We start from the raw sequence: 144,179 nt of genomic DNA on the forward strand, positions 1-144,179 counted from the left end.
TATTAACATATCAGCCTAAACATTGAGAAAGAGGGGAAAAAGGAGAGAATAATAATCTTGAGATGGGAATCCAGTGAAGGAAGAGAGGAAGGGAGAGCTCCTTCCTGCTGTCATCCCTCCTGCTCTGACCTTGAGGTCAGATGATTTCAGTTCTAACAAATATGTGTCTGTGGAATAGTGATTTCACAGCCCTTGCTCTGCAGGAAGATCGCCGCCTGGAGAAGTTTTCTGTTTACCCTTCCTGTTCTGAAGGCAGAGGCTTGCTCCTTCCAGCTCAGTCCTGGAATGCCTGCCTCCTGACTGTCGTCTGAAGTACTGAACCTTTCAAAGGGAAGGTACAGAAGAGGCAGGGTGAGGAGTACAGTCGTTCTGGTTCCTTGGGTCACCTCATCAGGACATGTCCTTGTTGTACCTTGTCCCTTTATGGATGCATGACTGGTTGGCATTTAATGGACAGAAGCTTTGACCTTGTTCTCTTCACTTGCTACCCCTCTGATTTTCAGGGAATCCTAGTGAAGAAATGTTTTGGGGAGGATAGAGAAGGTTACAAGTTCCCCAGCTATGGAAATAACTGAGAAACCTCTAAAGTGAATTTGCATGAACATAGGGCTCCCAGAGTGTCTACAACAGATTTTCTCTATTTCCTACTGGCTCTAAATCTCCACATTCATTACTGCATGCTGATTATCTTATAAATTTAGTGGAAACCACAAAAAAGTTTTAAAAATCTGCTTGGGTCTACCAAAAACTGCTTTCGTTGTCCAGTTTATGTATTTCTTTAGCTGGATTTAAAAGGTAGAAATTTCTGCAGGTTTTTTTTTTTTTTCTTTTTTTGGTACGTGGGCCTCTCACTGTTGTGGCCTCTCCCGTTGCGGAGCGCAGGCTCCGGACACGCAGGCTCAGCGGCCATGGCTCACGGGCCCAGCCGCTCCGCGGCATGTGGGATCCTCCCAGACCGGGGCACGAACCCGTGTCCCCTGCAATGGCAAGCGGACTCTCAACTACTGCGCCACCAGGGAAGCCCTTTGCAGGGTTTTGTTGTTCCAAGTCTTGGTTGTTCTGATTGGCCCTCGGGGATGACCCAAGAGACTAATAGTGCCTGCCAAGGATTTATGCTGTGACCTGTGCTTTTTGAGTGCTTTCAAGATATTCAGTAGATGGAATAATTGTTGTCCCTGAAAGGCCTGAATAGTGGCCTGGCATCCCAGGAATTTGCCCAAGTTGCTTTGTGGTGGTTGTCTGACTCTGCCCCTCACTGTGGGGTTTTACAGGTATAATAGGATTTTACTTTTAAGGTAGTAGGCAGGCCGCCTGGCAAAGAATCTACTTACAGAGAGGATGTACTACCCTTCCCATTCCCTTGCTGGGGCTAGGAATCTTTGATTTAGAGCACTACAGCTGCTGCAGTTCATTACTGTACATTTTAGAGTCAAGCTTGACTGTATCAGTGGGTTACCCCCTAAAGTGCTATACTCATTGCGATAATAACTAAGGATATTACAGACAGGAGGAGTGCATACTGCCTTTGGAGCACCGCTATTCTCAGCCTTAAGTGGGCTTCCAAATAAGGGGCAGCGTTCTACCTTACAGGCCAGCTGTCCCCTCTCACAGTGACCTTGTGAATTATGGCTGCCCTACCCAGTTCAGGCTTCTAGGAGTCCAGGTGAGGGGCAAGGGCTCGTAACCACGGCTGCTTCATCCAGAAGAAACTATGGAGCTCCAAGAGCCATAGTGAGGGAGGGAGTCAGGGCTGAAGGGGGTGAGAGGTCTTGGCACATCTGTGATCCCTCTGGAGTGCTCTTTGTCTCGCAAGTCATCTCTTAACCTCTTCTTTGCTCAACTCACAGCACGATGGGTTTTACAAAAAGGAACAAGATGGTACGCAGTGTTAACTAGGCCTCTGGACCCAGGAACATCCGTTTGAATCTCTCAGATAAGAAGAAATGAAGACACCATATCCAAGGATTAAGGAATTATAAGAGTGACGGTGTGGTCCAGTGGATATGGCAGCAAGGTAGGAGTCCATGACCATGGGTCTCTGGTCTTGCCTTTGTTGTTGAGTTCTGTGACTTTGTGCAAAGCCGCATCGTGCTTTAGTGTTCTTGACTGGGAAATTATGATACATGTTCATTGATGAGCCTCCTAGGACGTTTCAGAGGGGTGCTGTCAAAGAAGGAATTGAGAGCCCTCCTCCACCCACCCCCATCTGTACTATCAGCCCTGCTTCTGTAACTCATCATGTCTTTAAAACTTAAGTATTTGCATGCCAGACATTCTTCCTAATGCTGCTCCCTTTCTTCATATACACATAATTATAGTAATATTATATTTGTTAGGCTGCTGAATAAAATAGAAATCTTCTTTAAACAATCAATAATGTATTTGGCAACTCTTACTAATAATGAGTATTAATATGACAATGTATATAACTATATTTTATTTTCTGCTATACACTGGGTACTCTGCTAGGTGTTTCACATTTTAACTCTCCTTCAAATAGTTATTCAGGACATTATTCAGAGGTTATTATTTGATCAGATATGTAAACCTCATGCAGCCTGGAAGAGAATCCATCCTCTGGATTTTGACTTCCAGGCCCATATCTCAAAATTTCTCCACATCCTACTTGAACCTGGCAAAGAAAATGACCATCAAAAAAAAAAAAAAAAAAAAGGAAAATATCAACACATCGTCTTAACGTACCTCAGAAGATGCTCATGTCATCTTGACTCTTGTCCACAAGCAAGGGTTCTGAGTAAAGAGTTGTTTTGTTTTCCTGTTTTTTAAAAAAAGGTTATTATTCCCATTTTACATGTGGTGAAATTGAGATTCAGAGTTTATGCAATTTACACAATTTGTCCAGACATATTCCTTAACCCTCATACAGAGCACTTATTTTTGCTGTAATTTTACACTAACTCATCCACATTTACTGGGGACGTTGGCATCTGGAATAGGATATTATTTCTAAGTCAAACAGGTTAGCCAAACTGTTAGTAAACCTTTATCCGTCTGATGTCTTCATCTGCGCAGCCCACACATGTGGACATATTCTTGATTTTCTGAAGATATTTTGCTCTCATACTTCTGAAGGGAACTCCCCAATTCTCTGCCTACAGGCTCTCCAGGGGCTCTCTCACTTGCTTTCTCTCTGCATGGCCTGTCTTTAAACTCAACATTATTCCCAGTCACCAGACCAATTCATTTTCTCCCCATTCTTCAGCTCTCTCTTTGATCCACCGTGTCTGTCACTTTCAACACTCTCAAAATTTCCCTTTATTCTCCTGACCTTTTGTTTTCCTGTCATACCTATCTTTAAAAACTCCAATTTTGTATCGTTACCTTTCCTTTGTCTCGTTAGCTCCCACTCACACTTCAGATCTCTGCTCAAAGATCACATCCTCAGGTCTTACCCTCGCCCCACAGGTTAGTTTGTCACTGTGTTTCATGCTCTCACAGTGGCCCATGTTGTTTCTTCACAGAACTTGTCAGAGTTTCTAATTATATACGTATTTATTCAATTATTTGATTTATATCTTTCTTCCTCACTACTCTGTAAGCATCACAAAAGCAGAATCCAGGTCTGTTTTATTTACTTGTTGATGCTCTTTAATTTCAGACTCTTCTCCTCTTCAACAAAGCGAGATCAAAACAAAACAAATCTGTTTTTCTCTTTGATGTACACACCATATGGCTATATTCCCATTTGTCTTTGTCTTGTGGTATCAGACTTGGGACATTTCCTCATTCACTTGAAACTTTTGATCCTGGCTCAGTCATTCTCATGTCTCCAACTCTGACCATTGGCTTCATAATTCCAACACGTGAATGGATGATCTATCCAACACCTTCCCTCTGCACATTTCCATCTACCTCTCATCCATTGCATCTCAAAGCCACCCACTCTTTTGTCACACTCTGCATCTTGTCATCATAAGAAATCGAACCACCTCTAAATTTCAGTGTCAAACAGCCCAGTCTGGTACTGTCACCTCAGAGCCTTCCAGCTCACTTGGTCAAGTTCTCTCCCTGTAACAATCTTTTGAACTCATCCAAACTTCCAATCCATTGATCATATTAGCATTTTCATTTCCTTTCTACTGCCATCCTTATAAAGACTTCCTTACGGATACCCTCAACCCTGTCATCCTTCTGTCTTATTGTACTCACCTTCTAATCTACAGCCCTGAATGTGCTGAATTATTTTCCTAGAGATACGTGCACCTAATCAGCAAAATACTTCTGGAAAAGAAAATCATCTGCTGTTAAGTTTCACTGCAAATTCATGTCCACAGTCCTTAAACAGTAACTCAACGCTGTCTAATTCCAAATATGTTTCTCCAGTAGGTTTACTGTCCTACTCTCAGAAATAACTATTCATATATTTCTTCTCAAAGCTCCTCTAACCTATACCTTCTCATTCTCACCTGGTGACTTCACATTATACTTAATTGAGAAACTTGAAGCCATCAGATGCGAATGCTTCCATTTCTCTAGGACCAAACTTAACTTTCACTTGTGACTACCTTTTCTTTCCCTCCATTTACAGGGAAGTTTGTCCCACTCACTCTGTTGAAGACTGATTCTTCCACTTGTACTCTGAGTCCCATCCTGTCTCACCTGCTTAAGGAACTTGCTTTTTAAGTTATCCTCTTTGATTCCTACTTCATCAGCTTTTCACTCCCTATAGATTATTCCTAAAAAGTATGAAAACATGCTCCAACATGTTTTATCTTTATAACTTTCCTTGATATCCCACCCCTTTGGGCTACTTTCTCATTTCTCTACTTCCCTTCAGGGCCAGATTTTAGTGGGAAAATGAGATCATCATGAAAAATCTTGCATAACCATCACTTCTCACTGCTGTCTATACCTTTCTTCTACTCCTTCTATTTCTATTCTCCACTCCTTCTTTCCTACTTCCTCACTTATCTCTGATTTCCTCATTACCACACATCCTCTAATTTACCTGGTCATTCTCCACAGAGCAACTGGGAATTGTGTTTTTATTATACACATTGGATCATATTATTCCACTGTTAAAAGTATAAAATGACTTTCACTTTACTTAAAAGAAATGTATTTAATAGAAACAGTTATTAAAGAAGGGAGGAGGGAATGACTGAATAGAGAAACAAACCAGACATACTCCCTTTCTTCACAGGACTTACAGTGTATTGGGAGGCACGCTAGTGTTCAACAGCTATTCACAAAGGTAATTGCCATTTTTAACAGTGTGATAAGAGTACAGACTGCTATGAGGACATGTAGGAGTAATTTCTTCCCTGTAGAAATAACATTTATCCTGGGATCTTAAGGGAGAATGTGAGTAGTGAAGTGTTAAGGCAGGCAGATGGAACACTATGTGCAAATGCCCTGAGGCAGGGAGGAGTATGGGTTTTTGAGCCACTGACCCAAGGCCTGTGTGACTGAAACAGTGGGACTGGGACGGAGAGTTGTAAGAGGCAAGGCTGGAGAGGTGGACAGGAGTTAGATCCTGAACATCACTTTAAGCGATCCTGTGTATCACTTAAAAGATTTTAGACTTCATCCCAAAAACAAATGGATGTCATTGAAGGGTTTTAAAAGATAGTTGGCATTAGTTTTATTTTTTAACAAGATCATTCTGGGGACTATATGATAAATATATGCAGATGAAGAGCAGATGTAGGTAGATTACTTAATTACTATACATTTCCAAGAAAGAGACAGTTGTGGTTTGGACTAGGGTGGTTTTAGTAGAAATAAGGAAGAATGGATAGGTTCAAGCTGTTTTAGAATTTGAAGTGACAAGGTTTGGTAATTGATTAGATTTGGGGAGGAGGGAAATAGCACAGATATGGCAGAGATAATAGACATTTCAAGGGTAGATTGCAACTTTCTGGCCTGAGTAAATGGATCTATAGAAAAACCAATTCCTAAGAATGATATGCAGGAGGAGGAGTGGTCTTGGGAAAGAAGATAATAAATTGGAGTTAAAACACTGAGATTAAGATTTTTGGGTGAAATTCAAATGAAATTTGAGATATGAGATTAAAAACTAGAAAATATCCTTGATTTAGCTCCTTCTCTAAACTCCATACAATTTATCAAATGTATCTTTAATTTAAAAAGAATTATCCTAAATCTAATCTCTTCCCACCACTTCTACTGCTTTGACCTTAGTCTGAGATATAATAACCTGTCTTCTAGGTTACTATTTCCTAATTGTTTTCCTGCTGCTTCCTTATGCTCCACAAAGTCTATTCTCTACAAAGCAGCTAGAATGATCCTTTTCAAATGCAAATTGCACCATACCAGATCCATGCCATACCCTTCCATTGAAACACCATAATCTTACTTTTGCCAAAAGACCCTAAAGGAGGCAACCCCTATCTTCCCTCCCAAACTTTTATCCTGCCCTTCCTCCAGGAACTCTGGGGCCACACTGACCTTCTTCCTGTTTTTCGAACAAGATTACCTCTACTTCAGTGCTTTTACACTTTATGTTCATTCTACTTGGATTTCTTTTCTCCTCATTGTGTGAGTTTTAATTTAAATGTTACCTGAACATTCTATAAAAAATAGGCTATTGGGCTTCCCTGGTGGCACAGTGGTTGAGAGTCCGCCTGCCGATGCAGGGGACACGGGTTCGTGCCCCGGTCTGGGAAGATCCCACATGTCGCGGAGCGTGAGCCATGGCCGCTGAGCCTGTGCGTCCGGAGCCTGTGCTCCGCAACGGGAGAGGCCACAACGGTGAGAGGCCCGCGTACCGCAAAAAAAAAAAAAAAAAAAAAAAAAAAAAAAAAAAAATAGGCTATTTTTCCAGGCCTGTAAATTTTATCATTTGATGATATTCAGAATAGGAACTACTTCTTGGCATATGTGTATGACATATAAAAGGAAGATATACTCGATGATTTTTTCTTCTGTTTACACAAAAGAATTTTTTTTTCTTAAAAGATTATTTTATGGCCTATGTTATAGAAAACACCAGCAGGGAAGGGAGGGTGTTATTGTACGAACCAAAGTGCTCTGTTGCTTTATTCATAGAAAACAGCTGGTGGTTAACATATGCCTCCTGATCTTGATTAACTGAGGAATGAGATAGTGAAAGTTGTGACTATGATAATTTCAGAGTGCTGTATGAAGAAATGGCTATCAAATAAAAGATCCTGCTTTACCACACTGAGGATTTCTGGCTTTTAGGGTAAAGGGTAGCCATTCCAGATTTTACCATGATCTTAATAGTAGCAGTGTTACAGGAGTCTGTTAGACTTCTCACGGAATTGTGTCTCAACAACATCATCAGTACCTTGAATAGTCTGAATCTATCACTTCAGAGCACATTATTATTATTGGCCGCACATGCAGCTTGTGGGATTTTAATTCCCCGACCAGGATGGAACTTGTCCTAACCACAGGACTTCCAAGGAATTCCCTAGAGCACATTTTTTAATGTTGAAAATAAAGGTCTCGACTGAAATAGAGCAGCATGAATAACAAATAAAGAGAAATGTAATAAACATTTAGGGCTAGAATTCATGGAATTTATTGGTTGATTAGAAGTGAGGATTGGAGAAACAGGGAGAAATCTAAAATAAATCCAGGGCTTCCCTGGTGGCTCAGTGGTTGAGAGTCCGCCTACCGATGCAGGGGACACGAGTTCGTGCCCTGGTCCGGGAGAATCCCACATGCCGTGGAGCGGCTGGGCCCGTGCGCCATGGCCGCTGAGCCTGTGCGTCCGGAGCCTGTGCTCCGCAACGGGAGAGGCCACAACAGTGAGAGGCCCACGTACCGCAAAAAAAAAAAAAAAAAAAAAAAAAATCCAGAGTTTCCACTTTTTGAATGTCGTGAAATTATCCTAGAGATGTCAATAAGAAGATCACATTTGGACTGAGATAATACACTTATTTTAGACAGAATGAATGAGTTACTTCCATGAAATCCACATGGAAATATCTAGTATACAACAGGAAATGTGGATCCAGAACTCAAGAAAGAATAGATGATAATGTAATCACCATTGAAGCCAAGGAAATGTGGATGCTCTCCTTAAGAAATCATGTAAAGTGAAAAGAAGGGAATGATGAGAAAGAATGAAATCTTGTAACAACAACATATAAAGAGTTAATAGAGGAAAAGGACATCATAAAAGATTCTGAAATACAGAACCAAAAAAACCCAAGATAATGAATAACAAGCAGTATTGAAAGAGGAAATGGACACGAAAGTCTAAGCCTCAAAGATATCACCTTGGATAAAGAATGGAAAGAGGTCAGTGGCTTTGTCAGTTAGATTTTGGTGACCATAACACAGATACCTTAGTGTGAATGAGAGGTGTGTCTTTTTGAAGAGTAAGGAGAACATCACTGGAAGCTTCCTTACAAACGACTATTAATACCTCTTTGGCCAGAAGTGTGACACATGCCCATTACTAAACCTATCCTTGGCAAGAAGAATTTGAATGACCACAACACATATTAATTATGGTTTATTACTGGTGGTAGAATGTGCACCTCTCCTCGAGCACAAGACTGCCCAACACCTGAAAAAAATGTGGGTTTTTATAAGCATGGACAAGGTGGAGGCTGGTGATTGGGTAAGTAACCAGTAGAGTCTACCATGAGAAGGGAGCGAAGAGTGTGTGTGTGTGTGTGTGTGTGTGTGTGTGTGTGTGTGTGTATATAAGACAGAGAGACACAGAGACAGAGAGAAATAGAGAGAGATAATTTTTATTTCCTCCTTGATTTTTTCCTTGAAGGAGATGGCAAGGTCAACTGATGAGAGTATTAGGATAAGGGAGAAGGTACTTGAAGCTTTCAAAAGGGTGATAAAAATTGAAACAGCATTTATGGGGATTGGGAAAAAGGTTACAAGTGTAGAAGATAGAAGAGCACTCTACCTTCTGGAGAGATGTGCAAAACGTTGTCACCAAGGCAAGTGTCATTTTGACTTTTGATTTAACTTAATGTGGAGTCAAATACATAAGAGGTGAAAATGATCCACTTGAGCATCTTGTCATTTTAATGCAGATGCAAACTGCTCTCGCAGCAGATGTTTTATTGCTTTGTTCAAACTCACCTTAAATGTCCTGACTGATGAAATTTCTACAGCTTCCCTTGGGAACTTACCCATCATCCGATAGCTCTGTCTGTCATGTAACATTCCCTTGTCGTCCCATGTCTCCCTCTTTTATTTCCTTCCATCAGTCTTTTTCTTCTGATAAAATGAGTTCCCTTCCTCTGTGGAGTTTTCACATTCAAACTCTTGTCACACCTCCCTCACTCACCATTTGTACTCTTATATGTGTCTCAGTTTTTTATTCTTTTCCTTATCCATCGGAATCCTTCCTCACCTTTACTGATGAGTGCTGTTTTCCCTCATACCTATGAATTCTTGGGACCTTTAAAATCTGATGCTTCTTTTATGAACTATTATGTAATAGGTGAAATATTCTCATAAAATGGACTCCTAATTATATAATTCTTCTGCTGTTACACAACTTGAATTATTCACCGTGACCCTTCATCGCTGTTTGAGGAAGCCTACAGGGCAATCTCCATTATTTTAGGGAAATATCTGCTATGGACTGAAAGCTTGTGTCTCCTCCAAAATTCATATGCAGAAATCTAATCCCCAGTGGGATGGTATTTGGAGATAGGGCCTGTGAGAGGTGATAAGGTCATGAGGGAGCCACCTTATAAAAGAGACCTCAGAGAACTCCCTTGCCCCTTTTGCCATGTGAGGTTACATTATAGCAAAAAGGCAACCATCTATGTACCAGGAAACAGGTTCTCATCAGGAGAACCTGTTCTCCAGGAGTTCTCATCTTCTGGCACCTTAATCTTGGACTTCCCAGCTTCCAGAACTGTAAGAAATAAATTTCTGTTGTTTATAAGTGACCCAGTCTATGATATTTTGTTATAGCAGCCCTAATGGACTAAGACAGAAACTGTCATTGAGAGTGGGGTGCTGTTGTAACAAATACCTAAAATGTGGAAGCAGTTTTGGAACTGAGTAAACCGTAGAGGCTGGAGAACTTTTGAGGTGCACGCTAGAAAAAGCCTACATTGTTGAGAATGGACGGTTAAGGGTGATTCTGCTGGCAGTTCAGAAAAAGAGGAGAGCTGTAGAGAAAACCTCAATTGTTTTAGATTACGTAAGTCATCCTCAAGAGAATGTTAGTAGAAACATGGATGGTGAAGGCCATTCTGACAAGGTCTTAGATGGAACTGAGGAATATATCACTAGAAACTGGAGGAAGGGTGATCCTTGTTATAAAGTGGCAAAGGACTTGGCTGAGCTGTGTTCGTGTCCTAGTGTTTTGTGGAAGATAGAACTTGTAAGTGATGAAATTGGATATTTGGCTGAAGAAATTTCTAAGCAACATGTTGAAGAACCAGCCTGGTTTCTCCTGGATGCTTATAGTAAAATGTGAGAAGAGAGAAACAATTAAAAGGTGGAATTGTTAATCAAAAGGGAAGCAGAACTTAAAGATTTTGAGATTTTTCAGCTTATTTTATTATAGAATAGAATAGGAAAGCCTGTTCGGGAGAGAAACAGGTGTGTGGCCATATGACCATTTGATAAGGAGTTTAATCAGCCATCTCAACAGAATCCAGGAGCTATTGTCCAAGACAATGGAAGAAAGATCCCGAAGGCAATTCAGAGCTTGTCAGAGCTTCCTTCCTCCCATCACAGGTCCAGAGTGCATGGGGTCACTGGTGCCCCATGGGGACCTCAGTGCACGTTGCCTGGTGCCTCCTCACATCACAGACTCCTTCTCCCTTCACTCCATCACTGCCTTCCTTGGCCACCCCAGTTGTGGTTCCCAGACGCCTCTAGACTGTACTCAGCATAATTGTGGGGTTATGACTGTCTCCACTGAGATTTCAAAGGACAGAACCTCTTGGCAGAGGCACGGGCTCAGGACTCCAACCCCAGAGAGCCACAGGCCCAGGAAAAGAACTGCTACAAGGTCATGCAAAGCCACAGGTGCAGGGCTGCCCCGCAAAACTGAGAGGGCAGAACTGCCCCCCTAGTGGGTCTGGAAGGCAGATCTCCCATTCTGGAGGGCCTGGAGGGCAGAGCATGGAGCCAAAGAGAATTAAACTTGACCCTTGAACAATACCAGGGTTAAGGGCACCAACCTCCTACTCACCCCCAATTCCCCCCTCTTTCACAGTTGAAAATCCAAATATAACTTTACGGTTAGTCCTCTGTATCCATGAATATGCATCCACAGATTCAACCAGCCTCAGATCATGTAGCACTGTCGTTTATTGAAAAAAATCTGTGTGTAAGTGGACCTGTACATTTCAAACCCATGTTGTTCAAGGGTTGACTGTATTCTTGAGACTTAAGGTTTAATGGAAATTGTCCCATTGGGTTTTGTCCTTGCTTGGTGGGACCTGTCACCCCTTTTCCTGTTTCTTCTTTTGGAATGGGAATGTCTATTCTATGCCTGTCTCACCATTATGTTTCAGAAACATATAGCATGTTTGATTTAACAGATTCACAACTAGAGAAGAATTTGCCTCAAGATGAATCATGCGTTGAATTCACTTATATTTAATTTAGATCTTTAGGTGAAACTTTCGACTTAGGCTTTTGAGTTGATGATGTGAGACGGACATGAATTTTGGAGGCCAGGGTCAGAATGCTATAGACTGAAGGTTTGTGTCTCCTCAAAATTCATATGTTTTGTTTCTTGATCTAGATGTGAAATACACTGTTCATTTTATGAATTTGCAGTGAGTTGTACACCTACGCTAACTTCTCTGTTCTATATTATTCGTCGTTAAAAAGCTAAAGAAATGGCAAAAAAAAAAAAATCTAGTCCCAAATGTGATGGTATTTGGAAATAGGTTTTGGGGGAGATGATTAAGTCATGAGGGTAGAGCCCTCATGAATGGGATTAGTGCCCTTATGAAAGAGACCCAAGAGAACTCCCTCATCCCTTTCATCATGTGAGGTTATAGTGAAAAGATGTCCATCTATAAACCAGGAAGTGGGTTTCCACCAGACACTGAATCTGCTGGTGCTTGATCTTGGGCTCCCTAAGTTCCACCACTGTGAGAAATAAATACCACCATGCTACCCAACCTATGGTGTTTTGTTAGAGCAGCTTGAGTGAACTACGACTATATCCTCTCTTTTCCTAAGATACCTTTGCCTCAAATCTTTCTTTTTTAAAACATATTGCAGACTATTGTCAAATTAAACTTCCTCCAAAGTCTATTTTCATGTCCATTCCCTACTTAAAACTTTTAATACCTACCCATCACCTAGATGTTGAAGCACAAACTCTTTAACCCCTTATTCCTTTTGCAGTCTGCTCCCAAATTACTTTTGCAAATCCTCCTCCAACTTTATAAATTCCGAAGCAGTCAGAGCATTCACAGTATTTCCCTTAACTGAACTGTTCCCTGCCACTTTCCTGCTCATCCAATTACCAGTCATTTCTGTCAGTTGTCCTCAAGTCCCACCTTTTCCATAAAATATATCTTGTTTTTTCCTGTTTCTGAAATCTTATGCTGTTAACTTCATGCCAATCATTCATAGAGGGACATTTCCTGGTGGCATAGTTTTACTAGTTGCATTGTTAGCTAATTCTTTGTGAGGTTCCTTGAAGTCAGGCTGCATTTCTTACCAACGAGTTGAGCAACTTTGTTCAAGTCACTTAATTTCTCTGAGCTGCAAATTTCTCATTTATGAAAAATAATAGTCATTTGACTGGTTGTCATATTAAATAAATGAAAATGTTTAACTATTAAGTAGAATATAGGCAGCTATATAGGCAGTTATAATAAGTTATATTTTGTTTGCATCCTTCACATGCTTAAAAACAATGCTGGGTTTTAATAGTTGTTCAGTAAACATTTGGTAAAATGAAGTTAATTCATTCACTTTTTTTTTTTTTTTGGCCATGCCACGTGGCTTTTGGGATCTTAGTTCCCCGACTAGGTATTGAACCCGGGCCACAACAGTGAAAGCACCGAGTCCTAACCACTGGACCGCCAGGGAATTCCCAATTCACTTCTGGTAAATGATCTTTCTCTAAAGTTTTTTCTTTTTTTCTTTCTCTAAATATTTCCAGATTCTGGATGAAATTGATTTGGTTCCATATCCCTTAGAAGATAATGATTGCAAATGAATAAATACTCATAGCTGTTTGACTTTACTGCTTTATGAGAGCTGATTCAGTTATAGCTTAACCTTCAGAGAAGGAATATGGAATAGTAGTTTATGATTCTTCAGGGGTACTATCTCCATTGGCAATCATTCAGGAAGGATTATGTCAAAGTTACCTGTTCTTTTGTCCCAAGAATCTTGTGGGCATGGAGATTTTTGGTGGTGGTAATATAACTTAGGGTAAGAGAAGTGAGGTCATAAAATTGAACACAAGAAGGAGAGAGAGAGAGAGAGAGACGGAGAACTTGGGTTAACCATCTACGTATTTGCAAGAGAAGAGTCTAACCTATCTTGTCTTCGATCTGTGTTTTGGGCTGAATGAAAATAAACTAAGACATATAGCCCTCCAACTAACCACCTGTTTTGAATTCTGTTAGTTTATTAACCTCAAACACCTTTTCCTGTTAGCTTTGTTGAGATTTATCCAGCAATATTGGCTCATTCTAGCTTTTCCTTATTTCATAAAGGAGATAATTTCTTAGAGAAAAAAATATTTATGTCCCTGAAAAACTTACAGATTAATTTTTCAGGGATAAAATTAGACTATAGCACCAAAATTGTTGTTTAGTCTATTAACTGTTGACATTAATAAACCTTGGTGTTGACCAAAGGAATTATCATGTGATCTCCTTCTTGTAGGACTCAGACCTGAAGCACTATTCTGAACTGAAAAATTCATCTCTACATTTCCTGGCTGGTTTTCCAAGTGAAAGAATAACTATCTCAAATGCAGGTTTGTTTTACTTCCTTTTTAGCAGAAAAATCAAGCTATGGTAATTATAATTTTTATTGTGAAGGTCTTTTTTTTCCCCACCATTTTAAGGTGGTTAAATTTATGTTGTCTGAGAACTGATTAGCCAACCAACCCGAGCTATGCAACTTTAACTGTCCAAAGCATCCAAAGAGTTCTAATTAACAGACTTTTGGGGGACTTCAAACAGTCAAAGCCTTTGAATGTAAGCCATTCCCCAAGGCAGCATCTACTTGGCATAAAGTAAAGGGGAGCTCTGGCAGCTATTCTCTTGATTTGATCAGTGTAGCTAGTCAGGGTTCTATTTCCCTACTGAATTAGCTGGTTTGGCTGCCTACACTAATCAAGTCAGATGGATAATTGTCCAATCTTCCTTGCATTTTGTATCCTATAAGCAGAGCTTAGAAAAAAACAGGACTAATGACAGCCGGTAACTGATCGTCCTGCTTTCTAAAGATTATTATTATGTTATTACTAGGTCAATTGTCCAAGGTCAGAATGTTCTGTTGGTTTCTGTCAAGGTGTTCTTGTTTGGTTTGATTTCATTCCCACTTAACTGTAAACCAAATTAGTCTTTTCAGAGATGTTTAACATTGGTTGAAATCTTAGCATAACGCTTGATGCCGGCTGTGAAAACCAAAAAATGTTTGAAATGGGAAATATGACATACAAACAAGATACTACCTGGGTTTCTGTTACCTAAAACATAGCTGCTGTTCTCTCAGTCCATTGAACAGCTCTGTTCAAGAGCCAGAATATAGTCATACTACAGTAGCATTAATAATTTAGTCTTGGTTTTGCATCATTAGATGTTTTTACCACTTATCTCTCAACCCAGGGGCATTTGCTAAGACCAGTTTCTCATTTTTAAATGACGGCACTAAGCCCTAGAAAAGACTATCAAATCATTATTTTTCTTTTATGAATGGTGACTCAAAGACCATTCAAAAGTTTTACTGCATGTCTCTTGTGGTGCCCTTTAGAAGGGAGCTTTAATAAAAGCCATTTTGTACTTACTTTGGGGAGCTCAGTCTGAATTGGGGGGAGCTTATTAAGTGATTTTCCCAATACAAACCACTGACAGTTATGTTTCCTCTTCCCTAAAAAGCAAGAAGAGAAAAGAGAAACAAATGGCTTGCCTTGGAAAAGTTGATGTATTCAAGTAATAATGAGAGAAAATTGATCTTGGCTTCCTCAAACAGTGGCTCCCTCTACTGGCGTGTGTGGGGGGTGCCCATTGGACTTTGAGTACAAACTATACATATGTATATAGTCACATATATATACAGTGTATACAATCACACACAAGATAGTCCTTGAATGCTGGTCACTAAGTCTCTCCCAGCATACCTCTTTTTTCCATGTCCTCTTAGATTTTCTCCTATGTGCGTCTTACTCTGAGTCTTCTCTCTCACAGTCAACAATTCTTCCAATCTTCCTTTCTCTAAAATGGGTTCAGTAACTTCCCACCCCTTTCCCTCCTCTTTCCTTCCTATCCCCCAGCTCCCCAGTCATCAGTCCATTAAACTCAACATTACTTGAGTTGAGTTCATGCAAAACTAGCATGATTTCGTGTCAGCTCAGAGCGGTATTATTCATCCCCAAAGGACTTCAAAATAAACAAGTTGATTGGAAGCTCTTAATATCAGAAAAATACATTTTCTATCTTCTTGGTTCAATATCAGTATCACTTCTTACAGACTGATAAATGTGGCTGTTAAACATTAGCTGACCCCACATCAGAAATTAAGTGAAGCACAGAAGGCCAGGCCGGGATTTCATTTGAAGGATCTCCTGGTGGTGGTAAGTACTGAGTGTGTGTGTGTGTGTGTGTGTATGTATGTACGTCTATGTGTCTGCATGTGTCTGCTTGTGAAGAGGGTGGTTGGGCAGAGAGGAGCAGAAGTATGTAAGGAAGGAGTTGACTCTACCAGGGATGGCAAAAATATGACCTCTGTGCTGCCATTCCCTGATCCTAATCCTTTAAGACATAGGTCGCCGAGTAAGTGTTGCATTCTTTCCCAGTGAGCCAAATACAGCCCAAGCTTGTGGTGCGACACAGCCTTTTATTCAGCCACTAACAACTGGAATTTATGAGGAAAACTGTTTATACTCATGACCTAGATAATCTCTGTTCATACCTCAAAGTTTGTAGATGAATCTATTGGTGTTTTCTTCTGAGATTAAAAACTCTCCTTGTAGGCTTTTAATACAAAATTAGAATAATTTTGAGAGTCCCTTTATTCAGGACTCTCTGGAATTTTACACATCTCACGAAGACTTAGGGAAGCAGTTATACTTTTGATTTTCTCTGAAACATCTGTCCCCACTACTAGGAATTTGGGTCACTGCTTTATTCTTTATATTGTACTATCTAGAGAGTTTCCAAGTCTCATATTCAGACAGGCATATAGTATTAATATATTCCTTAAGTTTATTAACATGTATTTTCTTTTTTTTTTTTTTTTTTTTGCGGTACGTGGGCCTCTCACTGTTGTGGCCTCTCCCGTTGCGGAGCACAGGCTCCGGACGCGCAGGCTCAGCGGCCATGGCTCACGGGCCCAGCCGCTCCGCGGCATGCGGGATCCTCCCGGACCAGGGCACGAACCCGTGTCCACTGCATCGTCAGGCGGACTCTCAACCACTGCGCCACCAGGGAAGCCCTAACATGTATTTTCTAGAGAATGAAAAGGAAATGTAGGTGGCTTATGATCAATTGTGTCATAGCATGGCACAACATAAGGACAAGATTTTATTTTTGATCTAATCCTTACTCTAACTTGAACCCACCAAAAGTGTGATTATTCAATATGTACAACATCCAGATATATAGCTAATGTGTACTGGGAAAAATATATGGAGAGGCAGTGGGGCATAGTGACTGTGAGACTGGTGGTGGCTAGCTGGGTTGGAATCCAAGCTCACTAGTTGTACGACTTAGGGAAAGTTACTTAATCTTTTGGTGACTCAGTTTGCTCATTTGTGAAAGGAAGATATTAACAGTACCTACCTCTTAGGATTATTTTGAGAATTTGTTGATTTAATTCATATCAAGCGTTTAGAAGACTAAGTACACAATAACATTAGTTACCACAGTCATACAACTGATGCTGAAATTCACCACACAATGCCATCTTAGCCATATACCACCCAATCAGCAATATGTATCTCTGTATTTAGTCCCCTGTTTTTTTTACTCATAGAATACTTATGATTTTCAAGAGGGTACTGTATGTATCTTAATAAGACATTTAATAGGGAAAACTGATTTTAAATCAAAAACATTGTATATACCAACTTTCAGTGCATAATATATGCCAAAGGCAGTAGTTAACTATCTAGCCTATGTTATTCACTATCCTACACTACAAATAAGAAAACTGAGGCCCAGAGGAAAAAGTTATCATCCCAGGTTCCCCAGCTAATAAGCCAGAGCCAGGATTTAAACCCAGGTCTGTTTCGTCTGTCCTCTTTCTGTTGTATTAAAGCTCTGGGAATATGTGGAGTGAGAGTCTAGTAAATACACACAAGGTACCACCATCTTCTATGAATAAATATTTCTATGCTTGAATTGGGAGAATCTGCCTGAATCAATATTATTTAACACAAAACCCTAATTTTCTGTGAAAAAAATTACATGGAAAAAATAAGAAAATATTCAGATGACTCATTCAGTTGCCACTGTTTTGTTCTGTTTTATTTTGTTTTTTACTATTTTCACCTGGTTGAAAAGCAATCTGTCAAGTATGTTCACAATAACTGGCCAATTGATAATGTGTTGCTGTAGCCTAACTTTTCAGATGCAAATTATTTAATATTCTATGAATACTAGTTCCAAGGGAATAGAGAAAAACCTGTGATAACCACCAGGTTTTCTCAGGTTCAACATTTCACACAATGACTATAAGAACTTCTTCCGCCCAAACTCAAACTTCAGCAACAATGGCGGTTGATTTGTAATCTCATGTCCCACATCCATTTTGGGCTTTCTTCATGCAAAGTACTGAGGGATACTTCTGACAGAATATACAACACAGGGTGTCAAAAACAAGATCTACTCTCAGCTGCATTCCTCTAGGCAACACCCCAACCCCCTCCATTCATTCCCCTTGCAGTGAAGACAGGCCTTTCTTAAACACCACAGTCTAATCACACAGCACCTAAACTACCTAATGATCTCCAGATATTAAACTTTCAAGAGAGAAAAAAATAAAGCCTTTACAATTGTGATTCTGTTCTGAGTGCCTTCAGTACAATTCGTCAACAGATAGTTTTCTTCTCCAGGTTGAATGAAAAAAATAAAATAAAATCACTCTACATCCCAGAGGGTATAAACTCAAGATTGCTTCACAAATCTACACAATTTTTATGGATGATGAACAACACTGTGGGAAATAAGTTATGATAGTCAGCTAGGAAATGGAAAATGTCTAAAAAGTTCTAAAAATAATGATTACATTTCTCCCCTGTGTGACACATAGCCATTTTTACAGAAGCACATAGAGCCCGTGTTAGGAAGGGCAGCTGGTGCCTGTTGTGAGGTTGTTCTTTCTGGTGTTTCTTAGCCTGAGATGTGGGGAGGAAGTAGCCTTCAATTTCACATCCTGCAATAATTCATCTTGCCTCCTCTCTCCCAAATCAATCTTCTCTCGTGCTTTCTCTGTCTTGGCAATAAAAATACCATTACCATCCATTCTTCTTTCTTCCTATAGAAATTAGAGCATGTCTCTGAATATTTAAATATTTGAATTTTAATGTATCCCTTTCCTCAAAAACAGAGTGTCTGTTATGATGCTTTATCAAAAATATAGCTGAGAAGAATCTTCTGCTTTTTTTCTCCCCACACAGGTAAGATAAAGTGCATTAAAGCACACTGAAAGCATTTGAAAATACTGAAAATGTAAACACTTTTCTTTATTATGTTTTGAAGTAGAACTTGAATTTTTCTTGCTTAACTCTGGTTTAATTGATTCTGGTTTTCTTATTGTATTTTCTCTCTTTTTTATACTTCTGAGATATCTTGTACCATGAGTATAACCTTGCCTGAAAGATAACTTTGCATACTGTACCAAAAAAGTGACGTCTTTTTCAAAATTTCCTTTCTCCAGTCTGTTCTCTTTCTAGTGTACTCTCAATGTCTGTATAAATTAAGATATCCCCTGTTACATTATATTGCCTCCTTCACGTAGCAAAGAAACTTGCATGTAGAAGGCACTGCAATTCTTAATTGAAGTGGATCTGGCAAGGGGGCAACTCTTTTACCCAGAGGCTCAGACCTTCAGAAGCTGAAGAAGAGGCTTAGATAAAACGTTACTGTCTACAAAATAAAGAAAACAGTACAAAGACAGAAGTAAAATAAAAGAACTTGACTTTAGTGTTGGTTAAAGGAGAACAAACTTAGTTTGAGATGATTTTTTATAACAAAGAAATAAAAGGTTGGTTTATCAAAGCCTGAAAATGCACTATAAAAGTAGAACTAGTTTTATAAAATGCAAGACCAGAATATGGCTGAGCTGCACCTTGTTTTATTTGCATTTGTTGTTATTGTACAGTATGACTACAGTATTACTGATTTGTTCTTCTGAAGTTATTCTTGGTACCTAAGAGACTGTGAATCTCTGCTGCATCATAATGCACTTTGAATTTTTTGTCACTTATGGAAAATTAGTTTAGTTATTTCACTGGCCATTTTTGTTTTAAAGTAATATTTGAGATTTTCCAGAATTTTAAGGAATTTTTTAAAAAGTTATTTTATTTTTAATTTATTTATTTTTGGCTGCGTTGGGTCTTCATTGCCGCGCACAGACTTTCTCTAGTTGTGGCGAACGAGGGCTACTCTTCGTTGTGGTGCGTGGGCTTCTCATTGTGGTGGCTTCTCTTGTGGAGCACAGGCTCTAGGCGCGCGGGCTTCAGTAGTTGTAGCACGTGGGCTCAGTAGTTGTGGCTTGAGGGCTCTAGAGTGCAGGCTCAATAGTTGTGGCACAAGGGCTTAGTTGCTCTGCGGCACATAGGATCTTCTGGACCAGGGCTCGAACCTGTGTCCGCATGCATTGGCAGGTGGATTCTTAACCACTGTGCCACCAGGAAAGTCCCAAAAATTTTCAGGAATTTATCTTACAGTGTGGTCTTTCCAGATACCAGCAACTGGTAATAATAGAAATATTTTATTCAATCCTCCCACATTTGCTAAAAGGCAAGGGACTGTTTTTAAAATAATAATCACCAAATTACTTGTTAACTTAGATTTCCTGTACTACTTCATTTTTCTATGCAACATATGTATTCAGTGGTCTTACCAAAGGTATTTCATAACTCATAAGGTAAAAATTTGGTGCAAAATCATATATTCTTTAGGATATTTTTAAATTAGTAATTTATTGTAATTCTTTTTAAAAAGTCTAAATGAAAAAAATATGTCAGCTTTTACCTTATTACATAGTATATATGTGTACCACAGTGAGATGAGTTTCTTAAAACTTGTTTGGTGTCTTTAAGAAAATATCAACAAAGAAATTACTTATTTTTCCAACTGTTGGCATTACTGGAAAAACATTACTATGTACTGGTTTTCCTTTAGTTTATTGGAGCTTTGTTTATGTTGTTTGTTTTCTTTTAAATATTTATTATGCAATGTTTGATAATTTATATAATAATTTATTATAATACTATCAAAATATACATACAGTAATTCATTATCCAACTTAAGATCTGAATATCACTAATACCATTGAATCATTGTGTGTTCCTTTCTTATTTCACACTCTAGAACTTCTGTATTCTGTTCCATCCTCCCATATTCTAGCCAACTGCTAAATTTTGTTTATCATTCCTTTACTTTTTATTTTAAAAAGATTTCCCACATTTGTAAGTTATTGCTAAAGAATATATTGTTTAAATATGTATGCACTCTTCTGGAACTTGTTTTCACTCATTACTAAGATTTATCCATATTATTGTTCATAACTGTATCTCTCCTTTAACTGATCTACAATATTTCCTTAGCTAAATATACCACAGTTTATTTATCCAACCCAGGCCCATGGAAATTTTGGGTTGCTATTATTAACAAGAAGTTTTTACATATCTGCTGTTACATGTCAAGAGATTTCCAGATTATATACCTACAAGTAGAATTTACAGTTACTAAGGTATTCATATGATCAAATTAACAAACCACTTTCCAAATCTGTTAAACCAATGAAGACATTCAGTGGTAGTTTAGGAGGATTCACTTTGTTCCATAGCCTTACCAACACTTGATACTATTAGATTTATTCCATTTTGTCTATTTAGTAGGTATAATATTATCTGTTTTCCATCTTAATTTACATTTATCTGATTACTAATGAGGTATAGCATCTTTTTGTTTGATTATTTGCCATTATTGTTTCCTCTAATAAAGTATGGTTACTAATTTTTTTGTGCTTTTCATTTCTATTAGATTGTCTTTCCTTATTGATTTGTCATTTTTCAGAGATTAGGGTACTAATTTTATTCTAATTTGTGGCTTGAATGATCACTTTATTTGTGGTGTCTTTTGATAAACAGAAGTTGTTGATTTTTATGTAGTTAAATTTATCAATCTTTTTATGATTAGACTTTTTTGGGTCTTGTTTAAGAAATTCTATGCCTTATAAAGTCAAATGTGTTTTCCTATATATTATTCCAAAAGTGTTAAATGTGCCATTCACTTTATGCTTTTAATTCCCAGTCATGGTGTATGATCCTTTTAATGTACTGCTGAATTCAGCTTGCTAATATTTTGTTGAGAATTTTTGCATCTATGTTTTTTATAGATATTGGTCTATAGTTTTCATATAGTGTCCTTATGCTGTCCTCATAAATTCAGTTTGGGAGTGTTCCCTCCTTTTCAGTTTTCAAAAAAATCTTGAGAAGGACTGACATTATTCTTTAAATGTTTGGTAGAATTCACCAGTGAAACTATCTGGTCCTGGGCTTTTCTTTGTTAGGAGGTTTTCGATTACTGATTCAGTCTCAATCTCCTTACCTGTTATTGGTTTGTTCATATTTTCTATTTTTTCTTGATTAAGTCTTGGTAAGTTATATGTTTTTAGAAATTTATCCCTTTCTTCTAGGTTATCCAGTCCAATTTGTTGGCATATAATTGTTCATTGTATTCTCTCATGATCTTTTGTATGTCTATGGAATCAGTTGCAATGTCTCCCCTCTCATTTCTGATTTTATTTATTTAAGTCTTCTCTCTCTCCCTCTCTCTCTCGTATAGTTAGTGTAGGTAAGGGTTTGTCAATTTTGTGTATCTTCTTGAAAAATTCGCTCTTAGTTTCACTGATCTTTTGTATTATTTTTTATTTTTATTTTTTTGCGGTACGCGGGCCTCTCACTGTTGCGGCCTCTGCCGTTGTGGAGCACAGGCTCCGGACGTGCAGGCTCAGCGGCCATGGCTCACGGGCCCAGCCACTCTGCGGCATGTGGGATCTTCCCGGACCGGCGCACGAACCCGTGTGCCCTGCATTGGCAGGCGGACTCTCAACCACTGCGCCACCAGGGAAGCCCCCAATCTTTTGTATTATTTTTCTGGTCTCTATTTCATTTATTTCTGTTCTGATCTTTATTTATTTATTTATTTCTGCTAACTTGGGGCTTAGTTTGTTCTTTTTCTTCTAGTCCCTTGAGGTATAAAATTAGGTTCTTTATTTGAGATCTTCCTTCTTTCTTAATAAAGGCATTTATTGCTATAAACTTCTTAGAACTGCTTTTGCAACATTCCATAGATTTTAGTATGTTGTGTTTCCATTTTCATTTTTTTCAGTATTTTAAAAATTTTCTCTTTTGGTTTCTTCTTTGATCCATTGGTTGTGCAGAATTGTGTTGTTTAGTTTTCACATGTTCAAAAATTTTCTAGTTTTCCACTTTTTGATTTTTAGTTTCATACCATTGTGGTTGGAAAGGATACTTAGTATGATTTCAATCTTCTTAAATTTGCTAAGACTTGTTTTGTGGCTTATCATATTATCTATCATGAAGAATGTTCCATGAATGCTTGAGAAGAATGTGTATTCTGCTGCTGCTGGCTATGATATAAAGGTTAAAGGACAAGATTAATTAATCAAAATTTAATATAGCTACTATAATTTTTTAATAAATACACAATATAAAAATAGGTAAATTGTGACATTGAAAACATAAGAGGGCCAGAATGAAAGGGTAGAGTTTTTATATGTAATTAAAGTTGTTATCAGCATAAAATAGACTGTTATATCTAAAAGATGTCTTATGTAAGTCCCATAGAAATCACAAAATAAGAACCTGTAGTAGGTTCACAAAAGATAAAGACAAGGGAATCAAAGCATACCACTACAAAAAATCACCAATTCACAGGGGAAGGCAGCATGAGAGAAAAAAAGAAACTAGAGAACTACAAAACAGCCAGAAAACAATTAGTAAGGTGTCATTAGTAAGTCCTTACACAGCAATAATTATACTAAATATAAATGGATTGAATTTCAATCAAAAGGCACAGGTAAGGCTTCCCTGGTGACACACTGGTTAAGAATCTGCCTGCCAGTGCAGGGAACATAGGTTCGTGCCCTGGTCTGGGAAGATCCCACATGCTGCGGAGCAACTAAGCCCGTGCGCCATAACTACTGAGCCTGTGCTCTAGAGCCCACAAGCCACAACTACTGAGCCTGCGTGCTGCAACTACTGAAGCCTGCACCCCTAGAGCCTGTGCTCCTACAACAAGAGAAGCTATAGCAATGAGAAGCCCACGCACCGCAGTGAAGAGTAGCCCCCGCTTGCTGCAACTAGAGAAAGCCCGTGTGCAGCAACAAACACCCAACACAGCCAAAATAAATAAATAAATAAATAAAATAAAATAAAATAAAGAAATAGAAAAAAAAAAAAAGAAGGCACAGGTAGCTGGGTGGATGAAAAAAACAAGACCTAACTCTATGAGGACCAGAGATATACTTTAGCTTTAAGTACACATAGTCTCTAAGTGAAGGGATGAAAAAAGATGTTCCATGCAAATCCATGCAAAAGAGAGGAAGGATAGCTATAGTTATATTAGAGAAAATAAACTTTAAGCCAAAAATGTAAATAAGAGACAAATAAGGTCATTAAATAATCATAAAGAGATAAACTTATCAAGAAGATAAAAAAAATTGTAAATATATATGTACCCAACATTGGAGCACCTAAATATATTAAGCAAATACTAACAGAACTGAAAGGAGAAATAGACAACAATACAATAATAATAGGGGACTTCAGTGCCTTACTTTCAGCAATGGGTAGATCATCTAGACAGAAAAATCAACAAAGAAATATTGGAATTGAACTATACTTTAGGCTAAATGGATCTAACAGACATATATAGGACATCATAATTTCTTCTTGCATCTTAGGATCATTTTCAATCTTCCTGAAGTACAATCTTTAGAAATTCTCTTAGTGAAATTTTCTTTGTAATAAAAAATCTTTTATTTTTTAAAAATCTGAAAATGTTTATATTTTAGATTCATAACAAAAAATCTTGTGATCATGCAATTCTAGTCTGACAGTTATTGATACTATCAGAATTTTGACAATTATTATTACACTCTCTTTTAGCATCTAGTGTTTCTTTTTGAGATGACAGTTATTAATCTAATTTTTTTTTGGTAGGTAATCTGTCATTTATCTCTTGCTTAAGATCTCTGTGTCTTCAGTTCCACTACAATGTGTGAATTTTTTTTCTGAATGATCCTTATTGGTAGATTCTGTGCTTTCTGTATATGTCATTACATGTCTCTGATAAGCTATGAAATTTTCTAGCCATTATTCTGTTCTAATGGCTATTTCTAACAAATATAGCCAAAAGTCTTATCATAAACCTAATTACCTTTACAAAGGAGAAAATTGAGACAAAGAGAGAATAAGTAACTTGCTAAAACCCACATCATCAAAAAATGTTAGTGATTCAAAACTCTCCATCTGGGAATCTGATCATGTAGTTTGGATCTTCTTATTGTATACTTTGTGTCTTTTAACCTTATTTTTTCATATTTTCCTTCTCATTGTTTTGATTTCTTTGTTATTTCTAGAGATCTGTCTATCAGTTCATGAATTATCTCTTTAGCTATGTCTAATCTTTTATTTATTCCATTCAGGTAGGTTTTTATTTATATTTGTTATTTCTGAAAGTTCTGTTTTTAAAATTTCTTTGATAATTTTTGATAGTTTCTCATTTATTCCTCCTCTTTTATTCTACGTTTTTATTTCTTTAAATATTTCACATATAAGGAATTTTTTTCATATCTGATAATTCTGGATTCTGAATTGGTTGGTTACTATGTTTGTCTTCATTTCAGTTGACCCTCATTTATGGATGCTTATTTATTTCTATGATTGCTATTGAATTTTCATTGTAGATTCATATCTTATTGAACCTAATCTGCAGAGATTCTGAGGACATAAATGGGAGAATTTTTACTCTACAGAAGTTTTGTATTCTGCAAGATCCAGGGTCAGTACTGACCTAGGACCACTTAACTCCCTTCAGTGATTTTATGATTAATGCGAGAGTTTCAAGTTTTGCTCCAATCTTGCCAATGTTTGGAGACATGTTCCTTGGATGGTAGTACTGACCGAGGCATCTACCTTAAGGTAAGTCTTCCTTAAAATTCCCTGCTCCATTTACATCTACCACTTACTATCTTCTGCTCCAGTGTCAGCTGGATACTTTTTCTCATTTTAGACATTTCCCTTATGTTTAGCAAACTCAGCAATTGATTAAAATGTATATTTGTTATACTTTATTTAAGCTGTGGTTACATTTTAGCAGGAGTCTTCCCAGTAACTAGTTCACCTTCTGACCATTGCTTTTTTTTTTTTTTCCTGCTAGTTCTTTACAACTGTGCTATTTAATTTTCAAACTTCAACAGAGATAATATTCCTTATAAATTCATTAAGAGTTAAAAGATCTATATGTGAAACACAACAAAATTATACCATATTTAGTTACTTGGATGTTTCACTAATCATTTAAAATTTTTAAAAATTTAAACCAATGTATTTTTAAAAACTTAGAAAAATAGATATTAATAAGCAGAGACAATTTTCTCCATAATTGTGAAGACAGGCTTTTTTTTTTTTTTACTTAATAACCTGATTTTGAAGGTTCATTTGCATTCCTATAGAGGCATTTGGAATACATACAAACCAACAGTAAATTGTTTCTGACATATTTATTAGTTTCCCTTTTCATTAATTATATTCTTTATTATTCAGAAGATTCCTTTTGTGGAAGCAGAATAACTTGGGAATAAACACAAAAACTATTTAACTACCAATTCAAAAAATGTTATTTCTTTCTCTGACCGTAAAAGAGTTAGTTCTTCAGTTACATCTTTACACTATTTATTGTTTAGTTGTATTTAAAGGCAAGTTAAATGTTCATTATTTTTATATGTAAGACAAATGTGTCAGTATGACAGCCAGAGACAACACTTTTGAAAACAACAGTTGTTTGTAGAAAACATTAAGATGGTAGTTTTTAGCTGTTGCTACTGTGCTATGCTTTTGAAAGCCAAACAGACAGATGGGCATTCAATATTTTCTTGACTTTTTATATTTGTTGATAATTGTTGTAATTCATTTTGAATCTGAAGATTTGTAAAGCAATACTTGGGGATTTAACAAACCAAACTTGGATTAATGAAGCACAAACTGTCCAAATATTTTTCCTATATCAAACTTTGCTGAGCAGTAATAACTCTTTCTTTGGGTCAAGGGCTGATCCCAAAGCATCTGGGAAACAAATCCTTTGGAGCAATCACCAACAATCTGCACACACTCTAAGGGCGATAGAGTTCAAAATATTAAATCAAAACAAAATTTAAAAACTTTTTTTCTTGAAGCAAAAGTAGTAATATTTAGTCGGTACTTATTAAATACTGAGTGTCCTAATTCCAGGTTTATAATCATAAAATTATTGAGAAACCCTCTGGAAATTAAACGTTTCACAATATTAGATGATTTCCATGCCTATTTCTCCATATGCTGACTGTATTCTGGTGTTCTCCCTTCTCCAGTAAGAAATCGAGAAATTTTAGTAGTTTTTCCCAAGTCAGGGATAATTGGTGCTCAAAATAGGAACCCACCATTGTATTTCCTGCATTCATAATTCATAATCAAGTTTCTTTTGAAAGGAGACTTGCCATGTTAATTAGAAAAATAACAGGGACTTCCCTGGTGGTGCAGTGGTTAAGAATCTGCCTGACAATGCAGGGGACACCGGTTTGATCCCTGGTCTGGGAAGATCCCACATGCCATGGAGCGACTAAGCTCATACACTACAACTACTGAGCCTGCACTCTAGAGCCCGTGAGCCACAACTACTGAAGCCCGCGTGCCTAGAGCCTGTGCTCCGCTACAAGAGAAGCCACCACAAGAAGCCTGCACACCGCAGTGAAGAGCAGCCCCCACTCGCCACAACTAGAGAAAGCCTATGCACAGCAACGAAGACCCAACGCAGCCAAAAAGAAAAAGAAAAATAACAATAATGAAAGATACCACCTATTGAGAGCTATGTGCCAAACACTGTGCAAAAGGATGCTTGGACTTGATCTCATTTAATCCTCACGACATTGAAAGTAAGATTAATTACCTTTATTTTACAAAGCAGAAAATGGAGACATAGAGACAGTAAGTATCTTACCAAAACACACATCATCAGAAATCCAGAAATCCTCAGAAACAAAGCCCTGCCTTTCCTAGAGCCTATGTGTGAACATGGTTTAACATGTAGTATGTTAGCAAATGTGATATACAGTCCCATGAAGTATGAAGTATACATGCTCTCCAACCAGTCAGTTCATGATTAAATTAAATTTTGCATAAACTTCAAGACGCATCTTGAGGAAAGCAGGAGGCTCATTCAGTGACATATACAATAATGTGAGTGGTTTTCAGCTGTTTTCCTAAGCCTTGAAGAGAGCTTTGGAAAACGGGATAGATACGATTTGTCAGATGGACAATGAGAGATTCAAGGGGTAAAGAGAAACCATTCACCCTTGCCAACTTTTTATTTATTTTCTCATTCTTGTCAAGGAATGGCTCTACATTTTGCTCAGACTAGCCTTCTAATCCTTGTCTACAAAGCCACGTGTATTCCTTTATCAAAAACTTGACTCCATGCCAGCCTCCCTAAGGAGCCCTACACCGATGATAGGTCAGATAAATGCATGCATTCTCTGATGCTTCTCTGACAAGGGCATTCCCCAAACACCTTTTGCTTAGAATTTTAAACATTTTCTTCAAAAACAAAATTATATCTGGTTTGTCATCTTGTTTTGTGTGATTGTAAATTCAGACATTCTTCCAGGTGTTTTGTACTACATGAAGTTCAAGAAATATTTAGTGCATTAAATGGTCAATTTGTCTGGTGGAATAAAAGCTGGGCTAGTTAGAAATGGCTTGTAAAGGGGATAGAGTGTACAGTTCTGTAGTAACAGGTAATTCCCTCATCAATAATTATAGCATGGTATCTTAGCTAGGGTATGTGGTTGATGGTAGGCCATCATGGAGAGGGATTCATACTTTCATTGAGAGAGCTGCCAAGGGAGGAATAGAGTAAATCTCTATCTATAAAAAAGGCATGGAGGAGACCAAGAAGCTTCCCTGGTGGAAAAAATGATGGTAATTTTAAGAGTGGGTGGGAGAGGTCACCATCTCTTTTTTGCAAAACATTTCAGGTATCCACCTTTTGCTCTGTGCATTCATAGGGAATCAGAAGAGAATGAAACATATATGAAGGCGCTACAAAGAACGCCATACATACTGCTTGAGGGTCGCAGAATGGTGCAAAGTGGAACTCTTCATTAGGGTACGCAGGTAGGGATTTGGGGGGAAGGGCTAAATGTCATGAGCGTCAGTACTAGAGGACAGTTTGAAAGGTTGACCATTCAGAGGTAAAGAAAATATTCAAAGATACAATTGGCCACTACTTCATTTAAGCATTCATTTGATATTACAGAATATAATATAGGATATTATATTTATAATGATGTATATAGAATATAATTCTTAGATATTATTGCCTGACAGTTAAACTTCTTAATATAACTTTATGCCATAAAAACAAGCACTTGTGCAGTATATAGAGCTGGAAGGGAAAAAGACTCACTGCTTTTTGATTCACAGAATTCTCAAGACTATGGTAAAATAAAGGGGAGATTCATAAGAATACCATTCTGGTCCCTTTATTGTGGTGATAGTTAGGAAGTTACCGACATTGCCTAAATAAATTAGCTTTTTCAGAAATTGCTAGATATTTTCCTTCTAACAGTTTCTTCTGACACACAGGCTTTGATCTCAGCGGCTTTGGAATATACCCTGTTGGTCAGAAAGAGGCAGGTTCCATCCATCACTATTACAGAGGGAATGTATTCTCTGCGGAATCCTTTAAAGGCTACAAGTTCAATTCCTCCTATTGGTAGAGTGGATTGCACGTGTCTGGCAATTGAATGTGACTCCCCACGAAGTTGGAAGGTACATGTAGCACGCCCAACAGTCTACACACAAAGAAAGATCAAGTTGGCCTGCCCCTCTCTTTGGAGCTTGGAGCTCACTGATCTCAGTAGAGTGTCACTGTCCCATTTATGACAGCCACTCATTTCCCAGGCCTGCTGAGTTTCCAGACTGCCTTCCTATTGTATGTATACACAGACTGATTATAAGTTCACCACTTCCTTCCACCTTTTTGTACAGGGTATTATCTATGACAGATGAGTGCAATAAAGTGAATCCATTTTTTTTCCCCCTTTCGCAGGCAGCACAGTGAGTTCTAACCAACAAAGGCACATTGAGGTAAATCTTTAGCAGTGTCACCACATTGACTTTCATCATTTTCACCTTTCCTTTCACTGATTTTTATCCCTGGAGTTGTAAAACATAGTTTCACATTGTGACCGTCCTCTAGTCCTCAGTAGAATTAGTTACACTGACAAGAACATACTCTTTTTCATAGACACTCCATCACAGCTCAGCCTTCATTGCTTCTCTCTCTCCACAAATTCTATTTTATAGATAAAAGCTCAGAGTTTCAAAGGATGAAAAAGTTTCAAAAAAGTCAAGCTTTCATTTTAAAAACATAATGCAGTGCTAGGGAACTATTGGAAAAAATGTGGTGGAATATTTAATAAGGGAAATGTTTTCTATATATTAGGAAAAAAATCCAAAGCAGTATACATGTGATTTTAAAAAAAATTTATTTTATAAATATCATACTATACATGTACAGAAAATATATGGTTGTTTGCCTTTTTCTTTTCTTTCTTTCCTTTATGAATATATTTGGTTTTGTAATAAAATTTTAAAATGTGTAAAGGCAAAAAGGAAAACATAAAATAAGAAATAAATACAATAAGGTTCTTTTAGACTGTTTAGCCTACATAAAAAAAAATTTGAAAAGATTGGTTCAAATTTGTTGTTTTATTCAATTGTTTATTGCGAAAAGGAAAGATATTTCAAAGAGGAGGAGGCCTGTAAGAAACCACCACTGTAATACCATAGCGATTTTCTTAAGTCACAGACAGTTTTAAAACAAATGAGGGTGCTTTGTAGGGAAAGCACATTTCAAGGCATCTCTATGGGAACACTGAGAAAGAATCCACTGGAAAAGGGAGATACAGAACCCAAAAGCTAACTTTTGCCTATTTAACCATTTAAGTAATTGCTCTCATTTTCTTTGCAAGTTGTTAATAATTTAAAGGACAATTATTATGTCTGATCTTTGGATTATTGTGTCCTCCTTTCATTTAATCAACCGGTAATGAACCCCTACTATGTTGCTTTCATTCAAATCTTTTTGTGATGTTCCTTTTACACTATGCTCAGTGGCTGAGAATCTCTGTAAGAGAACAGGTTAAGGAAAGAGATAGGATAGGGAGGTAAATGGTAAGGACCAGAGGGACCTTTGAAAGCTCCCATTCTGGAAAGCACCTGATTGAAACAAAAGAGAATCATGGTGCGTTATAGAGACAATTGGGGAGGTGTTTTTTGTTGTTGCTTGCTTTGTTTTTTAAGAGAAAGAAATAGGAAAAAAACCCCAAAAGACAAATATGTCACATGAGGAAGACATTATTCTTTTAGAGGAAATTTGAAGCCCAGACAGAGCCAAATAGTTAATTAACTTGGAAAGACCAAAAAGTAAAATTTAGGGTGCTTGTAGAACTTGCTTTAAACAATCAGTTCTCAAACTAGCTTGTGCCTCTGGGAATCTTGTACTTAAGATCCAATTAATTTGTGCCTGAACTAGTCAAGATTACATCCTCAATACTAGAACTAGTACGAGGATATTAGCAACCTTGACAGGTAAATAGATAATCTATTCTTGACGTATAGTCTTGTTCATCTAAGATGAGAAGACTATTAGACCTATTCTGTATACGTATTTAAGAATTAAAAAGAAAGTTTGTGAGATAGATATCTATGTAAATAAAGTACAATTATGGTAACTTGAAGTTAGTATGGTTGCCAGATTTAGCAAATAAAAAATATAGGACTGCCAGTTAATTTGAATTTCAGATAAAAGACAAAAAACTTTTCAGTATAAATGTCTTATGCAAAATACTATATATTATTTATCTGAAATTCAGATTTAAATTAGCTTCCTATGTTTTATTTGACAACTCTAGAACTTAGGAAAATAATTAGGGAATGATTAGGAGTTGAGATTTTAGTAATTCTTTTGGGAAAGGCAAGGAAGAAAGAAAAGAAGGAAGGAAGGAAGAGAGGGAAGGACGAAGGAAAGGAAAAGGAAATCTTTTGATGTTCCAAGGAAAGGTGGCAAGCTATCATCCTACTTTTCTGAGAAAATATAAGAAAAGGGATGAAGTATAAGAAGATGTATACTAGACTATTTTATAATGTAGGGTATCTTTTTCATAATTGCTTCAAGATTAGGACAAAAAATTCAATTCAGATGGTTATATTGAAAGCAAAATTTAGAGTTTTATTATATAGGTATAATAAATGGTATTATAGTGGTATTATATATACCATTTCTCTTTGACTTTCTATTATGAAGTATTTCAGACATATATAAAAGTACAGAGAGCAATGTAACATATACACATGTATCTCATCCCAGATTTAAGTAATTGTTAGTACTTTCTATATTGTTTCACATCGTTTTTGTAACATAAAAATTAAAACTAGAATTGAAAACCCCTCATATCTTTTCCAGTCCTGTTCCTCTCATTTCTTCCTCAGACATGTCACTATTCTGAAGCATCCTCTTGACATAGTTTACACGGTACTAGTATATTATATATGTATATTTATATAATATGTACCTACATATATATGTATATCCTTATGTCCATAAACAAGATTTGTATCATTTTGTTTGATACTTAAAGGTGCCCGTCTTCAATTTGCATTATTCACTAAAAATTGTCTTTGACGTTTATCCATGTTGACACACTTAAATTTGGTCATCATTTATTTTAACTACTGCACATTATGAATATACTACAATTTATCCATTCATTTCTTGACAAGTGTTTAAGTTGTTTCTAGTTTTGCACTATTGTCAATGATACCACAGTAAATATCCTCAAGAATCTCCAAGCACATATCTAAGAATTCCCCTGGGTATATACTTGAAAATGAAATTGCTACGTTACAGCTTATGAGCATCTTCAATTTTGTTAGATATTAACAAACTGCACTTCAAAATGGTTGGTTAACAAGTTCACTTTCCCACCAACAAATGAGGTTTCTCATTTGCTCACATCTTAATTAACACTTAGGATTTTCAGACAATAAAAATTGCCAATCTGGTGAGTACTGTTTAATTTGCATTTGCATTCTCTGATTACGAGGTGAGATTGCGATGTTTTCATATATTTATTGGTCCTTCTGATATCCTCCTCAATGTATTGTTTTGCTTTATTCGTTGAGCAGTCTGTGTGTCAATATACACCTTCTTAATTTCTGTCTTAGGTCAAGTTCTCTAAAAGCAGAGGATGAAAAGAAGATTCTTGTACTATAAGGAATGATGAATAGTACACATGCAGAAAAAAACCTGCCGGGGGGGCGGTGCGATGAAGAAAGTAAAATAGAGAAGGAGAAGCTCAGTAAGAATGTGCTTTCAGATAAAATCAAGCCTCAGCCTGATCTCTCAAGGAGCTCTGAGACATCAATGGCACAGCAGAGTCTGTCTATCCTGAGGTAAGAGAGTAGGGCTTTTGTACCTCTGGGACAGAGGATCCTGGCTGCAGGCCATGTTGGGTGGGGCGGTAACTCCCAGACATTCCCCGTTGGGGTAGCTCTGAAAAGGACCTCTGAGGACCCGAGATGGGCACCAACCAAGTTTTCTACAATTACTATAGTTTCATAATAAATATTTTTCTCTGGTAGAGATTAACATTCTTTTTCTTCTTCAGAATGAACTTGGTTATTCTTGGACCTTTTCTCTATGAATCTTAGGGTCTGCTTATTAGGTTCCATAAAAACATGGTATCTATTTACTTAACTTTTTTGCATTCTTCAATAAACTGTACAAATTTTTGCTTGTATGTTTTATACTTATTTTGTTAGATTTATTCCCAGGTTCCTCGAAGTTTATTATGAATGAGATTTATATTTACACACAATTTCTAATGGATTGTTGCTGTTATATATAAATGTCGTTCTTTAAATTTATTTTATTATAGTTGATTTACAATATTATATTAGTTTCAGGTATATAACATAGTGATTCAATATTTTATAGATTATACTCTGTTTAAAGTTATTACAAAATAATGGCTATATTTCCCTGTGCTGTAAAATATAATCTTGTTGCTTATTTATTTAAAACATAGTTGTTTGTGTCTCTTAATCCTATACCCCATCTTGCCCCTTCCCCCCTCCATCTCCCTACTGGTAACCACCAGTTTGTTCTCTATATCTGTGAGTCTGTGTCTGTTTTGTTATATACATTCATTTGTTTAACTTTTTAGATTCCACATATAAGTGGTAACATAAGAGTATTTGTCTTTCTCTGTCTGACTTATTTCACTAAGCATAATACTCTCTAGGTCCATCCACATTGCTGCAAATGGTAGAATTTCAATTTTTTTATAGCTGAGAATATTCCATTATATGTGTGTGTGTGTGTGTGTATGTGTGTGTGTGTGTGTGTGTGTGTGTACGTTACACATCTCCTTTATCTATTCAGCTGTTGGGCATTTAGGTTGCTTCCATATCTTGGCTATTGTAAATAATGCTGCTATGAATATTGGGGTGCATGTATTTTTTTGAATTAGTGTTTTTGTTTTCTTTAGATATATATATATATATATATATATATACAGCAGTGAAATTGCTGGATCATATGTTAGTTCTATTTTTAGTTGTTTGAGGAACCTCCATACTGTTTTCCATAGTGGATGCACCAATTTACATCCCACCAACAGTGTAGGAGGGTTTCCTTTCCTCCAGTCCTCGCCAAGACAAGATACTTATCTCTTGTCTTTTTGACGTCAGTCATTCTGACAGGTGTGAGGTGGTATCTCATTGTGGCTTTGATTTGCATTTCTCTGAAAATTAGCAGTGTTGAGCAATAAATGCCACTCTTTGTATATATTTATTCATAATCCTGCAATTTTGCTCAACTCTTATTAGTTCTAATATTTTGTTTACACATATTTTCTAGTCAGATGATTTAGTCATCAGAAAAGTTTTATTTCTTCCTTATTTCTGTTCCTCAGAATCTTGCATTGCATAGGAGGTCAGAAAATGTTGAAGTGGAGAGAATAAGTAACCCTGTTTTTTTCCTGACTTTAAAGGGAATGTTTCAGACTTTTCACCTTTAAACTATTTATCAGACTAAAATTCTAATATTATTTTGTTGTTGTTGCTGTCATTTTGTTTTGTTTTTAACAAAAGAGTATTGAATTTCTTCAAATCTCTTTTCTGCATATATTGAAATGACCAAATTGTTTTTCTACTTGCATCTTGTAATGCAATAAATTACATTAATACAATTTCTAATGTTAAGCCATTCTTGAATTCCTGGAATGAAACTTGGTCACAAAATGGGGTTTGTTTGTTCATAGTAAACTGAATTTGGTTTGCTAGTAACTTGTTTAAGAAGTTTGGAACCACGTTGGTAAGTGAGATTGGGATACATGTTTTCTTTTTCACGCTGTTTTCTGGTTTTGATTTTGAGGTTACTCTATTCACATACATGGGTGGACAGCTTTTTTTTTCATCTCCATTCTATAAATATTACGTACAAGATAGAAATTGCCTATTTCATGTTTGTAAATGTTCTTGGGTGCTTGAAAAGAAGTAATATTCCCTATTTTTTAGAAAAAGGTGATTAATTGTTTCATTCAAATTTTCTATATCTTTGATGTTTCTTTTGTCTGCTTAATCTCTTGGATCTGGGAGAGCAGTGATAATATCTCAAATCATAGTTGTTAATTTAAAAATAATTTTCAATTATTGTATATTGTGTAGTTATAATGTAAGTTGCATACAATTCAGAATTGATATATGTTCCTGGTGAATTATTCCCTTTATTATTAAGCAATGACACCTTCATACTCTAGAGTAATTTTTCTTATGTTAAAGCCTATTTTTCTTCAATATTAATAGTGCCACATCATCTTTCTTCTGAGCACTATTCCTGTTACATTTTTTTCCTTGCTCTTTACTCTCAATCTTTTTTGTCATTTATTTTTTGTCTATTATAAAATTAATACAGCTTTTAATATTATTTTTATTCAGGTTAGGAATCTGTTAACAGACAAACTTAATCTGTGAATATTTATTATGCTTACTGACATATTTGAAATATTTCTACCATTTTACCTTATTTTATGATTTCTTTTTATATTGTCATGCTTGTAGTTTTTTGCTTCTGTTTCCCTTTTCTCATGCTTTCTATTGGATTAGATTTCTTTACGTCTTATTTTTTGTTTTAGAAACTAGATATTCTGCTTCTGTTTTTTTGTGGTTACACTTAAATTTGTAAATAATTATAGTTCGTTTTAAACATTCTAACGTTCTTATCTCTAGACTGCTCCCAAGCAATTCAAAATAGTTAACCTCATCTCTGATTTCCCATCCCCATCTTCCATACAATTTTACCAAATTAATCATTATTATTATTAGTATTTATATCTAATGACTATTTAGATACCAACGTATTTGTCAATTTCTTGCTCATCTTGCTTCTTGAACCCATCCATTATTCTAGTTTCTATTCTGTTCTTACTAAATTTCATATTTCATCAAGAGTCTGTAAGTAGTCAAATCTCTCAGCCCCTATTTGAATATTTAAAAATTTTTTCTTCTTCTTGAATAGTCGTTTGAGTAATGAATTCTACACTGACAGTTATTTCCCTCAGCACTTTGAAGCTATTATCCTAAGGTTTTCTGATTACTTGTTTAGGTATTCCACATTTTTCACTGGTTGCTCTTAAGATTTTTATCTTTATCTTTGAAGTTCTGCTTTTTCACAACACTGTAGGTAGGTATTTGTTTTACTTTTTCTACTTTGTACTCATGTTACTTCTTCTTTTGAAGACTTAGCTCTTACTTTAATTCCAGAACATTTTTGACAATTATTCCTTCAACTGTTGTCTCTCCTTAATTCTCTAATTTTTTCTGAATATTCAGTTAATATATTTTGGACTTTCTTATTTTATCCTCCATTTCTCCTGACAGTTCTGTCACATTTCCCATTTTTTCTGCTTTACCCTACATACCAAATACTTTTCTAGATGTAGTTCTATTTTCCTAATCTTTTATTTTTTATTTTATTTTATTTTTTTTTTTGTGGTACGTGGGCCTCTCACTGTTGTGGCCTCTCCCGTTGCGGAGCACAGGCTGCGGACGCGCAGGTTCAGCGGCCATGGCTCACGGGCCCAGCCGCTCTGTGGCACGTGGGATCTTCCCGGACCGGGGCACGAACCCGTGTCCCCTGCATCGGCAGGCAGACTCCCAACCACTGCGCCACCAGGGAAGCCCCTTAATTTTTTATTTAACCTCTATTGTGTTGTGTGTTTGTGTGTACTTATTTCAGTTGTTAGATTTTTAATTTCAGGGTTCTCTGGGGTTCAAATCCTTCAGGTTTAATTAATACATTTCTTTCCTTCCATTATGTCTTCTAACCTGTCTTTAACCTCTATAATGATTACAATTTTTAAAATTTTATAGATTCTTTTAATTGTTGTATAGTTTTATATCTTGGGGTGTTAAATCTCCTGTTTTGCTTGCTGATTCTCTCTCCTAGTGGACAGTTTCCCCTCCCACCCCCTGTGGTGCATGTGTGTAGGGATGGGTTTATTTAATTTTTTGAGAACACCTTCAGCTAGGTGTGTGTGTGTGCGTGTGCACACACAAATTCTTGTGTTCAGAATAGTGAATGATTCATAAAGCGGTTTCATTTTGCTTTTGACAAAGATCTTAAAACAATTTTTATGTAAATTTTCCATTTTGTTAATCCAATATAAAATAATTGGGAACTGATTTTGCTGCTATTCATAGGGACCCTCAATATAAAGATGAATTTTCTTGGATAAAATTAGTTTGCAAGTAGCCTGTACATGGATGATATACATCTTGATGAAGTTCTCAGATACTCAGGTTCATTTTCTCTCTACTACTTCACCACCCTAATGCACAGCTTACATTCTTCGACTGTTAGAGCTCAAACTATTGCATCCTTCCTCAGGAGAGGAAGCAGGGGAAGGTGAAAGGAAAAAAAAAACAACTGTACTTGCCTGCCATTTAAGGAGTCTTCAGAGACATTGGCCCACAGATAATTAGCCAGAACTCTTCAAGTAACCACATCCAGGTGCAAGGTAACCACCCTACCACCACCACCAAATATACTAATTTAACTGGTGTCATTCTCAACCCCAATAACATAGACATCCTCTTAATAAGAAAGAAGAGGAAGAATGGATATGTGATAGATACCTATCAGTGTCTGTAAAACCCAGTCAAGCAGATATAATACACTGGGACTTCATACCCATGTGTACTGCTTATCTGCAGTTTTCTTTTCTTAGAAGTGATATTTTCTTCACCTATGGTTCTAGGTAATTTGCAAGCTTAGCTGGAGCATCTCAGGCGAGTGGGTGGGAATTTTCTAATTCTCTTTTCCACAGAGATAGTAATTCTTCAATGTTTTATTCTATATACAGGGGATTCAGTTTTATCCCTGGCTTTCCTTTGAGTTACACCTATTTATTAGTTTTCTTTGGTTCCATAGAAAAAGCAACCTTTTTTAAATATTGTGCTTTAACTAGTTTTTCTATTTATTTGTAGCTCACAGGTGAGACTATCCATATTAGCAAAAAATGTAGTCAAATTATAAAAGTGGACATTTAACCTCAGGACACTTGTTTTCACTCATCCATTCATGTACCTAGTTCTAAATATATAAACGATCTAAATGATGTTGATACATCTGCCCCAGCAGAGGATATATTTGGTTGAAAAAATTGCTTTTCACAGATAAATTCATGTATATTAAAAAGATATCTCTCTTGTCAAATAGCAATATGTGAGTGTGGGGAGGTAGAGAAGATGGGAAAATGGGCAAAAGTAAATAAAAATTAGAGACTCAAAATACATTTTTAATTCCCTTAATCCTGATAAAGGAACTGAATAATAAGAAGGATAGGACTCATCTGCAATTCTCTATGACTATACAGTGCAAGGTAAAGAAAAAAATTACTGCAAAACATTAAAATGTAAAGAGATTCTAGAATTTTCATTAACTTGTATGACTTCAGGAAAGTCATTATTTTTTCAGTGCCATCTTCTCCATTTAGAAGATAAGAGAAATAATCAATGTTTTCTTATTTTCACACTTAAAAAAATTTACAATTTAAAAATCACTCTAACTCCAGTAAAAATGTTATCTTGAAGGTAACCATTTTGAAGAGGACATGATAACCTTATTATATATCTGTAAGAAATTTCTCTTAAAACAATGATCCTGATTCCTACTAGCATCTAGAATCTGGACACAGTATACAGTTGACCCCAAAGGCTATTGGAGAAAATAAGGAAGGCCATAGCAGAATTTGCTAGTATCTAGTATTTACTTTGTTCAGTTTTTGTAGGATCTCACATTCAGAACATATCCTTCATTTATAGTAGTGAAGAAAACAAGACAGAAAATGAAGGTTAGGGCTAGGGATTAGGTTTTAGAAGACATTAATAATTATGTTTAATAACTTCTTGTAGTTTGCCATCTTAATCAATGGTTCAATCACTTAGGGACTCCTATGAAAGAATCTAAAATGTTGGCGTGCATACATCTCCAAAAAGGTAAAAATAGTCATAATTAGGTAGACGTAAAATTAAGTACTATGCTCTATCCTTCTATATAGACATATCTTGGGGTACCATTCTTACCCATGCTCCCAGAAAAAAAAAAATCCTGCTGTAACAGGATCTTTCAATTACAAGTAATAGAATATTCAATTAAAAGTAGCTTAATATAGGGATCATTACCTTATATAACAAAAAGAGTCCTGGTAGAACACTTGCCAATTAAACCAGTAAATCAACCAGATCATCATAGATCAAGCTCTCTCTAACATAACCAGGAATCATTTTAGTCCTTAGAATTGTCCCTTTGTGGTCATAGATCTTGCAATTCTGGGCAACATCTAGTGAAAGAACAGACAGATATTTTTCCTAAGGATCTCTTTGTATTGCAGAAGAAAATATTCCCCAGCATTCTCTCAGCAGACTTTCCCTCACATCTTATTGTGCAGAATTGGATCATATGCCCAAGTCTGGCAAAGCACATTGTGATTGATTTAATCCAATCAAGACTCACTGTCTTGGGCACAATAGTTCTATTAACAAGGAAATGAAGGAAATGTCCATTGAAAAGACAATCTACAGTATCTATCATAGCTGCACCTACTCAGAGCTCTATGAAGCGTTTTTGCCTCTGACCCACGTCCTGTGGACTAAATCACGTATAGACACAGGGCCTGAAGTAGCCCATCTGTAAATTGTCCATCTCTCTAGACTGAAAAATACAAAGCAAAAATAAGAACAAAAACCCTGACCCAAATTTCAAGAAATTTGGACTGGAACATCAAGAACAGCTTCATTTGGTTGCAAATGAAATTAGTTGACATTTGTGGAATACCTGAGATAAATTAATAGTGAAGCACAAGAGTGCGAGACTATGAATTCTTGCTGCTGAGGCCCACTAGCCTGTCCTGATGTTCACTTCCTGCAGTCTTGGTACTCAGCATTTTCTGTATTTCCATGAGAAATCTTATACCTCTGTCTACAATAACCTCCTTTCCTCCAGTACCTACATCCACAGACATCGGCTACAGCTTTGAGTTAGTTTTGAATTGTGTTTTCATTTCTTGCAACACATTTTTTGTTGTTGTTGCCTACAACAGAAATAGGTACCATGTCGATACAAAAGAATATGGGACATTGAGAACTGACGGTCAGGTCTATAGGAACAGTGAGACTCCCTTCCATATTTCAGGATGGGAAAATAATAATCCATGATATGCAGCGGCAAATTATGGAGGGGGTGGAGGGGCAAGTGAATAAACCTTCGTCTTAGAATGCCTGGCTTTATGTGCATTCAGAAACAGAGTCTTTATGTAACCTTGATGCAGGAAGACTTCTTTCTGCAGCCAACATGCTGAAGCTGCTTAAAGATGAGGTCAGAAAATAATCTTAGAAGATATCAAATTGCAACACTAATTTATTTCCTAGCAGTGCCAGGTTTCCATGATAAAGGTTTAAGCACAGATTAAAAGAGATTTTGACAATTAAAGTCTGAATATTTGAGAGAAATCAGATATGCCAGAGGAGTGGACAACATTGTTGTTCTTGCCATGCAGCATCTTGATTTCTTTTTGAGTGGGGAAGTCAGGTAAGATGCCTTGTATTACCTTAGGCAAGGGTGGCATATGACTCAAGCTAAGCTGATCAAGCTCTCCATGTTGGCCTTAGATCTTGAACAGAGTGACCAGAGATTGGAAAAATGGATTGAAATAATTGACCCAAGACCACAGATTTTCCACTAATGCCAGCTGCTTAGATCTCCAGAGCTACTTGGGCTCTTGTCATCTCTGAGCCAGTATCTGAAGCTTTGCTTTTCATTTTGGGAGGTGGCCATATACTCCAATAAATGATCTATTTTCTTAAGTTGGTTTATAGTAGCTCAAATAAAGTTATTTGGAATAGGGCAGTGCAACCAACGTGGGGAGAAGTGGATGGATTCTTGATATTTTTATGTATAACCTACAGTATTCTGTGACTGGTTATATTTGGAGGTAGGGAGAGGGAGAGAGGAGTTCAACACCCATTTCCAGGCTTGAGCAAATGTGAGGATGGTAGTGACAGTTATTGAGATAGGGAATAAGGAATGAGAAATAAGTTTACTGAAAAAATTATGAGTTTAATGATAGACATATTGAGTTGAGATGTCTTTGCCAAAATCAGTAGGTAGTAGGCCATATGTGGTTTGCAGTTTAGTGGGGAGTTTAGAATGGGATCTGTTGGCAACTGCCAGAATCCCCACCACCACCCCACAACTCCTGAACTTTTAAGATAAGGGCTATTACGGTAGTAAGATTCAAAGGAATGATCTCTGAAATCTCCATTCCTAACAGTAGAATACTGCAATAAAAAGCAAAAAACAAGACAAAACAAAAAACTTATGGGGTATTGTAGAAATTGTTGCTAAAATAAAAGACCTTAGAAATGAATGCATGGGGTCAGTTAAATGTTTATAAAATAAAACTGTATAATAAATAACCACAAAACCTCAGTGTCAAGTAACAATAATTTATTTAGATCAGAAATAATTTATTTAGCTCAGCTGATGTTAGCTAATATTTTTTAAGAAAACATGTGGATCAGCTAGGTGACTCTGTTAATTTGGGCTATGGTCACTCACATGTCTGGGAGGCAAATGGCTGTCAACTGATCTAGGATAGCCTAGCCTGACATGACTGGGGAAACTCAACTCTGTTCTATGCATCTTATCCTCCAGTTGGCTAGCACAGGCACGTTTTTGTGGAGAGGACCAAGAGAGAAAGTAAGCACAAACACACAAGGTCTCTCGAGACCTATGTTCAAAGCTGGGACACCATCATTTCCACTGCATTCTACTGGGCAAAGCAATTCACAAGAACATTCCAGATCCAAGGGGTGGGGAAAAAAAGACTATGTACTTTTAGTTAGAATTATAAAGTTGTACGGTGAAGGAAGAGGGTGGGATGGAGTATCAGGACCGTTAAAAAATCAGTCTATTGCACATGGTGTTTCTATCACCTTCCCATTCAACTCATGTTGCCTAGTACAGAAAGGTTGTTGGTATGTTGATAGTATCTAGGTATAACCATAAATAACAGTGTAGTTATCAAGGTGTTGACCTTCATTCTGATTCTCTTCTGGGAGTAATTTCCTTCTCTTCCAAATTAATAAAAATCATGGCACTTTGGACCTGGGTTTTGGTTTTGCTAACACACTGTTGTTTGTATCTATCAATCTTAAAAGTTTGCCTTCACTTGGCAGGGTAGATTAATACTATTACTGTGCTCTCCAGGGAAAAGTCAACTTTATAATGGGGTCTGTGACACAATTTAATTAATGAAGACCTTGACCACCCTACCACATCCTACTAGTGTACCTGATACAGGTTTACTGTAATAACAATGCTAATGCTGATAATCTCTGAAGGACCAAAAATTGAAATCATCTGTCTTGGTAAATTATATGTGTCTGGGATGATGAAAATGATGAAAGATAAGTTTGACAAAACACAGGGTGCTGATACCTTGCTAGTTGATTGTAGCTCCTTGTTTTTAAGAGTTTGAAGTATATTCGAATATTCTCTACAAAAGTTAGGGGTAAGTTGCATAAATTGGATGTTATCTGACATATTCGCCAAGTTAATCAGGCGTAGCAGCATGTTATTTTCAAGTGGGAGTGGTATTTTGTAAGTTAGAATATCTAAGACTACAAATAACAGGGTATCTAACTCAACTTGGCCTGAACAGTAATGAAGTTTATCATCTCATGTTGGAAGATTACATGGGTAGAGGCTCCAAACTCTCTGCTTCTCTGTGGTTCTCTCTCTTTTTTTTTTTTTATGTTGTGGGTAGTAGTTAATTAATTAATTAATTAATTTTTGCTGTGTTGGGTCTTCATTTCTGTGCGAGGGCTTTCTCTAGTTGTGGCAAGCGGGGGCCACTCTTCATCGCAGTGCACGGGCCTCTCACTATGGCGGCCTCTCTTGTTGCAGAGCACAGGCTCCAGACGTGCAGGCTCAGTAGTTGTGGCTCACGGGCCTAGTTGCTCCGCGGCATGTGGGATCCTCCCAGACCAGGGCTCGAACCCGTGTCCCCTGCATTAGCAGGCAGATTCTCAACCACTGTGCCACCAGGGAAGCCCCTCTGTGGTTCTCTTAACTCAGCCTCTTTCTTGTGTCACCATCTTACAGTTTGATAGATGCAGCAGTATTTGATGTCAAAGATAGACATTGTCCAGAGATACAAAAAGCAGATAATTTTTACTGGAATCTCTTAAATGGAAAGGAAATATCTTACAGAAGGCTTCAGATACATTTCTAAAATGAGTGATAAGCCCCAGCTTCCTTTTGCAGAAATTCCATTGGGTCATCATCTTTTTAGGCAGCAATTATTGAGTGCCTTTGGGTGCCATGACCAAGACAGGCATGGTCCTGCTCTCCTGGAGCTTATCATCTGTTTATTCCACATTAGGAACAAAGTGCATGTACCATCCTCTGAAAATGCAGAGTTTCTTGTATTAATATACATTAAGGATAAGTAATTCTTAGCTTGTTGGGCAATATGGGAGTGGGCCCAAACAGATTATAAAAACCTATATCAGGGTGCTCATAGGCCTATACCTGCCCAATTACAATTTCATCCAAAATTTCATCAGGGTTTTTAATTTCAGCTTAGAGGATTTTCTGATTGCTTTATGTAATAGCTGGCATTAGTTCTAACAAGACTTCTAAAATATTGCAGCCCCTATTGGGTATCTTAGTTCAGGCTGCAATAAAAAAAGTAAACAATAGAAAAATTATTTCTCATAGTTCTAGAGGTTGGAAGTCCTTGATCAGAGTGCCTGCATGGTCAGGTCTGATAAAAGCTCTCTTCTGGGTTGTAGACTGCCTTTATCTTCTTGTATCTTCACATGGTGGAGAGAGGGCAAGAAAGGTCTCTGGAATCTCCTTTGTAAGGGCACTAACTCCATTATGAATTTTTGGAGGGGCATAAATATTCATTTTATAACATTGAGATATACCTGCATTATGGTGCAAAAGGGAAATACTGTAGTTTTCTTAAGCAGAATCATAAGCAGTATTTCCAAGGTTCTATATCTAGAACACATTCTATAAATAGCCCACACCCATCCTGTAAGGTCTAGACTTGTATGTCCAGCAGCATACATTAGTTCATAGATGTCTTAAACCTTCCTCAATCGCATCATGTCCAAAACTAAGCTCATCATCTCCAGTTTATCTCCATATCCACTTTTTTTTAATACTCGTGCTTATTTATTTTTTATTGTTATTTTCTATACAGCAGGTTCTTATTAGTTATCAATTTTATACACATCAGTGTATACATGTCAATCCCAATCTCCCAATTCATCACACCACCACCCCCATCCCCCTGCCGCTTCCCCCCTTGATGTCCATATGTTTGTTCTCTACATTGGTGTCTCAATTTCTGCACTGAAAACTGGTTCATCTCTACCATTTTTCTAGGTTCCCCATATATGCGTTAATATACAATATTTGTTTTTCTCTTTCTGACTTACTTCACTCTGTATGATAGTCTCTAGATCCATCCACGTCTCACCAAATGACCCATTTTCGTTCCTTTTTATGGCTGAGTAATATTCCATTGTATATATGTACCACACCTTCTTTATCCATTCATCTGTCGATGGGCGTTTAGGTTGCTTCCATGACCTGGCTATTGTAAATAGTGCTGCAATGAACATTGGGGTGCATCTGTCTTTTTGAATTACGGTTTTCTCTGGGTTTATGTCCAGTAGTGGGATTGCTGGATTGTACAGTAATTCTATTTTTAGTTTTTTAAGGAACCTCCATACTGTTCTCCACAGTGGCTGTATCAATTTACATTTCCATCAACAGGACAAGAGGGTTCCCTTTTCTCCACACCCTCTCCAGCATTTGTTGTTTGTAGATGTTCTGATGAAGCCCATTCTAACTGGTGTGAGGTGATACTTCATTGTAGTTTTGATTTGCATTTCTCTAATAATTAGTGAAGTTGAGCAGCTTTTCTTGTGCTTCTTGGTCATCTGTATGTCTTCTTTGGAGAAATGTCTATTTAGGTCTTCTGCCCATTTTTGGATGGGGTTGTTTGCTTTTTTAATATTGAACTGCATGAGCTGTTTATATATTTTGGAGATTAATCTTTGTCGATTCATTTGCAAATATTTTCTCCCATTCTGAGGGCTGTCTTTCTGTCTTGTTTATGGCTTCCTTTGCTGTGCAAAAGCTTTTAAGGTTCATTAGGTTCCATTTGTTTATTTTTGTTTTTATTTCCATTACTCTAGGAGGTGGATCAAAAAATATCTTGCTGTGGGTGAACAGTGACGGGGCGAGAGAGAGTCATGGACATATACACACTAACAAACGTAGTAAGATAGATAGCTAGTGGGAAGCAGCCGCATGGCACAGGGATATTGGCTCGGTGCTTTGTGACAGCCTGGAGGGGTGGGATAGGGAGGGTGGGAGGGAGGGAGACGCAAGAGGGAAGAGATATGGGAACATATGTATATGTATAACTGATTCACTTTGTTATAAAGCAGAAACTAACACACCATTGTAAAGCAATTATACCCCAATAAAGATGTTTAAAAAAAAAAAAAAGATTAAAAAAAAAAAAAAAAAAGAAATGAAACCAGGATTCAAAATAAATAAATAAACACATATAAAAAAAAAAATCTTGCTGTGATTTATGTCAAAGAGGGTTCTTCCTATGTTTTCCTCTAAGAGTTTTATAGTGTCCAGTCTTACATTTAGGTCTCTAATCCATTTTGAGTTTATTTTTGTGTATGGTGTTAGGGAGTGTTCTAATTTCATTCTTTTTTTGTTTTTGCAGTATGCAGGCCTCTCACTGTTGTGGCCTCTCCCACTGCAGAGCACAGGCTCCGGACGCGCAGGCTCAGTGGCCATGGCTCACAGGCCTAGCCGTTCCGTGGCATTTGGGATCTTCCCAGACCGGGGCACGAACCTGTGTCCCCTGCATCGGCAGGCAGACTCTCAACCACTGCACCATCAGGGAAGCCCTCTAATTTCATTCTTTTACATGTAACTGTCCAGTATTCCCAGCACCACTTATTGAAGAGACTGTCTTTTCTCCATTCTATATCCTTAGATTAGTTGACCATAGGTGCGTGGGTTTATCTCTGGGCTTTCTATCTTGTTCCATTGATCTATGTTTTTTCTTTTTGTGCCAGTACCATATTGTCTTGATTACTGTAGCTTTGTAGTATAGTCTGAAGTCAGGCAGTCTGATTCCTCCAACTCTGTTTTTTTCCCTCAAGACGGCTTTGGCTATTCAGGATCTTTTGTGTCTCCATACAAATTTTAAGATTTTTTCTTCTAGTTCCGTAAAAAGTGCCATTGGTAATTTGATAGGAATTGCATTGAATCTGTAGATTGCTTTGGGTAGTATAGTCATTCTCACAATATTGATTCTTCCAATCCAAGAACATGGTATATCTCTCTATCTGTTGCTATCATCTTGAATTTCTTTCATCAGTGTCTTATAGTTTTCTGCATAGAGGTCTTTTATTTCCCTAGGTAGATTTATTGCTAGGTATTTTGTGCTTTTTGTTGCAATGGTAAATGGGAGTGTTTTCATAATTTCTCTTTCAGATTTTTCATCATTAGTGTATAGGAATGCAAGAGATTTCTGTGCATTAATTTTGTATCTTGCAACTTTACCAAATTCATTGATTAGCTCTAGTAGTTTTCTGGTGGCATCTTTAGGATTCTCTATGTATAGTATCATGTCATCTGCAAATAGTGACAGTTTTACTTCTTTTCCAATTTGTATTACTTTTATTTCTTTTTCTTCTCTGATTACCATGGCTAGGACTTCCAAAACCATGTTGAATAATAGTGGTGAGAGTGGACATCCTTGTGTTGTTCCTGATCTTAGAGGAAATGTTTTCAGTTTTTCACCATTGAGAATGATGTTTGCTGTGGGTTTGTCATATATTGCCTTTATTATGTTGAGATAGGTTCCCTGTATGCCCACTTTCTGGAGAGTTTTTATCATAAATGGGTGTTGAATTTTGTCAAAAGCTTTTTCTGCATCTATTGAGATGATCATATGGTTTTTCTTCTTCAATTTGTTAATATGGTGTATCACATTGATTGATTTGCATATATTGAAGAATCCTTGCATCCCTGGGATAAATCACAATTGATCATGGTGTATGATCCTTTTAATGTGTTGTTGGATTCTGTTTGCTAGGATTTTGTTGAGGATTTTTATATCTATATTCATCAGTGATATTGGTCTGTAATTTTCTTTTTTTGTAGGGTCTTTGTCTGGTTTTGGTATCAGGGTGATGGTGGCCTCACAGAATGAGTTTGGAAGTGTTCCTTCCTCTGCAATTTTTTGGAATTGTTTGAGAAGGATGGGTGTTAGCTCTTCTCTAAATGTTTGATAGAATTCACCTGTGAAGCCTCCACTTTTGTTTGTTGGAAGATTTTTAATCACAGTTTCAGTTTCATTATTTGTGATTGGTCTTTTCATATTTTCTGTTTCTTCCTGGTTCAGTCTTGGAAGGTTATACCTTTCTAAGAATTTGTCCATTTCTTCCAGGTTGTCCACTTTATTGGCATAGAGTTGCTGGTAGTAGTCTCTTAGGATGCTTTGTATTTCTGTGGTGTCTGTTGTCACTTCTACTTTTTCATTTCTAACTTTATTGATATGAGTCCTCTCCCTCTTTTTCTTGATGAGTCTGGCTAATGGTTTATCAATTTCGTTTATCTTCTCAAAGAACCAGCTTTTAGTTTTATTGATCTTTGCTATTGTTTTCTTTGTTTCTATTTCATTTATTTCTGCTCTGATCTTTATGATTTCTTTCCTTCTGCTAATTTTGGGTTTTGTTTGTTCTTCTTTCTCTAGTTCCTTTTGGTGTTAGGTTAGATTGTTTATTTGAGATTTTTCTTGTTTCTTGAGGTAGGCTTGTATAGCTATAAACTTCCATCTTAGAACTGCTTTTGCTGGATCCCATAGGTTTTGGATTGTCGTGTTTTCATTGTTATTTGTCTCTAGGTATTTTTTGATTTCCTCTTTGATTTCTTCAGTGATCTCTTGGTTGTTTAGTAACGTATTATTTAGCCTCCATGTGTTTGTGTTTTTTACATTTTTTCCCTGTAATTGATTTCTAATCTCATAGCATTGTGGTCAGCAAAAATGCTTGATATGATTTCAATTTTCTTAAATTTACTGAAGCTTGATTTGTGACCCAAGATGTGATCTATTCTGAAGAATGTTCCATGCGCACTTGAGAAGAAAGTGTAATCTGCTGTTTTTGGATGGAATGTCCTATAAATATCAATTAAATCTGTCTGGTCTATTGTGTCATTTCAAGCTTCTGTTTCCTTATTTATTTTCGTTTTGGATGATCTGTCCGTTGGTGTAAGTGAGGTGTTAAAGTCCCCCACTATTATTGTGTTACTGTCAATTTTGTCTTTTATAGCTGTTAGCAGTTGACTTATATATTGAGGTGATCCTGTGTTGGGTGTATATATATTTATAATGTTATATATTCTTCTTGGATTGATCCCTTGATCATTATGTAGTGTCCTTCCTTGTCTCTTGTAACATTCTTTATTTTATTTTATTATTTTATTTTTTTAACGTTCTTTATTTTAAAGTCTATTTTATCTGATATGAGTATTGCTACTCCAGCTTTCTTTTGATTTCCATTTGCATGGAATATCTTTTTCCATCCCCTCACTTTCAGTCTGTATGTGTCCCTAGGTATGAAGTGGGTCTCTTGTAAACAGCATATATATGGGTCTTGTTTTTGTATCCATTCAGCAAGCCTGTGTCTTTTGGTTGGAGCATTTAATCCATTCACCTTTAAGGTAATTATCGATACGTTTGTTCCTATTACCACTTTCTTAATTGTTTTGGGTTTGTTTTTTAGGTCCTTTTCTTGTACTGTTTTTCCTACTTAGAGAAGTTCCTTTCTCTTAGCTTTTGCTTGTCTGTAAAGCTTTTTTTTTTTTTTTTTTTTTGCAGTACGCGGGCCTCTCACTGCCATGGCCTCTCCCATTGCAGAGCACAGCCTCCGGACGCACAGGCCCAGCGGCCATGGCTCATGGGCCCAGCCACTCTGCGGCATGTGGGATCTTCCCGGACCGGGGCACGAACCCACGTCCCCTGCATCGGCAGGCAGACTCTCAACCACTGCACCACCAGGGAAGCCCAAAGGTTTTGATTTCTCCATCAAATCTGAATGAGATCCTTGCCAGGTAGAGTAATCTTGGTTGTAGTTTCTTCCCTTTCATCACTTTAAGTGTATCATGCCACTCCCTTCTGGCTTGTAGAGTTTGTGCTGAGAAATCAGCTGTTAACCTTATGGGAGCTCCCTTGTATGTTATTTGTCGTTTTTCCCTTGCTGCTTTCAGTAATTTTTCTTTGTCTTTAATTTTTGCAAGTTTGATTACTATGTGTCTCGGCATGTTTCTCCTTGGGTTTATCCTGTATGGGACTCACTGTGCTTCCTGGACTTGGGTGGCTCTTTCCTTTCCTATGTTAGGGAAATTTTCGACTATAAGCTCTTCAAATATTTTCTGTTGTCCTTTCTGTCTCTCCTCTCCTTCTGGGACCCCTATAATATGAATGTTGTTGCATTTAATGTTGTCCCAGAGGTCTCTTAGGCTGTCTTCATTTGTTTTCATTCTTTTTTCTTTAGTCTGTTCTGCAGCAGTGAATTCCAGCATTTTGTATTCCAGGTCACTTATCCATTATTCTGCCTCAGTTATTGTGCTATTGATTCCTTCTAGTATAGTTTTAATGTCAGTTATTGTATTGTTCATCTCTCTTTGTTTGTTCTTTAATTCTTCTAGGTCTTTGTTAAACATTTCTTTCATCTTCTCGATCTTTGCCTCCATTCTTTTTCCAAGGTCCTGGATCATCTTCACTATCATTATTCTGAATTCTTTTTCTGGAAGGTTGTCTATCTTCACTTCATTTAGTTGTTTTTCTTGGGTTTTATCTTGTTTCTTCATCTAGTACATAGCCCTCTGCATTTTCATCTTGTCTATCTTTCTTTGAATGTGGTTTTTGTTCCACAGGCTGCAGGTTTGTAGTTCTTCTTGTTTCTCATACACACTGTCTTAATGACAAGCATCACTTAGCACCCCAACAGTCAGCATCACCCTACTGCTCTCTGCACTTACACCCCAGTATGCAGTCCTTCATCTCTACCATATCACCACTCCATTACCACCATAACATATCATCTTGCTCCTGGACTTTCCCAGGGTCCACATCCCTTCTTTGTCTACTTTCAGAGGGGCCTTTTAGAAACACAAGTATAGTCATGTGTATTTCCCTGTTTAAAACACTTTGGTGGACTCCTTCTGCTTAGAAGATCAATATAAGTATTCTCAACAAGGCCCTGCAGTGTCTTGTCTCCACTTAGTTTCCAGCTTCATCCCACCACTCCTTCCCTCTCTCCTTCCAGTCCCGTCCACTCTTATTTCCAACCGGGAGTCCTTTCCATTGTGGAAGGGGCAATCACTTGTCTTCAGCAGAATAAAGTGCATTCTCTCCCCACCTTCCTTCTTCAGATCTTCATCTTTGGATTTAATGACTATCTTATACACACTATATTATTGTACCTAAATTACCTCCATCAGGATATTCTCTTCACAGTGAAAGAAGTGAAGATATACTTTGGCATTCATGGATTTACCGATTTAATCAGGTGCCCCATAATCCTCTAATATCTGATTGGTTACTCTTTTCATTTCTTTTTGTTTCATACCCATTCACTATTTTCACCCACTTAAGCATCAGTAGTACAATATATTTTAATAATTTTTAGATAAAAATTTTTACAAAATATATTGTATTTTCTTTTGTCTCATTGATAATACTAAATATTTTCTTCATCCTCCAATATTGTCAAAATGTGCTAAAAATATTATGCTTAATTATAATTTAGCAAGGCCTTCAGACACTAGTGTGGCTCTTAGGGTTATTTTGCTCCACTCCAGATGATGCCAGAGAACAGTTTTATTCCTTTTTTCCCTATGGTCTCTTCTTTCAACAGCCATTTCTCATTACTATCAATGCATGTTTTTTCTGCTTCTAATTGGCTGCCACGTGTTTCAAGCTATTCTAAGTGAATGCAGTGTCTCAGCTTCAAAACTTTCTTATAAGTAAAATCTTACATTTTGTATCTTTTATTTGAGCTGAAAGGCTTGATTCATGTTTTTCTGGTTTCAATCACTTTCCTGGATAACTAAATTTGTGGTAGACTCATCTTCAAATAAATCAAACATAAAATAATACTTGAATTATTGAATTAATACAACATACAGATCTTTAAGACTGGCACAGTTTAATGATACATTTGATTGGCCAAAAAGTGCATTCAGTTTTCCCATGATCTGCTATGGGAAAACCAGAATGAACTTTTTGGCCAGTCCAATATACTTTAGGTTATGGAAATCATCATAAAGTGTGATTATCTCTAAATAATTCGAATGTGTTTTCATTTGTGTATATATTTTAGAATAAAAAAAATCAAATTCCAGCCAAATCAAATGCTCTTAGTGTCCTATTTATGTCATCATGGTGCATTTCTCTTTGTAAAATGCCATTTAACATAGTAAGATGTTTATATCACATAACTTCCTGATGATATGAAAGAATTAAAATCGTTTTGAAGATGATCACATGACACCCAGAGATGTCTTGTGACATTATATCTCTCTGGCTCATTGACTTGGTTTTAGAATCCTAAGCATTGGGATCTTAAGTGAGAAAATCATCTGATCATTGGTGGAGGGGTTAAGAAAATGAAGCACAGATGTTTGCACACCACGTTACTTACATCCACAGTAGCCCTAAAATTATAGGAGTGGGTACATGTGCAAAAGTGGCGAAAGAGGAGTGGTGGGGATTCTGTGTACTTGTTTTGAGGGTAGAGTAGCCACTCAGTATTCAGCATGTTTTAACTTGGTCTTGCATCCTGTCCTTTTCTTAGCCTCTCACCCTTCCTTCTTTTGTTCTCTTCTCCCCCTAATCTTGCCATCATCACTTTCCTCTTCCCCTCTATTCTTTATCAACTGTTGGCTCTCTCCAAAGTGTAAATTAATTTGTGGACAAATTATAGTTATGCTTGGAGAAAGCAGGAGAAAAATGTTTGGCTCCTTCTCCCTATCTCAAGCCCTTGTTATCCCTACTGTGGTTTAATTTCATTTCTAGGATTTGGATCAATAAATTTGTAGGAAACACAAAGCCAGTTTTCTCAGTTTATTGACCTTCTGTTGAAAGCAGACACAATTTAGACAACATCTGGACAATATTTGTCAAGGCCAAGTATAACCCAAATCCAGGCCAGAGAGTGAGTTGGTGCATTTGTTAGTTAAGCCATTTGATGTGCTTATAAATAAGATTAAAACATAAAAATAAAAATAAAAAAGCCAGCTGCTTTTAGTCCCATGCTAGGTTTATTTTCAGCAAGGCACTGATATTCAGGGTGAACTGACATGCACACACCATGTTTTCTTTCTTTTTGTACCTAGAGGATGCTCTTGAACCCAAGTTTCTCCTCCTGACTAAACCACTTACTGTCTTGGACATTGGCCAACTTTGGCAGCTGCCTTATCTCTTTCAAATGTTAACTTTCTATTTATTTACAAGGACCATTATAGATTGTCTCACTCTCAGATTGACCTGGTAGAGGTGATAAATGGAGGGCCTTCTGGCTGCATTCAATAACTTGGATTTGCTATGGAGGGCAAATGGGAACCAAGGAACAAACCATGGGAAAGATGCAAGCATGGATTTTAAAAGGTCAGTTACGGGGAGATTGGGGTCATTTATGTACAAGGCAAACAGTGCCTGGATCCTCAAGGTGGTGCTAAGTTTATATGACATAAGTGATGGAAAGGTAAGCATTGATCTTTGAATTTGAAGCTCTTTAATGGTAATACTATATTCAAATTCCTCATTGGTACAATTGAACTTAAAAGGCTTCTCAGTGTTATGGGCAGAGGTTGAATGGCGCCTGACCTGGGGGAAAACTTGCCAGTACCTTGTTCAATGCATATATTCTGTCTATTACCTTATTTGTGACATTTACACCAAAATAAATATGTGAGGAAATAGTTAGACCCCAACTTCTTGTGGATATAAAGTTAACATTAGCCATAAAATGAATAACATGATACTTAAAATCCCTTTTGTATCTTTTTGTGTTTCCTGATTTATGTTTTTTTCAAAATTAGTTTAATTCGATTAGTTATTTAATTTGATTAGTTATTTAATTTCTGTATTTCTCCTAACTAGTGTATGTATGTGTGTGTATAACTTACACATACTTAACTGGACTTTGGAGAGAAAGTTCATGAAAATGCTTTCCCATCATATTCCATTGTGGCAACACACCTTGAGAAGGCACCAGATTTCTCATCTATAGAGGTGAAAGGAGAACAAAGGTTTGTTCTGAAGGGTAATTGCTGATTCCCCCTTCAGCTTGGCCAGGATGACCACTTCATCAGAGGTCGCTGAAAGAGGTCAAATTGTAAAACTCATTTGCAGTTCACTTTGAAGTCTGCTAGGTCATAATTTTAGACTAAGGCTTGCAAAGCTAACTGGCTATTAACTCCTTTGATCAGAATCTAATCAAGTGGTTGTAAAACAAAAAAACACTGAAGTTCCCAAAGGAAGGATTTGATTATTGGGCAATGCCCTGCTGGATGACCTTTTCTTTACCTTTTCTTCTTGGCCATCTTAAATAGATACACGTTATTCTTTCAAAGTCTCCAAAGTGACTGATTCGATTTTCATCTATTCTAAAAATATTTTCTCCCTCAGCAGAGGCCTAATTCTCATATTAATGAAGACCACGGAATAAAATGGTATTAATCTGTTTCTTTGGGTAAGCAATTTTCTAACAGTGTATGAGCGCTTTACAACATTTTATGAGTATAAGTACCTTTATATTTACTTCTTAAAAAGCAAATGAAAATCTATTAATGAAAAAATGTGGTTAGTAAATCAGTGAAACTTCAAGAATATTCACATCCCTTTCTCAAAATCTAAAGCTGGTAAAATGTACTATAGTACAGTACTTGCGTTTCTGAAATATTATTTATGAGTCATTAAAATTCAGACTGGTAGTTTTTAAATGTCTAATTCCATGTTTCTTCTAGCCACGTTTATTGCTTATCTAAACTTCTTTTCAAATTGGTAATCTCGATTACACTTCTTTGAATTTAACTGAAGACAAAATAGCTTGCTTTTGGATGTCTCCATGTAATTACAATTTAATTTTGTCTGGTTGATATGCTAAAGATAATGGCTTCTATTTTGCAAAATGCGACCTAGCTACATGCAACACCACTGCCAGAGCCTATTTCAGATGCAGGAGCCAACTGTTCTCTCATTCCTGCAGAGTTCAGGCTTTCAGATTTTGGCGACATTTCCGTGCTTGAACGGAATGAAAATTTCTGTTGGTCTCTGTAAAACTCCAGCCTCCCAACTCAGTGATGTGCATTGTGGAACAGTAGCGGGCTGCTGAGCCCCTGTTGCCTGCAAAACTGGAACTGAGGCTGGTGAACATTGGACTTTTCTCCCCTTTCAGTCTCTTGTCCAATAAGGATATTGCCACTGCTCATGCCTCATCATTGCTGTAAACAGGGATTTGGGAAGGTAGTCACTTGACCGACCCTAATAAATGTTAAACATTACCAAACCGTCTCAGAGAATAGAGTCTGAAAAGTTCCATCTTTTTCTAACCTGAGACATTCGTGGTCTTTTCTTATCCTTGTCATTGTTGATCTTATATGGCTTTTTGGTTTCTGCCATCAGGATTATCCTCATCCGTGGAGCACATAGGCATTGTATATAGATCTAGAAATCTATGGTTCCATTTGGAAGGCAGAGCAGCAGTTTCTGTCAGGCAGTGCAGTGTTCTGTAGTGTAATAGAAAAGGCACTATTTCTTCTTCAAGAGTTAGAAGATGCGAGTTCCAATTCGAGAGCTGTCAACTGACTCTGAGGCTTTAGGCAACTGTCTTCATCTCTCTGGATATCACGTTTCCTCAATTAAATTAACTCCAAAAACCACTTCCATAAATTTGCCTGCTTGATTCTGGAGACAATTAAAAATAATCATATGCTGACTCATTTTGGAACTTTCTTATTGATTTGTTTTACCTCTCCTTTTTTCCTCCTCCCCTTAATGTCTTCTTGAGGTGACTGCAAAAGAGGGAGCAACTTGGCAAAGAGAAGTTGATGAAATCAGATAATAAGAAAACCAACAAATGTATTGAAATGTTCAAGTGGACCCATTTGAAAATTTCTACCGTCTTTAGGAGAGAGTCCACTGACGTTTAAATTCATGTGCATAGATAGCAAAGAAACAGGATGATCAAAAGGTAAAATACCTTTCTCAAGATCTTAGTCAAAAACCCAGAGAGAGAACCAGACCTACAGCTCAGCCCAAAAAGTGGGGGACAAATTAAAAGTCCCTTAAAATACTATTATAAAACAAACACACCCAAAAATTGTCTAACACAGTTTTAATATCTTAAAACTATCCCATCCAACAGAAATTGCTTTAAATTTATGCTTAGTTTAAGAAATAATTAACTTTGGATAATCAGTGGGGGGGGTACTTTTCTACTAATGGCCTACTTTTACACCACCCCCCAAATTTGTTTATCTTTAGTCATGTATGGACTACAATGAAAACATGAAACCTGGTTTCTTTTCATGTATACTATTTGTAACTTAATACTTAATTTTTCTATAACTGTTGAATGATTCTACTGCTTTTTCATCATTAAATTTGACAGGTGCCAGAATGATAAAAGGGCTAAAAATATGACCCATGGGATAATTGTTTTAGTCACACTAGCTTGACAAACAATATAATAAAAATCATGATTTAAAATTCAGCATGGAACTTGTGAAACATGTTATCAAGTACTGTATCAAATGCTTGAACATGTTTTTAATTGGCAAAACTTTAATGCCATTAAGAGTTTTGCATATGCTTCAACTAGCTTTTGTGCAGTTGAGAAAAAAATATCAATACCCATCTGTCACTATGAGTGGAGCACATATGGTAACAGAAGACCTTAAAATACATCAGATGTGGTTTCTATTATCCAAGTCACTTCAGCACCAAAAGGACTTCAGCCACCTTGATGTAGCTTTGGCTATTAGAAGTTTAATTTTGCCAATTAAAGTTGTTATTTTGCATGAAACTATAACAATTTTGCCTGTATTCCTCTGCTGTATTATTGACAGTCATAAATAAGAATTCGTAGCGTGCATAAATCCTTCTGTTCTGATTTGAATTTCTGAATAGTAAAGGCAATGGCTCTGCTTTTAAGTAGACACCCTCTGGGTTGGTTAAGTGATCATTGTTGGCAGGGGTCCTTTGTAGATGCCTTCTGTCCTTTCTGGAACTGCCCTAGTCTGACTTCCAAAGGCAAGTGAAAGGGGAAGTTGAGTCAATATTCCAAATTTTAAAGCCCAAAATACAAATGTGCAAAAAGGAAGATTTTTCTGACATGGGAAAGGAGTTGTATAGTCAGATCTCATTCATTTATCTAATGAGGGGCTTCGCTATGGCAGACACACTGCTAGATATCAGAGATGAAAAAATAGACTCATGGCACCTGCCTTCAAGAGCCTGTAAAGATCTAGTGAAGGAGGAGCAGATACAGAAACAGTGCAGTGTAAATCCCGTTATAGAGTTATCTAGAGGATGGTCTAGGAACATAGTAGAAGAATGATTCTTAGGGCAAAATCAGAGAAAATATTAGAGAAAGAAGAACAGGAAATTACCATAAGACACGTTGGGAGAAATGCTGCTAAAGTCAATAGGAAGAACACACGTAAAGACATAAACATGGGAAAGAGTGTGCAGAATTTGTGGAATGGTAAGTAGTTCAGTGGAGTAGGAAGTGAGGGGACTATAAGGAAAGATGGGCTGCAAAGAAGGCAGAGACTAGATCACAGTAAGTTTTCTATTTCTGGATTTGGAACTGTATCCCAAAGATATTAGGGACCTTTAAAGCACCCTTGAGCAGACAAAGGGCATAGTCATGTTGCAGCTTTGTAAAAAGCACTCTGATTTACAATTGAAAGGATCTGGGGATTAGAGGCAGTGAATTTATTTTCAGGGGACTAAGAGGCAGTGGCAATGGGGTGACAGAGGAGAGGATAAATCAGAAAAGAATATTTAGATTATGAAATCTACAGGACTCAGACTTACTCTGATTTCTCTACTGGTTGAGTTTACCATATAATGTTTGATCTTGTCTTTGCTGTATCAGCATAGACCTCCCCAGGTCCAGTTAATATAGGGAAATGGGAGGTGGCATGGGGAAAATAGACTTTGTGCTTATTTATACATTCTACAAGTTTGTCCAAATTGAAGAAGAAATGCAGAATTTATAACTGGTGCTACATTTTAACTGTACATGAGAAAGGACCCTCAACATTTATATTTTTCCAGTTATTTTGTAGCAAATTAAGGATGAAACCATCATGATGTTCTCTAAATCATCATTCATTTTGATAGTTTTGAAGTTCTGTTAAGCATTTTCAATGTTTATTCTCACCTTACCTTAACAGGAAGCTCTATACTTGGGCTGAAAATAGTCGGTCCTAATAAAGTAATAAAGTAAGAAACTGAACGGTCATCAGTGTTAGGATAGGGGTTCACCTGCTGTAACCAACAGCGGCAGTGACAATGATTTTCACAATCCAGGCATAAGCAGTCCAGTACTGATTTAGAGACTTGACACTATCGGGGACATACAGTCCTCTCACTTTATGTTTCCAGCCATAGTGTGTTCCTTGGTCATCATAATCCCAGATAGTTCACTATTTCCTCCTCATTCCAGCCAGTGTGACAAATTACAGGATGACGCCTTCTTCTTTTGAAGGACACACATCATTTCCACATCCATCCAAAATATCCCATGGCTAGAACTTGATCACATGATCACACCAAGATGCAAGAGACCATGGGAAAAGTGGTCTCTCTTTTCTGGGGGCACCTGAGCCCAGCTAAAAATTATATAACTTTAGATGAGGGAGAATGGATATTGGGGGACAAATGGCAGTTTCTGACATAGTACCCGCATGACATTTTGGAGTTGCTCCTTCTAGATGGGCTATGCCACATCATGCCTCCACCTCTTTTGAACTGGCTTTCAAGAGCAACCAATCCTCTTACAGACATGACTGTTTACGATCCCACTGATTTCACTTCTTCAGCAATCATTTAGCGAACACCTACCTGTGACAAGTTATGCCATAGGAGCTGGAGATAGAAAGTTAAATAAAGCTCGGTCTTTTCTTCATATTGTTCACAGCTTGACGATGGTGACCTAGAGAGTAAGTGGGGAATTGCCATAGACCATGTTAAGAGCCGTACTGTATGGTAGGCGCTCTCCTCAGGGCATTCACATCCCTCAAGGTCACAGAATAATTTGCTAAGACGCTGATTTCTGTGTTCTCACCTCCACAGGAGGGTAATGTTCCCTTCTTCTTCCTTGCCTTTTGGGATTAAAAGATGGAGCCATGGTGGTCTGAGTTCTGGTCTCTTGCATCAGGCTGTTGTAAAAGGTCCTTTCCCTTCAGGCAGAAAACAGAAGAGTTTGGCACTTTGCTCTGAGGCTTTTGTTTGTGTTTCTAAGCAGATTGCCTAAAACTGAACCCTGCCTTCCCTGTGGGGTCAGGGATGTACTGGACTTCTTCTGTCTGTACGGGCCTCTCACTGTCTCCCGTTGCGGAGCACAGGCTCCGGACGCCCAGGCTCAGCGGCCATGGCTCACGGGCCCAGCCGCTCCGCGGCCTGTGGGCTCTTCCCGGACCGGGGCACAAACCCGCGTCCCCTGCATCGGCAGGCAGACCCTCAACCACTGCGCCACCAGGGAAGCCCTGGACTTCTTCTCAAAGTAGAAGGGCTGACCCCTGAGAAAGAAGGCGAGCTTCACGCGGAACTGTTGCAAAGAGGAGACTAGAGGGCAGAGAGCCAGTGGGGTGGCAGGGAGCCGTGTCCCTCTTTGATGCCGTCGCCTCAGGGAGCCCTTATTAGAGACTGCAGGGCCTTCTGTTCTCAGTCCCTTTGAACTCTGACTTCATCTCTATCACTTTCTCCTTCTGTTTCACTCCTCTGGCCTCCCAAGTGTTTTGCCAGCCAGGCCTGCTCCCTCCTTGAGGCCTTCATGCTCCGTGTCCCTTCTGCGTGGGCTGCTCTTCCCCGAGTCACGTGGCTAACCTCTGACTTCCTTCCGGTCTTTACTCACCTTCTCTGTGAGGCCTTCCCTGGCTATTTCAAATATGTCAGCCCTTCACCCTGATTCTATATCCATTTTCCTGCTTCACTATGTCTCCCTAGTGCTGATTCTTCTCAATTTCTACTGGGAACAGAGGGAAATAGACAATAAGGACAAGTTAGTTCCAGGGGAGCCGCGATTGTCATCTGTTTTATTCAATACTCTATCTCTAGGATGGCTCCTGGCACATAGTAGGTGCTCCATAAATGTTCGTTAAATGAATGAATGATGATAAAATCCCTTAGGTCCCAGCTAGACAAACAGAAAGTAGAATCTCCTTCATTGAAACTGACCATATGATTTGGAAAATTGGAATCTTAGTAGAAATTCTTGACTTGAGAATAGAAGCCTTCCCTATGCTTTCCGGCTAGTATAGGGAATCTTGCACCTGAGTAACAGAGGGCATAACATCACCTAATTTTTGATTTTTTAAACATGAAGGAGATGTGGCATCTCTTGCACTGCAGTGTCTTGAGCAAAATCTAACCAGTTCACCTTGAATGGGCACAGGGGCCGGTCTCACCTCATCCTGCTAGTTCATGCTGGTGCTAGTATTCCTGGCAGTTTGGCTTCAAAATGGCATTAAGGACTTGATATGGTGCTGATGGGAAGTGAGCAATGGCAAGTGCCTGAGACTAGCACGAGGAGCAAAGGGTTAATGTTTTAATACCAGCCGTGACTTAGTTGGTAGGATACTGCAAATGAGTACTGCAGGTGCATGTGCATGTCTGTGTGTGCGTATGTGTGTGTATTTAAGAAACATACATTGTGTTATGTGCACAATGGCCAGTGAATTCGATGCCTCCATTATTGATGTCATTGGCTGTGTCAGCACTTCTTCCATTCCTTTCTGTCTTGAGGTGTGTGGAAGTTTCTTCTCTGCCATTGGCTTACTTTGATAAAGGAAAGGTCTTATTGAAATAAAGGTCTTATTGAAAATAAGACCTCGTCTCTCTGCTTTTGACTGCTCCATTCTATATAATCAGTTTTCCTCCTTTGCTCAGCGCTCTCTATGGTCACATCATATTACAAATTGTTATAGAATGAAAGTTGTTGCCTTCTATTTTATTCCCTACCTATTTCCTAGAGAACTCAGGAGAAATAAAAGGAATTGGCCCAGGTTAAGATGACAAAAATCATTATCCTTTGTTTAAAAGAAGCAAAGTTTACATTAATAGACTAATTCAAATTTATTTAATTTTCCACAGAATTAAAAATAAAAAAACCAGCTTACAGAAAAATACATGAAATAGAGAGAATATGAAAATTCTCAACAAGATAAGAGGTTAGGAACCACCATTTATTGACTATGTATAGGGTACCTTCTAGAAATTCAGTAATTGAGTGGAGAAATTGATATTACTCATCCCATTTTACAGGGAAAGAAACCAAGCTTCAGGGATGTTAGTAAATGCCAAGGACATATTGCTAGGGAGTGGTAGAGGCTGGATGTGTATTTAGATTCCAAATAAACTTTCTACTCTGCTATGCTGGTTTCCAACTGTCTTTAAATTCAGAATGTTCTTAAAATTTTAGCACTGTACATTCTAAACTGAAAGCTCTATATTTCATTTCTAGGTAAGATCATCTTTTCCCTTTGCCAGAAATAATGCCTTTGATTGCTCTAGTGCTTGGTTTGTATGAATTGCTTTCCTTGTTTTCTCAATGCCATGCAGGGATTTAAAGTTCCTTGCTGTTCAAAACAGAGATGAGTTACTTCATTTTTGAAATTCCTACAATGAGTGAGTCTCAAAAGCAAAAATCTGTTGTTAGGGGCTCAGGCTGTGAATCTGAATCACGTCTGCTCTACTTACTGCATAATGGTGGCCACATCACTTCATGATGCTGTGCCTCAGTATCTTTATCTGTAAAGTGGGGGTAATAATGTTAATATAAGGATTAAACTAGTTAATATGTGTTAATACTATTAAAATGCTTTAGACTGAGCTTGACACATAAAAATCACCAATAAAATATTTATATCTACCCAGACACAGCAATCATAAAGAGGCAATCATTTTCATTTTCTAGAGCACAGGATATTAAAGTTTCATAAGAGTCCTTTCTCTCAATGTCTTCCTATTAACTAGCTCCTAAAATCAGGGCTTCTGAGGCATGGACTGGTGGGTTACACAAGCTGGGAATGATGCGTTTTCACTGAAGAGCAAGACATCTGAAAATAGGTCTATCTGCCTCTTTTATTTTTAAGTCCATGCATTTATAATGAAAAAACAGAATTAATTAATAATCATTGGAGGATCCTACTATACCCACTCAATATTTTGAAAATTGGTCAATATGGCAACAGGTTAAAGGTGTACCTTGCATTACCTATGTGAACTATCCTACTAGGTAACCAAATAGTAGAAAATGGAATATTTCTTTTCACAGAAGAATGAATGGATCTAGGCACTGGTCATCAACATCTCCTAAAATCAAAGAGAGACATAGACAGAGAGATAGACATTATGCACTTCCATTTGGATGAACATACCATCTATAAAGTAGTCTTATCAAAAACTATAACTCACATGAAATAGAGATGGCAAAAACATGTAAATCTACACGGAAGGGGTACACGCAACAAAATCTAGAATGAGAAAAACCCTATAGGACAAATCCTTATTTCTTCAATAAATAAATAAAGAAATGCAAATATTGGATATTTGATAATACTGTGGAACTGTCAATTTTCTTAGGTGCAGTAATGATAAATGAGTGTGCTTAACAAACGAAAACAAAAACAGTCTTCATCCTTTCTTTACAGATAAAAGGATCTGACTTCCAAGATTTCTTCCACAATAATGTGGGGGAAGTGTGTAGGACGTGACTGTTGTGAGAACTGAATGATGGACGTGTAGAGTAGCCAGGGTTTCATTATACGGTCTTTATTTTGTGTACATTTGAAGTCCTCCATAACTTAAAAAAAAGAAAAAGAGGTTTTTAAAGTGGTCTTTTAAAACTTTAGGTTCAGACCAGAAAGCATATATAACTTAAAAGATATGAAAGTATTCACTTGAGTATTATAGTCCGTTTGGGTGTGCTTGCAAACTCTAAATTGACTTGAAAATTAGGTAATGATAAGCGTCAAAACCAGAGGACATGGAGTCCATGGTCACCTTCTTTAAGAGTCTGAAGTTGTTGAAATAACCACATGAAATGGCCCTCCTCATTTCCTATCAACACTGCAGACCAGTAGGTATGACGGATATCGGTTGGTTATTTAAGAAACCTCGGCAAGGTGAGGCCATTATTTTAGAAAGACAATCCCCAAACTATATCTAAGACATATTTTTTTCTTGATGAATTAAAAAACTTTAACTTGAAGATTTAGAAGTAATTGAAGAAATATTTAAGAAAATCAACTGCACTGTACTGATATTTTTGTAGTTAGAAATCCGAGTGTTTCAACCTCAAGTATTACATCATGTAAGAGAATTGGACCTATGAGAATAACAGGTCAGTTTATAATTCCAATTGAACATGTTAATTGCATAACAGATTCATACTTGTCATTTTTTGTTCTCATCTTACCGAATCTACTCAGTTTGGACATTTAAGAAACCTTGAGGTTCACCATGGTACGAGTTTAATTTATAAGGGTTACCATACTAAAATGCATAGGAAAGATTGTCAATCAGATGGTTGAGAGACTTAAATAGGAAATATTCAATTGATAAATCTAGTTTAAAACGTTTGAAATATTTTTTAAAGTTTTGTAAACGGGACCAAATATTAATCAAAGTCTCCCTTATAAAATTGTTGCTAAATTTATTACACTTAAGAATCGAATAAGATTTATAGCTGGAAATCAAAAGCCTAAGAAAAACTAGATTTTTAAATTTATAACTTTAATCTGTCATGTATTAATTTTGAAAACAAAGTAACCTTTCATTAGTGGTTACATTGTTTAAGAAGTTAAAGTGGGTTTTTCTGTGCACCTAATTCCCACCCTCCCACCCCCAGGACTTAAAAAAAAACAAAAACAAACCTCAGATTTTTAAAAAATGAATTGTTCATTACAGTTCTAAAAAAAAAAGTTTAATACAATGAACAGAAGTGAATTTTGGGAGCCCTGATAGGAGCGACACACTCCTGAAATGTCACTTTCCGAGGCTGTCAGATGAGGCAAAGGCAGGGGCGGGAGGGCGGGGAGGGCCCGCATTAACATATTTCCTAGACGCTCCATCTTCTTGGTCCGGCGTAATGGATGCCTCCCAGCTCCCTGCGGACACGAGAGCCCATCAGGCCAGAAGCAGATTAAAGCTTACACACTTCAAATTGGCGGCTTGCCGCAGCTTGCCAGAAGGCTAGAGTTCAGCGCAGCTTTAACAGAGAAGTCTCTAAGCCTCCTTCTCCCCATCTCCCTTTCGTCTTGCTGTAAAAGGAAATCGCACCCTCTGCAAACGTCGGGCCGCCCCCTGTCGGTCCGATTGTCCCGGGGTGGGGGCGGCGGCGCGGGGTGGCGGGTCCCGGGCTCCGGGAAGGGCCGGGCCTGGGGCGGGAGTCGGGTGTGGAGGGTTCCGCGCCTGGGCGAGCAGCCCTCCTCCCCACCCAAGACAATTGCGCTGCGCACAGTGAACTGTCAGCCACGACTGATTTATAAGACCGATTTACCTTCTGGAGAGTGTAATTATGCTCATAGTTAAGAATTAATCAGGTGAGAGAATTATGGAATAGTCATTCTCCGGACTTTGAAGGACAAACTAAGTGGAGACCCACCAATGCGGCTGCAGAGCCTGCCCGGCGGGAGTCCTTTGCCTCCGTTTCTGGGCTAGCTGTCTTCTTTGTAAAAACACAAAACGAAAAATCTAGCTGAGTTTCTTCAGAAAGATGATTCCAAGTCACCCAGCTGAAAAGGTGGAGAGATTTTGTAAAAAGAATTCACAGAGATTGGATTATCTCTGAATAAGGGTTTGGCTGTTTCCAATTAGAATTATTAGCTTAATTATTTTAGCTTACTCTGGAACAGGCAGAATTTCAGAAATATTTTCTTTCTTGTTTTTACTAATATGTATTCACTTCACCTCAGTTATGTGACTTGGAGGTTTTCACATTCAGGGTTGTGTTCCTTTTAAATGAGGAGGGATTTTTCTTTGTTTGTTTTGTTTTGTTTTCTCTCTCCTTTGTGGGCAGGGGGTTTTCAGTTAATTTAGCTTGTTTCTCAAAGTGTCTCTCATGTGCCTCACCACACATCCCTTTCAAAATTGGCATTTCTTTGGGGACACGGATGATCTCTGAGGAGAATCTCTAAGAGTCCCATGACAGTTACCTTGCAGTCCAATCACATATCCCCTTACTATTAAATTTTGCAGAAAAGTGGCTGCGGTTGAAGCAAAGATGGTACAGATTGAATGAGATTACTACAGTATCTGAAAACATCCTACCATTTCTATTGTGAGATAACCATAATTCTAACACCATGCGTCATAACTGGAAGAGGGAGGGGCCTGTGCAGTTCATAACCCCAATGGCCTATTTTTTAGCCATTCAAGTACATACATGTGGCTGAGAATAAGGTTTGAAACAGTCTTTGTTATGCCATCTTCTGTCACCCCCTTGGTCCTCCAACCTATTTCACTTACTGGTTGGAAGCCCCCATTCTCTGATCTGGAAATTGCCCTCTACCTCAGGGCTATGGGGATTCTCCTTTGTACCAACCACTTCTTCTCCTGTTTCCTCATGGACTGGGGGTCTTTGTTCATTTTTTCTTGGGCTAGTTGTTGGTCCTTAAGCTCCTGCTAGCTACAGCAGAAGTTAGATCCTGGGAGTAGAGGAGGAGGGGAAATGAGACAAACCCTGGTGGTGCCCCTTAGGATGTGGCATTTAGATATGCAGACTTTTCAAGAACCAAATTAACAAACCTGTCGGTTTTTCATCTGCTTTATTATGTTAAAGGTGAATTTTTAGGAGGAGAAACTCCAACCTATAGATGGGATGAAAAACAAATCAGATCTCCAGGTAGTGAAATTTACATAATGGTACTCCATTGGGGCCACACTCGTCTTTTTTTTTCTCAGAAGGAGAGGTAGAAAACCCATTACCTCTGCCTGCTTTTTATTCAGCTGTGGAACTCAGCTGTCTTCTCTGCATCTTGGCAAGTGCCAAACTTCCCCCACTCTTCATCCAACCACAAGTCCTACAGAGATCTCAGGGCTAGAGGGAGGTGAAAAGAAGATGTTTTTCACAGAGAGGCTAGATACCAAAAATATGTCAGTAATTCTTATTTAAGCAGAACTATGAACAATTACTTCTGTCTCATCACTCTTGCCCATCCAGATTACTTATTCCAACAATCAGTCTGTAACTGATTTTTTCATTTTATGACTGTTGCTCTTTTCTATGCATTCTTAATTAATTGGCCTGGTGGCAGAGTGGGAACAGCCCTTGACTGGAAGCCAGGAGACAGGTTCCAGTTTTGGCCCTGCTCCCCCAACAGCTGGCTGGCCTCAGGCATGTCGTTTACCTTTTGGACCTTGATTTCTGTGGATGTGTAGTGAAGGAACTGGACTGGATCCGTTTTTCCATAGAATGTGATACTAATGAGAAAGCAGGCTTGGAAAACACTGCATAGTCTCATTCTCTCTTCTTAGCAACCCACTATGCACATGGACATCCAGTTAAAGAGAAATCTTTTACATTTGGTTTAGCCAAGAGTTTCCTCATCTGATGTGACCAGAGAATACGCTAACTTGTTTTCTTTTTTCCTTCCTTCCTTGTTTCTTTCTTTTTATATATGTTTTGTTAACATTATGCAGAACCAGCATTCTAAGGAACTCATTGTGGGAAATGCAGGACTAAATGAACCTTCTGTAGGTTGCTTTGTTTGTTTTTCTCTATGTATGGAACCTAGACCTACTCAAATGTTACAATACAGGAACCAATATATATTGTTTTAATTATTATTTAATTATTATATAATTATACTGCTTACAGGATTCCTCAGCACTAATGAACAATGGACTAAAACAAACAACATAAAATGTGTTTTTAGCCCAAGAGAGTATCATCCTATTTGTTTAGCATTCTTGGGAAGTGAGGTGATAGGTAGTTTAAAAAGTCTGTGTAACTAGAATTTACCACTAAATTCCAATAATATTGTATTTCTGCTATTCATTTATTCACTCATTCAAAGTAACACAGAAGTTCTTAACGTTCTGTTATGCCTGAGCCCCACTGACTGTCTGAGGAATCTTTCTCAAAGCAGTGTTTTTTAATGAATCAACCAAAAAATATATGATTGCAAAAGACGCTTATTAAAATACATTTATCAAAATATTTTTAAAATTTTGTGATACGTATGTGCCTCTTTATGAATGCATCAAATGACAAGATCTAGCAGCAGACCTAATAATGGCAATAATTTTAAAATAATGATGGCATACATTTCTGTAACAATTGTAATGTGACAAAAGCAATAGATATATAAAGAAAAAAATTTATAATAGCATGGTATCTTTTGCAGATTATGCTTTCCAAAGATAGCCACAACAATGTGAGTGAAGATGCCTTCAGAGGATGCCAGCTCCCAGCCATGGAGTCATCCCCAGCCTTGGAATCTTCCTGAGATCACACATATCATGAAGCAAAGAAATATCACCTTCATTATCTTCTGTCCAAATTCCTGACCCACTGAATAAATGAGCATAATAAAATGGTTGCTTTATGTCCCTAACTTTTAGTATTTGTTATGTAGCAATAATAACCATAAAAGTACCATCATAAGGTAAGTGTGAGTCCTAAGAAAAGTGCTCCTACCTGCAATTTTGGTGCCAAGATTGAAGGACGAAGAGTGAGGACAGCAGGTAGCTTTCTGGTTTGAGCAACTTGGTGGGTGGGTTACAATTCAATGCGGTGAGGAGTAGAGGACTAAATAGACTTTTGAGGTAAAGAAGGGTGGAGATTATGAGCTTCATTGGGACACATTTTGAGTTTCTCATGCTTGTGACCATTCGAATGATTGAAATGTCAGTCAGAATCTCAGAAGGAAATCTTGGGTTAGGGACAGCCAAAAAAAAAAAAAAAAGAATAGCTTAGTGTTAATGAGTAGCTTTTATGCATGCAAGTGACTTATGGGCAGAAAAGAAAGATTGAGAATTGCAGCCATAGGTTAAAATAGGTAAGACATGAAAACTCTGTTAGCTCTAACAATTAAAATACTTACAAATAATCAATTCCTTCCCTTCTAAGACTACTCAGAATGGAGTTTAACGTTTTCAAGGTGACCCAAGGGCCACTTTTATGAATGTAATAGCCAACCTTAGAGTAAATGATGCCTTCAGAGGCAGTTGTTATAGGGATGATGTAGTTTTCAAGGAACTCCCATTGTTCTATGGCTGACTACTTAGTGGTTTTCTGCCCCTCTCTCTCAGGGGTTATTGTGGTTTGTTGTCTCCCCACGCTATGATTTTTTTCCTCCTTGGTGGTTTTACTCTCTCCTCTCTTCAGGCACTCCTTCCAGCTATCTGTGGGTCTACTTCCACTGGGTGCATGACTCCCTCTTCCCCATCTGAGCTGCTGTTGTTTGCCTCAGTGCTTTCTCTCTCGTCCCTGTAACTAGTGTATTAGTTTCCTATGGCTGCTGTAACAAATTACAGCAAACTTAATGGCTCAAAGTAATTATTATCTTACAGTTCAAGAGGTGAGAAGTTTGAAATGGGTCTCCTGAGCTAAAAACAAGGTGTTCATAGGACTGCATGCTTTTATGGATGTTGGGGAGAATTTGTTCCTTATTCATTCCAGCTTCTAGAAACCACCCCACATTCCTAGGCTTCTTGTCCTCTGTGTGCATCGTCAAAGTCAGCAACATTGGGTCAAGTCCTTTTCATGTTACTGCCTCTCTGGTTCTCCCCTTTCTGGCTCCCTCTGTCACTTATGCTTTGTAGTTACATTGGGTCCACAAGGATAGTCCAGGACAGTCTCCGCATCCTGAGGTTAGTTGATTAGCAAACTTAAATCTATCTGCAATCTTAATTCCCCTTTGCCTAGAAACATAGCATATTCACAGGTTATGAGGATCAAGATGCAGATGTCTTCAGGGGGTCATTATTCTGACTACCTTACCTAGGAAAATACTAAAATATTCCAAGAAAAATAAGACTACCAAATAATGTGTGTAAAATTAGCCCAACGCATCTGTATCTCAGAAGAATATAATTTTGTGGTAGCTGTTTTTACTAGTTTTGGTGGCTTTTTCTCTTCAAACTTAAAGACTCTTCTGGACGGTTAAATTTGCTGAAACCTGACCATAAGATCAGAGAGGTAGAGGTTGCTCTATATCAGTTTTTATACTGGAGCAATTTCTGAGGAATGTTCTATATGCTCAGATAGTAAAAGGATTATTCCAAATATTCAAACAATGAATAACAAATTACTGGTAGATGTCAGTGTTCTTAAGTCTCTCTATGATGTCTAGTTTGTGGCATTTTGAAGTTATAAGTACCAGGGTCAATAAGGATCTTCAGGTTGTCTCTAAATTAGTATCCACTTTCTCAGAGAAGCAGGCATCAAGAAGGATTTTGTTTTTGCTAGATTCTACTCCAGGGTTGAGGTGGGAGCAGAAGAAGTTTATACATCTATTGAATTGAACTGCATTGTAATCAGCTGTTCAACGTTTCGTAGTGTACTTGAAGGCAGGAGTTGTGACTTGTTCAACTCGATTTCCCAATCTTGAGGTGAGTCCTAAGTAAGTTTCTGATCTGAAAGGGTAGTAGGTATAATAGTCTTTAACAAGGGGCATTGGTTGGGAAGATCATAGCGTATACCAGGGTAGCCTTGAAGGGACAGCTCTATGATAAACCAATTTGACCTTAGTGAACAAGCCTGGGATCTTGCAACACATGGATTCAGACCTAGGCAGCTGCAGGACTAGGTCTCAGCTGGATCTCACCTTGAGCCACTAAGTGGCCCTGATAATGGTATGGGTATATGTGAATTAAATGTGGCTAAATAACATCATTTTAAATATAGATGGTGTAGCATTGTGTAAAGTGCTGATTTTGAATCAGATAGAGCAGGGCTTGAGGCACTTATTAGGCTGTGCCATTTTATTGTCTCTGTGCCGCAAGGCTTTCCTCAGGCTTGGGAGACCTGCTACATTTGATCTGCACCCCAAGGAGTCTGAAGCCTCACCATGTCTGCTTTTCCTTCTTTTTCCTTCTCCTACAAGTAAAAAGTTTCATTATAAAGGCCTCCTTTCTGCCACTTACTCTTCCAGATTTGCTCCCTCTTTTTCATTCCAACACACATGAGCGTGCACACACACGTGCACACACACACATACACAAACCAGAGTTTATAATTTGTTAGAGTATTACTCCAGAAGCAAGAATATTTCTAAGTATAAGAATCATAGAATATCAATTCCAGAAGGGTCTACCTTGGGTACACCTACACCTAACCTTTGCAGAATCCCACCCACTCACCTCATTGCAGTGTCCTGGAGTCACAAGCCAAACTTGACAGTCTTTAGTGATCATTAGTTTTAGGATGTGATAAATTACTTTAAATACTGTAAGTTTTAGACAGCATCAGATATAATCAGGAGTAGGAATAAATATCTCACTCATTTTTTTTTTTTTTTTTTTTTTGCAGTATGCGGACCTCTCACTGTTGTGGCCTCTCCCGTTGCGGAGCACAGGCTCCGGATGCGCAGGCTCAGCGGCCATGGCTCACGGGCCCAGCCGCTCCTAGGCATGTGGGATCCTCCCGGACCAGGGCACAAACCCGTGTCCCCTGCATCGGCAGGCAGACTCTCAACCACTGCGCCACCAGGGAAGCCCGCAAGTTAAGTTTTACTGGGGGCAAAATGAGGACTGGGAGAGAGTCCTCAGATAGCTCTGAGAAACTGCTCCAAGGAGGTAGGGGGGAAAGTCAGTATATATGTGATTGTGGTGAAGGGGGAAAACATGCAATCAAGCATATATATATATATATATATATATTTTTTTTTTTTTTTTTTTTTTCGGTACGCGGGCCTCTCACTGTGTGGCCTCTCCCGCCGCGGAGCACAGGCTCCGGACGCACAGGCTCAGCGGCCATGGCTCACGGGCCCAGCCGCTCCGCGGCATGTGGGATCTTCCCGGACCGGGGCACAAACCCGTGTCCCCCGCATCGACAGGCGGACTCCCAACCACTGAGCTACCAGGGAAGCCCCCCCACTCATTTTTGAGAAAATAAAAACTTGACAGAGGTTTGGCAGCCTTCAGAAGTCTTCAACTTCCTCTTTATTGTAGACATCTTCTTCCTGTTTATTTTAGAGAGAAAGTTTGGGAAAGCTTTAGAGCATGGATCTAAATTTCTCATTAACTGTGGAGGAAACTAAAGTGTAACCTAGGTTTAAAGCTCGGTTCTCCCAGCCCAGGCTCTCCCCTCTGAAGCATGCTGCCCAGTCCCAGAGACAGAAAGGTTGCTTCACTTTCCTTTTCAAGGTCCCCATTGTGTTCTGGGGAGAGTGACCTACCTGACCCCTATCATGATTAATGTGGTTTCTGAAGCATGAGATCTGATTATGACCCCATGTTGTTATATTTAATTACAAATCTCATTACGGCCCTAGCCATAACACCATGTAGCCATCATTGCACTCACCTTTGCTGATCTGACTGCCTGAAGGTCCATCTTTATGATTTACTCTAAATTGTTTTAGAATCATAGACTTCTAGAGCTGGAAGGGAAGTTTGAGATCACAAAGTTCAATCCCCTCATTTTATGGATAAAATTACAGTGGCCCCAAAGAGAATAAGTCATCTTCCAAAGGTCACTTAGTAGAAGTGGGATTGGAATGTGGGACATCTGATCCCCAAGCCAGCAGTGGTTCTCTCTATACCACACTGCCCTGCTGGGTACCACAGCTTATAACACCATCTCCTTACGCCCCTTACTTTGTATTATGTGACAGCTTCATAACTTGCACAGGTTATATGGTAATACTTTTCCCAATACAAAGTCACAAATTAAGTCAGAACTGAGGAGTATTTTGAGTTTTGAGTCAGAGGATGCTTGGTCAGATTATCCAGCCTGTTGGGCCTCAGTTTTAGTTTCATAATACATATGCAGACTAACCTACTCTCTATGAAGAAAGATATGTTTAAAGTGGTAGCTAAGTAAACATAAGTATTGTCAAACAAATACAAATCCAGACTTGGATAGGAGAGACTTTATTTGAAAAGACTATTGTAACAGGAAATGTTCAGACTACAAGGTCTGTAAGCATCTCAAAGATCAGATAGAAAATGGCTTTTCTTTTACAGAAAGGAGTAAACAAGGCTAGAAAAACAGTGGGCCAGGGGCCTGGGAGGAGTGTATGGTGTGCTTGGACAGTTCATCAGGGAATGTTTGTCTTTGTGGTCAGCTGATTTTCAGGAGGAGTCCTTAAGGAGATGCTGGCTCAGGCTGAGGTTCAGGGTCTTGTCCAGCTGGAAGACGCCTGGAAGTTTGGATAAGTTAGCAAGTGTTTTGTCCAGACTGGTCTGTGGCAAAAACAGTTCGGGTATTCACTTATAAGACAAAGAATGAGAATTTGGAGGGTCTGTGTCTAACTTTGTCATAGGTAAACAAGGAAGCCATCTGTGAGAATCTTCTCTAAGTCATATGGGGAAAGTTTTTTATTTTTTATTTTTTTACAGTAAGCCATTTCCTGGAACACAGCAAGGAGAGAGGGGACTTCTTGACCATAACTCTTTTCCAGGAGCACAGGGCTCAGGTAAAGTTCAGCATTAATGGTGCTTAGTGATTTCAGTAAAGCTTTCTCATATCACATGCCTGGCTTTCTGACTTCCTCCTTCCTTTTGGACAGGGGAACATGGTAGCGGGTATTGTGTTATATCAGAGAAAGTTAATTTACTAATCAGCACTTGACAGATCCTTCTTTGCCTTCTTAAAATGAGCCTAAACACCCACTTATGCTATGGAGTCTACATTAAGGGCATAAAGCATCCTCACTCCTTTTTTCTTCTCTTTATAAGCACTGAGTAATGCTTAGAATTGAATGGAGTAGGCAGGCTCTTTAGGGCTCAAACTTTTGGCTCCGTGAAGTACAGCGTGCAACTTGCATTGGCTTAGAAGCAGCCCAGGTACGAATAATAATTCCTAAGATCATGTGAACCTTCTTGTAAATGCTCTGCATCGAGCCCTATTGAATGTGAGGCTGCAGAGTTCTGTGCAGTCAGTTCCAGGGATAGGAGGGTGGATGGCAGGAGTCATTCCAATTCCCTAAGAGTTTCTTGCCAGCCAAGAAGGGAGGCTTAAAGCTTTCCACTGTTTCCAAACCTGCTCCTGAGAATTACATGGAGAACTTGCCAGCTATGTGAAATACTTGACCATTTTGCTATGATGCGAAACATGCTACGAACAGGCAAGTGACTGCTGGAGGTCAGAATAGAAGACAGTTTGTTCCATCTTGGATCAAGTCAGTCTTTGCAGTTTCTAAACCTCAAGATGGATAAGTAGTGTGCAAACTTAGTGACTCCATTGAGGTGGCCAGCAAAGTTCAACAGTAGCTGACTTTTTGTTCCCATGTTCATTGTGGAGAAAAAACAGGTTTTTTTCTTTTCTTCTTTTTTTTTTTTTTTACTTTTACATAGTCTTACTGAGATTTTATTTTAAAAAACGAAATAAATCACTGCAGCCGAAGATAACCCAGAGACACAGATAATGAAAGTCAAACTTGTTCTGACGCAGCATCTTTTGCTTAGGGCTCCCGTATCACCTTTCTAAATTCCTGGACAGCACAGAGGCACATGCTGAGCATTCTGGCAGGACCTTTCTTACCTGAAGGGTAAGTAGGTCACTGCCTATTACAGGGCTGGTTTGAAGGCCCTTGAAATTGCCCTTTCCCATGCCAGCCTGCAATTCTACCAGTAGATTTATTCTTTTGAATAAATCCTGTACTAAAACGCAGAGTAGCCTTGTGGGAGAAGAGAGGTGAGAGAAATTAATCCATCACTAGTCTAATTGTGATTCCATTTTTTGGAGCTGGTTTGGATTCCGGGCAGGGTGGAAGAGACTTTCTAGGCTAGTTGAGCAGGACGAAATGGCAAGGTTGGCTTGGGGGAATAGTACAGGGTAATCAGGCAACAATTCTCTCAGCTTCCCTCTGCACTTTCCTTCCAACTCTCTTTCAAATTTATCTCCACCCCCAGAGGAAGGGAAGCTTTTCTCCATCTATTCTAGGCTAATCTCTTCACCTGCAGTGTCCATCACTTAGTCTCATCTGAGACCTTTCTTCATCACTCGTTATCTTGCTTTACTATAGATCCATTTCCTCCCTCTCCATTGATTCCTTCTCATCAGCTTACAAATTAGCACGTTTCTTTTCTTAAAAAAAAAAAAAAATTAATTAAACAAATACCTAACTTTTCAAACAAAAAAGCAAAACATACCTTACCACAAATTTCAACTACTTACAAACCTAGTTACTGTCCTATTTACCCTGATAGACAAGCTTTCTATTTTTAATTTTTTAAAATACAATTACTTTAATAATAAAACTTTTTTTTCATAATTTTCTCATTTTGTAACAGACTGAATAAGCATAGTCATGGACAGGCATTAACATGGAACTGACATTTGAGAACTAATGGTGTTAATTATGTTAAAAATGGAAGTGAAGGGAAAGAGGGCAATAATTAAAGAAGGCAGCAGGGTCAAGGGAAGATCATTGTCTGTCTGCTGTTATTGGTTAAGCTGTACTATTAGGTACTATGATGAGCCACATATTTCTTCATATTTTTGGCAAGCACTACTTTGAATAATCATAAGATATTTGTTTTCAGACATTCAATATATATATATTTTTATACATCTTTATTGGAGTATAACTGCTTCACAGTGCTCTGTTAGTTTCTGTTGTACAACAAAGTTTATCAGCCATGTGCATACATATATCCCCATATCTCCTCCCTCTTGCATCTCCCTCCCACCCTCCCTATTCCACCCCTCTAGATGGTCACAAAGCATTGAGCTGATCTCTCTGTGCTATGCTGCTGCTTCCCATTAGATATCTGTTTTACATTTGGTAGTGTATATATGTCAATGCTACTCTCACTTTGCCCCAGCTTCTTCTCTCTACTCTGTCCTCAAGTCCATTCTTCATGTCTGCATCTTTATTCCTGCCCTGCCACTAAGTTCATCAGTACCATTGTTTTTAGATTCCATATATATGCATTAACATATGGTATTTGTTTTTCTCTTTCTGACTTACTTCACTCTGTATGACAGACTCTAGGCCCAACTACCTCACTACAAATAACTCAGTTTTGTTTCTTTTTATGGCTGAGTAATATTCCATTGTGTATATGTGCCACATCTTCCTTATCCATTCATCCATGGATGGATGAGTCTCTAGGAATAAGACTCTTTACATTGCAAGTTGTCAAAAACCATAATATATCAATACTGAAAACAAATAAGAGTTTTTTTTTTTTCACATAAAATATCTGGAGTTAGACTTTTACTGGTATTGGTCACTGATGTCATTAAGGATCATTTTACTATTCTGTCATCCTCAATGTGACAGCTTTTCATCTGTAGGTATGTCACCTCATGGTGCCAATACAGCTGCTGCAGCATCTGGTATCATAACTGAGCTCAAATGGAGGAAGTGAGGATATGGCCAGTACTTCTCGCTCTCCATAACTGTCCCCCTCCCCACTACTACCATAATTATTGTTATCTGGAAGATAAATATCTTTCCCAGAAGACCCATAGCATATTTCCCTTTAGAGCTCATTGCCCTGAAATGGTAATTCTTATTTGCAAAGGAGATTCAGAGAGTAGGTAGTGGTGTTTTAGCTTATAGTGTGGAGTTATGTAAAGGTAAAAAAAAAAAAAAATTGAGAATAGCTTCAATGTGGCTAAATAATGTCTACCACAGCATCTCTATTTCCTCTTCTCCCAGTCATTTCTAACCCACTGAACTATATCTTCAGCCCCCATTACTCTGTGACCTGCTAATGTCATCAATATTCTTCTAAAGTATATCCAATGGACACTCTTTAGCTGGTGCTCCTTAAATTCTTTGTTGTGTTTCCACTCTTGGTGACCCCTTGTTGAACTCTCATAAATTTCCTCCTGCATTTCTGGTTGCTCATGTCTTTCTTGGTTTTCTCGTCCTCCATTCACCTGTTAAATGTCAATTTCCTTGGGTTTTGTTCCTGGCCTCTTTTCTCTTCTTTCTACACGATCTACCCAGACTATCTCACATATGTCTAAGGCTTCCACCTGCATAGTAGTGATAACTAAAACTCTATTTTGAACTCAGATGTCTCCCTTGTGTCCCAGATCTACATACACAATTGCCTACCTTTACCTGAATTTTTAAGCCCGACCTTCCCCAAACAAATTTATTACATTCCTTAGAAAACACTCTGCTTCCTGTACTTCAAATTATTCATGATTCCCATCATCATCCAATGAAAACAAGAAAACAGGGAGTAACTTGGACTCCTCATTCTCTCACACACCCTATGTTAGGTGGAAGTTTAAGTAGTATGTAGTCTACTGACTGAATGTTTTTTACATCCATTTCTTCCTTTCTATCCTCACTTCTGCCTTGGTTTAGTCTTTTATAATTTTCACCTGCACTACAGCCTTAACTGACTATCTGGTTTTCTTCTAGTCTTACCATTTACATTCTGTATTACACATTTCCACTAACGTTTTCCCCCAAACTTGACTTGAATCAGGTGACCTTCTGTATTAGCCAGGGCCTCCCTTCCCCGCCCCCATTGTCACACCTGGCCTATAAAGGAGAGCAACCATGGAGTTTTCAAGGATAGAGCAGGTATTCTCTAATGTATTTCTCAATGCCTTAGGGAATGAGTGTCTTCTGGGTTCTCTTGTGGAATGTAGGTGTGGGGTAAGTGTGCAGATTGCACATAATACGTATCTCCTTAAGCCTTTGGATTCCCTTAAAGGCAGCCAAAGCTCATTAATGGCAGCTCACCATGGAATCTAAGTTTCAGCGAAATTGCCAACTAAGCTATTAGAGGCGCCCTTAGCTGATGAGCTAACACATTAAATCCAACGTCTCTAGTACACACAGGTATATTAATGAATTCATCCTGATCTTGTGTTATCTTCCATTTTCCTTGGTCTAACACTTTTAGAATCGACTCGTACACATATTTTCCAGGTTTCTGCCAAGGTACATAAGCAAAGTCTTGCAACATTTTGGTGTATAAGCTATTTTCTCCTGGGTCATAGTATGTACCTGTTGTCATGAGATTTCATCCTAGTTGTGGGTCGAGTAGCAACAACATGGGGGTAGTTGTGGGGACTCTTGAGAAGAATGAGCATCCCTCTTGAGTGTATCTACCCCAGGTGAGCTTATCACAGGGTTTTCAAGCAGAGGAAGGCTAATCTGCTCAAACATTGTAAGGCAAGTTACTTTCATTGGCAAAGGAGACCCAGAGTGACTTGGGATTTAAGAATGTCAGTTTTATCTGGGTCCAACCAGATGTCTCTGAATTTTCAGGATCCCATACTTTCCCAGTCAATGCCCTGACATTCACATAAGAAACATATGTGGTTGTGAGTCAACTGTTGTTGTAAATTTGAAAACTGGACAATTAAATATTATATTCATTTTTAGCAATAGCAGCTAATAGCTATATTTAATAAGAGAACCTAGTTCTCAAACCTTGACTTAGGCTGAGAGTTAAAGTACCTCAACTCTTTATTTCCTTTCTGTAAGCATTCTAATGCACTCAGGAGAATCCATCCCACATCCCAGTCATTCTAGTCATCCTTGGATTATTGTCATAAGAGTCAAGTGCCACAGCCACTTGAGCTTATAAGGCACATGCTTCAGTTGACATCTCATCACAATTATCAAGGTGATAGCTTGAGTAACTGTGATGACACTGCATGCCACAGATTCCTACCATCCCACTTTGCATCCGCAAGGAGCTCAGCACTCAGCTGAAGCCCAGAGGCATGACCCAACCAATCTCAAATCCCATCTTTCTGGCTCTATCTCCTGGGATCTCTCCCACTACCAATTCTGAGTCATTTGGGATCTAAGCAGAAGATATAAACAACACAATAATTTGAACAAAAAGAGTTCAACATAAAGAATTATTAACTCTAACAGGGAACTGGAGTAAGTGGACTGGCAGATATAAGGAGTACAGGGAGTAGCCACTGCCTGGAGGGCTGAAATAGAATTTTCAAGGTTGGAATGAATCTGGAAGAGTACCGTCATCCCAACAAGGCTGATATCTAGCCCTCACTGAAGAGGGTGTGAACATGGGCCAGGCAAGTTTGCTGAGAGCTTCTAATGATAGGACTCTCTGGAAAGCCATTTACTGGAATACCCAGAAGCCTACCGTAAAAATTGATCAGAATCTGGGAATAAAGCCCTTCCTCTTCCATGGTCTCTCCAGCATCCTCTGTGGATGAGCCGTAGGATCATGCCGGTTGTCAATGGAGAAATTTTCCAGTATCACAAGCAGGGCCATGAGGGGTAGATTTGGAGCCGAGTAGCAATAGATTGATAATGGCACATCTGGATCTTCTCCTTCAGGATAATCTTCAGAATCCTTGGGATGACATAGAAGGATGGCATTATCTTCCAGCCATGTTAATCTTTTTGGACTCTCCTAAGAAGACCCATACTCTTCCCTCCATGCCTTTGCATATGGTTTTCTCTCAATACCTTAACTCCCACATTGTCAACCTGGTCATCTCGTATGTGTCCTGCTGGGCTTGCTCAGGGAACACATTTTCAAAGAAACCTTTCAATAAGTACTAAGTAACTGTTGACTAAATAACCCCCACCTCATCCTGAGGCTGAACTGAGTGTTCCTCATCTATGATACCTTATGCATTCCCCTAGAATAGAATTAATGGAACCATATAATGGTGGGTGATCTTCTTTATTTCTCCTGTGATACTCTAAACTCACCAACGTCAAGAATTGGGTCTGGCTCATTTTCATAGTATCTGCACCTCACATCATGTCTCGGATACAGTGAACTCAGTGGATACAAAGAGAACTATAAAAAAGAGACAGTCCAGGGGCTTCCCTGGTGGCGCAGTGGTTGAGAGTCCGCCTGCCGATTCAGGGGACGCAGGTTCATGCCCTGGTCCGGGAGGATCCCACATGCCGCGGAGCAGCTGGGCCCATGAGCCGTGGCCGCTGAGCCTGCGCGTCCGGAGCCTGTGCTCCGCAACGGAAGAGGCCACAACAGTGAGAGACCCGCGTACCGAAAAAAAAAAAAAGAGACCGTCCACGTTATTATTATCATTATTATTATTTTCAAAAAATAAAAATCTTGATGTAATATCAATGTTTCCTTACAGAATATCAAGTCTTAAGAGAGAATAATGAATAATTTACTCAATGGCTAATTTGCCCATGCTGCTTTGAGATATAGTTTTTATCATGTCAAAAAATATTTTTAAAAATAAATAATATAAATCACTTTGGGGGACTTCCCTGGTGGCGCAGTGGTTAAGACTCCACACTCCCAATGCAGGGGACCTGGGTTTGATCCCTGGTCAGGGAACTAGATCCCACATGCCACAACTAAGCGTTCTCATGCCACAACTAAGGAGCCTTCCTGCCACAACTAAGACCCGGTGCAACCAAATAAATAAAATAAATCACTTTGGGGATCTAAAAGTAGTTTATTTGCTGGAGTTAGTGATGTAAAATTTTATTTTAATTAAATAATTTTTGTGATGCTAGTAGGCAGGAGGCTAAGAAGAAATGTTTTATTTAACTACACAGATCCAAAACATTTCTCACATGAGTCTTTTTAATTGCTTTTTTTTTTTTTTTTTCCGGTACACGGACCTCTCACTGTTGTGGCCTCTCCCGTTACGGAGCACAGGCTCCGGACGCACAGGCTCAGCGGCATGGCTCACGGGTCTAGCTGCTCCGCGGCATGTGGGATCTTCCCGGACCGGGGCACGAACCCGTGTTCCCTGCATCGGCAGGCGGACTCTCAACAACTGCGCCACCAGGGAAGCCCTTAATTGCATTTTTAAAAGAAATCAATTTCACAGGGATGTTGTACATAGAGAACATTAAGAGAGAGAGAGAATTAGGGCATAATTCAGACAATTGAATGCGTACTTTCTGAAGCCTCAGTCCTGAACCTCTTACATAATTCTCTTCAGTGTGTGGGATTTTCAGGTGTATTGAGGACATGGTGGAAAAAAGGTAATGTACCATTTCCAGTAACTGCCAAGTTTGGAGTTAGTAGTACTTTAGCTATAAAGTCACTGCAATGAACCACAGAGAACAGTCCATCCGTCCCAGGTAAATTGTGAGGTCAGTCAAAACACACCGAGTGTTTAGCACCTTGAAAGGTTTAAGTTCATGAGAATTTTTCTGGAAACTTGTGAAATGGTGAGGGGTTTCAGAACATGTAGAACACACGGGCAAAAGCTGTTCTACCTTTTCTTCTTTTAAGAAGAAAAACCATGTGAAGAAATACTATGTGTGACTTAATGGTAGTGACAGAAGTGGTGAGGCATAATTCAGTTTAGGAAAGTTTTCCAAGTTTATAGCTCACTTTACATCTTTCCCAGAAGTTCAGATGTTCTGTGAAAAAAAAAATTTTTTTTTGTAATTATTTAAAAGAATGTGAATATGGTTGGCTGTTTTCAACACAGAAGAAAAACAAATGATTATAGGCTGTTTTGAATATTGTCTGACCTGGCAAAGAGTTAGTTTCTGAAAATAATCCCAGCCCTAGTGCTTTCCAGTAAATAACTTGTAAAAGGAGAGCAACCCAAGCCCAATTTCTATTTATTTTATGTGATGGCTTAATAAGAGAGGAATTCCAGCTTTGCAATCTCCTGTGCTGTTCCTTCTATAGTCTTGTCCAGATGCTGATTGTGAACATCCTTCAGATTCTTTTTTTTTTTGTAGCCATTTTTTTTTTTGAGAAATATAATTGGGGGAGCAAATTCTCAAAGATAAAACTCAATAAGGGTAAGAAAAAGCACAAGATAGTATTTTGCTTCACCACTTCTCCTTCCTCACCCATATCACAAGAAAAAAAACATTGTCCTGAAATAAACAAGCAACATCAATGACGACTACCTTGGAGGGTTCTGATTTCCTTCTCTGCTGTTCCTGCTTAGAGAGTTGCTTCTCTCCTTATAGTATTTTCTAATTTCTGCTGGCTTTAGAGATGTCTCTTTCTCTTTACCTCCAGGCCCTCTGCTCCCTGAGGCTTTCTTTGTGCTTTTTCAAGTCTCTATTGTTTCTCAGGCTCCTTTCCCCCACATCTAATCCTGGAGAGCTGTGACAGCCACTCGCATGTTTCAGAGTTTGTGTGAAATTCATCCGTGCTGTGGAAGGAAGCCCTTTTGCATTCTTCCTCCCTAGTTTGATATCTGAAAGGCTGAAACTGGAGAAAAGGGTTAAGCAGGATTCCCAATCGCAGCCACGGACGTCTATTGAGGTCTCACTGCGAGCCAGGCACTATTGTGAGCGCTTTGCATGTGAGAGCTCACTTAACTCACACGGCAATCCTATATATGGCACATTTATAGTATATTCCCATCGTACAGATGAAAAGAAGCTGAGCCCAGAGACCTTAGGTAACTTGCTCAAGTCTAGGATGTTCTGGAGTTATGATTCAGGCCCAGGAAATGTGGTCTCAGAATCTGCTCTCTTAACGATGAGGCTATAGAATTAATATTTCATGTTGTAACTTCCTGAGCCAAAGTCCTTTCCTCCTCGTTGCACTTCCTGTGGTAACAGTCTTAAGCAGTTACCGTTCACTACAAGTAAGACGAGATCACCAGACTGGAACCCTCAGTGGTCTGACATCACCTTGACACTATGTGAAGGAACACATGTGCATCTGGAAGTAATACAGACTTTTACTACGCACTATAGTCTGATCGGCTTTGCTGGATTAAATAAATGAGTACAATTTGTACTTGGAACCGGCTTCCCTTTTTCTGGTTTCTTGGCCTGACGGCTCTGGATAGCCTGTGTGTGTTTTTTTTTTTAATCTGGCCATGCTGATTGGGGGATGTGAATGTCCATCACCCGTGGTATCAGTGTGTTTTCAGGCCTTTCACAGGCTCCTAGTGGCAGCAACCCAAAAACCCTTCCTCTCCTTTGACCACCAGCGCCTCTTGCTCTCTTGTCTCATCAGACAAATATGTTCGCTGCTCTACTATTTCTGACTACATAGGCCGTGATGAGTAGAACATTTCACCTTTCAACATAAACACGTAATATTTGCTCTGCTTTAGTAAGAGTACCCCAAAACAGAATTTAAAAGTTTTGCATGGAAATTTGATATCTGTTTGGGTTTATTTCACCAATTTTTTGTTTCTCTTTTTTGTTAATTAAGAGTTCTAAGTAAAATGGAATTGTGTTTTCAATTTATTGGGCCTGATGAATAGATATTGTCCTGTGTGTTCCATTCTGCATTTCCCAGGTAGACTTCCTAAGAAAATACTGGTAAATAACTGGGGGATTTAATGGTGATGGTTGTGGTGTCTGTGGGGTTTCAGATTTATGTCCCCTGAACATTCTTATCAATCACATTGTCAACTCCTCCCGGGGCAAGTTGATGCAGAACACAAGTAGCTGGTTATTATCTCTGATCTTCAGATCATAATTACTCCAGAACAAATTAAAGAATACCTGGGAGTTCAGGCCTTCTCTGATGTTTATAGCTTTAGCCTAAGAAAATCTAAGGAAAAAAAAATGCTAAATTTGATCTGAACCTAAGGGAAAGAGAAAAGCTTGTATTTCTAATTAAATTGCTGAGTTGGTTTCCAATCAATACACACCTGAAAAAGACTTGAAACAAAAGAAAATTAATATTTGCTTTGGTCTTGCTAGCTCCTTTTTCATCTTTTTTTTGGGGGGGGGTGGTGTTTAAAGCAAAGGGGAGAGTCTCATTTAGATGATACACAGTGTCAGGGGTAATAATGAATTTGCCTGCAATCAGAAACATCTCACCTATTGACTTAGTGGATGCAAAATTATACCTGGTTGTGTAGCAATTCTTTCTGTATTGCTCCATATAACTGAACACGAGTGAGTTATATTCTGTATATATAGCCACAGGAAAGATCACAAATTAAGATGAGGAGGAAGGTTGCCCACTATGGGTTTCTAAAAGGCTGAGAGATTAATTCCATAGATACTACATCTGAAAACCAGTAGTGTTCAGAATATTTCTTTATGGAAAAAATATGAATATATTTTTCAGAAGATGTCCTAAAATGTATAAAAGGAACTTCAGGTACCCTTGAAAATAAATGTTGCTTCTATAATTTTAACCCCTCCAGGACCACTTCTGGGCATTCTGTGAGTCAAGATGCTGAGACACAGTTTCAGTGATTCTTGACATTCTGACTGCAACTGAACATTTCAAGTTCAGATGAGAAAGTTCTCTGTAACACAGGTTTACAACTGGATACATATCAAGACTCTCTGGTTACACAGAAAAGAAGAGGCAACATTGCTCTATCACAGTAGTGGGCCCGTTCAAAATTGGCTTGAAATAGGGGCTGCTTTTAGATTTTCAGTGTATATGATTTAGAGTATAAATTACAACTTCAGTTGGGATTTGAGGAGTGCATCTGCCAATCTGATGCCCCATTGTGAACACTTTGACTGACAGCTCTTCTTTGTTGTTTTTAGCTACCACTGATCTGGAATTTATTTATTTTCATTTACCTACTGCAAAGCTTTTCAAAAACAGAAGAGAATAGAGGGAATATTATAATGAGCTCACAGGTACGTGTCACTCAGCTCTTCATTTTGCCAATGGAATTGGATCTTGTATTTGTCTGTCTTGTCTTACACTGGTTTAGAGAATACAGAAATTCTTTGGAATCTCTCTTCCTATCAAACAGCCCTAAAAGAGGTGAAGTCATCACCACTGATGAGTTCCTTCTTTGTAGCTATCCAGCTCCTAATGCATGACATCTTCTATCTTAATGCAGTCATTTCCAGATGTTCCATTTTTCAAAGTGCCTTTTTTTTTTTTTTTTTTTCTTTTTGGCACAATTCTTCTTTGTCTCATGCCTAGTTAGGGTTCACACATGCATTGGGAACAGTCGTGAGGTCTGGTGTGTCCCTGAGGACAGACGCAAAACCAGGGCGCCAGACGTGTGCACAAGCTCCTTTCCAGAGATACCCGTGGCCTGGAATGAGGCAGAGGGAGAGCTCAAAGATGGAAACTGCAAGCCTCAGGCTTTGGTAAGTATTTCAATAAGCCCCTAGATGTGTGTTAAATTAGATGCCTGCTCCTTAGGCTGAGGCTTTAAGGTAAGCAATTAGGTCTCTTTTACAGAAAGACAATGCTTTTCAGTTGGCTGCCTCTGTGCTGGGCCCAGGGGTGTAGTCAGGTCTCAGAGAGCCCTTTAGGAACCATTTCTCAGTTTGCTACAGCCTTGTGGGCCTTATGAATGCAAGACCCATTGGCTTTCAAAGCCAGACGTTTTGAGGGCTCATCTCTCAGGTGCAAATCTTAAAAGCTGAGGTGCCAGAATTAGGGTTCAAACCAGTCGCTCCTCAGGGGTTTTGCGTTCCCTTCGTACTGTGTGTTGCCACTCCAGGGCTGAGGTTTATGGCAAGAGTGTGTCTCAACCTCTCCTACCCATTTCGATGTGGTTTTTTCTCATCTACGTGATGTGCAGGAGTTGCTCAGCTCGTTTTGGGGTTTCTTTCAGAGGAAATTGCTCTGTATGTAGCTGTAGATTTGGTGTGTCTGTGGGACGAGGTGAGTTCAGCAGCCTCCTGCATTGTCGACTTGAACCAGAAATCTCAAGTTTTCTTTTGCATCCAGGTATCACTAAAGGTTGCTTGTCATAGTAGAAGAAGCCTTTCCAGATGTCTATTTTCTATCTGTCCCAAATGTTTCTGCTTCTCTCTTTCTGATTATAAGATCTGCGGTTTACCCAGTGACTTTGGAATAGCCGTTGACATAATGGCAAGTAGTTACACTTTACTACTACTATCAAAACTACATTACAGAGTGGAAAATGGTAAAAGAGATAAAAAGCAAGATGAAAAACCAAAATTGGTGTATTACTTGCTGTGCATCCTGTGCATATGGATTCCCTCTACTCTGGGATGAGACCTGCTTTTAGACATCAATAATATAAACAATGACTCACTCAAAGAGGATTTGTCCATTTTATAATGCTGCCTGGAGGCACAAAAAGGAGAAACAAATAAGAATGTGTAAGACTCACCCATAACCAAGAAAGAACATGTCCCAGGTCTTCCTTTTACAGGTGTGGCAGGATGTGGTGCTCTGCTCTCTTGATCATGTTTACTGTCCCCACAAGAGGGGTGATAATTGTTTCTCTGCCCCTTTGTTTCCCTTTCCCCATCTTACCATCTCTCCAAGAGTGATGGGAGTCCTTCAGTAATATTGCTTCAGAAGCCTGCTAAGAGTGGCAAACAATGGTAGCAAGAGGAAGCTGCCCCCCTGCAAACTCCATTTATTGTAAATAATGTGAAGAAACAGGACTATTAGATCTCCTGGCTTGAATTCAAGGGCCAGCAGTATAAAGGGGAAATTCAGTGTTGAACACATGGTATAGCATCAGACTGAAGCTGAGACACTGGAAGAAAAGGAAGAAGTGTCTTTTTTCAGGCTGATATAACAGAACACCATAGTCTGGGTGGCTTATAAATAACAGACATTTATTTCTCACAGTTCTGGAGGTAGGAAGTCTGAGGTCAACATGCCAGCATGTTAGGTTCTGGTGAGAACCCTCTTCTGGGTTGCAGATGACCATTTTCTCATTGTAGCCTCACATGGTGGAGATAGCAATCATCTCTCTAGTGTCTTTTCTAATAAGGACACTAATCCCATTCACGAGGGTTCCACCCTCATGACTTAATCACCTCAGAAAGGCCCGACCTCTTAATTTCATCCCATTGGGGGTTAGGATTTCAACATATAAATTTTGGGGGGGACATTCATATGCTGTTATTGAGCTTCCTTCTCACTCTAGCTGATACCTTTGTATCTTTTTTTGAGATCCAGAAGGAACAGAGATAACTTATCCTAGACATATCTTTGCAGAATTATGTTAAACTTTTCTCAAAAATATAATAAATGCTCATTGATGAACATGTATAGAAATGAAAAAGAACATATATGACACAAAAATCACTCTAATTCCAACATTCAAAGGAATCCCTGTATTAATTAACTCTTGTTAAAAATCTCAAAACTCGATGACTTACAAAAAGTAATAATTTATTAATGCTTCTGGGTTTACAAGTCAGCTGGGAAGTACTTCTGATTTGGACTGGGTTTGGCTGATCTTGGCTGGGCTCAGTTTTGCAACTCTCATTAGCTGATGGGGCAGTTGGGGTCCTCTGGGGGCTTCCTAGAATCTGGTTGGTCTAGGATGGCCTCAGCTTGGATGATTTGTCTCTGTTTCACGTGGTCTCTCATCTTGCAGGAGGCTGACCCAGATTTATTGTTCTCCTGGCAGAAGTAGCATTCTGAGAGGGAAGGGAGAAATGGTCAAGGACTCTTGAGGCCTAGGCTTATAGCTGGCACAGTGTTAACTCAGCTGAATTCTACTGAATATTAAAGAGTAAGAAAATAACTTTTAATTCTTGGTGGTAGGAGCTCCAAAGACACATTGTAAAGGGAAGGGCAGAAAATTGAGGCTCTTTTTACAATTAATCAGCTACAACTCCTTTAAATTTGTGTGTATATAGATAGAAAGATAGGTAAGTAGAGAGACATTTATATGTAGAGACAGATGTACTTTTAAAATTCAAATCTAATAATAAAGTTATAAAAATTTATATACATGAAATATATGTATATGTAGCTATGTGTTTTATATATATTAATCATTATGTACATTATAATACCATATAAATGTGTGTAATACATATTATTTATAATATAATTATAAATAATATAAAAAATGTACAAACTAGGATTATAGGACGTAATATTCTGAATTTATTTCATGTTCTTCCAGAACTATTTCTTATTTTATAAAATAATGTTTGAAAATATTAATCTAGTGGTACAAATACCTAATTGTACAAATAAACTATAATATTTTTAACTAAGAGCCACTTTATTTCATTTAGTTTTTTGAAACGTTCACTCTGTTTTAATTATACTTTATGGTAAAAAAAAGCAATGAGCAATAAATTCTCTTCAAAATAGAATTAAATAATTTTGTAACAGTGATGAAACACGAAAGGCAATGATCAAAAATATATAAAAATATATTTTTATAACTTAAAAATATAACATATTAAATAAAGAATTCATGAGTTATCTTAAACAATAATAAAATCCCAATCATACTAAGTAATTCTGGGAAACAATGAGGAATGAAGTGAAATTGTGCGTGTCTCCTTGTCTTGCATGAGAAAGGGCTCTACACAGTATCTTTGTACATAATTCTACTCTAAAGTCCATAGCGTAGAGAAACCCTCACATATAATGCCATACAGATATACAAAAGTGTCACAATGGCTTTATTTATAATGATAACAAGGCTGGAAACATTCAAAATGCCCATCAACAAGAGAATAGAAAAATATATTATATGTAGCAGCAAAAACTAATGAACTCCAACAGTAGTTCAGAGCAGGGCTCTGATACCAGACTGCCTGGGTTCATACATAGCTCCAGCTCTTAAAATCTGCCTGACCACTAGCAACATACTTACTCCTTACCGCATATTCCATATTCCATTTTCCTCATCCCAAAAGTTGAGAATAATACCTCATTGTTTCTTGTAAACAATAATTACAAACACATGTGAATTATTTATAATAGTCCCTCGCACGTAGCTCTTCAGGAAGGGTTTTTTGTTTGTTTTCCTTTGGGGTTTTTTTTTTCCCCTCAGATGTGGAAGAAACACATTTTTTCATTGCAAATCAAAAAATTTCTAGGTGGTGTCTTTTTACCCATCTTTCTTTGGGTATAATTGCTCCCTCCTTGGACCTTTGTAGTGACTCTTCCTTCTGCCTTCCCCTTTATCCATTTAGCTCTTCATGTATTTTCTCAAATTTCACCTTCTCAGTGAAGCTACACTGACAATGTTACTTAGAATTGCAGACCCAATCTCCACTGCTGGTAGTTCCGATTTCCCTTACTCTGCTCAATTTTCATCCCCCACCTCATCTCCTAAAGTACTGTGTATTCCATTTTTAATTAAGCTTTTTTTTTTTTTGCTGTGCGCGGGCCTCTCACTGTTGTGGCCTCTCCCGTTGCGGAGCACAGGCTCCGGACGCACAGGCCCAGCAGCCATGGCTCACGGGCCCAGCCGCTCCGCGGCATGTGGGATCTTCCCGGACCGGGGCACGAACCCATGTTCCCTAGCATCGGCAGGCGGACTCTCAACCACTGCGCCACCAGGGAAGCCCAAGCTTATTGTTTACTACCTGTCCTTTCTCACTAGAATCCAAGCTCCTCATGGGCTGGAATTTTTGTTTATTTTGTTTGATGCGGATTCAGAAAACTAGAGCAGTGTCCGGCACATAACAGGAACTCAAATATTTTGTTGAATGAGTAGTTTTGAATTCTCACCTAATAACTATCTGGCTTACAGACTTGGGAAAATCACTTAACCGTTTGAGCCTCAGTTTCCTTATCTGTTCTTTGGAGAGGAGAACACCTGTGTTTGAGGTTTGTTGTAATGATCCAAGCTGATATCTTGGATGTATTCAGTACAGTTCGGACACACTTACAGGGAGCAGAAAAGGCTGCTGTTCTTCTCTTCCCCTTCTCCTCTTTCCCCTCCATTATTGTCATCCTCAGTTTCCATTAAAATTACTGAGCTGCTTACTAAATCTTTTAATTTTTAAATAATGCACATTTTGGGTTTCCTTGGTGGCGCAGTGGTTGAGAGTCCGCCTGCCGCTGCAGGGGACATGGGTTTGTGCCCCGGTCCAGGAAGATCCCACATGCCGCAGAGCGGCTGGGCCCGTGAGCCATGGCCGCTGAGCCTGCGCGTCCGGAGCCTGTGCTCCGCAACGGGAGAGGCCACAACAGTGAGAGGCCCGCGTACCGCAAAAAAAAAAAAACCACATTTTGAAGTAATTAAAATCTCAAAAGTGGCATGGACTAAGGGCTAAACGTTCAGAGGAAGGACATGCTGTTGGGGATCAGGGGTGGTGAAGACAGGGAGAGTCCCGAGAGGAAGATGGAAGACTGAGAGTGGAAGATCAGTGAGTTTAGAGAGCCTGTGTTTAGGCTGAGGCATTGCTCATGACCAACTGGATGCCTTGCCAGGGCTTAGCTTCTCTCAGTTTGGTTACACATATGAAAATTGGGGATCATAATATCTTCTTTTTGAGTTTGAATGGAGAATTACATGAGGTAATTTTTGTAAAAGCATCTGGACTGGGCTGTCACATAGTAGAGCTTGAAAAAAGTTAGTTGGATCTGAGGAGGCACTTGATCCTTACCTAGGTGAGGAGAATTTCAACATTTAGAGATGATGGAAATAAAGGAGGGAAAAAGAGAAAGTTATAGATGCAATGAGATCCAAGACATAGATGGAAAATATCTTGGGATCATTGATTTAGCCTTTATAAGCATCTATAAGAATTTATCAGCATAAAAACATTGATTTTAGCCAGAGAATAGGAAGTCTTCACTTTCATGTAAATGTTTGAAATTATTCAGTGGCCAGTGGTAAACCTTAAGAGCAGTTTGAGCATGAAATTAATAAGATGGGAACTATGCTTTAGTGAGATTGATTAATATGACAGCAAATGTGCAAGCTCCATTGGAAGAGAAGAGACTCCAGGCAGTGAGACCAACCCCTACTGGGTGCCTGGCGCTTAACCAATATTTGCTGAATTAATTGAATATTAAAGAATGTATTTGCATTTTGTTAGGTGCACTATTCACCATTCTAATTGGTGTCTAGAGACATTGTGCACATGATAATTCTTTGCTTACTCTTTCCATCTCTGATGCATGTAATGGGAATGAAGAAAATGGACATTTCCAGTGACTCTCAGGATTGACATACTGTCTCCTCTTTGCCTCATTTGAAATGCAGAGATTGAAAGTCAAATTTAAAGGATAGAGAAGATTGCATTAAGTCATTAAATAAAACGTCCCTTGAGGCTGAAACTCTGATGGGATGTAAATAGCCACTTGTCAGCAATATGGGATTAACCACCTTAAACATTTTCTTTTTCTTTTTTGGCCTAACAAAATGATGGCTCTTGCAAAATGGAGCAGGCTTCTGGTTTGAAGTGATCTTTGGTTGACACTTGTGTGCCCTAGTGGATCTGGCATCCCACTTTGTGAGTGGGCGCTCAGCCAACTTGCGAATGGGCGTGAGCACGGGCAGCCAGTCTTAGTGGCTGATGTGCATTGATTATGCAGGATGTCAGGCTAGTAAAGTTGAAATGGCCGTCTGTCCTCAGCTTCTGTGCTGGCCACTGAAGGGATGGGCTGTCAGGAGTCCAGCTTTCAGCTCAATTAATTCCAAAAAATAAGAATTAGCTTCTGCAGTGAACTGCAGCAAGTTAATATGCCTCGGAAATCAGAATAGGTATTCTTCCAAAAGAAAAAGCAGAATCTTTCACTTTATGGCTGTTTCTGTATAAAGTGAAAGATAGACTCTACAATGAAAAAAAAAAAAAAAATCACTCACCCCCCCAGGTTTTGTTATTTTACTTTCTCTCTCCCCGGAATGGGTGTGGTTCTAAGCAATAGCTGAATTTTACTCATGTTTTCTAAGAGAGTAAGGAAGTCTAGGGCACTGTCATTTCTAAGCCTTCTTTATTTTTTCCTGTTTTTGATTAAACAAAATAATCTAAAGGCACAGATCAGATCAAAACTTATGTTGTTGGTGCATTAAGCCTGTTCCAGTGCTGATGGTTCCTGGATTGGCTCTCTAAATTTTGGGTCTCTTCAGGTTTTTTCTGAAGAGTCCAATAGCAGAAACTTATTTCATCTAGAGACGAATTTGTGTGATGGTCTCTTGGGTTTGTATTGTATTAAAATGATTCCATCTGAGAGTAAACTGCTGAAGGGCAGAGTCTCTCCCTTTCTCATGGACATGCCTCTAGTCACTAGTATTAAGTCTGGCATTTGCCAGGTGCTCAGTAGATATTTTTAAAATCAGTGTATGAAACTCATTATGTAGGATCTGTTTGGAAGGGTTCAGGGGACATAGAAGAGATGGGGAAGAGAAATGCGATTCACTGAATCTTTATACATACATGGGTATTCCTTACCCAGCTTTTAATTAGCAGCTTAGATGTCACCGTCTTCATTCAGCAAAACCTTCATAATCATTCAGGTCTGGTTTACTTATCCCTCGTATATGTCCCCACCTATCTGTCAAGTGTATTCTTATGATTGCTCTTTTATGGGCTATGCCTCCCCACCGGACTGCAAAACCCATGAGGGTGGGAACAGCATCTTTCCTGTTCACTACTGTAGCCCAAGGGCCTGTGATATTGCCTACTTCTTCAGTCTCTACAGTGGGTTGTTTGGTTTCATTTTTACCATGTTTCCATGACGGAAGCATTAAATTCAGGCAAGAAAAGTGAGGTTCATAGCTTACATGACTTACTAAAATCAAGAATCTTATAAATGGCAGAGCCTGAATTAAATCCAGATCTAGTCCGGTCTATATTTTTTCATCTATATAACACTGCTGTGCTACCTTATGATAGTGATGGTTTGGTGCCTCGAGCGTGTGAAGCGTTCACGCAAGGAGAAAAATGTTGCTAGAGATATGTTTAGGGAAGCCCACAGATCTGCCGCCTGAGATATAGAAGCTTCCAGTCTTATGTTGACCATTCCTGATACAGTAATGTTGCTCCTGTCTCTTGCAACTTCATCTCCATAGCTTTATGTTTGTTTTCAATATTTCATTTATAAAAGTAAATTCAGTGCCTGGACATCTGGGTATATAGGCAAACAATAAGATATCATACATTTCAATTTCAACATGAGCCAGAGGGACTATCTATCAAATCAGGCAAAAGCCTGTCTGGAAAGAAGGGATAAAATTTTATCAAGAGAATATATTAAAAAACAGATGGAATTGGGAAATACGTACAAGTACAAATCATACATACAGTACCTCTGCTGCCCCTAACTATATTGTGGAAGCGTAGACGACAGATTCCTAAAGCCAATCTAAGGACAAAATAAAAGAAAAGTGGACAAACCTCCTCAGGGTAACTTTAAGTTAGTCAGTTAAGTCTTTCTCTAGTGCTCTCGGCTGCATAGTCAGAGTCTTGGGAGACAAGAAACAAAGTTTCAGAATTATTTATTAGACAAATAAGAAAAGAAGGTAGAGAAATGGCGAGGGAGACATAGAACACCTTCAGGCTAATGTTACGCAGGGCTCCTGTCTTTAGTAAGGTGGAAGAAAAGTTTAAAACAAAAATTTTTTAATTATGTCCTCTGCCTATAATCCATGGCATTTTTTGAAAAGCCTTCAAAGATATTTCAAACCTCTCCATTTATTAACGTCTTGGAATAAACGTGGCTGAAAACAAATTCTTTATTTTCAGTCTTTGTCTTGATGATGCATAAGATAAGGGATCCAGATTGATAAGACTTTTTTTTTCTTTCATATAAAGCACTTTTTCTTTTTTTCACCTCTGCCTCATACATTACTATGGCTGATAGGAAACTTTAAAGGTTATTTAGCCCAACGTTTTACTTCAAAGATCAGAGGTTTAAACATTTGACAACATGAAGCAACTCTTTGCACCATGCTCCGCTATCCTTGACCCTTAGAAAAAGTTCCAGATTTAGCGTTGGTTTCACAGCCGAGATGCCATCATTTACCCGCCTGATAGTCCTTCCCAGAGGGTCAGATTCTACCAGAGGTTGGTCAGCTTTCAGCTTTCCTTGGATTATGTCACTCAAAGCCTTTCTTTACCTCTTAAACCAAGTTAAGATGGTGTTACTAGGGCAGTACTCCGGATTTCCACTCCCCAGTTTATAATGTTAAATATCTATTTCTCTACAATAATTATTGGGGTACAGTAGGAATAGGCACCTGTAGGCACAACAGGAAAAGAGAAATATAATAATGCATAGTTTTTATTACATTCATGTATAAGAGGGGCATGGGGGAAAGTTGGTTGAGGGGGGCATATGGGAATTCTTTGTACCACTTTTTAAATTTCTTGTAAATCTAAAACTAAAAAAATAAAGTATATTTTGTAAACAAATAAGAAAGTAAATAAGTAAATAGATAAAGGCCACAGTCTGCAGGTTTTCTGCTACCTACATTTTCCCTGGTCCCTTAAGTGTTTTATTCTAGGTCCAAAGCTGCTTAGCTAACTGAAATCCCAAGTTGATACCTACAGGTAGAAAAAAACCTGTTAGTTCTCTTGTAGACTAAATAGAAACCTCAATCCCTTAGTGCTTAGAGCTACCTTTAGGTAATATTCTGAAGAAAAGAAAAGGAAAGGAACTAACAACAAAAAATGGTTGGGTCTTGTTTGAGTAACATGGCCTCTGAATAATTCTACCTTAAATCTTGTAGGAAGCATAGATTCCCTGAGGCCAGCATTTATAGGGATTCTTTCACTCTCTGCAGTTTCCAAGTAGGATACATTTTATGTGCAGTTATGGAGAAGAAAAATTATGTTTTTACAGGGATCACACTTTGTAATGATTATGAACCAAAAAACCTAAAATTAGTTTGTGGCCTAACAAAAAAAACAAAACAAAACAAAACAAAAAAAACCTTCTAAAAACAGGGAGTATGATTTAGAAGGAGAATGACAAAAAAAATCGTTGTTGTTTTATGTTATGTTCAGAAAATGAACACATCGATGCTTAATGTTATGGAGCAATATAAACCAGCTTCAGCTATTTCTCTTGAGGAAAGTGATGAACTGGCTGAAAGTAGAAGGGATGCAAAATAAGTAGCACAGCTAACTGACATGTAGTTCGTGTGTCTGTGGAATATGTGCATCAGGGATGTTTTCTTTTGTTCGTAGTTACCAATACATTATTTAGAAGTATTATGAGCTCGTATCCAGAATTCTGCCTCTAAAAGAAATCTGCAGTGAGAGCAAGAACCCATAGCATATTAAATTCATAGGACGTGGAGAAGTTAATAAATCATTTTTTATTAAGGCTAGATTTCCCCCCTTTTCTTTGCCACAGTGATATATGCATGCAACTAAATATCATAAACCCAATATTTGGGTGCATGTGGATGAAAGTAAAAATATTCAGCTATTAATAAAAATTATTTCCTAAGGCATACATTCAAGTGGGGGATTAGTTCAATCTGAGCTCCATTCTTTTAAAAAGAACATTAAAAGGCAAAGTCCTTGCTGCTAAAGTCACCTTCCTCCATCTCCCTACTTTGCCTCTCTCAGCTGGAAAACTACCTCAATTCTCTATTCTATTTGGGGTGACGAGACCTCCTGATCTTGTGACTAAAGGAAAAGCTGGAAATGTTCTTATTTACTCTTGTACAGAGTCAGCCATTTTGAACACATTTGTATTCACAGGGCTGTTCTCAGTCAGACCAGGCTGCATTCCACACGCTGTGTCTCTGATGCTCCAATGAGCAACTGCTCCCGCAGCCGGTCCTGGTGCAGCTGAGTTACCTTCACATCCATCTCTCGCGCGATATGTAGCCGGAGGACACACCTTAGGACTTGGGAATTGTGCTTTGTGCAGGCTCTCCCCCTTGTGTTTCACTGAAGATGTGAGCAAAGGAGAATACGAAATGGGGCATTTTGGTCACATTAATAAACACAGACATGGATCTTGTGAGTGGTACATAGTAAATGAAAACAACCGAAATTAGCTTTGGCTAAATATGTAATGACTGTGGGTGAATCTCCTCCCTCTCTTGCAAAACTCTATTTTCTCTCTTATGTTCTTAAGAAAGACATTTGAATTCAGGTTCCCTGTATGGCAGTGGTGATTTCACATATATAATCTAATTTTTTACCACAGAAATATAGTTTTCCAAGAGTGTGTGTATGTATGTGTTTGCATAAAATGTCTCATAAACTTCTAAAAGTCCCAGGAGAAGTGGAAGTGAGTATGTATGCATCCTCCAACGGAAAAACAATTCTGAAGTTATTTACAGTACAAAGACCTTTTAATAGATTACAGGCTACATTTTTCTTAGGGAAAGATGTTAGGGATTGAAATACCACCCTCCTGCAGCATTATTGTGCACTTATGAATCTCTGAAAGAGGTGGTATGAAGTGGTGCTTAAAAGAACAAACTCTTGAACCGCACTGTCTGCTTGAACCCCAGCTATACCACACCTCAGACTTGTGGCACCAGCAAAATTTTGTAACTTCCTTGTGCTGAAGTTTCCTCTCCTGTAAAAGGGGGACCTTAACGGTCCCTAACTCATAGAACTGCTGAGGCAGTTAAATGGATTTCCATGAATAACTTGCTTAGAACAGTGTCAGGCCCACAGTAAGTAAGGACTGAATAAGCAACGGCGACTATTACTCCTTTTGGGGACTTTCAGAAAAATGGGCTGTTTCACCTCAACCTCTACTCTCACGGTAACGGATCTCAGTGTCACCATTTCACCAACTCGGAAAAAACAGCAGATGAGTTTATCCCAGATTCTTGAGGACATGCTGATGTGGCCATGTGGTCCTTGCCTTCAAGGAAATTGGAATACGATAGAAAATAAGATTTCCAGATACTAATATGACAAATGTATATCTTCCCAAACCGGTGAATATTTAAGTAGGAATAAAAGTCTCTTAACTCACTCCAGGCAAATGGCACCAGAGCTTTAAAAACGTGAAAACCAAAGCAGAAAATTACCTAACCGTGAATGAATATTAGGACCTGCATGGCTTGTTTTTAGTTCTTTCTTATTTAGCAATAACCCTTCTTCATTCTGCTATAGAAAACACTGTTTTCCTTAATAGGCGTTAAACCAGCACTAATTACTGTGGTTTCCTGATCAGTAGCAAAACGACTGCCTATATACATATTTTTTTCATGTTGGACTGGTGAGTTATTTCCCTTCTGATGCTGTTTTTACATTCAGGACTTCTAGGTATCATTAGAAACCAAATTAAGAGTAATATATGTTCATGTTTAAAATAAGCCAAACTAAGCTATAAAATTTTAGATGCCTTTGAGTGTACCTCAAAGAATGTGACATCAGCAGTTATATAATTTTATTGCTGATGTTAAGTCTGTGACAAACTCTCAGCTACGGTTTGCTCTGGATGTCGGAAAAATGAACCTTATGAATTTTAATGCCTTTTACTTTTGACATTGATTTATGTTTTGTACAGCTGTACTTTTCTATACACTGATATAAATAAACAAGCATCCTTAATAGAACATTTGGAGAATGCCTTGTTCTAAAGTGTTACTTCTTAAACATCAGCTGGAGGTTGTTTAAGTAATAATATTCAAAGTGTGTACACTTATCACAACAATTTGAAGTGACATAAAGATGTCTATAAATGTTTGTGTGTTTTACAGATTCAAACTCTTAGGTATGAAAACAGTGTTCAAATAAAGCTGCTAGAGGTGCTTTCAAACACTGCCAAAAGCAAAGATGACATGATGATAATCTAATAGACTTAGAGCTAGCATCTGACAGTGAGTCATTTAGATATGAGGTGTTGGGCTCATTCAAGGGCAAAGCTTGGCCTCTACGATGGGGGAACAGCGGACACAGAAAGGGATATTTTTCTGTACTCTTTCTGTTTATGCATCATTAGATGACATCTTAATGAACTTGACTTTATTCACATAACAGACATTTAAAAACAAGTTCTGTGGAAGTTGTAAGGCACCCAGACAGCACAAACTTCCTTTCTCTACTTCTTCATGGGACCAACCAACTTTTCAATGATCTTAATCTTACTTTCTCTCATTAGTAGGTGATGACCTCAAAGGGAAGGGAAGGTCTCCATCATAAAGAGATTTTGGTACATGTTGCCCCGAACTCTGTTATTTAGGGGTCTCAGTGATCAAAGAATGTTCACAGAAATGCAAGTGTCCATGTGTTATTATGAACTATTCATGTATTTAGCAGGTATGATTTTTACTCCACAAAATGCAGTGAAGAGAACTATCCCATTCATTTATTTTGTGAGTCAGTTAATACGCTCTGAGTCCCCACATACCCGGCTGGCAGGAAATAAAAATTTCTAAACATTTTTAGGGGAAACTTTTCACTCTTGTTAGGGCAGTAAAAGAACCTCAGTGGTCTCCTGAACGCCGGAACATTTTGGAGAAAGTCTTGAGTGTTCAGCTGGTACTGATCACTAATAATATTATCCAGCCTTCACGATCCATGCACTGTAAACTCTCCCAATGAAAGAGAAGACATGTCATATACAATTAAATTCTGAATCCCCAAATTATCTTTTTCAAGGTTAGTCTTCTGTGAAATGGTGGGCATTGTATACGTGAAATCTTTTGTGTGGTTTCTCAGCAGCAAAGAACTAAGGAATTGACAAATCACTGGAAGCCCATATGGCAACTGAGGAAAAGATATCCTGCCCTAAGACACTTAAGCTTCCTCTGCTGTAAATTGTCTCCAAAGTGAATGGTGTCCCCTAATTGAAAAAGACCGCATGACTGCATACGGCAGTTCGGTAGAGCTTAGAGATTTCTTTTTAATTTTGTTCTCCTCAGCACTACAAATGTTCGAATTATGGAGCTGAAAGAGACTTTATGATAATTTGACAGTTAGGAAACTGAAACACAACAGGTAAGATGAGTAGTCAAATGTATTGGTAGTTGGTGAAAGCCGTAGAATTAGGACTTGTATCTCCTCACTCCTTTGCTGCCAGCTGCCGTATTTTTCCATAGATAAAATTCTAAAACACAAATATTGGCTTAAAAAATTCTGAGCAAAACAAAAATAATAAACATATGAATATGAGAAAGTTAACTTCATTATCCAAAGTTTCATCCCATTAAAAATAACAAAAACAAGTTCTCTGTGCTGTTTAAAACACAGCTACTTTTCCAGAAGCAAATGTACATGCAACCTCTAGGAATGTGTTTTGTTTGGAGAAGGATGCTCCTGGGTAAGTAGTGGTATGATATTAGGGTCTGTATGGTACATAAGATGCTAAAAGACGTGGCACCTTTTCTTAAGGGCTTCCCTCCACAGAGTTACTGAAGCGTGGACAGAAGTTAGCCACAGCCACTTGCTAGGGCTAGGAAACGTGTCTCCAATGACCTGCATTATTTAAAAAATAGTTAGTGGCCATCTTGGAGCTGCAGTTTCATTATCATTGTCTCTCTTCAGCTTAGCACAGCCAGTCCACTTCTCCCCCAGCTTTTACTCTCTTGATTTTCCTTTTAGTCGTTTGTGAGACCAAAGCAGGTTCAATGTCACTTTTGAAGGTACCTAATGATGCTGATGGAATCAGCAATACAATTAACAAGGAACAAATGGTGTAGCTCTTGGTGTAAGCATCCTCCTTTGTCCTTTATGTATGTTTGCTTTTGATGAAAAATGACGCAGACTCTCTGGGTTCAGGGACTTAATAGCTTCTTCTTTCAATAAAGGGTAATTCTTCCAAGGGCAGAACAAATTACATAGATTTATTACATTTTTACTCAGTCCATCTATACTCTACCTCATGCTTTGCAAAATAGAGTATTTTGTTCTCCATTAAAGTCTTTAACTTTTTTCTAGAACTACCTTATTTTTTATACTTTAAAGAGTCACTTGGGCTATGGAGACCGGTGCTTTGAAGAGATTTTATATTTTGAATAGTTTCTGTGCATAGAATGCTGGATAGTAAAGAAAAGCCCAAGGACAGAATATATATATATTTTTTTAATAGGAAGAACTTCTGCCCCACCCCCATCTCACCTCTTATTTCTGTTTGTCACGTGCATTCTTCTCTTTACCAAATCAATCTTCTTTCACCCCCCATCTTCCATTCAGGTCCCAGAAAAGGGCAAAATCACCTCACAGGCCTCAGAATCTAGTTATTATCCAAACAGGAACATTTATAATATCTAACTAGAAAAATGAGGTAAACAAAATGTAAGTACAGTACATTGCCTCAATTTTATATGATGAAATGGGAACAATAAAGCTTGTAAGGTTGTAAAAGTAGCATAATAAACATCATTATGCATCTAATGGGATGGGAATTAAGGGTGGTAGATTGCTTGTTCTAGGCGTGACATTCTTTCTTCTTAGCCACCTTGCATTACCAGGAAAATAGAACACTGAAATGACTGTACTTACTGGCCACAGGATGCTAAGTGCAGGCCCTGGACTTCTTTACTTACTAAGTAATCTGAGACAACATCATGCAAGAGCTGTGAGCTTTGTTTGTTAGGAAGGGAGTACTGTATTCTGCTCTTAAAAATCATGAGAATGAGACAATTGGAGAACATTCCTCCGCCCCCTCCATCCCTAATATATCTTCTTTCTTTCTTTTGATTGACATCAACCATGAGACTAGTTGACAAAATTATGCAATTTGTGACATTTTTTTTCCCCTGCTACAAAATTTCCATTGAATTTGGCAACATTAAACCCTAAGCACTTCTTTTTCAAATCTCTGGTCTCCCCAGTGGTCTTTCCTTCCTCAGCCTAGTGTAGGGTAAGGGAACAGAATTCCTTGGTTAGCCGCCTGGGGAATTTTCTCACAAATTGTCCCATGAGCAGTTTAACCATGTGAACCAAACTGTCTAGTCACAAAATCAGGCACTAATGAGTTCCTGTTTCTTAATTTGATTATCTGGATTAACTGATATTGAGGGACTTTCCTCCTCTTTAATAAGAACAGCTTTCTCATAGAAATTTTCCAATATGGGATGGATTGTCTCATTATAGCTGCTGAATTATAAGTGGTGAAAATGAACTGATATTTCAGTTCAGTCAAAACAGCAGATCTACTTTCTATCTGTGACACATTCTGATAGAGCATAGAAAAAAAGGACCAAATCATTGGTTGACATGCATGAGGTGCAGTATGATTTCCTCTAGCCTCAAGACATATGAGTCAATGATATTTTTTTGTGAATAATATATATAATACTGTTTTTAAAAATCTGCTTCCCAACCTAAGTGTCCATCAGCAGAAGAATGGATAAAGAAGATGTGGCACATATATACAATGGAATGTTACTCAGCCATAAAAAGAAACGAAATTGAATTATTTGTAGTGAGGTGGATGGACCTAGAGTCTGTCCTACAGAGTGAAGTAAGTCAGAAAGAGAAAAACAAATATGGTATGCTAACACATATATATGGAATCTAAAAAAAAAAAAAGGTTCTGAAGAACCTAGGGGCAGGACAGGAATAAAGATGCAGACGTAGAGAATGGACTCGAGGACACGGGGAGAGGGAAGTGTAAGTTGGGACGAAGTGAGTGAGTGGCGTGGATATATATACACTACCAAATGTAAAATAGATAGCTAGTGGGAAGCAGCCGCATAGCAAAGGGAGATCAGCTCGGTGCTTTGTGTCCACCTAGAGGCTTCCAAAGAGGGTTCTTCAAATATATGACATGAACTAGCATATCCCCTTCAACAGTTTTTCTTGCCCAGCTTAAGACATGATCAGCTGTTATTTGTGATATAGTTTCTAGGTCCCTATCAATCCTAGGCTCTCACTGGACATTATGGAGCATATGTTCAGCTCATTTAAAAACCTTTGCATATGAACTGCTTTCAGTACAGGTATTATATTTTTTTAGATTATTTTAACAAAATGGTTATTTTGTAAACACTTACACAGGAGTTTTAAATTACATTGGTTATTTTCACTGAGATTTAAACTCAGTATTCTAGCTAAAAGAGATTTTTAAAAATTCTCATTACTTCTTTCAGCATTAACTCTCCCTACCAACTTTAGAATATATATAAATGTCATCAACATGATTTTCATATCTTTGTCTAAATTATTCATTGAATATTAAATATTGATACAAATTTTGAACAGAACATGAAAAAGGCAGGAGCCTAGGGAATATCACTATAGATGATCCCTCTAGAATGGTGTTTTTTAGTCTTAATTAATATAGTATTTTTTTAAGGAGAAAAATTGTTTATCCTCAGTGTTAGGTTTTTATAATTATTAATGAAATATATGCAAATATATTTATATGCATAATACATACAGTTACAAGAACAGAAATTTACAAATTGTTCAAGACAGAAATAAGATTAACAACATTCATTAAAAGAAGTGGACATTTTTTTTCATATTGACTATAAGGCAGTGATATTATACTTAAGCAGAAATATTACCTTAGTATGTAGTTTTAATTTCATCAGTTTCTTGACTATTAATAGTGGAAATAGTTGCCTTGTACCCAACTTTAATGGGAATTCTTCTAATTCTTCGTCAGTGTGTACAAAGTTTGCTTTAAAGTTTTGATAAAAGTATTTTAACAGGTTAAGGATGTGTCTTGCTGTTTTTAGGTTGTAAAGTATATGTATGTACATATGTTTGCATGATGTATGTATGTATATATCTGTGCATATGTGCATGTAGGTGCATTTACATACAGACATCTTTGAGAGAGATGGAATTTTATTTAATGTCAATGATATGGTTTTTCTTTTTCAATATATTACTGTGTTGACCACGATATAAAATTATTCATTTTTCAATCTCTTATTAGAGTTACTTTGATAATAATTTATTTGGAATTTTGCACCTATACTCCTAAATGAGGTTGGCCTTTTATTTTCTATCCCTGTACAGTTCTTCCTTCTCTGGTTTTCATATCAAAGATGTATTAGTCTCATGAATAATTTTGGTAGATTTCTTTCTTATTCTATTGTATAGAAAATTTTAAGGAAGTATTATCTCTTTCTTGAAGGCTTTGGTGAACTCCACATGTATAACAATTTGAGTCCAATGCATTTTTGTGGGGAAAGGACAGCAAAAGAGATATTTTAGTACTGCTTTAATTACTTAAAAGGTTTTTGCTGTACATATCTTAGCAAGGCATAATTGATACACAATAAACAGAACATATTTAGAGTGTACAGTTTAGTAAGTTTTGACATACAAACACACGCACACACATACACACACACACGCAGAGGAAGCTATGACCATAATCAAGACAATCAGCATATCATCACACTTCTACCTGCCCCTGAGTACTCAGGCAACCACTGCACTATTTTCTTTCAGTACAGATTTTTTTTTTTTTTTTTTTTTGCGGTACGCGGGCCTCTCACTGTTGTGGCCTCTCCCGTTGCGGAGCACAGGCTCCGGACGCGCAGGCTCAGCGGCCATGGCACACGGGCCCAGCCGCTCCGCGGCATGTGGGATCCTCCCGGACCGGGGCACGAACCCGTGTCCCCTGCATCGGCAGGTGGACCCTCAACCACTGCGCCACCAGGGAAGCCCCTCTGTACAGATTTGTTTGCACTTTTTATAATTTTGTGTAAATGGAATCACACATTATATACTCTTTTTCACAGGGTATGTGTGTGTCTGTCTTCTTTTACTCAGCATATTTATTTTGAGATCCATCAGTGTTTCTTGTATCAGTAGTCCACTCTTATATATTGCTAAGTAGTGTTCCAATGTATGATTATACCACAATTTGTTTACCCATTCACCTGAAAGACTTTTGAGTTATTCAGTTTCTACCTATTACAAATACAACTGTTATAAGTATTCATGTGCAAGTCTTTTAATGGATATATGATTTTATTTATCTTGGGTAAATACCTAGGGTAAGAATGGCTAGATCATTTGGTATGTGTGTGCTTAAACTTAATTGCCAAATTGTATTCTAGGGTAGTTATATGATTTTTCATTCCCACCAGCATTGCAGGAGAGTTCCAGTTGCTCCACATGGTCAGCAACACTATGTATAGTCAGTCTTTTAAATTTTAGCCATTCTAATAACTGTATAGGGGTATCTCATTGTGTCATTTGAATCTATGTAATGAAAATGATGCTGAGTACATTTTTATGCACTTATTTGCCAACCATATATCTTTGATAAAGTGTTTACTCAAAACTGTTGTCCATTTATTTGTATTGGGTTGTTTCTTATTCAGTTTTGAGAATTCTTCATATATTCTGGATACAAGTCCTTTGTCAGATAGATGATTTCCAAGTGTTTTCTCCAGGTCTGTGACTTGTCTTTTCATACCCTATACAATGTCTTTTAAAGGGCAGAAATTTTTAATTTTGAAGAAACCCAGTTTATCAGTTTTCTTTTATAGATCATATTTTTATGACCTAAGAAAGCTTTGCCTAACCCAAGCACATAAACGTTTTCCTTTATGTTTTCTTCTAGAAATTTCATAGTTTTACATTTAGGTTTATGATCTATTTTCAGTTGATATTTTATGGTGTGAAATTTGTGTGTGTGTGTGTGTGTATGTGTGTGTATGGATGGATATAAAATTGTTTCAGTACCACAACTTACTGAAAAGACTATCCCCTCTCAACTGAATTGCCTTTGAACATTTGTCAAAAATTAGTGTATATATGTGTGTGTGTGTGTGTGTGTGTATATATACACACACACACACTGAGATGTATATATACACATATACATATATATACATATATTTATATGCCTTTGTTGTCTTGATTGGCATAGCATTATAACATGTCTTTAAATCAGGTAGTGTTAATCCTCCAGTTCTGCTTTTCTTTTTAAAAGTTGTTTTAGCTATTAGATAGAGGAGGTCTTTGATTTTTCCACGTGAACTGGAGAATGAATTTGTCAATTTTCTCAAAATGGCTGCTGAGATTTTGACTGGGATTGCATTGAATCATGACCAGCTTGGAAAGAACTGACATTTAAATGATATTGAGCTTTCCAATCCATTTGCCTAACATATGGCTCCCCTCATTTTGTCTTCTTTTCTTTCTCTCAGCAGTATTTTGTAGTTTTCAGTGTACAGATAGCATACATATTTTGTCAGGCACATTGCTAAGTATTTGAGATTTTTGATAATACTCTATAAATGGTATTTTTTTTCAATTTTAAAGTATTTGTTGTTAGAATATAGAAACATAATTAGCTGTCATAATTGATTATATGCCCTGAAACTTTGCAAGGCAAATTTATTACTTGTAGTAGCTTTTGAAAAAGATATTTTAGTATTTTATACAATTGTTTTATCTGAAAATAGATTTAATTCTTCCTTTTCAATCTATATGCCTTTTATTTATTTTGAAAACCTTATTGAAATGGCAAGAATTTCTAGTAAAATACTAAATAGAAGTGTGACAGAAGACATCTTTGTTTGTCACTTGAACTTAAGGGGAAAGCATTCAGTCTTTCACCATTAAGTATAATGTTAGCTGTAGGATTTTTGTCAGTGCCCTTTGTCAAATTGAAAAAGATTCCCCTACGGCAAGTTTTCTGAAATTTAAAAAAAAATCAAGAATGACTGATGGATTTGGTCAAATTTTTTTCGTATCTATTGAGATGATCATATGTCCTTTTTTTTAAATTATGTTTTTGTAGTGAATTAGATTGGTTTTCAAATATTGAACTCATCTTGTAATTCTGAGATAAACCCAACTGGTTCATTGTGATAGGCAGAATTCTAAGACGACCCCTGAGATTCTCCACCTCTTTGTGTACACAGTGTCCCCTTAAAAATTGATGGGACTGTGAACAGGATGTAAGATAGTCACTCCCTAGATTATGTTAGATTATATAGAAAATCATTGTAGCTGCCTAGAGAGATTCCAATGTTGGCTTTGAAAAAATGAGTTGCCATGTCGTGAAAGGACCATTCTGCTAGGGGACCTTAGGGCAGCCTCTAAGAGCTGAGAGTGACCTCAGACAATAGCTAGCAAGAAAATGGGGGCATCAGTTTTACAACCACAGGAAATTAGTTTTGCCATTGACCTGAATAAACTTGGAAGAGGACTATGAGCCTCAAGTGAGACTGCAGCCCAGGTTGACACCTTGGTGTCTGCCTCATGAGATCTTGAACAGAGGACCCAGCTAACCCATGTCTGGCCTTCTGACTTACAGATACTGTGAGATAATAAATTTGTGTTGATTTAAGCCACTAAATTGGTGGTAATTTGTTATGCAGCAAAAATAGACAACTAATACAGTCACAATATATCTTTTTATATACTGTTAGGTTTGATTTACTAAACTTAAGAACATTTTCATATATGCTTAAGAGGGATATTTCTTTTCTTGTTAATGTCTTTATCTGATTTTAGTATCTGGGTTATTCAGGCCTTATAAAATAAGTTTAGAAATATTGTCTCTCTTTCACTTTTCTAGAAGACTTTGAATAGAATTTCTTCTCTGGATTTTTGGTAAATTCACCAGTGAAGCTATATGGGCCTGGAGTTTTCCTTGTGGGAAGGTTTTAAACTACAGATTCAATTTATGTTAATAGGATGACTCATGCTACCTATTTCTTCTTGAATCAGGATTGTGGTGTGTCTTTCATGGAATATGTCCATTTCATCCAAGTTGTAAAATTTATTGGCAGGAAGTTGTGTATAATATACCCTTATTATCATTTGAATATCTATAGAATCTGTAGCAATGTCATTTATATCATTGTGGATATTGGCAGTTTGTGTATTTTCTCTTTTTTTCCTGATCAGTGTGGTTAAAGGTTTATCAATTTTATTGATCTTCTCAAGGAACCAGCTGTTGGTTTTACCAATGTTCTCTATTGTTTTTCTGTTTTCTTTTTCAATCATTTGTACTTTGATCTTTACTATTTCCTGTCTTTTGTTTACTGTTGGTTTCATTTTCCCCCTTAATTTCTTAGTCGAAGCTAAGATATTTAGTTTGAGAACTATTTTATCTCAGTACTATTTATAACATCGTCCTACAATTTTGATATGTCTTTATATTTTTATTTAGTTCAAAATAATTATTTCTCATTTTGATTTCTTCTTGTCCTTATTTATTATTTAAAAGTGAGTTATTTAATTTCCAAATATTTGAGAATTCTCTTTGTATATTTCTGTTATCTATTTCTGATTTCATCCATTGTGGTCAGAAAATACACTTTGTATATTTTAAATCCTTTTATATTTACCAAGACTTGTTTTATGACCTAGAATATTGTTTGTCTTTTTTTGTCGTTGCTGCTGGCCATGCTGCTCAGCTTACAGGATCTTAGTTCCCCAACCAGGGACTGAACCTGGGCCCTGGCAGTGGAAGCGCCAAGTTGTAACCACTGGACCACCAGGGAATTCCCTAGAATATTGTTTATCTTGAAACATGTCCCATGCACACTTGAAAAGAGTATGTTTTGGGGTGGAATATTCTATAGCTATCAATTATTTGAAGTTGACAGTGTATATTCAGAACCTGAGCTACTGGGCAGTGTAATTTCAGAGTTTTATCAATTGTTCTATTTCTCCCTATGTCCTGGCACAAGCATTTTGCTTGAGGATATGATTCTGGTCTTTTGGGTAGAGATTTTCTAATCACTTTTCAACCAATGGCAGCATGTTTCTACCTCCTAGAACAATGCAATGAGCCCAATGCCACCTATCCAAAATGCTCAGAGTCTGTGGCCTAGGAACCCCTCCCTTCAGAGGCATTAAGATTCCAACTGTTAAAGGATTTACCTGTTCTGTATCGTCCTGTGCATTGCGGTACCTCAAATCCAGGCCCACTATGAGTATAGATTTTCTTCATTTCTATCACCTGAAGATTTCCCTTTCTTGCTTTCAAACTTAGCTATAAATTTTTCATAACTTTTCAAATATTTTAACTAGTATGTCTATGTGTTTGATGTGAGGTGAAGGAGGCTTTTTGTATCTTCTCAGTCTGGTATTTGACTGAAAACTTCTAATCTATGTTTTTAAAAAATTTTTTTAAATTTTGGCTACAATCACTCTAATTCAGAGAATTACTACTTGAATAAACATGTTTGACACGGTGACATTAATAATGTTAAACTTTTGTTTAATAATTTAGCACAATTAGACCTCTTTCTTACCAAATCCATCTTTGAAAGATTTTTAAATGGTAGTTTTAATGATGTGTCACTTAATAACATTGTAAAGCATTCTTGTTCATGTTAAAATATGGTTTTGCTATCTTTTTGGTATTATTAAAAATGAATTTAGATGAATTTCCTGTTCTCTTATTGCTAGAATAAGAGACAGAAATGGAAAAGGAATTAATTGAGTATCTCTCTTATTCCGACTGCTAATGAACTATTGGTAATTACAAGAACAGGATTAGTTGTCCTATGCACAGGTCCTTCTGACTTTGGCTTGTCAATAAAACCATATGATGTGTGATGCCTCAATACCTCTGCAACTTCTATTCAAATTACTTTGAAAATTTAGTTCATACACTATGTTTCAGCTTTAATTGTCCTTCCTTTGGCACATGCATACAACTATATACACAGATGCAAACATAGGCAGTGAAATTGCATTACCTGGTACTTAATTACAACACCAGTGTTTGAATAATTCAGAGTAAGTTTATATTAATTTTTATAATTAAAATTAAGCCACAGAATTCTAAATTTTATTTAAGACTACTTTTTGAGAAATATTGTTTTAGGCTCTAGCATATATTTTTCAATGAAGAACAGGAGAGTAAGCCTACTAAGAACTTTGTCATTATACTGTGAATGAAGACAAATCACATGGGAACATTATAAACTTCTCAGATTTGCCCCTGCACCAACATTTGGTTCTCTTGGTGTCATATTCTCCCTAATTAGTCAGCATGCCATTTAGACTGAGCCTCTCTGTCTTCGGGAGTGGTAAATCAGGTAAGATTAGGATTTTTTAAAAGTTGGAGAGTTTCAATGAGGATGAAATAGTAGTTCATCTTAATATAATCCCCCTCCCCTATTCTTTAGACACGCAGTAATATTAAATGAAATATTGAAGATATAACCAGAAAGACATAGCTTGTCTCAAATATTATACAAAATTCACTGTATGCATATGAAATAGAACAGCTATGTAAGGTGGTGAGTTAGGGTAAAATTTGGGCCTTCTGGTCTTCAGGACAGATGTAGGCAGTAGTATCTGAAAGTTTACTAGAGACAAAATGTGCCACGGTAAGTAGAGTCTGGAGGCTGGGATATGCTCCTGCGTACTAAAGGAGGCTGAAAAATTGCTGACTTACTGCTTGGGGTCTGGTTTTAGAGGAAGCTTTGGGCTTAGGGAGACAGGGAAAGACAGAGCCTCAGGATGAGAAACTGATTCAAACAATTTACTGGCTAACTGACTGGATCTACTGATATTATTACCTAATTACTTGGTGCAGGAGTCCCCAAATGCCATTTTAAAACTTGGGGGTAGAACAGGGGCCAAGCACATCAGGCAGAAGCCATCACAAAATACCAGATCCAGAGGAAAAGAGAAACAAAAACAAGAACAAAATGAACTGATACATTATTCTTCAAAAATATTTACTCCCTCCCTCCTACCATGTAAGAAGGAGATTTCCTCACCTCACTATGTTGGGCTTGATTTATGTGATATTCTTAGATCAAGGGGATATCAGCAGGTGTGATACAAGCAGAAGTGTGACTTGTGCACGTAAGGTTGGGCTACCCTCCTTGAGTTCCCTTCATGGCCATGAAAACATGAAGATAAAAGAAATGCAAATCAGACATGAAGCCAAGCCCAGCCAAACACTTCTTAGATCCAAGCCCCCCACTGACGACCTATAAATCCATGAGTGAGAATAAATGGTTGTTGTTTTAAAGCACTGAGATTTGGGAATCTGAACATTATTGTGGTGATAGCTAAATACACTAAGAAAAACCAAAAAGATATTCCACCTAAAATGACTGCAACACAAAAGTCTAAAATGTATGTAGGGCCTACAAGCACATGTAATCTTAATAAGGACATGAAAGAAAATAAAAAGTTGAGTAATTAATTCACTCTGATGAAATAAATTTATGATAGTTTGACAAAGCTTTTAATATAATTATCGAGATATATTAAATTATTTTAATAAATTAAAATAATTATTTTAGGCTATGAAAGTAGATAAATAATTTAATAATAACTATTAAAAAAGAAGACATTTTAAAATAAAACCAGGAAGGAATGAAATGGAGTTGGAAAGAAAAGCATACTATAACTATTAGAAATAAAAAGCACAGCATTTGAAAATTTAAAAATCAATATAAAGGATAAACTCAAAACTAGAGTTGAAGACTGACTATTTCAGCCAATTTTAGCACAGAGTGAAAACGAGGGAAAAAAACCTATTTATAAAATGAGAAATGTAGATTAAGAAATTCTTGTATATTGGGAGTTTACATACATACAACAGGAGTCTCAAAAGAGGAGAATGGAGAAAAATTTTATATGTGTTGTTTTTGTTTTGTTTTTTAACTTTTTATTTTATATTGGAGTATAATAACTCCAATATATATTGGAGTTATTTTATATTGGAGTATAATAAAAAGTATAATAACTTTTTATTTTATATTGGAGTTGATTAATAATGTTGTGTTAGTTTCAGGTTATACATATACATGTATCTATTCTTTTTCAAATTCTTTTCCCATTGAGGTTGTTACATAATATTGAGCAGAGTTCCCTGTGCTGTGTTTAAAGGGGAAAACTTTCAGAATTTTCAAGATTTAAAGATATTCAGAATACTTGTATGATAAACTAAGATAAACCGTTCTATTTTGCAGGTAAAGTGAGGACCTTTCCTTTCAGATATCTGATGCAGAAAACATATTGTATTCAAACTTGCATATACACGTGTTAGATTTCATTAAAACATCTAGGGAATCCTCTTTTGGTGAGTAGATACCAAAAACCTACAATTATACATTTTAATAAGAATTGACAAGCTAAAGTTCAGGCCATAAGAGTCATGAGCTATAAGTAGTACTTTTTTAGGAAGGAAATTTTCTGTGGTTCTTTCCAGATTTCCATCCCATATATTATAATTTCAATATTTAAACAGAGACAGACAATCTTTTAGAACTTTTTAAATCATTCGAAGTCAATTCAACTTTGAAAATGTACACATTTCATTCCAGGACTTATGCATATGTAAATACAATATAAAGTGGTCGAAAAAAGATAAACATATACAAAACTAAAATTTTATCAGGTATGGCAAAAAAATTGCTAACAAATGCAAGGACTTATTAGAAAAAAAGGAAGCCAAAATATTTGACAAAAATAGTAAATTTAACCATATACTGTTAGATAAGAATACTAATCAAAACATTACAAAGACTTGTAAATAGAACTCTAATATCTAGCAACGATAACAAGTTCAGGAATGAGTTTATTCAGTGAAGAATTAGACCCTGCTAGGGTTTCTTAATGCATTTAGAAGAAGGATAGATATATGTTAAATTAATTCATGGTTAACAGTGTATACTTTTTTAAAGGTCATCTAAAAGAATAGAATTAGAATATATAATTTCCAAAACAGGAGGAGGATAATTTAATAAAAATGAATACAGCCATAAGATCAAAAGAGTTTAAAGAAGAGGAAATTAAAAACAGAAACTATGAAAAAGGCCAAAATAAAGTGATAGAAAATATATTAACCAAAATAAAGTGGCATGGCAATATTTATATTTGAACCAAATAGACCTTAAATGAAAAACAATGTAAGAGTGAAATTGTATATAATATTTAAAGGAACAACCTGACAAGAAAATATAGCTATCATTAATTTGTAAGTACCTATCAGCATAACTCAAATATGGATGTAACTCATAAATGGACAGAATTAGAGGCTGACTTCTAGAATAGTGGTATGAGGCATTCAGGGAAAGCTCTCTCCCAGACAAACGTCTTTTAAGCCGGTCAAAATTAGCAAAGGTAATCATTTAAAGTCTCCTGGAGGTTGACTGAAGGGCTTACAGCAAGTTTGGAAGCATATATTCAGCAAAATGTACAGAAATTCAATAAGAACAATGAGGGGCCACGACATTCAAGCTACAACTGCACCCCTCTCCAACAGCTTCTGCCTTACAGAAGAACTGTTTCAGCTGGCTCAGCAGCCAAGTAGAAGTTCCCATCTCCCACAGCTCCCTAGGATAAAAGAGCTATTCTGGGTGGGTTTGGCAGCCAATGAACATTGGCAGTTTCCATTTTCCACAGCGATGTCCTGTGGCAAGTCTATATTGAGTGACTGGAGGCAGCCAGCCATGCCTGTTCCTCCACTGAAGCTCTAACTAGTTAGGAGATATAGGCAGAGAAGTTGGTGAAGAAAGCAGCTTCACTTTCCTGTTGATCTGTGTTGAAGGAAGCTGCTCTGGTGGGTTTAGCGGGTCAGTGATAGTGCCTATTTCTCCCAGTTTTCTAGAGCAGAAGACCTATTCTGGATAATTTTGGCAACTGTGAACACCAGTCAATCCTATCCTCCCTGGGTCTGGGCTGCAGAGGATCCATGGTGACAGCAGCCAGTGGTGACACCACTTCCCCCTAGTTACACACTCCCATAGCTCCTACTCCACAGGGAGAATCTAGGTGGTGTGGCCATTGAAGAGAAAGTTCCTTATCTGCCCCAGCTGGTGCTCCTTAGCACCTCCCAGGGTATAGTCAAAGTAAGACACAGAAGCTGGCAATACCTTGCCCTTGCAAAGGGGCCCAAATTCAATCAGATCAGACTGTGGAGCAATTCATGACCCAGCACACTGATGAGGGAAAGAGACAATGAAAGAGAGCCTGGCTAAAGCCAGAGACATACCCAGTGTTCAGGAAGACCATGTAGTCAAATCTGTGTCCTCTGAGGAGTGATAAGAATCTGCACACTTTGTGGGAAATAAGCTTCACTGAACTAGGCTAGTCAACAGACAACAAACAACAACAAAAAAACCAACAGACCAGCAAACAACAGCAGACCTCCGAAGGAGGATCATCATTCAGAATTGCTACAGTAAATTATCTAAATTGTGCAGTTTAAAAAAAACATGAAACATGCAAAGAAAGAGAAAAATATTGATCCATACACAAGAAAAATAAGCATACACTAGAATAATAGAAACTACCTAAGAGGGGCCCCAGATGTTGGGCTTGGCAGAAAAATACTTAAAACAGCTGTTATAAACATGATGATCAAAGATCTAAAGAAAACCATATTTTTAAAAATGAAAGGAAGGTATGATGCCACCATCTCATCAAATAGAGAACATCAATAAAGATACTACAAAGATAACAAAATGGAAGTTCTGGAATTGAAAAATATAATAATGAAAATGAAGAATTCTCTAAAGGGGCTCAACAGTAGATCTGAGCTAACAAAAGAAACAACAAACTTGAAGATGGGTAATAGAGATTATGCGTCTGAAGAACAGAGAAAAAATGAAAAATAAACAGACCCTCAGAAAAATGTGGGACACTTATTAAGCACACAGACATATGTAATAATGGGAATACCAGAAAGAGAGGAGGGTGGGAAAGGATCAGAAAAATACTTTTTAACAATGGCTGAAAACTACTATGGGGCTGAAGAGTAAATTTGAGGAGACAGATCAGTGAACTGGTACTCTCATTACGTTTATATTGGTTAGCTAATTGACGTCCCACAATTCTCTGAGGCCATGTTCAAATTTTCCTACCACATGGAAACTTTAAAAAATTCCTATGCTGGATGCAGCTAGAGATTATCATACTAAGTGAAGTAAGTCAGAAAGAGAAAAACAAATACCATATAATATCACTTATATGTGGAATCTAAAATGTGACACAAATGAACCTATCTATGAAACAGAAAGAGAGTCATGGACATAGAGAACAGACTGATGGTTGCCAAGGGGGAGGGGTTGGGAGAGGGATGGAGTGGGAGGTTGGGGTTGGTAGATGTAAGCTTTTATATATAGAAGGGATACACAACAAGATCCCACTGTATAGCACAGAGAACTATATTCTATATCCTATGATCAACCATAATGGAAAAGAATAGTAAAAAAAAGGATATATATATATATATATATATATATATATATACAACTGAATCACTTTGCAGTACAGCAGTAATTAGCACAACATTGTAAATCAACTATACTTCAATTAAAAAAATTCCTATGCTATATGTTCTAATCTCCTGAGGTAAAATGTCACTTGCCTTACTGAGAAGATACAAATCAATTGAAGAAGTCAATTTTATGCCATCAAACTTTTTACCTATTTTATCCAGGCAGTTAGCTATCTTGTGATTGTTCACTTTTATATTTGAAACACACACACAAACTCACATATACAGATACTCACACAGGTTCATATTCACACAATTCTTTGTGGGTTCCTAGTTTTGTTGTTTTTGCCAGTCTAAGTCCATTCTAATTTTAATATCTTCAATATTACTACTTTTCAATACGTGACCGAAATTTTCTATTCATACTCAGTTGTATGCTAGGAAATTTATTGTTGGCATATTTTTTAAATTCTTGAAATAAAGTTAGATTAAACTTATCCATTCTACCTATAGAAGACTTTGACTATGGTAGACTCATTATGCTAGTTCTAAAGTCCATCTAAGTCTCTTTTTTCCCACTAATTAGGTTTACCAGTAATTCTGCAAATAGCGTGTGCATACAAGTGTGAGTGCAGATGGATTTGAATGCTCCAAAGAAATTTTATAATCTTCTAAATAAGGTCTAGCATTGTAGCTTCTTGGCTTTGATGACCTTTTCATGGGATCAGAGTTGTTAGTTCCATGGCATGAAGAAACAAGGAAGAGAGAACTTCAGGACTTAGGATTGACTCCCCAAGGCATATAGGACCCATTCAGGTTGAAAGAAGTATAGCTGATTCTTGTTTCGATAGACATATTTGCCTTTATAAAGTATGATGCCACATTTTCAAATTCACAACATTGTTAATCAGCATGTAGTGTATGTAAAAACCTACAGAGACTTTTTCTTCTTCCCCTTTCCCGTACTTATCTCCCTCCTTCTCTCCCCTTCTTCCTTCTCTTTTTTTTCCTATTACTTCTCCCCACCCCCCATTTTCTATATTATCTTGATATTTTATTCTCTCCTTTTCCTTTTATTCTTTTTTTTTAATTCTCTTTTTTGACTAATTTGTTTCAAAGCATTTCTTTGTGATAAAATTATCTGGGAGAGGTTGTCTGTATCCATACAAAGTAGTGTTAAATGGATGAATCTCATTTCTGCTTTTGATTTTACTTCTGCAGAGTCCTTCACTGTGCCACCAAAGAATGGTGTCTTTGAATGGCATATGGGTAAGGAAATTCATTTTCCTTTGTCAAAAGCTATGCTTCAGTTGACCTATATAGACATATAGTGCAATTCCAATTATAGTAATTCTGCACACTGCAAGACACAGACATTATGCACTGAAGCATAATTACACATGAAAACACTTGAGAGAGTGTACCTAGTCCGTAAAGTTGGTGATGATCCTATTTCTCTCACTGGGATTTTAAACTCTCCCTAGGATATGACACTTTGGAACTATAAACTTCATAAAACAGGTGAAGCCATGGAGGCCAGAACAGTTCACCAACTGACCCATAGTCATAACACCCAAGAGAGAAGAGCCGTAGTAATTGTTCATGTTCATTCAGGCTTACCCAAATCTTCCTGACCAGATCTCAAGTGAGATAGTATTAAGTGCTGGCTCCTTCTTTATTGGAGAGTTTGATACATCAGTCTCAAGGTGTTATTTCTAAGACTTGAGAAGCTAGTTCTTGTGAACGGCCTCACAAAAGAAACAGTACTGGGTTTAAAGAAAGACTGTGATGTGTGCTATAATCTAAAGACTTGTGTTTTAGAAATGACTTATTGATGCCCACTGGGTCCCTGCAACATATACATCTTTTGAGGCATAACTTGAGCCCTGAGTCTGTTTTCCATGGCTGGTTTATGGGAAAGCAACAGTGTGAAATTATTTAAAGACCATGTCAAGTCTAAGCAGAAAAAGAAAGAATGCTCTATAAAGGTTGCCAAGAAGGACAACTTGGAGCTACTAATTAGGAATGCCTGCTACCTGTTTGAAAGCTTTTTTTTTTCTAGTGTGAATTCCCATGTTTGATGTGAGAAAGTAGAGGGGAAATTTTTTTTTTTAAAAAGCAAAAAATCCTAGCTGACTCCATTGGCTTCTTGACTTGTAAATGTTTACCCTCAAACTGACTAAAATGATGATTACAGGAGCTTCGGAGAGTTGAACAGGGAGCAAAGATATCTTCATTTAGAAGAGTGGAAGGCAGTTGGTGAGCAACTGTAGGAGAACAAAGATCATCTGCCATGAAAAGACTTATAATTATGAGAACATGAAGGCTCAGGATTCATTCTGAGGTAGTGACAAAACTCAGTGATAAAACTAGGACTTGGAAGAGTTCATGTTGAAGGGACTGAGTGGAGATGGGAGAGGGAGAGAGAGAGAAGTAAGGAGATAGATCGATTGACTGATAGATAGAACGATAGAGAGATAGATTGAGATAGGGAGGGAGAGAGGGAGTGGGGGGGGGAGAGAGAAACCTGTAACAGAATCCCTACAGACCACCATGTAAGGCTTTACTTCCACTTAGAAGTATGAAAGTACCACATGTCAGCCAGCAGAAACTTGGGAAAGGATAGTTACCAGTTGAATTTTTAATGCAGAGCTATGGAAAGTGGTGGAACAGAGTGGGGAAAAACTCACAATAAAAAGGTCTCATACTGACAGTGACTTTTTGAGAGTAAAGGGGACTACAGAAGCATACATCTGCCCCTGTTGGGTGCTTATATAGGATAACTATTTTTTCCATCCAAATGCTACTTAGATTCCTACCTTTAAAAATATATATATATACAAAGATCATCTGGGGCCAGGAACTTAAGCTGGCTGCTTAAACTCTTATCCAATGCCTGTTATTTTGTGTGACACCTACTGTCTCCTACGGATCCTATTTTTCTTGTTTTTTGAAGCCTGTCTTTGAACCTGTTGCCTCAGTAGAAACACTTGTGATGGCGTGGGGCTGTGAGCTATCTCAATGAATCTTTTTTTCTCTCTCTCCTTCTAACATCAGCAGGACAAGTTTTTTCCTCATGATGAGGCTTTTTTCTGTAGAATTAAGAACTTGATAAACTCAGATCCAGACTTATAGAAAAGTGCTCTATGATATAAAATAGTGGCTCAGGGCTTGGTGCTGGAATCTCGTAGTTCTGGTTTAAATTCAGATTACACCCTTTGCTAATCATGTGACCTTGGGCAAGTTCCTTAACCTCTTGAAGGCTCAGTTCCCTCATCCCTCAGAATCCTGGTAATAATAACATTTTGTCATAAGGCTATTGTGATGCTTAAATAAGGTAAGGTATATGTCATGCATTAGCATAGTGGCAGACTCATAGCAAGTACTCAATTAAATGTTGGCTGTGTATATGTGTATATATATGTGTGTTTATGTGTTTATCTGCCAGGAACAACTTTTAGCTTTACTCCTGTGATGCCGGATTAGGCCTGATCATGACAGATAGCAGCTTGCTCTTCAAGGCATAATTATAAATATGTGTAAAAAAATAAGACGCTTTGTAAGCAAACGTAATAGTTTAATGTGTCATTTTGGAGACACTATTCCAGCATTTTGAAAAGAATGCCGTGGAACAAGTTAGACAATTCAGATAATAATAGATATTATGCAAAAATATTAGCTAAGATTAAGAAGGGCTGGCTTATACAAATTTAAAGTTTTTTTTTTTTTCCTCTACAGGATTTCTCAGAGTTTTTAACTCATTAAAGGACATTGTGATATCCAAAAATGGAATATTTGGCTAGGAAGCACGTTTTTCTTCAGAAATCTAATGGACCTAGACAGTCATTTTAGGTAAAGCTGTTTTATTTTCATTCCAGTTATATGACCACAGTTCAGGTCTCTTTTGGAAGGCTCTTGAAGGGATCACCTTGTGGTTCTGTGCCACTGAGGCTTAGTTTTTGTAATTTTTTTTTATTACCAAAAATGGAATAAGTTTTTACCTTGACATCTTAATTTTTTTTTCTGTATTTTTATTTTCAATTGTGATAAAATGTACATAAGGTAAAATTTAACGTCGACTATTTTTAAATGCACATCTCAGTGGTATTCACACTGAGTATACTCACATTGTTGTGTAGCCAATCTCCAGAACTCTTTTCATCTTGCAAAAATGAAGCTCTATACCCATTAAACAACTCCCCATTCCCTCCTGCCCCCAGCCCCTGTCAATCACCATTCTACTTTCTGTGTCTATGAATTTGACTACTCTATGTACCTCACATAAGCGAAGTCATACAGTATTTGTGTTTTGGACTGGCCTATTTCACTTAGCATTGGTCAGCAGGATTAACACTAGCTGTTGCAGCAAACTAACCTGAAACCTTCACTCCTTGACATAAGGTGGTTACTTTCTTACTTACCTAGAGATCAGTATGGGTTACGTGACCTCCTACATCTCATGGTTATGCCCTTTAGAAGACATGGACTGTAAGGTCATTGCAGGAGGGAATTAAAAAATGGAGTAGGAAATAGGCTTCTAACTGCCTCGGCTGGCCCTGAAGTGACCCATGCCACTCCTTATTAGAGAAGCCTACTTACACAGCACTAACCCATCTGCAGTGGAGGCTGGGAAATACAGGAAGGCCCACGGAATTTGGGGGTGTGCTGACTTTGTGAGATGTGTTTAATGAACTTGTGTTTCATTAAACACAATAGTGACTAGTTGTGAATTTATTAAATTAACATTTATTAAGTGGAGCACAGGCTTTTGGATGGTGAGCCTAGGTTCAACCAACAAGAGACCACATGGAGAATTGAAATTTATTTATTACTCACAGGTCCTGGAGGAGGTACTTGGCACACCTCCAGGGGCCGCACAGGGAGGTCAGTGCAAGCGACAGAGAGAAAGAGGCAGGACCTGGAGCTCATGCTTTTATTAGGGTCAGTGGGTGGAGTGCTTTGGGGTTTCCCAGCTAATGCTGAATTGGTCAATTCAAACCAAAAGAGCTGGTTTTGGTAAGCCCCAGGGAGTTCTTACCTAAAGGGCACATAAGGTATGCAAGTGCTGGGAGGCAGGGGAGACTGTTGATCACAACAGTGATCAGTGGCCAGTGAACAGTGCTGGGGAGTCATATCAGGAACCTACATTTGCTTGTGACTCTGAGGGCTGCTTTCTAACGCATGAGCTAGTATGGGGGGATTAGTGTCCCTGAAGGTCCCTGAAGGTTACCTGGTCAAAAAAAATGGAGACATACCATGGATTAGCTTAGTTAAACTCTCAATACTATCTATATTTGAAAAATAGCAATAAATATATGTATGTGATTTATTTAGTTTACAAAACTTGGTGGACATAGGAATTCATAAACCTCTTGCAATAACTAAGGTGTATGAGGATTTTGCCGTTAAGATTGGTTCCTATTGTCTCTCAATATCAAATAACACTAATTCTAACTAGCGGAGAATTGAAGCATGAAACTTATGACTTTTTAATTTCCAGATAAGACCAAGGATAAGTTCAACAGATGAGTATATTTACTGTTTTGGAAAATCTCTTTGAGAAAGAATATTAATGGTAATATATTCTCCTAGAGTTGCTCCTGTGATGAACTTAATTTCAGTTATTTTGATGTGGTATTTTGGAATTATTCCTTACTGTGCATTCTTCTTTGCCTCTATTGTGCAATAAATTAAGCTTGCCTCTTTGATTTGAAGTTTTCTGGGTTGGTATAGTCGTTTTGACTAACTGATCATGCCTTAAAGTTGTTTTTAATTAAAGGGATATTCATTAACTCTTATGTATAAAACTGACTTACATTCAGTTGAAAAGCACATGGCGTATATGCTTTATAGCTTATGTTTAACTGTCCGTAATAGCTTTATGAAGACTGTGCCTACATTATACCAAAACAATTGATTAAAAAGTGCTAAGCCTATGATACTGCCTGTTTAGCATATAGACAAAGAAAAGAAAGAGTTGTTTAAATGACTCCAACTTATGAAAACTACTGAATTCATCAAAACATATTCTATATTGGAACACAGTGACAGCACATAACACTATTGCTTTATGCTTTATTACAATGGCTAATTTTAGCCCCTAACATAGTTTGTGGTGGCCTTGTCTAACACATTTGAGAATAACAGATATTAGTTTCCACCTTGCTGTGAACTCACTTGGGAAGCCTCGACTTCTTTTTCAAAAACAGAGCCAATATCCAGTTACTTAAAAATATATTTTTGGCAATAACTGGAATTTATTTGAAATTATATTTCTACAATGAGAGCATGAGAATAATCCTGCATTATCAGGCTTTCTGATGCATTTTGAACATACTTAAAATTATATATAATCTTTAATTAATACAAGATCAAGTTTTTATAAAGTTATAATCCAGAGTTATGATTTACAAATCACTTGATTTTTTCTGTATTAAATTTGGAGAATGAATACCCATAATGGAGGAGATGCATGTAGGGTTAGTTGCAGGAGATATGTGTCGAGGTAAAAATGTTTAGAAGATTCTCCAACATAAGGAAATAGGGATGTGCAGATTCCCGGGTAGAAAGAGGAATCATAAAATCAGTTTTGACCGGATATATATGGATGAAGGAAAGGATTGAGTTCTAGTGTGCTATCTTCAGGGATTCCAATTACAATATGAAAGGTTCATAGCCCTAACAAATTATTTTCAAAATGCATTTCTCAGCAAAAACTACACATTTTGGTTTCTAGTAGATTAATTTTTGTCATTCCTGCAGCTAGGCTGGCTCATGTTCATTTAATCACTTTTATCATTACAGAAACCAGAGTAAAATGACATCCCTAAGTTCACATGAGAGTCAGTGGTAGAAAAAAATTAGTAAAATGCTCAGTCCATTAGCTTCCAGGTTGGTTTGTAACCCACAGAAACATCATATGTCGTTTATATCAAGTTATTTTGAATTCTTCCATGGTGTTTCTACTTAAGAATATGTTTTCCCAACACACTTTCTTTTTTTTTGCTAGAGGCATATATGAATTAATTTCTTGCCAGTTCTGTGCATAGTCTTACTCTCATTTATATTAAATACATTCTATAACTCCTATAGGTTTGTTTTGGAAGGGAAACGATTGCTAAGCTGGATCTCAGTAATGGAGTAATCAGAGGCTTTCATGGAGCTCATTTTATTCCTTATTTATGATTTACAGTTGTTTCTTTAATGGCCTGCAAGGTACATGAAGGAGCATAAGCTGGAAAACTATGAAAACATACATAAATATTTATTCAAATGTGTTATTTTTCACCTGATAACAATGTCTTTTTTTTTTTTTTAAGTTTTCTCTATTGGAGCATATTTTTCAGAGCAACTCACTCAAGGTTGTTTTTTTTTTTCTTCTGATTTGTTTTGCTTTTATTCATTTTTGCAAATTACTGGAGAAGAGGCAAAAGTTTTATTCTTCCAGAAGAAAATGCACCCACTGCAAGTTTAGCAAGCCCTAAGTTGAAATGCATGAGGATGTGATAATGATGCTGTTACTACTGTTTCCCACAGAGCACAGGTGAGACGCAAACCAAGTAAACAGTCAGGTCACACACCCAGTCCTGTCTTCTACATAATCTGAAGCATAAAAGAGCCTTGCACAGATCTGGGATTTATAGTATCATTCTCAAAATCTGTCTGTGTAGTAGGGTGTGTCTGTGTGTGTGTGTCTACCTCTCATTCCTTAACAATCTCTCTAGAGATGTTAATATGCCTAACAAAGGAATGAAAAGTGAAAAATTCAAACAACTACAAACACTAAATAACTGTTTTGATTCCAGTGAACCAATTGCACTGGATTTAATGTTTTAATTGTTTTAATGTTGCTAACATGAGCCAGAATAAGAAAATCTGTGGGCCTAATGATAAGCCAAAACATCTCTCTCTCAATGGTATTAAATTAGACCGTATGGGGCTTCCCTGGTGGCGCAGTGGTTGGGAGTCTGCCTGCCGATGCGGGGGACGCGGGTTCGTGCCCCGGTCCGGGAGGATCCCGCGTGCCGCAGAGAGGCTGGGCCCGTGAGCCACCACCTCTGGGCCTGCGCGTCTGGAATCTGTGCTCCGCGGCGGGGGAGGCCGCAGCAGTGAGAGGCCCTCGTACCACAAAAAAAAAAAAAAAAAAAAAATTAGACCCTATGAAATGTATGTTGGTAACACAGTCATCCCAGACATCTCCTGGGTGGCTGTGTTAACAATTTCAGTAAAGTTCTTGGATTCTGGAATCAGAACGCCTGGCTACAAAGTATGGCTCTGCCCCGCTCTAGCTGTGTGATCCTGGGCCAGTTACTCAGCCTTTCTGGGACCCAATTTCCTCCTCTATAAAATGTGAGTATTGACAAGATCTACCCTAGTTTTGTTATTGGGATTAAATGTGCTAAACCATTCGGCTACAAAATGTGTTAAAGGGTTTAGTACATTCCAGACACTTAGTACTAAGTAAAATTAGCTAACATCATTAAGCAAAGTCTCACCTAGGGTTGTACAACTGACTGACATCTGAGTAGAGAATCCTAGTTAGGGATTCAATAATTATGTCCACAAGAACAGTAAGTCCATTGGCATTGAAGGCACATGTTCATACATGTTTTTTGAAGGTGCTAGAATATAAAACAACCTCTTTAGTGATTGAAGCAAAGATCTCTGTTGACTCACTAAAACAAAATAAAGTAATGCAGGATATTACCTAGGGAAGAAAATAAAATTGATAGATGTTAGAAATGCTGAACAATCTCTGATTTCCAGTGGAAGAAAAATGTTCATCCAAAGTGGAGACATAGCTTGGCTCAGGGCAGACTCACTGCACAGAACAGGCTGCTTTTGAAATCTGTGACAGGAATCCCAAGTTATCCATCACTCTATTTAACAGCAAGAATTCCAGAGGGAATGGAATTTTTTGTTGTTGTTTTAAATGTTAAATATATAATGCTTGAGTACCCATTGCTTAACATTTGCTATTTGGCATTGAATGATATATTTGATGTACACCAATTTTCATGGAAGTATGATATAAGAGTAAGTATTTTAACAACAGAAGAAGCAAAAACAAAAACAGTCCTTCAGAGAGTTTGTATTCCCAAATACATGTGAATGTCAATAGCTATCTTCTTTTTTTTTTTTTTTTTGCAATCTGGCCTAAGTCATTCTGTATTTTCTGTGGTGGTTGAGATCATAATCAGACTTCTCCATGGCAATATTCAACACTAGAAAATAGCAGAGCAGCATCTATTTCCTAAAATAAAGACAAATAAACATTTTTGAACATGCAAGAGTTCAGGTAGTGTAATTATTGTGAGGCCTTCTTGAAGACACTACTGGACGTTGATATTCAGGCAATCAAGACATGAATAATATTATATATATATATATATATATATATATATATATATGGTGAAAGGTCTGGTAAAGAGCATTAGGAATGTAAGACTTACACACAAGAACCGTATGGCTATGACTGTAGGGCTACAATTGTAAGATTAAGTATTAGAATTGCAGGACTAATAGGCAAACAAATGTGGAAGTTATAGCTATGGAATAAAATGCAATTGTCATAAGTCTTGACAAGGAATGAATTATCTAAGAAAAGTTGGGAAGAAAGGGGAAGTGTGTATAAGAAAGAACAAGTAAGTGTGGTTGTTTCCTTATATTTTATAACCATGAATCAAAATATACACTAGAACTAGTAAATCTAGTAATAGAAGTATAAAGCCATTTAATGGTTAAAAGCTAAATACTAAGAAAGATAATATAATCTGCTTAAATTATTGGTTAAGGAGAGAGGGAAATGGGAAAGAAGAAAATCATTCTATATACTAACTAAATCACTTTGATAAAGTATGTCAAAAAGAACCATGTAAGTAAATAGTTAAGTGTACAATTCTAAGTCTTATAATTCTTCTAATAAATCATGATGACAGGAGTAACAACTTGAAGATCACCATTCCTTGTAATACCAGAATGAAAACCTTGTAAATTATTAGAAGAAATACATAAACACATGTATGCACAGTGTCATTATCTACTTTCTTGTCTAGATTCATATTTTATTATAACTTTTGCCAATGAAGATTTCCATTATTTTATTGCAAGTTCAATTATGCTCTTAGCAATATTGTAAAATATTTTAATATTTATCTGGAATTTTTACGTAGTTTGTACCAGTGGTTGACTTTTAAAAAGATAATTCTGTATATTTTTGGAAATTAAGATATAGGCAGTAATATGAAAACTGAGGTGGGGGGAATCCACACTAACACCATTTTTGAATGTTGATGTAAAAGTCCTAAACAGAGCAATATCATGACAAAATGGGGATTATACTAGGGATGTAAGGAGGTTCAAAATTAGGAAATCTATTAATATGTTTCAGTATATTAATACACTAAAAGTGCAAAATATCACACAATCATAACAGTCAATGATGAAATATCATTTGACAAAATTTCATACTCATTCTTGATAAAAACTTAATAGCATAGGAATATATGGTACCTTCCCAACCTGGTACAATATACCAATCTCAATATAATAATCTGTATCAGGCTGAATATAAAAACAGAGATATTTGCAATAGAGTTATGAATGTGACAAAAATGTCTACTATCACTACTGTTATTTAGCATTGTCCTAGAAGCATTAGGCAAAGCAATTAAGCAAGAAAAAGAAAATAGAGGTATACAAACTGGAAAGAAGGAGGTAAAATTATTGTAAACAGGTGATATGCTTTTATACCTCCAATACCAAAGGGAATCTGACCAAGATACAACTACAATTAATAATGCATTAACATGGCTGTGCATAAAATTAATATATAAAAATATTAACAGCAGCTATGCAGTCAAATAAAAAGATTAGAAAATATAAAGAAAGAAAAACTCTATGATAGTAATAATGTAATAAAATGTTTAGGCATACAATTAATAGGAAATAAGCAGTTTTCATATAAAAACAAAACCTTTAAAATGTTGCTGATGAAGAAGCCTTGAGCAAATGGAAACACATACCATGATCTTGCATGAGATGACTCAACAACATAATGATGGAAAACTAACATAGAAATTTTACATGATCTAAATATAAACAAGATTATTTTTGGAATTAGATAATGTGATTCTAAATTTTATGTGGAAAACTAAGCAAGCAATAGTTGCCAAGAATACTCTGAAAATGAAAAACAATGAGAAAAGTCTAACCATTCTGGACAAAATATTTTATGAACCTCCAATAATTAAAGCAAGCAGCATGATGATGCTATGGGAATAGATGGTTAGTTGAAAAGAATAAGTATCCAGAGATAGACTCCTATGTGTATGTTATACATGTTAAAAGTACCATTTCAAATTGATGGGGAAAAGATAAAATATAGATTATTCAGTAAATGATATTGTAACTATGATGCTTCCCTTTCTTGCAGCAAAGTAAATTCTAACAGGATAATAATTTAAACGGACAAATAAAACCATAAAGGTAAAAAGCAACCCATTAGAAAATTTTTTAAAATAATCTTTTATGAAGGAAGAAATTTCTTAGCATGACTCAGAAAAATCATGAAAGAAATGATTAATACATTTGCCACTGTAAAAATAAATATAATCATAGGAAAATAGCTCCATTAAAGTAAACAGACAAAGGCCAACTTGCGAAAAAATTTGCAACTCATATCACAAAAAACTAATTTTTCTACTGTATAAAGAATGCTCACAGGGCTTCCCTGGTGGCGCAGTGGTTGAGAGTCCGCCTGCCGATGCAGGGGACAAGGGTTCGTGCCCCGGTCCGGGAAGATCCCACATGCCACGGAGCGGCTTGGCCCGTGCACCATGGCCGCTGAGCCTGAGTGTCCGGAGTCTGTGCTCCGCAACGGGAGAGGCCACAACAGTGAGAGGCCCGCACACCGTAAAAAAAAAAAAAAGAATGCTCACAAATTATTATCAAAATGACCCAATAGCTCAATAGAAAAATGGGAAAAGAGAGTGCATATACTGTTCACAGAAAAGGATATCCAAATGGCTTGTAAATTTGTGAATAGTTGTACAAATTCAGTCATGATGAGAGAAAGATGTATTATAATTGCAGTGGAATACCATTTTTAGACTGGTAAATATTAAAAAGATTGACAATGCACTGAATTGGGAACTATGTTGGTAAACAATATAAATTAGTATGAGTTATATGAAGGGCAATATAGTATAGTAATATATAGCAAAGATAAAAAATACCCATATCCATTGACTTAGCAATTCTGTTCAAAACATTTCTTCTGCAAACTCCAGCATGCATGAAATGACATATGTACAGTTATTGTAGCATCATTTGTAATAGCAAAAGATTAAAAACATCAAAATATCCATCAGTAGGGGACCAAGTAATACATAATACAATGGAAGAGGGAAAGAAGGGTAAAAATTTTGTTTTATGTATTGATATGGAAAGATGTCCAAGATATAGTAAGTGAAAAAAGAAATGAGCAGAAGAGTGCATGCTACCATTTGAAGAAAAAATGTAAAACAAAGCAAAACAACCACAAAATGCCTATATGTGTATTAAATTTCTCTAGATGAATATTTTAAAACTACATAACAATTTAGGGAGAAGAACTGGTGCTAGGGTTACAAGTAGGGAGGGAAATTCATTTTAGACTCTTTTTGCACACTCTTGAGTGTTGTAGGATTAGTACTTATTACCTTTAGAATGAATTAAATTTAAATTTAAGAAAAATAAGAAGTATTCAACCGTGTTTTACATGACTTCAATGAAAATGGTTCATTTGAATGGTTTGAATGGAGCAGGTTGAGAGGATAATGGGGGGGGTGAGACATTGGAGAAAGAATAAAACATAGATATAGAAACATACATGTTTTTAATAAGTTTGTGCTTGAGGTTCTAGATGAGGGCAATAGGATTAGGAGGATTTTTTCTAAGATAGGTAATAGATAAAGGTTGACAATAAGATAAATATAGATAATAAATATATATAATTATAAAGATAGATAATATGTCAATATGTTTTCATGTTGTTGGGAGATGAAACAGAGTTCTTCTTCTGATAGGAATTAGATAAAAGTACTTGCTATCTATTAAGACTACTCCTCCTTGGTGGTGATCAGAACATTTTATCTACATCTATTTCTATAATGAAAGAGGGTGAGGAGGATAATTGAATAGCTCAAACAAAGCTGCGTGGTCATGGGAAAAGGCAATCCTGGTGGGGCCAGCAGTATGGTATACTATCTCTACCCTCCTGTTTCTGTTTGAGATTCCACCAGTATTCATAATATGTGCTGGTTGGGATTGTGACAACCCAATGAGGAAGTGACAGAAGACATTCTGTAGGTCTAGCCCTACAAAGCAAGTGGAATACCATTATCTTGTGAAAAAGAGAGGTGGAGAAAAGTTATGAAATGTTTCTATTCAAGATCTGTAATTATGCAGAGATTTATTTTGCCTTTCATTCCAGTAGGTATTCTGCTTTTATAATTTATCTTTAACTTTGGGGGAATTTTATTTTACTTATTGAATCTGTTTCTTACCATCCAATTCACACCCAACACAAGCCATGGCCACCCATACCCACATGTCTTCTCCACTCCTATACCTTTTTCGATCTACTATTCCATGGCTTTCTATTTCCATCATGTGAAAATTATTCCATTTTCTCACCAGTGGGATCTCCACCTTCTTCCATTCCAACTTCATTTTTGGCCCTCCCAACTGACAACACAGACAATTGGGTGGAGTTATTATATATTGGTTTTGGTAGATAAATGAGTAGAAATTCTAGCACCTATGACAGTACCTGTTAATTGAGCACAGAGTCAATAATGAGTAATAAAATTTCAAGAGAAGTAGATATTTATTTAATTTAAGGCAACTCTGTTAGCAGAGCTGTCCAACACAGAACCAAGATTTTCTCTCAAAATACAAGAGGTTTTCATTCTGGACAACTAACTCCCAGTTTATTATAGTAGGAATTCTTCATTAGATAAGGCAGTTGGTCTGATGTGATGATGCCTAAAATCCTTTCCAAATCTTAACAGTTTATAATCTTTGGATTCATTCTCTACTTATCATTGAAGTTTCAATCTTATATCTGCGCTGCTTGTGAAGAAGTTGAGTTGCTTATAGTAAAATGATTCACTTTTTATGTAAAGTATTAGTTCCATTAGTTCCATTATGTAAAGTATTAGTTCCATATGAAAATAATCTTATCTTAAAAAAAAAAAAAAAAAAACCTGCTTAGGTATTCAACTAACTTTTACTGAAAGAGGTTTATTGAAATGAAATGAAACAGAGAGATGTGACTGAACAGGCTTCCAGCACAGCAAGGGCAACCAAGATGAGAGGCAACTTGCTTAGCTGTTCAAAAGAAGGGAGAGCTACTGGTTCCAGACCTGCTCCAGAGAGAAGCTCAAAGGAATTCAGCACTGGCAGAACAAAGAACCCCAGGAGGAAGGCTTTGCTCCAAAAGAGAGGTTTTTGCTTCAGGAGAAGACTGTTCCAGGAAACGGAGACTGGCTGCTTCAAACGAAAAAAAAAAAAAAAAAAAAAGCTGATCTCATGACTCTTAGCAAAATAGTGAGTAGAAAAGAAATATTAACTTGAATCCAACTGAGAGAAGTGGATCAAAGTAAACCTACTGCTTGTCTAGGAAAAGAAATGACTGTTTCTTGTACTTAGCTTCTGCCTCTTTTCCTTTGTTTCATATTTTGTATTTTTCTATTATTTATGGTTGATAAATGTGCTTTGAAACGATAAGCCCTTTTTGTTTGTTTTCTCTGCATCATTAATATTTAATTCTAGGAACATTTATGGAATATATATTGTGGAGCAAACACTTTGTAAGGTGCTGCAGTTTAAAAATGAATAGGACATGGCTCCTTCCATGTGGGAGCCTGGTGGATGGCAACATAACCATGGTAATAGCCTGGAGTGGTGAAAAAGCATAGGTTTTGGAATAAGACAGTTTGGGATTTAAATTCTGATTCTATCATTTTTTATCTATAAGAAATAATATAAGTAAATTCTAATCTTCAGTTCTTTTGTCTATAAAATCTGGATATATCTCATGGGTTGTTGTGAAAATTAAATGAGATTGTGTATGTTATGGACTGAATTGTGTACCCCCAACATTTATATGTTGAAGCTCTACTTCCCAGTGTGACTGTATTTGAAGATAAAGCCTTTGAGGGGGTAATTAAGATTAAATGAGACCTTAAGGATGGAGCCCTAATCTGATATAACTGGTGTCCTTATATGAAGAGGAAGAGACACCAGGGCACTCCCTTTCTGCATGTACACAGAGGAAAGGTCAGGTGAGAGCATGTGAGAAGACAGTCATTGATAAGCCAGGAAGAGAGGTCTTACCAGAAACCAACCTGCTGGCACTTTCATATTGAACTTCTAGTCTCTAGAACTGTAAGAGAATAAACGTCTGTTGTTTTAGCCACCCAGTCTGTGATATTTTGTTATGGCAGCCCAAGCTGACTAATACAATGTATGTATATACTATATACGTAAAGCAAAAAAAAAACCCAACCAAGCAAAAAAAACACACCAACCCCCCCCAAAAAACAAACAAAAGAACGGTGCTCAGTACATAATAGTAAGTGGTTAACTACTATGACTACTTGCACTGTTACTACGACCATAACTACTCAGTGAATATAAGAAAAATACTATGGCATCATTTGCATATATTATAATTATACATCACGTGGGATGGAATTGGAGAATATACTGGAAAGGATAATTTTGATCCAGCTCTTGAAGAATTAAGGATTTCTTTATGTGGAGGAAGGCAAAGGTATTTCTAGCAAAAAAAATGAGGAAACATATTTGGAAGATTTTATTCACTACACTGAAAGCTAGAAGACACAGCTGGGAAGATCAAGATCTCAGTTGTAAATGATGTTGGACCAGATGGGTATCTGGTTTTCTTCTAGCTCCATCCTCTGCTCTTTTCTCTCTTGCTCTCTACCTCACAGCTTTAGTTATATGGACTGTAACTAGAGGTTCTTATGCCTTCTGGCTTCTAGTTGAGTCCAGCCAATGAGAAACCCCAAGAAAATACCAGAGGGAGTGGAGAGAGAGAGAGATTAAGATATTTATTCCCCTGGTTCCCTCTCTGGGAAGTAGTCTCAGACTGGCTCTACACATAAGTTGATCTGTTCTACCTTCGAGTTGCTTTCTTTCCAGGTTCTAGTAACCTCTCCCTGTAGTAACCTTATTCTCTGATTCTAATGGTGGCCACAAATCTTCCCTGGAGAGTCCCAGATTCCTGCATTGCCCCCTCGTAGTTCCCCATTGTAGACAATGTTCTGTCTACACCATTGTAATTCATTTTTTTGTAAATAAACTCTCTAGAGTTTTCCTGATTCTAGTATACTTTCTGTCTCTTGTTAGAACTTTACTGATGAGTATTGATTCCTGTATTAAGACTTTATTCATTCATTTATTTATTCTATCATAAACATCTTTTGAGTGCTTGTAAGGGTGGTGCTAAACACTGCCTCTGGTCTCACAGAGTTTAAAGTAAATAGCAATAAGAACATAGTATAATAGATATTAAAGAAAGTATAAGATTCACAGGTTTGCAGTGTGAGATTGGCACAGTACAAAAGAAAGCACTGAGGACAATGGAGAGGAGAATATAGAAATTTAGTACACAACAAGATGATACTATACTTTGGCAATGACAATGAATGACTGGGAGTGAAACATGACAGGGAGTATACATTTTGTCTAAAGAATTAGCCACAGAAGACCTATGGTGACAGTGGTCCACAGCCTTAGCCTGGACTGATCTAGATGTAATCATTGTCTTAGGAAAATTTGGGGATAATCTGACCTCACTGGATGAAGTCAATTTTGGTCCTCAATTGTTGGGGGGTGTCTGGGCAACAATGCAAGTTGCAAAGTGTAACTGGAAGTCATCTCGCTCTCAAATTTGTCTTCTTTACTTCAGAAATGATAATATTTTGCTTTCCTACTTCCCTACCATTGTTTCTCTCTTTTTCACTTTAAAATTTCTAAAATGAATGGTAATGCCTATATTAGTCAGGGTTTTTCAGAGCAACAGAACCAATAGGATGTAGCTATAGGTTCTTATTTTAAGAAACTGGCTCACATGACAGAGTGGGTGGGTAGGAGGGAGAGTTGGCAAATCCAAAATCTGTAGGGCAGACTGGAGTAACAGGGAAGAATTAATGTTGCAGTCTTGAGTCTGAAGGTAGACTGGAGATTGAATTCCTTCTTCCTAGGAGGGACCTCAATTTTTTCTCGTAAGGCCTTTGCCTGATTGGGTGAGGCTCACCCACATTAAGGAGGGTAATCTGCTTTACTCAAAGTCTACTGACTTCAACATTAGTTACATCAAAAAATACCTTCACAGCAGCATCTAGACTAGTGTTTGACCAAACAACTGGGCATCACAGCTTGGACAAGTTGACATAAAATTAACCATCACAATGAATGTACGTGACCTCCATATCTTCTCCACCCGCTCCCTCACTCAACCTTTGGCAACCTACATTCCAATCCCATCACTAACCTGAAACACAACTTCCTCAAAGGGCATAAAGAGTTTCCTTATTAGTAATTCCAGTGGCTTTTTAACTCCCTATACCTTTTGGTATACTTGGCCACCTCCACCCTCATGGAACCATTCCTTTCCTTTTGATTTCTACACACTGACAGATCTTCTTTCTTCCTGCCTATTTGACTAGCTGTGAGAATTCCCCAAGCCTTAGTTGTTAGTTTGGGGTTCTCCCCTTCTAATCCTCATTCTTGGAGAACATATCTATTATACTGGTTTCAACTGTCAGGTTGCTGTCCACAACATCTGGATTTTCTTATGTTTTGACCTCTCATCTAGGAGGTGTCTTGGTACTATTACACTTCTTCATCCAATTCCTTAAAAAAATTGCTAGTTTCCCCCATGGCTTCTGCCTGTCTCCTCTATCTTGTAATCTGCCATTAAACAATCTCACATTAAACAATTTTGATTATATAGCTCTTCTGATGCAAAATTACAATCACTTTGAGTAGAAGCTAACTCTGCTTATTTCCCAAAGCCTTTCATAATTTGTCAACTGTCTGATCTTTCATCCTTTTACTTTACAACATTCTCTGATTAAGCAAATCTATTCACTGTCATCAAATTCATCTTATCCAATCCAAATTAGGTAATTATTTTGTGTTGAATGCCGGGATTATAGAAATGAAAAATACAAGGCGATATACCATACCCTTCCTATACTGACAATAGCATATCAGTACCAGACATACAGGAAGTAGATGGAGAAGTTACCTAAACACAACTCATGAAAATACAATTCAGCCTATGACCAAGTATTTTAGTATTGTATAAACCAATTTTAGTGGCCAAGTGACTTACCTGATGGGGGAGAAGGGTATAATCTTAAGGTCAATAGAGGCCAAGAATCAATGTGTGACCATAGATATAAAGCTTGGCTTCTCTCTTTCTTACACAAAATCTAAGTTTTAACTAGCCCAATGTTGCTTTAATAGGTTAAAGAGAGTCAGATTTGCAACAGCTCTAAAGGGGTTAGGTTGAACTGCAGGGGTGAGAGTTTACGAATAGCTATTCAACATTGTGTAGCAAAACGACACTCAAGTCAGAGAATGCCTTGCTTTCTCATGTGTCTGCAGTAAGGATTCCATCACTTAGAATCCATTACTTCTCCTGCCAAGCATTTAAATTTAATCTCTCCTTTATGGTCCAGCTCAAGAATTATTTCTTCCATGTAACATTTTGTTTGTTGTTTCCTGATTACTCTGGCCATCAGTGATCTTCTCATAACCATATATTTGATTTAATATTCAATGACTTTCTTATGTTATTTTCTGTGATAATTTTATACATGTTAATCTTTTCTAACTATGTGATAAGTACTCTTTAGTGTGGGGATCATGTCTTGTATTTATTCTTATCCTCTGACATTACCAGCATAGTGGTTACAGGGTAGTAGGTGCTAAACAAATACTTTTTTTTTATAGTTGATTTATAACTATATAAATGTTGTGTGAGTTTCAGGTATACAGCAAAGTGAATCAGTTATACATAAACGTATATTCATTCTTTTTTTCTTTTATTTTTATATTTTCATGATTTTTATATTTTTAATTTAAAATCAGAAAGATGATTTTACTCTTATTTCTCAATAAAATAATAACATACATTAATAAAGCAAACAATTTTAAGAATATTTTTCTAAAGTCTTTCTGGAATTCCTAAAGGAAATGCATCTATTTTAGAAAGAAAATTCCAAGGAATTATGGAAAACAACATAAAATTATCAAGTAGCCCCCTTCCCCCTACAACACACAGTAATCATTCTGGTACAAAGCACTTTTTTTTTTTTATACATCAGGCTCTTATTAGTCATCAATTTTATATACACCAGTGTTTATATGTCAATCCCAATCTCCCAATTCATCAAACCACCCCCCCAACCCCCTGCGTCTTTCCCCCCTTGGTGTCCACATGTTTCTTCTCTACATCTGTGTCTCAATTTCTGCCCTGAAAACCAGTTCATCTGTACCATTTTTCTAGGTTCCAAATATATGTGTTAATATACGATATTTGTTTTCTCTTTCTGACTTACTTCATTCTGTATGACAGTCTCTACATCCATCCACGTCTCAACAAATGAGCCAATTTCGTTCCTTTTATTGGCTGACTAATATTCCATTGTATATATGTACCACAACTTCTTTATCCATTCGTCTGTCGATGGGCATTTAGGGTGCTTCCATGACATGGCTATTGTAAATAGTGCTACAATGAACATTGCAGTACATGTGTCTTTTTGAATTGTGGTTTTCTCTGGGTATATGCCCAGTAGTGGGATTGCTGGGTCATATGGTAATTCTAGTTTTAGTTTTTAAGGAACCTCCATACTGTCCTCCATAGTGGCTGTATCAGTTTATATTCCCACCAACACTGCAAGAGGGTTCCCTTTTCTCCACACCCTCTCCAGCATTTGTTGTTTGTAGACTTTCTGATGAAACCCATTCTAACTGGTGTGAGGTGATACCTCATTGTAGTTTTGATTTGCATTTCTCTAATAATTAGTGATGTTGAGCATCTTTTCATGTGCTTCTTGGCCATCTGTATGTCTTCTTTGGAGAAGTGTCTATTTAGGTCTTCTGCCCATTTGTGGATTGGGTTGTTCATTTTTTGAATATCGAGCTATATGAGCGAGCTGTTTATACATTTTGGAGATTAATCCTTTGTCCGTTGATTCATTTGCAAATATTTTCTCCAATTCTGAGGGTTGTCTTTTTGTCTTGTTTATGGTCCCCTTTTCTGTGCAAAAGCTTTGAAGTTTTATTAGGTCCCATTTGTTTATTTTTGTTTTTATTTCCATTACTCTAGGAGGTGGATCAAAAAAGATCTTGCTGTGATTTATATCAAAGAGGGTTCTTCCTATGTTTTCCTCTAAGAGTTTTATAGTGTCCGGACTTACACTTAGGACTCTAATCCACTTTGAGTTTATTTTTGTGTATGGTGTTAGGGAGTGTTCTAATTTCATTCTTTTATATGTAGCTGTCCAGTTTTCCCAGCACTACTTATTGGAGAGACTCTCTTTTCTCCAGTGTATATCCTTGCCTCCTTTGTCATAGATTAGTTGACCATAGGTGCGTGAGTTTATCTCTGGGCTTTCTATCTTGTTCCATTGATCTATATTTCTGTTTTTGTTCCAGTACCATATTGTCTTGATTACTGTAGCTATGTAGTATAGTCTGAAGTCAGGGAGTCTGATTCCTCCAGCTCCGTTTTTTTTCCTCAAGACTGCTTCAGCTATTTGGGGTCTATGGGTCTCCAAACAAATTTTAAGATTTTTTGTTCTAGTTCCGTAAAAAATGCCATTGGTAATTTGATAGGGATTGCATTGAGTCTGTAGATAGCTATGGGTAGTATAGTCATTTTCACAATATTGATTCTTCCAATCCAAGAACATGGTATGCCTCTCCATCTGTGATATCATGTTTGATTTCTTTCATCAGTGTCTTATAGTTTTCTGCATAGAGGTCTTTTGTCTCCCTAGGTAGGTTTATTCCTAGGTATTTTATTCTTTTTGTTGCAGTGGTAAATGGGAGTGTTTCCTTAATTTCTCTTTCAGCTATTTAATCATTAGTGTATAGGAATGCAAGAGATTTCTGTGCATTAATTTTGTATCCTGCAACTTTACCAAATTCATTGATAAGCCCTAGTAGTTTCCTGGTGGCATCTTTAGGATTCTCTATGTATAGTATCATGTCATCTGCAAACAGTGACAGTTTAACTTCTTCTTTTCCAATTTGTATTCCTTTTATTTCTTTTTCTTCTCTGATTGCCATGGCTAGGACTTCCAAAACTATGTTGAATAATAGCGGTGAGTGTGGACGTCCTTGTCTTGTTCCTGATTTTAGAGGAAATGCTTTCAGTTTTTCACCATTGAGAATGATGTTTGCTGTGGGTTTGTCATATATGGTCTTTATTATGTTGAGGTAGGTTCCCTCTATGCCCACTTTCTGGAGAGTTTTTGTCATAAATGGGTGTTGAATTTTGTCAAAAGCTTTTTCTGCATCTATTGAGATGATGGTATGGTTTTTCTTCTTCAATTTGTTAATATTGTGTATCACATTGATTGATTTGCATATATTGAAGAATCCTTGCATCCCTGGGATAAATCCCACTTGATCGTGGTGTATGATCCTTTTAATGTGTTGTTGGATTCTGTTTGCTAGTATTTTGTTGAGGATTTTTGCATCTATATTCATCAGTGAAATTGGTCTGTAATTTTCTTTTTTTGTAGGGTCTTTGTCTGGTTTTGGTATCAGGGTGATGGTGGCCTCACAGAATGAGTTTGGAAGTGTTCCTTCCTCTGCAATTTTTTGGAAGAGTTTGAGAAGGATGGGTGTTAGCTCTTCTCTAACTGTTTGATAGAATTCACCTGTGAAGCCTCGACTTTTGTTTGTTGGAAGATTTTTAATTACAGTTTCAGTTTCATTACTTGTGATTGGTCTGTTCATATTTTCTATTTCTTCCTGGTTCGGTCTTGGAAGGTTATACCTTTCTAAGAATTTGTCCATTTCTTCCAGGTTGTCCACTTTATTGGCATAGAGTTGCTGGTAGTAGTCTCTTAGGATGCTTTGTATTTCTGTGGTGTCTGTTGTCACTTCTACTTTTTCATTTCTAACTTTATTGATTTGAGTCCTCTCCCTCTTTTTCTTGATGAGTCTGGCAATTATGTTTATCTTCTCAAAGAACTAGCTTTTAGTTTTATTGATCTTTGCTAGTGTTTTCTTTGTTTCTATTTCATTTATTTATGCTCTGATCTTAAGATTTCTTTCCTTTTTCTAACTTTGGGTTTTGTTTGTTCTTCTTTCTCTAGTTCCTTTAGGTGTAAGGTTAGATTATTTATTTGAGATGTTTCTTGTTTCTTGATGTAGGCTTGTATAGGTATAAACTTCTCTCTTAAAACTGCTTTTGCTGCATCCCATAGGTTTTGGATTGTCGTGTATTCATTGTCATTTGTCTCTAGGTATTTTTTGATTTCCTCTTTGATTTCTTCAGTGATCTCTTGGTTATTAGTAACGTAGTGCTTAGCCTCCATGTGTTTGTGTTTTTTACGTTTTTTCCCCTGTAGTTCGTTTCTAATCTCATAGCGTTGTGTTCAGAAAAGATGCTTGATATGATTTCAATTTTCTTAAATTTACTGAGGCTTGATTTGTGACTCAAGATGTGATCTATCCTGTAGAATGTTCCGTGCACACTTGAGAAGAAGGTGTAATCTGCTGTTTTTGGATGGAATATCCTGTAAATATCAATTAAATCTATCTGGTCTATTGTGTCATTTAAAGCTTCTGTTTCCTTATTTATTTTCATTTTGGATGATCTGTCCATTGGTATAAGTGAGGTGTTAAAGTCCCCCACTCTTAGTGTGTTACTGTCGATTTCCTCTTTTATAGCTGTTGTTAGCAGTTGCCTTATGTATTGAGGTGCTACTGTGTTGGGTGCATATGTATTTATAATTGTTATGTCTTCTTCTTGGACTGATCCCTTGATCATTATGTAGTGTCCTTCCTTGTCTCTTGTAACATTCTTTATTTTCAAGTCTATTTTATCTGAGTATTGCTGCTCCAGTTTTCTTTTGATTTCCATTTGCATGGAATATCTTTTTCCATCCCCTCACTTTCAGTCTGTATGTGTCCCTAGGTCTGAAGTGGGTCTCTTATAGACAGAACATAGATGGGTCTTGTTTTTGTATCCATTCAGCAAGCCTGTGTCGTTTTGTTGGAGCATTTATTCCATTCACGTTTAAGGTAATTATCGATATGTATGTTCCTTGACCATTTTCTTAATTGTTTTGCGGGTTTTTTTGTAGGTCCTTTTCTTCTCTTGTGTTTCCCACTTAGAGAAGTTCCTTTAGCATGTGTTGTAGAGCTGGTTTGGTGGTGCTGAATTCTCTTAGCTTTTGCTTGTCTGTAAAGCTTTTGATTTCTCCATCGAATCTGAATGAGATCCTTGCCAGGTAGAGTAATCTTGGTTGTAGGTTCTTCCCTTTCATCACTTTAAGTATATCATGCCACTCCCACTGGCTTTTAGAGTTTCTGCTGAGAAATCAGCTGTTAACCTTATGAGAGTTCCCTTGTATGTTAGTTGTCGTTTTTCCCTTGCTGCTTTCAATAATTTTTCTTTGTCTTTAATTTTTGCCAATTTGACTACTATATGCCTCAGTGTGGTTTTCCTTGGGTTTATCCTATATGGGACTTGCTGTGCTTCCTGGACTTGGGTGACTATTTCCTTTCCCATGTTAAGGAAGTTTTCGAATATAATCTCTTCAAATACTTTCTCAGGTCCTTTTTCTCTCTCTTCTCCTTCTGGGACCCCTGTAGTGTGAATGTTGTTGCATTTAATGTTGTCCCAGAAGTCTCTTAGGCTGTCTTCATTTCTTTTCATTCTTTTTTCTTTATTCTGTTCTGCAGCAGTGAATTCCACCATTCTGTCTTCCAGGTCACTTATCCATTCTTCTGCCTCAGTTATTCTGCTATTGATTCCTTCTAGTGTAGTTTTCATTTCAGTTATTGTATTATTCATCTCTGTATTTTTGTTTTTTAATTCTTCTAGGTCTTCGTTAAACATTTCTTGCATCTTCTCGATCTTTGCCTCCATTCTTTTTCCGAGGTCCTGGATCATCTTCCCTATCATTATTCTGAATTCTTTTTCTGGAAGACTGTCTATCTCTCCTTCATTTTGTTGTTTTTCTGGGGTTTTATCTTGTTCCTTCATCTGGTCCATAGCCCTCTGCCTTTTCATCTTGTCTATCTTTCTGTGAATGTGGTTTTTGGTCCACAGGCTGCAGGATTGTAATTCTTCTTGCTTCTGCTGTCTGTCCTCTGGTGGATGAGGCTATCTCTAAACAAATACTTTTTAATTGACAAATATTCCTTTTGTTTCTAAGGAGTGGAGAGAAGCATAGAACAAATACTTATTGTACATCTAATATGTTGCAGGCATAGTGCTAGCACACTATATATATTGTATAATTTAATCTTAATGAAAGCCGAGTGAAGGAGATATTCTTATTTCTCAGTTTTCAGGTGAGGAAGCAGAGACTTCTAGAGGTTAAATAATTTGGCTAGGATTACAATAATTTGTCACTGTCTGATATAATCTTTGAACATAGATCTCTCTGAATTCAAAGCCCATGTATTCCCAAATCTACCATACTACTTCCTTACTACACATAGTTCCTGTAGTATATGCTGTGGTGCACTAGCCAGATGACCCCTCCAGGAGTGAGGCACTTATTCTCCCAGGAGCTGGGGCTGTTGGTGGTTGAGAGCATTAACTGTGCCCCTCTCTAGAACTTTCCCTCAGCTGAAGAGAGCAGCCTTACCTGAGAGGATGCACCTTTTCCAGGGGCAGTTACACATCCAGTGACTGGTCCATGTTGAGACTACTCTGAGTGGCATCCCAACTCCAGAGTACTCAACAGGATTGACTAAAGCTGGGGCAACATTACAGTTTAACCTTGCTTTCAACCCAATCCTGCTTTCTTCACTATGCTACCTCCTATGTTTATTTCAGGAGTTCCTCTCAATAAACTTTTGCCATGTGCATCTCTGCTTCCCAAGAACTGACCTGCAACTTGTGTCATGTCTCAAGTTAGATGGTTATCAGGAGAGCATGACATGTTCTTCTCTGTTACTCATGGAGCAAAATAAAAATTCTTTCAAAAATACTTCCAATAAATACCATGAGTGCTAAAGCTTGCTCTAAGATGTAACTACTACTGTGTTTTCCTCCCTCCTTGCTTCCAATTCCAAGCAAAAAAGTTCTTACCATGAACAGGACGGCATAGACTTTGTTGCCCTCTTCCCATAAAGTATTAATAACTCCCTTAAACTCATTCAAATTGTACAACTATTATGGTTGATATTATTTGTGAACATTTTTTCCAGAAGATTGAAGTATGATTCTAGTCTAAATCATTTGAGATTATCCAGAACACATGAGGGGAATTATTTTGACTCATTGCAGTTGTAAGATATACTTATACTGGTTCTTTTCCAATCCTGAGGACCTTTGATTAAAACTAGATTCCACATTTTAAAGTTTTTATTTTGCCATATGACTAGATGTTAACTTTTGCTTTTCACACGCAAATTATAAAAATAATCTCTAAATCATTGCTTGTGAACCTCACAACTCTTTGATTTCAGCTCTTTCATGCTTTTGTTGTATCTGAGTAGTAGAACACTCTCATTGCACCTGAATGCTACTGTGCATGTACAGGTAGTGTTTGGACTGCGGCTGGAATATTACTAAAACCAGAAAAGTCATTTTTTGGTTTTCAGTTACTATGTAGAGCAAAGCCTACTGATAGAAGTTAGATGACGCCCATTAAGGCACAGAAATTTAAATGGAAGGGCAAAGCAGAAATGTGTACTGAAATGTTACTTTCTGAATTACTTAGGGAGCAATGTACTCTTTGCCCAGACACAAGCTCTATCTCAGGGAAATGTAAGACAAGAAAAAAGACTGACATAGCTGGCAAGTCAGAAACAACCTTCCACCTGTAGGAACTCAAATCATGGGTAAATAACTAGAATTTAGTGAAAATGAATAGAGAAGAAAGCAGAATAGTCAACCTAAGTATATATATGTCTATGGTTATTGATTCTGTTTGCTCTACTTTCCATGTAGTTCAAGGCAACTGAATAAACCAATGAAAAACTTACCTCCAATTCCCCTTTTCTCTTTAGCTGGGAATTTCTGATATTTCCTAGCTGGTAATCTGATTATATTAGGGCTTTAGATTTCATTTTGCTGAGTTTTGTATTCTACCTTTCCTTACACTATTTCCCTCCCTCCAGCCATCCTACAGTAAGAGGTCACAGCTATGCTGCTATCCTTGACAGTGCATCACCAGCCCATCACAGCTAAGTGGTAATACACAGTGATCCCATTCCATGTAGCATAACTGGTAATCAGATTCAGTATAAGTGAGGGGAAAATAATAGAGGGGCTCATCGTGCATGATTCTATTCCAGACAACATAGAACAAAGGGTAGCTGTCTGGGTTGGATATTGCTAATAGAGCTCAAAGCTCGAAAACTTTCAGCACCTTGTTCAGAGTCAAGGAATGAACCAACACAAGCCCTGGGAAGCAGACAGGGGTGACAAGCATTAATAGTGCCATTATCTCAAGATAATGTTAAGCTGATAAAGTATTTGGCCATGGCCTAGGCTTTTATTTCCCATGGAAATATGGGTTTCAAATACCACAATCTATCACAGAATCTCAAGGGGACTGCACATTTTATAATGTATTAAATTCATGTAAACTGCCACTATGAAGACAGGAAATCTAATTTAGAGAAAAATATTCCAGCATAATAAGGAGGCTAAACTGAGGTGGCCACATTAGGGATACGCTGGCTTTCTGGCTGACTATTTTCTTAATCAAAGAACATATCAGTGAGAAGGCCACCAAAAATGATATGGGATTCAGAACTGTCAGTTATTAGATGTACACAACAGGTAAATTAATATTTGGTGATAGGCTTCTGGGGCTTGGGACTTGACAGCTTAGGCAATGCTACTTTGGTACTACAAATAAGGGGAGATCACATTCTTTGTCATAGTCAACCAAATATCACTATTCCCAAGCTGTCACTAGGCTGTCGAGGAATCTGCATTAACTCTTTCAGGCCACCAAAAGCCTCTTTAGAAAATATTTTTTCCAGAAATTTACCAGTTACTGGGAGAATTAGTTGAAACAGCTACTGGCCTGTAGATTCTGTATTGTACAATCAGGACTCTGATTTGTAAGAGACCAAATGGACTGTCTTGTCCCACACCCCGACTCCTCTCCACCTGCCAACAAAGTAAGAAGTTGCCTCGGATCACATAGAGTGGCATGGCAGGAAGGAAAACTCATTTCTATTGCATCAAATACAATTTACTAAAAAAAAGAAGAATTTGTGGACTATTTTGATATAACTTTCTACTTTGTGCATAGTCAAACTGTGAGAAAGATGGTGGTACATTTTACAAGTGAGGAAGCAAAAACCCAGCAGCAAAGCAAATTGTCTAATGTCAGGCAAAGTGGGAATTGCTATCCACTTCCACTGATTCCAAGCTCCATGCTTTGCTCACTATGTTGTATACTGCTTGCATTAAAACCAAGAGTGCTTGCTAATAAAAGTTTCCTTTAGATTAATGCATTTCCCTTATTAATCTGCTCTTTTCCAAATTAAAAAATATGAATATGTCTACATTTTTTTTCACACAAATCTTAGTGCAATTTAACTCAAGTTTCAACACTGGTCTAATCAAGTCATTTTCCTCCTCCTCCCCCACTTTCTTCTCCTCCTCCTCTACCTCCCCTTCCTTCTTTTTTTTTTTTTTTTTTTTTTTTTTTTGCGTTACGCGGGCCTCTCACTGTTGTGGCCTCTCACGTTGCGGAGCACAGGCTCCGGACGCGCAGGCTCAGCGGCCATGGCTCACGGGCCCAGCCGCTCCGCAGCATGTGGGATCCTCCCGGACCCGGGCACGAGCCCGTGTCCCCTGCATTGGCAGGCGGACTCTCAACCACTGCGCCACCAGGGAAGCCCCTTCCTTCTTTCTGTACTAGGGGAATAATACTTCCTAAAGATTAACTTGTCCTTTTCAAATTTACTTCCTGACCATTCCTTCTAGAATGTATACACAGTCTTTGTTCTTTATTTGCACATCATTTAATGTCTATTAACTTCGAAAGGTTATTGAGTCTTATAGACTATTCTTTATATAATCCTTGTTCAAGTCAAATGTAAATGTGGTTGTTAGTTTTGCAATCACCCAGAAAAAGTAAAAATAAAAAAAATTACCATTTTTATCTTTTAATATAAATGAGTGGCACCTTTTACCATAACTGTCAGAAGCCCTGCGGTACACACTATCAGATTACACCACAAAGAGGCCAGAATGCTCATATTAAGCTCGAGTTCACTGAATTCTATCAGTCATCAGTTATGAAAGGACAATTTCCTCACAAGGGCCTGTTTAGAAAATGAACCCTTTCCTATTTAGAAGCTCTAGTTTAGACTACATTACCATCAAGGCCACTAAGGATAAGATTTAATGGACACTTTAAAAACTTTTCTTAGATAAAAGCTCCTGTAATTGTTTTTATACAACTCAAGTGATTCAAGCCTGGCGACATTTGTTTTTTTTTAAGTTTGAACCTCTGAAACAGTAAGAAAGTGTTCCATGAAGAAGAAGGTGCTGTGTCATGATCTTATCTTGAACAGGACTGGGGATTTTTTTTTTTTTTTTTTTTTTTTGTGGTACGCGGGCCTCTCACTATTGTGACCTCTCCCGTTGCGGGGCACAGGCTCCGGACGCGCAGGCTCAGCGGCCATGGCTCACGGGCCCAGCCGCTCCGCGGCATGTGGGATCCTCCCGGACCGGGGCACGAACCGGTGTCCCCTGAATCGGCAGGCGGACTCTCAACCACTGCGCCACCAGGGAAACCCAGGACTGGGGATCTTTGAAAGGGTGCAGCAATGTGGAGCTTTACTGGTAAGACAGATAAAGAATGTTCTGATCTCTTCCAAATTAAACTTTCAGGTATATTACCACCCACTCCCTCTACCTCAGCTCCAAGTTCTAGAAGATTAACCAAAGCTCAGGTAGGTAGCTATAACGTTGATGGAGTTTCCTGGGTTGTTGCTATTCCTAGGGTCCCTGAGGAAGCATCTAACTGCAGCAGCAACAAAAGCATCCCTAAGACACACTGGTATTTGTCTGAGTCTCAGCAGGTGGAACAGTGGGGGCTACCATAAGAAGAAGGTTAAAGAATATTCTTGGGCTTGTAAGTATGAATAAACATTAGGCAATGTCTATGTGGTTCAGAAACAAATACCGGATTGGAAAACAATCTATGCAAGAGTCTGACCACCGAAGTGACGAAACTGAATCCTTTATGATGGGGTTGCATTTACACCGTATACTTACTCTATACATCCAGCTAAAGACGACACACACACACACACATACACACACACAAAAAGTACAATCAATTTTATAATTACCTGTATTTCACCTGGCTTTCTTCTTGATGCAGAAATGCCTTCATGTGAGCGTACCATGAGAATATAGTTCCCATAGCCCTCTCCTAATGCAAGCATCTCACTTTTATAAGCATGCTTCTTATGATTAAAGATGCACATTCCTATTCAACATGGTCCTTAAAAGTGCATGTAAATTATTTCATATGACACCCAGCCAAGGAAATAGAGATCTATTGTTATAATAAAAAAAAAAATCGGTTGTGTTGGACTTACTAAGAGAGGGTATAATACTAACACTTTGTGGGTGATTGAAAAGCTTTTCAAAGGTAATTTTGATTTTGGAACCCAAATTCCATCCAAGCTATTACTCTGCTCTGATGATGTTCTACTCCACATACTTAACTATGATGTTCAGAAATTGGTTTTTAGAGCAAGCACAAGTCAATGGCACTGAAAAATAACTCATAGGTCGCACTAGATATAGCCCATCTCTCCATTTACATACAACCAAAGCAAAATAGTAAAAAAATAAATCCGAGATGTGAGTACTATCTTCTTACTTCAGCTTCTCCTGGACTAATATCTACAGAGCTCATTTGTTTGATATTGATAGGGTCTCTCTCTCGAACACATACACACTAACACACATAAACATGCACATCGTATCTTAATAGTTCTGCCTCAAATGAACTAGAAAATATGTCGAAAAGTAATTAATTCAAAAGATAAGCATATACTCAAAAGAATTATTGCTGAAAAACTCATGATTCCTGTAAGGAGAGTTATGAGCCAGAGTCAATCTCATGTGAATCTCATGTGAGTCTCTCATGTCAGTCTCCTGTGAGTCTCTCTCAATCTCCTGTGAGTCTCTTTGGCTGGTATCATAAAGCAAGTACAAACATGCAATATAGGGCCCTCTGGAAGGCGAACTGTTTCCTTGTTTGAAAATTCTGGCATCAGGACCTTCACCACAATAGTTAGGGCTCCCTGTCAGTCCAGATAGCTATAGGATTTCAAGACAACAGGGAAGTGATTCATTGGAATGGCGTAATCCATACTACAGAATGAGCACCATAAATATTTCATTGTTAACTCAAGCATAATCACATACAACAGATTAGAAAAAGGTATATTTATTTTTATATCATTCCACAGTAAAGAATTAGAGAAAACCCTTAGGAAGTTTTGTCCAAGAGAATGATCTCAGTGTGAGTTCAGTCTGGATGCCTCCCGTTTTTGCAATATGTAAGTTCTCATCTTTTGCCCGTCTCCGCACTGTTCCTTACCCTGCACAACTCTGTGCTTGGGCAACAATTTTGCCTACTAGAACCATTATTGCTATTTGCACATTTTTAACATCCATTTGTAGTCACTGGAAGTTCACTTTATATATCGAGAATTTATTGATTGTTGTGCTAAAGATAAGTTTTGCTTCTTGTAAATGAACTCTAAAATCTAGTCAATCCCTACTATAACAGGAATGGCATGCCTGCTTGCTTGGCCCTGCACTTTTCTCTCTCCAACACGGGTTTTATGTTCTTTCAGTTCTCATTACTATGTTTTCAGCCTCACTGCAGGATTGGGAAGAGGTTATATTCCATCCTATTGACCAGAAGGGAAATTTCCTGATGGAATCTGAACTTTATAATTACATAAATATCCCCCTGTCTTCAGCAGCTTGAGAGAATACAGCTTACTCACCTTATAACCAGCGTGTGTGAGCTGTTGTCACATTCAAAAAAGAGGAAAGCACCAAAAGAAGGTGCATATAAGGATAAATAGAATATATTCTTCACCCAAGTCAAATTATCCTTGGCCTTATTACTTATAATATTAATAAGTAAGCTGAAAATTTGGCCCCCAAATCATCATATTCTCTAATAAAAAAATAATCATTGGCTGCTCTCACTTTCCAGGGTGACCCCATGCTCTAGGGCCACTCTTGCCTTCTGAGATGGCCCACACTGTCTGTGGAGTGTGTATCTCTCTAAATAAACGTGCTTTTGCTTAAAAAATAATCATTCAGAAAATGAACATTTTTTTCCATTGTTGTCTCCTGCTATAAGAAATCTTTGGCATTCTGAAATCTTTATTATGAATCTTAAATCTCTAAGGAATACATTTGTAATGTTACAGTTTTCTGTAGCATTTAGGTTTCAGAAATATTTCCCAGTGGCCTTGTTCAGCCTACCCATTTTTACCCTCTATTTCTATGGAAAAGTGACATTAAAGATATGCAAAATCTCAGATTTCGAACT

The sequence above is a fragment of the Pseudorca crassidens genome, chromosome 1, assembly GCF_039906515.1.
Source record: "Pseudorca crassidens isolate mPseCra1 chromosome 1, mPseCra1.hap1, whole genome shotgun sequence".
In the NCBI taxonomy this organism is placed as follows: domain Eukaryota; kingdom Metazoa; phylum Chordata; class Mammalia; order Artiodactyla; family Delphinidae; genus Pseudorca; species Pseudorca crassidens.